The sequence below is a fragment of the Pleurodeles waltl genome, chromosome 9, assembly GCF_031143425.1.
Source record: "Pleurodeles waltl isolate 20211129_DDA chromosome 9, aPleWal1.hap1.20221129, whole genome shotgun sequence".
Lineage (NCBI taxonomy): Eukaryota > Metazoa > Chordata > Amphibia > Caudata > Salamandridae > Pleurodeles > Pleurodeles waltl.
Genome location: NC_090448.1, coordinates 897,168,993 through 897,313,171, shown reverse-complemented (window position 1 = coordinate 897,313,171; position 144,179 = coordinate 897,168,993). Strand labels below are relative to the sequence as shown.

At 43.7% G+C, this 144,179-nt stretch overlaps 1 protein-coding gene across 1 annotated transcript; it reads left to right on the top strand.

Moving 5' to 3' along the window:
- Positions 1-30,596: 30,596 nt before the first annotated feature.
- On the top strand, positions 30,597-138,572 carry LOC138260097 (alpha-1-antitrypsin-like protein GS55-MS). The gene is made up of 5 exons (XM_069208241.1): positions 30,597-30,622; positions 59,765-60,595; positions 99,787-100,057; positions 126,861-127,008; positions 138,315-138,572. The coding sequence occupies exons 2-5, from the start codon at positions 59,782-59,784 to the stop codon at positions 138,504-138,506; spliced, it is 1,425 nt and encodes a 474-aa protein (XP_069064342.1). The 5' UTR covers positions 30,597-30,622; positions 59,765-59,781; the 3' UTR covers positions 138,507-138,572.
- Positions 138,573-144,179: the final 5,607 nt, after the last annotated feature.

Sequence of the window (144,179 nt, the reverse complement as noted above, 5' to 3'; positions counted from 1 at the left end):
GAGGGGATAGAAATTGCCCAAGTGCTAAGTCTCAAAGAAATGGACAGTGGAGCCAAACCGTTAGAGTCCAGCATCATTGGTGGTTGCACTCCCCCAGTGCCCACTGGAGAGGTGAAAGGTAGCCCTGATAATGCACAGGGTCCAAGAGGAGTATTGGGGGCTAGCTTGTTTCCACATTTGGATTGACCCTTGAAAGGTATGGGGACAGCCACAAACTCCAAAAACAGTCATGGGTGGACTTTGTTGACTAGTCCAACAAGGCACTGAGTTGCTGGGTGAGGGGCAGCAAGGTCAATTACTATTTTGGGCTGTATAGTCTTTTTCTGAGAGAGATTATTCTCAATACCTGCTTCAAAGAGCTATGCCAGTACCTAATGGATAGTAATTTCACTGACCCAGGGACGCTTTCTAAAGAGTCGGACCTCTGGATGAAAACCTTAGGCGCAGATTCACAAAGATGAACTCAGACTTGGTGTAGGCCAAAAAGTTATATTAGGACTTTTCAGTATTCACAAAGGTAAGTTATGAGTAGTACCTATACATCCACACTCGGGCGGATCATCTGCACTTGGGACAGATAATATGTACTCGGGTGGATAATCTGAACTAGGGCGGCAGGAGGTAATCTTTCATACTGATACACCTGTGTCAGTGCCTACCATCACCTCACCCAGCTACAGCTGAAACAACTTAGTCCAACAGTCAGTCCCAGCCATGTAGCACACAAAAGCAGAGTTGCCACAAACAAACCCTTTCAGAACCTTCAACATGTCACTGACTGTGTTTGTTGGTTTTCTCCTTGCTATACACCAGGGCAATATGAGGAGAAGGAGGAGGAGAGTAGAGAGGATGTTCAGACAAATGTTAAACCTCTTTGGGTTGTCCAGCCAAGATGTCAGGGCCAGATACCGTTTTCCCCTGATGTTATCTTGGAGATGGTTTGTGAATGGGAGCAGGATCTTGTTTTTGTGGCCTGCTGCTTCTACCCCATTCTAGCCTATGTCAAGATACTACCAGCCCTCCATTTTCCATCTCCCAGGCAACCCAGTCCTGATGCCTGCATCAGGTACTGAGCTGCATCAATAGGGGAGTCAATCTCCACATACAAATGTCCCATATACTGGCCAGAAGGCAAAGGGTAACTAGGGATTTCTACCTCATGTCCCGCTTCCTACATGGGCTGGGTGCAAATGATTGCACTCATGTTGCTCTTCAGCCACCTTGCTGCAATGAAAATATCTTCTGCAACAGGCACTGCTGGTACTCCATCAACATGCAGGGTGTCTGTGATGCCAGTGGTAGCTTTATTAATGTGCATGTAGTGTTTCCAGGCAGTACTCATGCCAGCTATGTATTCCACAGGTCACCTCCTGCCTGGGGGGAGGCAGCAGGAGTATTTGGCAACATGTGGCTTCTGGGTAAGTACTAGGCACCACACAAGTATGATATGTATAATTATTTTTCAATATACACAAGCATCATAGTACACTAATTCTCATGCCACCTATATGCCCCCAACAGACACAGCATGTATTATTTCATACATCATTTACTATACAGATGCAAGAGGGACATGTACAAATATTACTCCATTTTCTTCCTCAGGTGATGCTGCAAATGAACTCTCCCCTCATCTCCTCACACCATACAGGCGTGCTACCACTGTACTTCAGTGAAGGTATAATAGGACAGACAGATGTGCCTGAGCCATCATTGAGCTCCGTTTTGGTCTCCTGAAGTTAAGATTCAGATGTCTTGACCATACAGGGGGTACTGCTGTACTCCCCTCAAGTTGTGTGCAAGATTATAGTAGCCTGTTGTGTTTTGCACAACATAGCATTAGGTCATGGCTTGTACATACGTCTGGACCCTCAGCTAGGTCTGAATCTGGGCAACTGGTCCATTGTACAAAACAGAGGACAGGGTGTGCAGGTGCGTGACCAGCTGTTTGACACTTTTTTTTACCTGAGCAGTCTGTTGTTAATGATGATAGTTTGAACACAAATTCCATCTTGAGACTGCTCTGTAAGTCATACATGGTGACGGTAAACAGCCATTGACAAGAGTCAAAAGACTGACCATGCAATAGGTTATGTGCACATGTCAGTGGTTAGTGTGGACAACGCCTCTCATAGCTCCATTGACATAGGGGTTTAAATGTCTGCATGTGTGAAACCTCCCTGGACAGTTTCACAAGAAAGGTGTGATTCACAAAGGATCTCTGCCCTTCAGAGGATGAGTTTCTGTGCACAAGGCAGAATCGCTGGAATGAGATTTTGCAGTGTAGAGATCCTGCCCTAATTGCAGAGACTCACCAACAACTGGGGGTCCTCGACCGCAAGGGTGGAGGCCTTTTGTGAACCAGACTCTTTGTATGTGTGTGTGCTGCAAATCATGTGGCAGTGTGGCCATGTCTGTCAAATGTACACCATGGCACAAGGGGACTAGTGTAAAGACATGGATAGTCCCTGCTCATAGCTATCATGTGTGGCAGCTGCTCATGCGATGTGCCACTCTAGGTCTGTGGTTAAATATAGTGGAAACCGGACTTGTGTTCCTGTTTAACTATGGAACGACAAAGAATACAAGTCCCAGAATTCATCCTGATCATATGGCCTGGATCAACACATCATAAATGGACCTGGGAAACTTGGAAGGGCTGTGTGATTAGAAACCATCTTCCTCATGAAGCAGACTAACACCTACGGGCCACACTCAAAATGGCTAGCCATTTTGCAATTTGTGTATTAGAGAATGCATCATGCATGCAGCTCTAATGTATCCCTATGATGACGTCACTGTCTCTTGTTAACTCAACAGGAACCTTGCCAGATATATGACAGAGTGGCTGCCACTGTAAGAACTGGTAATGTTGTACTAAAACACCCTGCTCTAATGGCACATATAGGCCTATTGCAGGTAAAAATACACACTATCATGCAGCATGCAGTGAATAAACTCAATTGGCCGTATTCTACAAATTGCCCCAAGTGCGCAACTTGAATGTGCAACTGCTCTGCGCTTACCCAAGGCACTTCTGTAGTACAGAAAAGGCAGCAGAAACTTATGCTGCCCTTTCTGTAATACAGATAGTGCTGGTGTACATATATGACCTGCACTATCACGAGGGGGTGTGCACTCATTAGCATGGGGGCATAGCCCAATGCAAATGATGGAATCCCTTAGCCACTGCACCCAGGCCACATATTAGCAGCAGGTGCAGAGGCAAAGAAGCAGTCCGGAGGTACACTCACAGTGCACCACATACAAGGTGGGGCACTGCCAGTGTTTCCCCTGATGACATCCCTCTGTAGGGGAGAACAATGATCCCTACAGACCCCACAGACATACCTTTGAAGGTGAGTGTAGTCACTCACTGCACCTGCCTGCAAGGGCTTCTTCAATACCCCTCAAATGAGCATGTGGATTGATATTGGCACAGTGCTGCATGGATTGGCTGCTTGAAGACTGCTCTGTTTTTCACTTTACTGCGCTGCCCCCAGAGCAGTCGAGGTTGTGACTGCCCTGGGGGAGTGCTTTCAATGTAATGGGGTGCCCTTTCTCATTCTGCTCATGGTGCATATTTTTTAAGCTCTGCCGTGGTGCAAACAGAGAAAGTGTGTCCTATGCAGGCCTGAGTGGCCATAGTGGGTATCAGCATTTGGAGTATGGGTTTGGAGGGTGAGGGCCCGTTTTGTTACTGAGAGCTGGTTCTGAAGTGGTGCGCAATTTTGTCCCAGAGAAGCAAAAGCAGCAACCCTGCATAATCCGCACACATTCTCTTTTCCTGCCTGCCTCAGGGCTGGTCTGACAAAACCACCAGTGCTGCTCAGGGCTCCTAGGCTGGCCCTGCCAGTTTGTGAATCAGGCCCTATGTGTCTTGGAATGAACACCACTACCTGCCCCATCTTTGGTGAAATACTACAGTCTACCTTGATGTAAGTGCCAAATGTTGACTGCATGTACCTTAATGCAAATGGCCAAACTGTGCTGGGATGTAGCATAGTGTGTGCCTGTACACTCTTCCCTTCCTGAATTGGACTTCCTGCCCTTCTTTTACATGTTTTCATATTTGACACTTCTTAGACCTTGTTTTCCTTCCTGAGTGCGGAATATCCTCCCCGAGAGCAGATAATCAGAACTTGGGGCAGAGATTCCAAAAACAGGCCAGAACCCAATGTTTTTATCCAGGAAATTACACGGCAATACAAGGCAGTAAGTTCATGACAAGAAGTTGCATGCAGCCATTTTATTGTCATTCTGAGTAATCCCAACTTCCACATAAGATCCTCTGCCATCCTGCTACTTTGTTTCCCCAAACTGCTCCCAACATGGCTGCGAGAACTGATAAGAGGGCACCCCTCTTTAGTGAAGCTCACTTGGACATATTAGCTGGGGGTGCTGGAAAATTACCCCCAGCTTTATGGGGATCCAGAGGACCAACTAAGCAATGCTTCGCACCCCCGACACTGGAGCAACATTGCGCAGTGCTGAAGTGCAGTGAATGTGTACCACCGGAGGGCCAGAACATGCAGCAAGCGTAGGGAGGACCTGAAACGTTGTCCTCATCTTAAGGCCCAGGAATTATTGGTACAGTCCTCCCAGTCCCATGAGCCCAGTCCCCCACCTTACACCGCTGTACAGGAGGGTCCCGAGGGCAGCCTGGCTGACCCTCCATGCCCAGCTGGAGGAGTGTGAGCAGCAGAGACCTGGTAAGTGCATGGCCTGCAATATGTGTCTGGTAGTATGATGTGAGTGATGTCAGAGCTGTACCATAACGTGTCTCATCTCACTGTTCACATAATCTGAGCAATTGCTGCAGTAGTCATAAGGCCAATGCCTCATTGGAGCACATTGGATGCACTAGCCAGAGTGCACCCTGGGACTTGTAGTGCTCTGATCACTACTGGGAAAATGAGCCCCACACTTGGAATTGAATGTATAAATGCAATGCTAACACCATGACTGGTGAACCAAGGTTCTTATAACTGCTGTGTGCAATGGCAAAGAAATGGACCAGACAATGTCCAGTGTGGGAACAAGAGGCTTTTGGGTGTTGGATGCTGTATCATGCAGGCATTTTGTGTGTGTCTCATGTCTCCTTTCACGTAATCTGAGCAACTGCATCATTGGAGCACATTGGTTTTACTAACCATGGTGCATCCTGGGATTTGCAGTCTTCTGACCACTGCTGGGGAAATGAGCCTCAAACTCGTATTTGAATGAATAAATGCAATGCCACACTGCTGTGTGCAATGGCAAATGAATGGGCCAAGCAATGCCCAGTGTGGGGACAAGAAGCCTTTGGGTGTTGGGTGCTGTAGCATGCATGCTTTCTGTGTGTGTTTTATTGGTGTAAAATATTATTTCAAAGGCCTTGGTGTAAAGACTGAATTTGAGATACTTGTCTCACACAAAATGGTACCAACATTTTGAAGGGGGACCAAATGCACATATCTTCCCAACAGTGGCTAGTAAGTCATGTGTATTGGCTAGCTAGTTGTACTAACTATGCATGTGTGCCTTCTCCTGTACAGCACCAACAAGCAGTCTTAACAAGCCAAATGTGGCACTTTTTATGTAGATTGTCTGATGTTGTCAGGGATTTTGCAATGATAGATTCACATCCTAGTAAAGGCCATTTCCAAGGCCTGGTTTGTATGTGTACACCGAATCCAGCATTTGTGTTGTAAAAAACCATGCTACACATCAGATGACATTCGATAGAAAGTGTAAGACTTCCAAGACTGCAAATTACAGAATGATCATAAAAGATGACTATGTAGCAAGGACAAGAAACACTGGGCCCAAATCACAAAGGTAAACTTAGACATTTGGTCTAAGTTTGGAACAAACATCTAAATTTACCTTTGTGAATCAGGCCCAATGATTGCAATGATGCTGAAGATGAGGGTTGGTCACTACAGAAGTGTATATTTCCCAAAATTTGGATTGGAGTCAATGTGTTAGTTATGTCAGAACATCTTATGTGCTTTGCCCAGAATTGTACACCAACTACATAATGTTCTTTCTTCTATTTCAGTGGACGTGGCTGGTGAGGAACACCAGGAACAGGACCAGGGACAGAGCAAACCATCCTTGGATTGTCGGTGAGCACTGCCTCTTTCATCCACTGAAGAGGAGGGACCTGGTACATCATCAGGCAGCGGTAGTGTGCCCACCCGGACGGACACTACATTAGCTACAGACAAGGTGGAGGCTGAAGACACACTACGGGCCCTGAACTGGGTACCTTTGGCGGGGGGGGGGAATTTAACTTTCTCCCTGACACAAAAGACTAAGGCCCTCATTACGACCTTGGCGGGCGGCTGAAGCCACCTGGCAAGATCGGACCGCCGGGCGGCAGCCAATGCAGGCGCACCCCCGCCGCGGCCATTTGGAGATCCCCGCTGGGCCGGCGGGGATCTCGCCCGCAACACAGGAGCCGGCTGTGTTGCAGCCGTGCAACGGGTGCAGTTGGCCCCGTTGTGCTTTTCACTGTCTGCTATGCAGACAGTGAAAAGCAGCACGGACCCCCAGGGGCCCCGCGACTCCCCATACCGCCAGCCTTTTCATGGCGGTTCAAACCGCCAGGAAAAGGCTGGTGGTAGGGGGACTCGTAATCCCCTGGGCAGCGCTGCTAGCAGTGCTGCCCTGGCGGATTACTACAGCCAGGGCCATTGTGCGGATTGTGGCAAGAAACCGCCGGCCACAGCGGTGCGACTGCAGTGCTTCCGCCGCGGTCGTAATGACCTGGGAAGCACAGCCAGTCTGTTGGCGTTGCTTCCGTCATAACAGCCCTGGCTGTCTTGTACCACCAGGGTTGTAATGACCCCCATAGACACAGCTGAGGTGTTCCCAGAGCAGGCCCAATCAACACATGGGCCTGCCACCGACCCCTTTCTACCTCTTGAGGCCCCAGTCCATCAGGTCCCACAGCTGCACCCCCTGCCACTAGTCCCCCTCCAATTCCAATTGTGCAGTGAGGAGCATGTGCAAGGGGAGTAGTGCCTTTGAAGATTGATGGGGGCCTGTGTAGGTTTTGTTACCAGGGGCTGGATGAGACATGGTGCCGGTAGATGTGTTGGCTCCCCTCCATGTATTGACTATGAAGGCTGATTAGGTAACAGTTTCAGCATGCCCTTCGTCATCTTCATAGCCAGCACATGGGCCCTCATTACAACATTGGTGGTAAATCCCGCTTACCGCCGTGCAGAAGACTGCCAACACACCGCTGGGGTGGCGGAATTCCACTACAGCTATTACGACCCACAGCCCGGAATCCGCCAAAATCCAGAAACACACACAAGTCCGCCACACCAAAGTTCAGTGATAAACTGGCGATAACAAAACCGACATGTCACACCAACAGGAATACGCCCACACTATCACGACCCACGAATCCACGCGGCGGTCTTTCAACCGCGGCAAACCATTGGCGGTACACACCGCTGCGCTCAAAATACACACACACTTACAAAACACAACCACATTGAACAATTCAAAATACACACACCTGATACACATACACTCCCACACACCCAATCCAATATAAAACACACACCCACATCACCCCCAAACCCTTACGACCAAACTTGAGAAGCCCAGAGAGAGACACAACCAGAAACAACACTAGCATCCACAGGTACACAACCCCATCACACACACACCATCCACGCACCTCAGAAAACACACACAAACACATCCCCTCACACATCACAACCGACACCACCTCACACATCACCCACACCACATCATAGCACCTCAACGACATCCCAGGTTCTCTGAGGAGGAGCTCAGGGTCATGGTGGAGGAAATCGTCCGGGTAGAGCCACAGCTATTCGGATCACAGGTGCAGCACACCTCCATTGCAAGGAAGATGGAGCTATGGTGCAGAATCGTAGACAGGGTCAACGCAGTGGGACAGCATCCAAGAACACGGGATGACATCAGGAAGTGGTGGAACGACCTACGGGGGAAGGTGCGTTCCGTGGTCTCAAGACAACAGATTGCAGTACAGAGGACTGGCGGCGGACCCCCACCCCCTCCCCCACAACTAAGAACATGGGAGGAGCAAGTCTTGGCTATACTGCATCCTGATGGCCTCACAGGAGTAGCAGGAGGAATGGACTTTGGTAAGTCAACTATTAACTATTACATCCCCCACCGTACCTGCATGCCATCACATACCCCACACTCACCCTCATCACTCCAACACCTCACAAATGTCCCACTATCACAACCCACCCATCCCAACACCAAGCCCTGCATGCAACATCAGAACATGGACACCCATCATCAAAGCATGTCAACTACAGATACCCACACAGACCCCCAACCAATTATCACACAATGTCCTAGACAAGAATGCAAGCACTGGAGTACAGGGTCACCCACCCATTGCACACAATGGCACACACGGATGCAATAATCAGCCCTTTACACCCATGCAGGACCCCTACCCAACGTCACCGGACAGGAGGATCCAGACATGTCCACTCCCCCCACAGAAGAGGCCCACAGTGATGACAGCAGCTCTGTCCAACTGGATCAAGATGACCAGCCCGGCCCATCTGGGACCTTGGGACAGTCGGTTCCCCTGACACTGGCATATGCCACCACAGAGCCTCCCACCTCAGGAAACACCAGCACAGCACCCACCCAGCGGGTCCATCCCTCTGTCCCCAGGACACGTCAAGCAGCAGTGTGTCCACCACTACAGGGAACCCAGGCAAACCCACCACCCCTAGAAAATCAGGGACCTGGGGGAAGTGGCAGTGGGCACACGGTTCAGGGGACAGAGGCACAGGAAAACAGGGGAACTGGGAGGACAGCTGTGCAACAGGGGGAGGACAGGCCCAGGGAACCCACTCTCCACAAGGCCCTCTCCAACATCATGGGAGCCTACCATCATTCCCAGGAGACAATGGCAACGGTACTGGCCAAGTTTCAGGAGACCCAGCGGCTGCAGGAGGAACAGTATCTGTGGATCAGGGAGGAACTTAAGTCCATCAACACCACCCTGGTCACCATTGTAGGGGTGCTGAAGGACCTTGTGAACACCAGGAGGGACACTGTGGCACAACAAGGGGCCCTGACACTAGCCTGGATAATGAACAGCCCACCACCTCCGCCAGCACTAGGGGACAGGAGGCACCGCCACAGGACAATGACACCAGCCCCCCACCCCCTGCAGATGGAGAACCACCCCGCAAACGGTCCCTGAGATCCAGGACAAAGACAGAGAACAATGCCAAGACCCTCGCCAGGAAATGAGCCCCTCCGGAATGTCATCCTTCTTTCCCACTTTGTCACCCTGTCCATCCGTCAACTGCCCTAGCTCAACCTCCTATGACCCTTTGGACAATGCACCTGTGAAACAAATAGACTGGACTCTGCCATGGACATTCCTCCACCATCACCCCTGACCATTTTAAAACTCCCTCCACTAATTTGCACAGAAATGAACACCCTTGAATCACAAAACAATCTGGAGTCAGTCTGTGCTTTCACAAATGTGTATTTGTAATAACTATGGTATATAGCAATGTCAAATGTGTTGTCAACATACCGATGTAATACAGCTCTAGTCCATGAGGTAAGATAGCAGAGGTCACACAGTGGGACCCACATCTGTGAAATGGAAAGGCAAAGTGACAAGTCAGGGTCCATACACTGGGTGAAACCGACAGACTCATGCTAGCTCAAACAAGAGTATGAGAAATTTGTGAGGCAGTGACATCTTCTTACCTGTGTCTCACTGGAAGTATTGCTGGATAACGTTGTATCATTTGTCAATATCCTCTTCTTCTGCCTCCTCTTCTTCACTGTCCACAGGCTCCACAGCTGCCACAAGACCTCCTTCTGGACCATCCTCCTGCAGAAAAGGCACCTGTCATCGCAAAGCCAGGTTGTGCAGCATACAGCAGGCTACGATGATCTGGCACACCTTCTTTGGTGAGTTGTAGAGAGAACCACCTGTCATATGGAGGCACCGGGTCATCGCCGCCGTCTTTGGTGCTTCTGATAGAGGAGCAGGAAGACTAACGCAGGGAGTATCTGGAGTTCTGGCTCCACGGCGTCCTGGTTCCTCATGGGGTGTGGTGAGGTGAGTGTTTTCCCTTCCAAGTCCTGTTTCCGCTGTGTTTTTGATCGCGTTGGTTCCGCCCCGGAAAAGGTGGCGGTTTGCCGTGTTGTGATAGGGTGGGCGGTACATTGTCTTCCTGTCTGTTGGCGGTGACTGTTGCGCTGTTTGCTTATACCTCCGTGGCGATCGGAGTGTTAAAGTGGCTGTCTATGTTGGCGGTTTCTGCCATGGTCGTGATTCCATTTTTTTTATCCGCTGACCTGTTGGCGGTCTTACCGCTGCTTTAACACTGACCGCCAGGGTTGTAATGAGGACCATGGTGTCTTACACTCTCTTTCCTCTGACTGACCATGATATAATTTAGCCTCTTTCCCGCATCTTGCCAAGATGTATCTATCCTCCTCAATAACTGGGATATTCTGTGGACCAACTGTGGGAACTGGCGTATGTCTTGTAACAAGTCTGATATCGCAGGCAGAGTAGCCCCTATGGGAGAAATGTCCTGTCTCACATCAGACTACTGTTGGAAGAAATCCTCCTCCCACTTTCCACTATAAACATATGTCAACCCTCTCTGCCTGGGATGGCCTTGGATGAGACTGTCAGGTCCACCAGCAGAATGGGGTGGCAAGTGGGAGGTTGTGGGGAGACAAATTGTGTCTAGGGGTTACCTGCTCCTCACCAGGGCTGGCATGTACCTCAGATGTTGGAGAGAAAGCCTGGAAGGCATTGTCAGAGTAGGAGTGTGTAGGGAAACCAGCATGTCTGACCTGGGTGTAAGGGCTGTGAGGATGTGATAGTTATGTTGGGGTATGTGAGGAATGAGCAATCCTTAGGGGTGGAGTAAGAGGCACTATGCTGACCAGAGCAAGTGTAGGCTTAGATGTTATGGTGTGTAGGCAACAGTAGTGGGCAGGGGATCGGCCTCTTCAACCATTACAAACAGTGCCTGATTTTCATTCGCCTCTACTTCCTCCTCCTCCTATTCTGCATTTCTGGCTGCTGACAAGGCAGCTTGGAAAAATAATGGGTCTCCCCTTGGATTGCCCATCGCCCGCCAATGGTGGTTGGTCCTTCTTCCTGAAGCAACTCATTGTCCTCAGCACCTGTAAGACAGAGGTTGCAACAGGCCAAGTATTTGCCTTTAAATATCATATGGTGCCAAACAAGGATTGAGTCAAATTATCTTTGCATCAACATATGTTACACATGTGACCTGGTTTGTGCACAGCTACACGTGACAGTTCACACTGTTGTATTGGGGTGTTTAATGCAGATGTACAATGGAAAAGCAAACTCACCAGTTCCAACCACAGCTCTTTGTGTTATTGAGATTCCCTTTGATGTGAGCTGCTGAACCCGGCTCTTCCAGTGTGTAGCAGAACATACGTTCTTTTATCCAGCAGCTTGTGAAGGAAGTGACAGCACTGTGAATGTTCTGCATCATTTATATGCGAATGTGCACACTTGGCACACACATCAATGATTATGTTGGGGACATTTTAAATACCATCTTCAGGTGCAATGTAAAAGTGGCAATATCTGCTACTGCTCTTCCACAAGGATTTGGTTATTGTGCATGAGTAGGATATCAATATTGTACAACACTATATGGCACACTTATCTGATGGACAGAAAGCAGTGGGTTTGGCTCCTGCAGCTAAGATGCCTCCCAAACCCCTGGACAGCGTCATCTGGATCATTGAGGTATCCTGCCAGCAGCTGTAATATAACATACATGTCAATATCTAAGTGCAAAGGATGATAGTGATGATTCTAAATGTTATAGGTATAGACCAGTGATCTACAAGTTACAGGCGGGGAGGGCACATGTGTCCCTCCTGACCTTTACATTTGGCCACCTGATCACAAGCAACACTGGTCAGCTTGTAATTCAACACAGCCCTCATATCAACTAGGTATCACACTTACAGGCAAACATGTATTTGGAGGTTACTGAGAGCTACAAGATGGAAATAACTAGGGTGTCTTGTGCTGCCTATGTTTGGACACACCTCCATTTTTAGGGAGATCATGCATCATAAGTATGATGTGGTCCCTTCACATTTCTAAAGAAGTTTTCCAAAACAAGCAGAGATGGGTGACCTTTGCACATCAAATCATGTCAATGCGTACAAGTTTGATATGCACAGTTATCAACCAAGTTTTGGGTAACATTCATTCTGCTACACCACACTCCCCACCAGGGACAACATTGCCAGTTGTGGACTGGGATGTCAACCATTTCTGCTGTGCACTCTTTTTCTGACCTGTGTTCCCAATGTACATGAACAACATCATGGTCTATTTTATCTGACACTGGATACAGTTATGTGCAGCATATATCCTGAAGTCCTTTATTCCAAGGTTTGCTCATGTATAATTATAGAGGAAGAGGAGGCAAAGTGGAAAAAAAAACATTTGTTTAGGATAACATAATTCGGTCAATTGGAGGAGCTGGGCTGATCCTCACCTTTACTGGTTTCACGTTGTGCAGTTCGACCGCTCGATGTGTATGCTTCACCTCCTCTACACCCACATTACCAGCCACAACCCCCCTCCTCAACTGGAAGCCTGCTGGCATCAGTGTGCCCCTCATCCTTATCATTACCGTACCTTTTGGGTCCTGGGATTTTGCCAGTAAGTATGGACTTACAAACTGGTTGTGACTACTCCTCTCCATAACAGACTTGGGGGCATATTATGAGCCCCTTGAGCCACCGGAGCATCACTTTTTGTGCAACTCTGGCTGTGTGCACTACTAAATCATATCTATGAGGCCACGGCAAGCCACATTGCATGGCTTTGAATGGTTGAATGGCCTCCTAGCTATGGAGTGAGGCAAGGCTGTGCAAATCACTGTGCTTCCATACTCTGTGCTAGGAAGGCGCTCCATGAGTTTAGCAGGGGGTGTTCCAACACAACACCTATGAATTCTGACACTGGTGGGTACAGACCTTGGGCTGAAGAACCCACACATACTTCAGAGAACCCTGAGAGCCTGGGGACTGTATCTTGACACTGACAGCTGTCAGTGGCCTCTGTTTGTTACTGTCCTTATGGACAGAGTTTTTCTTTGGTAGGCTAATCGAAGTCTGATCCAAGGTAAAGAATGGGCCACATCACTTTGTTGGCCATGGTGGTACTGTCTGCCTACTGGGATGCATCTGTTAGCAAGTTAAGGTTAGGAGCTGCACAGATCATGTCCACAAGTGAGGAGAAGAATTTTCGATTGGTCAGTTAAGTAGCTCAGGAGAATGTAGATAGAGGGATCAACTTAGTTCAAGTAAGTACACTTCTGGCAAGGGCTCTGTAGTAGAGGGCTATTGTCTATGTTCTGCCATCTAAAACGGGAGCCCATCAAGGTATTGATTAGTCTCCCTTGGCTTATGGATGGAGAGGGTTTGTATTGAACTTATCCCTCTCTACAGGATCACCCCCAAACTTTTTGCCTTCTCCCCTCCTATGTTTCTGATAGGGTGCATTGTAATTGAAATGTTAGCCATGTACTTTTAAGTTTACATGTTCTGGTAGTGAAAAACTTGTACATTAGTTCTTCACTGCTCTGAGCACTATCTCCCCCATAGGATAACATTGGGTTACCTTATTACATTTATTAAGTGCTAACTTTTAGTTGAGCATGCGAGGGAAAGTCATGTTTGGTATCTGAGGAATTGTAAAACCCTCTTTCATGGTAAAGTCAGATTTTAAGTTACAATTCAGAAAAGGTCACTTTTACAAAGTTTGCATTTTCTTGTCCTAATTGTTTGGTGCCTGTAGGCTGTTCATCAGTTACATGACTAGGTGTAGTAGCATTTAGCCTTTGTATATTCTGCCAAAGTAGCCACACAATAGAGAGATTAGGTGTGTTTAGATCGGCCATCTCAGGCAGGGTGGGGGGCAGAGCTGGGCACAGCCTCACTTCCACGTCAATGTGCTAAGCCCTGCTCTCCCACAAAGAAATTCACAGTAGACTTTTGTGTCTGTAGCCAGGCTTGCGGGAGGGTAGGGCGACAAGAAATTCCAGACACCTGTGTCTGAGGAAGCCTCCAGAAATTCCTCTCACTTAAAAGAAGGTATCAGGGATAAAAAGAGGACACTCAGACCCACTCTTCAGTTCACTACTGGACCTGCAGAACTACTCTCAGAGAACTGCCTGTTGATGTCGCCTGCTGTGTATTTCGGAGGAACTACTTTGCTGTGCCAATAAGGACTGTTCTGTTGCCCTTGGGCACTGGGGAGAAAAGAGCATTACAGAAGGAGGAAGCACGATGATTCTGATGCAGACCCATACCACCCTTGTAGACAGAGGTGTTTGACGACTGGGAGGCACAAGATACGGTGGATGCTTCGACGGGGGACGAGAGCACTGGATTTGGAGAAGGATGTACGGTCAACTAGTGACAACAATATACCAAGCTCGTTTGAGAACGAGTGACAATTCAAATGTTGGGCCTGCTGAAAGGGACAAGACAGGGTGAGGGGGCCCTGATTTACAGTATAGAGTTAACCCGCAGGAAACGGTGTATCAGCACCTCTGACTGTCCCACTGGTTACCCCCCAATACCATCACTTGTTTTTACAGCGTTCCTTAGCCCCTGAATACACACAAGCACCAAGACTGGGTAATTTAAGGACACAGTTATAAATTAGTAGATCAGCATATTGGATTTTTTTATGACAAATATTTTACTATGGCATGCAGATATCTTGAGAGGCTACGAACGCCTTTGACCAGGTAGGGGGACTGTCTATACTGGCCTGCAGTATGAGGAACGAATGGTTACGCTTCTCCTTTAGGCACTTTACGATGCCTACTCTTACTTACTAGATGACCCATGTAAGCTCACAAAGGTACTGACTCAGACAGTTTGATGGATAAATGTTTATTTTTGAAATAACAATAAATAGTAGCATTTCAAAAAAGAACTGCTCTGTTGCCTGAAGCTTGCTCTGAGACACAGATGTCTGACCTGCTGCTTGTGCTTTGCTCTTCTCCTTGAACCCAAGATTTCCAGATGTGTCTTCAAGGGCGAGTTCGCTAGCCTCCTGATCAGAACCTCAGGGATAGTAAAGGCTCAAACTATATTAAACCCACACCTAAACCCTACCTAATTAATCCTGTCTTTCTAAGTGGTGCCTCTCTAGTCCTGGACACTTGCAGTGTGCTAAAGGTGCCTAGAAAGCCCAAATTCAATGCCTGGAACGTATGCAATATTGTTTGGTCAAAAAGTAATCTGAGAAGTGAGAGGAGATGGGGAACTACCAGTCAGCCTGACTTTGTAGCCCCTCCAGCTAAGTTTTTCTCTGCAGCAGCAAGTCATATTCAGCTGCTCCTTGCATAAGAGGTATCTCGTATTGTGGAGCCCTCATTGGCTACAGCCTGGTAAGTGGAGACCAGGTCCAAGCCACTTTGTTTATCTGAACTGTGTTCCATCACAGTCGGCCATATCTTTGGACTTTGACCCTGTTTCACATGACTAGATGCCCGTGGTTGGCTCTTTGATCTTTTGGGCACTAGTTTTCACTTTAATTTTTGAAAATGCATAACTCTGTTTTTACTGATAGGATTTTTGCTGTTTTGGTGTCAAATCATTTATTAAAGTGTACTTTATCCAAATTGGTGTGGGATTTTTCTTGTGATGGGTTTTCACTTTATTATAGTTTGTGTGGGGCATAAATACTTTAGACATCACCCCCTGCTTTTATGCCAACCTACCAGAGGGTTCAGCACTGGTTTGTTTAGTGACTTTAGTGGTTCATACTAATGGGGATTATGGCTGTTGCTCAAGAAGGGCTCTCACCCTCCTCTCGCAGCAAGCCAATTATGCACAACGCTTATCTGCATACATCATGTATTCAAGCATTTTAATGTGCGTTATTGTACTGGTGTTGGATTAAGGGTTCTTTTTAGATATAAAGGATGTGTACGTTTCTTTTTTACATTTACCTATGGTTAGGTTTAAATTATAGTCCTAATTATAAATTAGGCCTCATTTTTTAGATTTTGGTGTAGGGTAGTGCTGCAAGGTTTCTTGCTGCGCTGCCCTCCATCAAAAGAAAAGGGCAGGAATGTACCATATCTATGAAATGTAGAAGATTCCTATCCTTTTCCTCTGCGCTGGCACACAATGGGCTGCCATGGTCCAACGCAGGCACTTTTGCACCATGATGCAAGGATGTCTTTGTTGCAGAAACGTAGGCTTTTGTGCAGGAGAGGACACCTTCCTGCACAAAAACAGCCACAAGAGGCGTTTTCTTCTTTGTATGTGTCCTACAGAGTGCAGCCCACATAGAAAAAGGAACAAACAATGAGAAATAAAGGTAGCCTGGATGATGAACAGCCCACCACCTCCTCCAGCACTAGGGGACAGGAGGCACCGCCACAGGACAATGACACCAGCCCCCCACCCCCTGCAGATGGGGAACCACCCCGCAAACGGTCCCTGAGATCCAGGACAAAGACAGAGAACAATGCCAAGACCCTCGCCAGGAAATGAGCCCCTCCGGAATGTCATCCTTCTGTCCCACTTTGTCACTGTGTCCATCCGTCAACTGCCCTAGCTCAACCTCCTATGCCCCTTTGGACAATGCACCTGTGAAACAAATAGACTGGACTCTGCCATGGACATTCCTCCACCATCACCCCTGACCATTTTAAAACCCCCTCCACTAATTTGCACAGAAATGAACACCCTTGAATCACAAAACAATCTGGAGTCAATCTGTGCTTTCACAAATGTGTATTTGCAAAAACTATGGTATATAGCAATGTCAATTGTGTTGTCAACATACCGATGTAATACAGCTCTAGTCCATGAGGTAAGATAGCAGAGGTCACACAGTGGGACCCACATCTGTGAAATGGAAAGGCAAAGTGACAAGTCAGGGTCCATACACAGGGTGAAACCGACAGACTCATGCTAGCTCAAACAAGAGTATGAGATATGTGAGGCAGTGACATCTTCTTACCTGTGTCTCACTGGAAGTATTGCTGGATAACGTTGTATCATTTGTCAATATCCTTTTCTTCTGCCTCCTCTTCTTCACTGTCCACAGGCTCCACAGCTGCCACAAGACCTCCTTCTGGACCATCCTCCTGCAGAAAAGGCACCTATCATCGCAAAGCCAGGTTGTGCAGCATACAGCAGGCTACGATGATCTGGCACACCTTCTTTGGTGAGTTGTAGAGAGAACCACCTGTCATATGGAGGCACCGGGTCATCGCCGCCGTCTTTGGTGCTTCTGATAGAGGAGCAGGAAGACTAACGCGGGGAGTATCTGGAGTTCTGGCTCCATGGCGTCCTGGTTCCTCATGGGGTGTGGTGAGGTGAGTGTTTTCCCCTCCAAGTCCTGTTTCCGCTGTGTTTTTGATCGCGTTGGTTCCGCCCCGGAAAAGGTGGCGGAATGCCGTGTTGTGATAGGGTGGGCGGTACATTGTCTTCCTGTCTGTTGGCGGTGACTGTTGCGCTGTTTGTTTATACCTCTGTGGCGGTCGGAGTGTTAAAGAGGCTGTGTATGTTGGCGGTTTCCGCCATGGTCGTGATTCCATTTTTTTTGCCGCCGGCCTGTTGGCGGTCTTACCGCTGCTTTAACACCGACCGCCAGGGTTGTAATGAGGACCATGGTGTCTTACACTCTCTTTCCTCTGACTGACCATGATATAATTTAGCCTCTTTCCCGCATCTTGCCAAGATGTATCTATCCTCCCCAATACCTGGGTTATTCTGTGGACCAACTGTGGGAGCTGGCATATGTCCTGTAACAAGTCTGATATCGCAGGCAGAGTAGCCCCTATGGGAGAAATGTCCTGTCTCACATCAGACTACTGTTGGAAGAAATCCTCCTCCCACTTTCCACTATAAACATATGTCAACCCTCTCTGCCTGGGATGGCCTTGGATGAGACTGTCAGGTCCACCAGCAGAATGGGGTGGAAAGTGGGAGGTTGTGGGGAGGAAAATTGTGTCTAGGGGTTACCTGCTCCTCACCAGGGCTGGCATGTACCTCAGATGTTGGAGAGAAAGCCTGGAAGGCATTGTCAGGGTAGGAGTGTGTAGGAAAACCAGCATGTCTGACCTGGGTGTAAGGGCTGTGAGGATGTGATAGTTATGTTGGGGTATGTGAGGAATGAGCAATCCTTAGGGGTGGAGTAAGAGGCACTATGCTGACCAGAGCAAGTGTAGGCTTAGATGTTATGGCGTGTAGGCAAACAGTAGTGGGCAGGGGATTGGCCTCTTCAAACATTACAAACAGTGCCTTATTTTCATCCGCCTCTACTTCCTCCTCCTCCTATTCTGCATTTCTGGCTGCTGACAAGGCAGCTTGGAAAAATAATGGGTCTCCCCTTGGATTGCCCATCGCCCGCCACTGGTGGTTGGTCCTTCTTCCTGAAGCAACTCATTGTCCTCAGCACCTGTAAGAAAGAGGTTGCAACAGGCCAAGTATTTGCCTTTAAATATTATATGGTGCCAAACAAGGATTGAGTCAAATTATCTTTGCATCAACATATGTTACACATGTGACCTGGTTTGTGCACAGCTACACGTGACAGTTCACACTGTTGTATTGGGGTGTTTAGTGCAGATGTACAATGGAAAAGCAAACTCACCAGTTCCAACCACAGCTCTTTGTGTTATTGAGATTCCCTTTGATGTGAGCTGCTGAACCTGGCTCTTCCATTGTGTAGCAGAACATACGTTCTTTTATCCAGCAGCTTGTGAAGGAAGTGACAGCGCTGTGAATGTTCTGCATCATTTATATGTGAATGTGCATACTTGGCACACACATCAATGATTATGTTGGGGACATTTTAAATACCATCTTCAGGTGCAATGTAAAAGTGGCAATATCTGCTACTGCTCTTCCACAAGGATTTGGTTATTGTGCATGAGTAGGATATCAATATTGTACAACAGTATATGGCACACTTATCTGATGGAGAGAAGGGAGTGGGTTTGGCTGCTGCAGCTAAGATGTCTCCCAAACCCCTGGACAGCGTCATCTGGATTATTGAGGTATCCTGCCAGCAGCTGTAATATAACATACATGTCAATATCTAAGTGCAAAGGATGATAGTGATGATTCTAAATGTTATAGGTATAGACCAGTGGTCTACAAGTTACAGGCGGGGAGGGCACATGTGTCCCTCCTGACCTTTACATTTGGCCACCTGATCAAAAGCAACACTGGTCAGCTTGTAATTCAACACAGCCCTCATATCAACTAGGTATCACACTTACAGGCAAACATGTATTTGGAGGTTACTGAGAGCTACAAGATGGAAATAGCTAGTGTGTCTTGCGCTGCCTATGTTTGGACACACCTCCATTTTTAGGGAGATCATGCATCATAAGTATGATGTGGTCCATTCACATTTCTAAAGGAGTTTTCCAAAACAAGCAGAGATGGGTGACCTTTGCACATCAAATCATGTCAATGCGTACAAGTTTGATATGCACAGTTATCAACCAAGTTTTGGGTAACATCCATTCTGCTACACCACACTCCCCACCAGGGACAACATTGCCAGTTGTGGACTGGGATGTCAACCATTTCTGCTGTGCACTCTTTTTCTGACCTGTGTTCCCAATGTACATGAACAACATCATGGTCTATTTTATCTGACACTGGATACAGTTATGTGCAGCATATATCCTGAAGTCCTTTATTCCAAGGTTTGCTCATGAGGAAAGTGGAAAAAAAAACATTTGTTTAGGATCACACAATTCGGTCAATTGGAGGAGCTGGGCTGATCCTCACCTTTACTGGTTTCACGTAGTGCAGTTCGACCGCTCGATGTATATGCTTCACCTCCTCTACACCCGCATTACCAGCCACAATCCCCCTCCTCAACTGGAAGCCTGCTGGCATCAGTGTGCCCCTCATCCTTATCATTACCATACCTTTTGGGTCCTGGGATTTTGTCAGTAAGTATGGACTTACAAACTGGTTGTGACTACTCCTCTCCATAACAGACTTGGGGGCATATTATGAGCCCCTTGAGCCACCGGAGCATCACTTTTTGTGCAACTCTGGCTGTGTGCACTACTAAATCATATCTATGAGGCCACGGCAAGCCATTTGCATGGCTTTGAATGGTTGAATGGCCTCCTAGCTATGGAGTGAGGCAAGGCTGTGCAAATCACTGTGCTTCCATACTCTGTGCTAGGAAGGCGCTCCATGAGTTTAGCAGGGGGTGTTCCAACACAACACCCATGAATTCTGACACTGGTGGGTACAGACCTTGGGCTGAAGAACCCACACATACTTCAGGGAACCCTGAGAGCCTGGGGACTGTATCTTGACACTGACAGCTGTCAGTGGCCTCAGTTTGTTACTGTCCTTATGGCCAGAGTTTTTCTTGGGTAGGCTAATCGAAGTCTGATCCAAGGTAAAGAATGAGCCACATCACTTTGTTGGCCATGGTGGTACTGTCTGCCTACTGGGATGCATCTGTTAGCAAGTTAAGGTTAGGAGCTGCACAGATCATGTCCACAAGTGAGGAGAAGAATTCTCGATTGGTCAGTTAAGTAGCTCAGGAGAATGTAGATAGAGGGATCAACTTAGTTCAAGTAAGTACACTTCTGGCAAGGGCTCTGTAGTAGAGGGCTATTGTCCATGTTCTGCCATCTAAAACGGGAGCCCATCAAGGTATTGTATATTCTGCCAAAGTAGCCATACAATAGAGAGATTAGGTGTGTTTAGATCGGCCATCTCAGGCAGGGTGGGGGGCAGAGCTGGGCACAGCCTCACTTCCACGTCAATGTGCTAAGCCCTGCTCTCACACAAAGAAATTCACAGTAGACTTTTGTGTCTGTAGCCAGGCTTGCGGGAGGGTAGGGCGACAAGAAATTCCAGACACCTGTGTCTGAGGAAGCCTCCAGAAATTCCTCTCACTTAAAAGAAGGTATCAGGGATAAAAAGAGGACACTCAGACCCACTCTTCAGTTCACTACTGGACCTGCAGAACTACTCTCAGAGAACTGCCTATTGATGTGGCCTGATGTGTATTTCGAAGGAACTACTTTGCTGTGCCAATAAGGACTGTTCTGTTGCCCTTGGGCACTGGGGAGAAAAGAGCATTACAGAAGGAGGAAGCACGATGATTCTGATGCAGACCCATACCACCCTTGTAGACAGAGGTGTTTGACGACTGGGAGGCACAAGATACGGTGGATGCTTCGAAGGGGGACGAGAGCACTGGATTTGGAGAAGGATGTACGGTCAACTAGTGACAACAATATACCAAGCTCGTTTGAGAACGAGTGACAATTCAAATGTTGGGCCTGCTGAAAGGGACAAGACAGGGTGAGGTGGCCCTGATTTACAGTATGGAGTTAACCCGCAGGAAACGGTGTATCAGCACCTCTGACAGTCCCACTGGTTACCCCCCAATACCATCACTTGTTTTTACAGCGTTCCTTAGCCCCTGAATACACACAAGCACCAAGACTGGGTAATTTAAGGACACAGTTATAAATTAGTAGATCAGCATGTTGGATTTTTTTATGACAAATATTTTACTATAGCATGCAGATATCTTGAGAGGGTATGAACGCCTTTGACCATGTAGGGGGACTGTCTATACTGGCCTGCAGTATGAGGAAAGAATGGTTACGCTTATCCTTTAGGCACTTTACGATGCCTACTCTTACTTACTAGATGACCCATGTAAGCTCACAAAGGTACTGACTCAGACAGTTTGATGGATAAATGTTTATTTTTGAAATAACAATAAATAGTAGCATTTCAAAAAATAACTGCTCTGTTGCCTGAAGCTTGCTCTGAGACACAGATGTCTAACCTGCTGCTTGTGCTTTGCTCTTCTCCTTGAACCCAAGATTTCCAGATGTGTCTTCAAGGGCGAGTTCGCTAGCCTCCTGATCAGAACCTCAGGGATAGTAAAGGCTCAAACTATATTAAACCCACACCTAAACCCTACCTAATTAATCCTGTCTTTCTAAGTGGTGCCTCTCTAGTCCTGGACACTTGCAGTGTGCTAAAGGTGCCTAGAAAGCCCAAATTCAATGCCTGGAACTTATGCAATATTGTTTGGTCAAAAAGTAATCTGAGAAGTGAGAGGAGATGGGGAACTACCAGTCAGCCTGACTTTGTAGCCCCTTCAGCTAAGTTTTTCTCTGCAGCAGCAAGCCATATTCAGCTGCTCCTTGCATAAGGGGTATCTCGTATTGTGGAGCCCTCATTGGCTATAGCCTGGTAAGTGGAGACCAGGTCCAAGCCACTTTGTTTATCTGAACTGTGTTCCATCACAGTCGGCCATATCTTTGGACTTTGACCCTGTTTCACATGACTAGATGCCCGTGGTTGGCTCTTTGATCTTTTGGGCACTAGTTTTCACTTTAATTTTTGAAAATGCATAACTCTGTTTTTACTGATAGGATTTTTGCTGTTTTGGTGTCAAATCATTTATTAAAGTGTACTTTATCCAAATTGGTGTGGGATTTTTCTTGTGATGGGTTTTCACTTTATTATAGTTTGTGTGGGGCATAAATACTTTAGACATCACCCCCTGCTTTTATGCCAACCTACCAGAGGGTTCAGCACTGGTTTGTTTAGTGACTTTAGTGGTTCATACTAATGGGGATTATGGCTGTTGCTCAAGAAGGGCTCTCACCCTCCTCTCACAGCAAGCCAATTATGCACAACGCTTATCTGCATACATCATGTATTCAAGCATTTTAATGTGCGTTATTGTACTGGTGTTGGATTAAGGGTTCTTTTTAGATATAAAGGATGTGTACGTTTCTTTTTTACATTTACCTATGGTTAGGTTTAAATTATAGTTCTAATTATAAATTAGGCCTCATTTTTTAGATTTTGGTGTAGGGTAGTGCTGCAAGGTTTCTTGCTGCGCTGCCCTCCATCAAATGAAAAGGGCAGGAATGTACCATATCTATGAAATGCAGAAGATTCCTATCCTTTTCCTCTGCGCTGGCACACAATGGGCTGCCATGGTCCAACGCAGGCACTTTTGCACCATGATGCAAGGATGTCTTTGTTGCAGAAACTAAGGCTTTTGTGCAGGAGAGGACACCTTCCTGCACAAAAACAGCCACAAGAGGCGTTTTCTTCTTTGTATGTGTCCTACAGAGTGCAGCCCACATAGAAAAAGGAACAAACAATGAGAAATAAAGGTATATCTACCTGTTGCACGCCCTTAAGCCTACCCTGGGGAGGCATAGGCTTGTGACGCATTCCCAGGTTTATGAAATCTCATATATCTGGGAATGTGTCAAATGTCATGGATGTTACATGGGAACACCCACCATAACGCCCATTGCGCACCTTCCTATCACAGAGTGAGGCAACACAGTGATCTGTGCTGCGTTTTCTCAGTCCATATCTAGAAGGTCATGAAAAGCTACGCATGGTGACTTTTCGTGGCCTTGCAGATAAGGTGCTGTGGTGTGTGCCACGGGAGTGTCACAAAAGTGATACTCCTGTGGCGTACTGGGGCTTGTGAACAAGCCCCCTTATTTCTAAGGGTCTAGTCAGATTTATTATAATCGTTGCCATATCGTTCCATAAATCTAGAAGTGCTAATCCATAGGTGCATATGCAGTACTAGCTTTTTCATACTCATTACTGGATGTTTCTTGTTCCAAAAAAGAGCTAATTAGAGTCTATCATTTTTGGGGGGAAAATTGCATAGAATAAAATGCCAACGTAGAGAATAGAAACAAATGTAGGGTTAATATATTCATCTTTATCAGTGACTACTATGAAATTAATTGAAAGAAGGTTCCATCTATCTAATAAACCTTCGCATTTTTATAAAAAGCACATTGTTCATCTCATAAAGATCCTCATCATTTTCAGAAGTCCACATACCCAAATATCACTTTGGGTCTTTATGATAATTACTTTGTATGTTAATCAGTAATACTTCCTGTCTATCTTAAAACAATAATACCTTGGTGTTGGTTGCATTTATTTTATTGCTCCCTTGCTTAGCAAATTCTGCTATTATTATAGATAATAGTAGCCACATGCTATGCCATTGAGCTCGTAGGATCAGGAGCATATCGTCTGCATATGAAATTAATTCTAGGTGCATGAAAGATTAGCACCAAGTTATGATTTTCTCCCCGAGGGCAATGGCCAATGATTTAATCAACATAGAGAAAATAATTGGTGATGAGTGACAGCCCTGTTGTGAGCCATGAATAATAGTTATATATTTTATCAGTTTATTCTTGATCATTAGGCTTGCTGCAGAGTCTTTATACAATGCGATGGGAACTCCCTTTTTGTTAGTACAGGGAGCAAAAAGTTGCAGTTTACAAGCTTGAAAGCTTTTTCTGCATTCTATTATGATAGTAGCAGCAATCTGCTCTCAGCAACTGATATTCAATGACCTTTGTTATAAAATGAGTATTGATAAATATATATCCATGGGGATAAAATAGTTTTGATCCCTATGCATAAGTACTGGGACACAAGTTAAATTTGCTGATTTAAGACTTTAGTAAAAATCTAATGCTAGCTATTCAATATTGTGATAGGTCGATGGGAATTGGGATCTAGAGAGTTTTTTCCCAAGAAATATCAGTATGCCCTAATGAAACAAATCAGGATTCATTCCACTTGCCAAAATATAATTAAACAGTCCTGTTAGTGTTTTTTTAGTTCCTTAAAAAAGATTTTATACATCTTTGTTGGGAAACCATCCACTCCTGAATGTTCACTATTCTGTATGCTGCTTACTGATGTCTCCACTTCCTCCTGTTTGATTGGTGATATTAACATTTTGTGAATCTTCCTTAGTAAGTCCCAGAATTCCTATTTTGTGAAACAATGCTTGATTTTCCACAGATTGGGCAACATCTAATGAATGGTATATGTTTTTGAAATGGTGTATAAAAATCTGACTTATCTCCTTCTGATCATGGGTAATTGCATTATTAATAATTCTTGTATTGATAAAATCGTATTTTGGTAAAAGCCACTTTAGTACACAACACAAATATTTCGCCTGCTAACTCTCCTTCTTTATATAGTTCTGGGCCCAATGTTTTAGAATTAGCTATCTCTGTTTCTAATAAATTAATATATAACTCTTTTTGCCTCTTCCCATTGGGAAATTGTGCTCATTTCAGGAAGGTAAAGGATAACTTTTTGAAAATGATTTGTCCTTAATGTTAAAAATAGTGGACTCATTATTTTTCCAGCTTGCCCTACTTCTATGATCACAGTATCACTATTTTAATCTACGCTGTGGTTTTCCATATAGGACAGCTAAGCCTGCCGCATGGAAAATGCTTTTAAGGCCTTGGACCTTTAGAGACAGTGTAACATTAATTTTCTACATATCCCACTTTTAAATGTCATGCACACTAACTTGTTAGTTACAAGGCTTACAGAGGGATGAATTACTAATATTTAAAAGTGAGATTTGTACCTGTTACAAATGGTTAATTTAATAGGTCACACTGCAGGCTTTATACTACAGCAGTCTAGCACCAATGGTAGGCCTGAAGCCATGTGTTCCTTTGTCATACTAGAAAATGTCACAATAAGCACTGCAGTACACAGGGGACATTTTACATTTTATTCTGTGGGTGTATTTCCAAACAATATATCATGCCTTAGAAAAAGGTTAAATAAGCTGTGGGATAACTGGGCTGCTTGCAGAAGCCCCTCACTTTAGACCCCTATTGTTAGCTGATGCTGGCTTTTTCTGATTCTGACTGCTAACCCGTCCCAGGGTAGTGCTCTGTTTAAAATGGTATATGCAAATTAGGCCTAACTATAATTGGCACTGACAACCTACCGATAAGTCCCTAGGACATGGCAGGGAATGTGCGTTCAGGGACCCCAGTATAGTTAATGCATCCATATGTGTACTTCTGTGGTGTTCAGTGTCATTGTATAGGCAGGCCTGCCTTGCTGGCTGCTTTTAAGTTAAAATTACCCTCAATTGCAACTTTGGAATTAAATAAAAGCACTTCCAAAGTCTCAGGCTACCTTATTTTTTACATACGTCACCCCTAAGGTCTGCGCTATGTGCCCCAAAGGTTGGGTTCAGTTTAACTATAATTAGGGTCTTTATAAAAATGCTTTATAAGCCCTGAGGAGGGAAAACCAGCCAAATTTGTGTTTCCCAATTGTAGTCTATGGGCTCTATAGGCTTACATTGAGAAACTTTATTTAAAAATGATAAAGTCTTATTTCTGACAGAAAGGAGCTAAATATATAATATTTGGTATCACACTAAAATTTTGTTTAAAATTAAATGTTATAATAAATCCAACAACTTAACAAGGTTGAATTTATTATAACTTGCACAGAGCAAGAGTTTTAGAACTCTTTCTGAAAAGTACCAAATTCAGTAGTGCCCTTTCCTCATTGGTCAGCCTCTGGTAGCCTGTGTCAAACTACCTTAATGAGGTGTGAAGTGGCCTGGGCTGAGACAAATGATGCATCTGGTGGGAGAACTGTTGCAGGAGATGGCAGAGCAGGATGTGGGAAGAGTAGCCAAACTGGTATTCAAAGGAGAGAAAGCCACGTGGGACTGATATTGGACCTCCCCCTTGTCAGGCTCCCCCAAACAAGTGGAAGCCCTGATGATTAGATTAGGAGTGGGGTTTGAAGGGGTATGTTAGGGACACTTAGCCACACCAGTTGGTGTCGATCAGCTAGCTCTAACCTCCAAGGATGAATGTTTGCCATTTTGGATTTTTAGAGAATGTTGCTTTATAGGACTGATTTTACCACACTTCACAGTAAATGGTCACCCCACAGGGTGGTGGCCTGCACACCATTGGACAGAAGAACCCCCTGTTTTCCAACTCAGCAGCAAGGAATATGGCAGAGCTCCCCACAGTTCAGATCCCTGATGGACGAAGGACTGCTCTGTTGGACCCCTGGCCTGAACGTGGAGAACTGCACTCACAGGGACTTCACCAGCTGCACACTTAGGGCTTCACCAAGAAAAGGGCTTTGCCTTGCTGCTGCAACTCCAGAAGTGGACTCCCTGTAAGCTATGGATACAAAGGAGCTGATCAGAGTCCCCTGCATCAAGTACTGCAAGAAGACCCCAGCTGACCAGTGTCCAGTGGACATTTGAGGATTCTGACCAGGTGCATTCTGGGAACTGTAGTCCCAACTTCCAAGGAGAAACTCAGAGCATCTGGAAACTTGGATCAATTTTGTGGACACTTTATGGACCCAAAAAGGACCTCTGGAAGAAGATCGAGAAGTTTGGAGCAACTGTTGTAAAAAGCTCCATAGGTTGAGGAGGTGCACTGTGGGGGTTGTAGTCCCAGACCCCAAGCGCCAAACCAATGCCTCTGAACCCTTGGCTGGTGCTGTGGACCACTTTCCTGAATCAAGAAACACTTCTGAAAGTAAGTGTAACAGTGTTACATTGTTGGTGGCCTGAACTCTGGGTTTTGTTCCTGTCCAATGCAACTTTTTTTAATCCTTTAAGTGTTATTTGTTTCTAAGCGCTTGCTTTTACTCTTAATCTTTAACAATTGATATCTCTAGTTCCCTACATTGCATTTTTGTCATTTTGGTGTCATTTTAAAGATACAAATATTTCCTATTCTTATAAATTGGTGTTGGAGTTTTATTGTGTGTTGTGTTTTACCTATTTACTGCTTTGCTGATAATAAATGCTTTACACACCTGTCCCCTAAGTTAAGCCTAACTGCCAGTGGGCCAAGCTACCAAGGGTTGAGCAACGATTAATTTACTGCAACCTTGACTGGACATGGTGGGGGTTTGTGGCTTATTACTACCAACTTGCCCTTGCCAATAATACACTTTCCAACATAAGCCAATCGAGGATTAGTCCATTTTATTTGTTTTAGGAGGTCAGAGCACATACACTGTGAACTGGACAGCAGTGACCTAAAGTGCAGAATCTACAAACCAGCCAAAAAAACCATTAACAAAGTGGGTGACTGTGCAAAAGGTTACATTTCCTTACAGCTTCCTCACTTCCAGGGAAGCTGCAGCTTCATTTTGTTAAATCAAATTGAATAATTCTTTCTTTCTTTGATTAATGGTTAAGTTATATGTAAAAACGATTTGGTCCTGTTTCGTTGATGTGCTTCCTCTTGTGTGAACTCTACACTTGGGTACATGTCATACTTCTGCCTGGTCTGTGAGTGGAAAGTCAGGAAATAATATACTTCTGAAGCTGACGGAGAACGTGTTTAGCGTCTAGGGTTTTCAGTTTGCAGTGAGTCACACCACACTTCGTAGTATTCAAACTGAGGAATTGGAGATAATTAAAATCTCCCTACTATATAAAACTGAGGAAATGTAACCAATGTGTGCCGAAATCCATCACCAACCAGTTCTGATGATGATTAAGTCACAATAAAGATTTATGAAGTTGAAGGATTGACATACTGCTACCAACATTTTTTGTTTCAAAATAAGGGCCAGATTTATCATTATTTCACTCTACGCAACAAGACAGCTTGCTGCATTGTAACATATGATGTGTGATGTACTGAACTGCATGAAAAGGAGAGAGAAAGAATATGCCACATTTTCCAATATATGGTGCATTCCTGCCCTCTGCCTATGCTGGCACCCAATATGCTGCCTGGTGCCAATGCAGGCCCTTTTGCACCATGGTGCAAGGGTTTGTGCTGCAACACACTTAGAAAGAGTAAACAATGAGGAGAAATAAAAATAGTTCTCCTTGTTGCACCTCCCCTGTGAACATATAGCATTTTGATGCATTGCCAGGATTACCAATCTTGGTAAATCTGGGAATGTGCCATCATCCATGGGTACATGCATGGGAACACACATGAGCCACCCCTGGAAGGCCTTCCTAGAACACAATAATGCATGACAGTGACTTGTGCTGCCTTGCGTTCCTCCTGATTTACTAAGCAATGCAGGGTCCCTCAAGGTTAAGTATTTTTTTGCCCTTGCTACACCTTTTGTGATGCAAAGGCAACTCAGTACAATAAATCTGGCAGTTCTCGTTTGTAAAACATTATGGGTGTTTTAAGTATTTTGATACCTAGATCTTGATTCACAAAGATAAACATTTACTTTTTGTGTAAGTTTACTACTTTTTTGCTATTCACAAACTAAAGGCCCAATACAAAAAGGTAAACTAAAACCAAAAGGTCTTAGTTTAGACCTAAAGTCTAACTTCCTCAGAGTAAAGTTAGACTTTTAGTCTAAGTTTAGACTTTTGGTCTAAGTTGAGACCAAAAATCTAAACTTAGACCAAAAGTCTAACTTTACTAGGTCTAAACTTAGACTTTTGGTCTAAGTTTAACCTTTGTGGATCAGGTCCTAAGAGTGAAAAGTAGGCTTACGACTGTAAAGACTCTCTTTTTATGTGCAGTTCTCTCTGCTCCGTCTGAGGAGTCTCAACAGTCATAAAGTTACTATTATCGATTATGTTCGCTGACTACTCTGCAGTCAACACATTTTATATTTCTAAAAATCATTAAATCATAAAAACTTTTCACTACCTTGAAACGATGTCAAAAATGTTTTAAGCTTTAAATACAATTGCCTTCCTTTAATAAAAGTGGCTGTTACATTACACACAGAGGTCTTACTAAACATTTGTTCTACCATTACTACATTGGATGTACAGTAATACTAGTGATTTCACGTGTGTTCTGAAATAATACAACTGAGAATTATATATTTTTTGCACATCCTAGCGCTTTCATTTAGTCATCCATCTAAGCACTCTTTCTTCCAACCATGCTCTGATTCATCTACCAATGCACTCATTCACGTATCTATTCATCGAACGTTTAAATTGATGAATATATAATTCAACCACTCAATCGCACATTTCCAGCTCGGAATTTGCATCCACACAGCCATATGAGAAGCCATTCTTTGTACCTTCCATCAACCCATGTCACTATTTCTGGATGGACTATTTGCAGTCAGTGTATATGTGTGGATTGCCTTTTCATGGGAGCACATGTATGCATGGGCGTCCATATTAATGCTGTCCTGTATCTACGTATGTCTTTATGCTTGGTTGCTGTATGCATGTTGCTGTGTGTCTGCAAGGGTTTGTTGGTATGTGCGTGCATGGATACGTGTTGGTGTATTGCAGTGTCTAAATGTGGGTTCCTAAGTGTGAGGCACAAATATATGCTTGGCTGCATCCTATTCTTCTTTGTTATGTATGCACAGTACCAAAAGCTGACAAATTACCTTTTATTTGTTTGACGATTTATATAGGTCTTGCCCTAAATACAAACATTTGAAATGTACATCTGTTACAATTCCCACCGAGCAGACCACTTATTTCAAAGGAATACACTTATGCTAGTCACATATTTGAATTAAGAGGTCGCCAGGCCGCGGCCTGCTTGCAAACAACATAATGCGACATCAGCTCTTAGGATTTCAACATTATTTATTCTGTTATTTGCATTTCTGAACGCTTAGCTGATTTTTAACCATAGATTGGCAGTAGTCCAGTGCCATAATGGATTATCCTGTATAAAAGGATACTTTTCTCAACCTATTCACTTTATCTTCACAAGGGAGATTCTGAGAGGTAAGCTTTGTTTCATTACTGCATCTATTTAACAACTGCATGATTGAGCTTTCAGCACATCTATGCCTAAATGTACATACTTTACGGCCATATTCACAAGTGGCTTGAGCCACCGGTGCATCACTTTTTTTGACCCACCGACAGTGCAGGCCCATATCTAACAAGGTCACATAAAGCCACTTTGTCTGGCTTTTCATGGCCTTGTAGATATGAAGTAGGGCAATGCTGCGCAAGTCTTTGCATTGCCTCACTCTGCATCCAAGAGACATTCCCTGGGTGTTGTGGTGCATGTTACCAAGCAACACCCATGGATTTTGATGATCTCCCAAATTTACAAGGGTTTGTAAACCTGTGAATGCGTCAAAAGCCTATGCCTCCCCTGGAGAGGTGTAAGGGCGGCACATTGCAGAGAAGTACCTTTATTTCTCCTAGTTTTTTCCTTTTTATATGTGCGACACACATAGAAAGAGGTAAATGCCTCTTGTGGTTGTATTTGTGCAGGAAGGTGTCCTTTCCTGCACAAAAACAATCATCCCCGCAACACAGAAACCCCTGCACCATGATGCAAAGGTGCCAGTGTTGGCGCACGGCAGTCCATTGTGCGCCAGTGCAGGGGAAAAGGACAGGAATGCACTGTATCTTGTAGATATGGCACACTCCTGCCCTTTTCTTTTGACGCAGGCCAGCACAGCAAGAAGGCTTGCGACCCTACCCTGCGTGAAAGGATTGTAAATATCCCCCCTATTTTGTAGATGATCTTCAGCAAACATTGTTCCAGGTCCATATAAAAACATTGTGGTAGAACACTTACATAGCTTTAAGAAGTGTTGCAGAAATAAAGTAGTGAAAAAAGAGACAGAGCTACTAAAAATGAAGAAGGACCCAAAAAGGGCAAAAGTTAAAAACACTATTTTTTGTGCTTTTTACTTCATCTGATGCCCACGTTAAAACTCTGGCTGGAAGATTTAACAATGGAGAGGTGAAGGCAAGGTGGTGGGGTATAGGAAAGATTTGACAGAATGGGGATGCACTTTATGCAACATGAAATTATGTCTTTGACATTCTTTCTATGAAGAGCTGCACCCTCCAAAGTTATTTCGATATACAATTCACAATATAAATAATTTGGAGCAAACGATTTTGCAGTGTAATTTATTATACAGATGATGATGTGAGTATATAATCTGTGGCGTTGTCTTGTGTTTCTGCAGCCTTATATAGCACTTTATTCTTCTAATGGGGCTCCTGGATGCTGTTTTGGAGTGCCTGGATTAAAAGGTGTTGCATATAGATAAGCATGTAAGGAAGGTGTTGATAGAGTTTCTTGGACTTTGGAGATGTTCTCAAAATATGGTGCCGACTCCACCACAAGGACAGAATGCAAATAAAAGACAGGCAGGCCAAATGAAACAGGCTTGAAGCTCCTGAACTGCAACTGGAGCACCGTAGAGAAACTGCCTCTGGGGCACCATACAGAAAGATGCACAAGAGAGACAGCATCCCTAAATGTCTGTTATCATCACGGTCAGGGAGTACGTACGTCATAACTGACTGGGGGAAAAGTTGTGCAATTCATTTCTATGTTGAGACTGAGTGTATGTTCATTTGTACAAATTGTCAGTGGGCCATGATGGGGTCCAGCTCGAAGTACTGAATATGGAGATATATGCCACCAAACAAAGGCTTTCCAGTAATTACCTCTTTACTTCCAAGCTGTGCTCTCTAGAGTTAGTTTTCACAGAGAAATTCTAATTTAAATATGTGCACACCAGACAGTGCAGTCACTTAAAAATTGTCACCTAGCTATTTGAGCCAGCGCACCTGTTCATGATATGAAGTGTATTTATTGAGGCAAATGTTTGGCTAAGGTATTGCATTGCACACAGGAGTAACACAGTCAGTGCTGTATATGGCGAGGGAATGTTATTTTGTACAAGATCGGAGTTGAATGACAGTCTGGATGAACAGTCAAATAAAGTTTAAAATCCATTTAGGGTCACTCATATCTTTTCAATATCTGCTTTTCCTTTCCGCTCTATTTCTTTGTTCTTTTGTTCCTCACTTGTCCCTTCCTGTCTCTTTCACCTTTTATTTTAATCCTATCTTCTCGTCATTCACCCTTTAATTACATGTGTCATTTCTTCAGTCCTGCTAGTCCATTTTCCTTTTTCCACTCCCTTCAACCTCTCTTCTTCCCACCTCTGCGCCCTTACTAGTTACTTGCCTTCACTTGTTTCCTTTCGCTCGTCTTTCCAGCCTACACTCTTTCCATTGTTTTGCCTCCCTATTTCTTTTTAACCATTACCCCATCTTTCGTCCCCCTTCCTTCAGAACTTGTCTTTTTTTCATTTCTTCCTTCCTACTTCCTCTCCCATCCACCTATCCTTTTGTAGGTCTTTCCATTTCTCGCTGCCTCATTTCATTCATTCTCATCATCTCGGTGTATATGTAGTCATAAGGCACACTATGCAAAGTATTGCCATACTAAGTGGCTGCAAAATGTGTTTTTTCTTAAATATTGATAGTGCTAAACTAGCATCGTGATCACTGTGACAGGATTGGATCATTCAAATTAATTCATTATCCTTGCCTTGAGTTACCTATACCTGTCCAATTCCAAATGACCCACTTTAAACATGTTCAGATTGTAGTTTTCACCCATTATAGAAATATAATTTTTGTCATATTATACTCAGAGGTTTTACTTGGATTATTATGCTCAAGATATTGGCAGGCAGAAGGACTTTAGTTGGCACAGACTGCCTGCTTGCGTGTACTGAGCACTGGAAGCATGTTGCCTCTGAGCTCAATACCCTCTACAGGCTTCCAGTGTTGGCCTGCAGTTGAAAGGTCACTTCAGGATATGGTAAATGTGTGATACAAGAATGTTGTTATCAGAATATCATCTGGCGTAAGCATTTTCTCCTGAACATAATCTACAAAGAACATGGGCCTGATTTAGAGTATGGCAGAGGGGAATACTCCATCACAAACATGACGGATATCCCGTCCTCTGTATTACAAATCCTTTATAGCCTTCAGGGATTGTAATACGCCAGACAGGATATCAGTAACATTTTTGATTGGAGTAACCTATACGCCAAACTCTAAATCAGGCTCTATGGGGGTCATTCCGACCCTGGCGGTCCATGACCGCCAGGGCCGGGGACCGCGGAAGCACTGCCATCAGGCTGGCGGTGCTTCCGGGGCCATTCTGACCGCGGCGGTAAAGCCGCGGTCAGAAAAGGGAAACCGGCGGTTTCCTGCCGGTTTACCCCTGGCCCAGGGAATCCTCCATGGCGGCGCTGCTTGCAGCGACGCCATGGGGATTCCGACCCCCTTCCTGCCATCCTGTTCCTGGCGGTTTTTACCGCCAGGAACAGGATGGCGGGAACGGGTGTCATGGGGCCCCAGGGGGCCCCTGCACTGCCCATGCCACTGGCATGGGCAGTGCAGGGGCCCCTTAACAGGGCCCCATAATGATTTTCAGTGTCTGCTTTGCAGACACTGAAAATCGCGACGGGTGCCACTGCACCCGTCGCACCCCTACAACTCCGCCGGCTCCATTCGGAGCCGGCTTCATTGTTGAGGGGGGTTTCCCGCTGGGCTGGCGGGCGGCCTTCAGGCGGTCGCCCGCAGGCCCAGCGGGAAAGCCAGAATGGCCGCCGCGGTCTTTTGACCGCAGTGTGGTCATTCGGCGGTTCCCTCCAGGCGGGCGGCTCCTGCCGCCCGCCGGGGTCAGAATGACCCCCTATGTCTCTTTGTAGTTAATTATAAATAATTCACACCCAAAGGGATGTTGTTTTTGTATGTGATAAATAGGCCCCAATATTTAGGTGGGGGGATATTTCTGTGTAAGATATTCTGACATACACTCCAAGAGAAGGTCTGGCTGCTCAGTGTAACATTAGAAAGTGTTCTCATCAATCCATTTGCACATCATGATCACCAAAAAGGTGTGTAAATGCTCAATATTTTATTTGAGGTAGTGGCACAATATTCAATTCTAAGAGCCTGACTGATAGTTCAGGGCCTGAATTATAGAACAGCTCATCAACATAGTGGAGACAATTACCTATCCCACCCTGATGGACTACCACCCACCAAATTTAGAGATTACGACTGACCAGAGGTCACCTCTGTTCACTGAAAGGAATTTCCAACACAGTAGTTTATTTAAATATACTAAAAGTTTGGTGAAAGTCGTCGTCACTTCTTAATGACTGGCCAATAAAGGTTTGCAAAGTTTTCAGAAACAACTCCTGTAGGAAGTTGGCTCTCTATATATACTATCTCAAAGTGAGAGATAGTGTGCACAGAGTCCAAGTGTTCCCCTTAGAGGTTGATAGTAGCAAAATTAGATAATACTAATGCTCTATTTTGTGGTAGTGTAGTCAAGCAGTAGGCTTATCAGAGGTTAGTGTTAAGCATTTGTTGTACATACACAGGCAATAAAGGAGGAACACACACTCAAAGACTTAACTCCAGGCCAGTAGGTTTTATATAGAAAAATATATTTTCCTAATTTATTTTCGACCCACAAGATTCAAGATTTGAGGTAAGTACACAAAATGCAAGGTACTTCACACAGGTAAGTAGAGAACTTTCATTTAAAATAGTAGTACACACTGTTTTGGTTAAAATGGCGATAATCTATTTTAAAAGTGGACACTGCAATAATCAACAGTTTCTGGGGAGGTAAGTTTTGGTTAGTTTCTCAGGTAAGTAAAGCACTTACACAGTCAGTCTCCTGGGCATAAGCAGCCCACAGTTGGGGGTTCAAGGCAATTCCAAAGCCACCGTAGCAGCAACACAGGGCCGGACAGGTGCAGAGGTCAAAGGAGGGCCCAAAACACAGGTGCCTATGAAGAATAGGGGTGCTCCAGTTCCAGTCTGCTAGCAGGTAAGTACCTGCGTCCTCGGGGAGCAGACAAGGGGGGTTTTGTAGAGCACTGGGGGGGCACACAAGCACACAAAACACACCCTCAGAGGCTCAGGGGTGCAGTGTGCAAAGTAGGTGTCAATGGAGGGACCCGGGGGTCTCTCTGGCGATGCAGGCAGGGCACAGGAGGGCTTCTTGGGCCAGCCACTGACTGGGCTAGGATGAGGGCCTCCTGCTGGTCACTCCTGCACTAGTAGGTGGTTCCTCTCAGTCCTGGGGGTTGCGGGTGCAGTGCTTGGTCCAGGCGTCAGGTTCCTTTGTTACCAGGCAGTTGCGGTCAGGGGGAGCCTCTGGATCCTCTCTGAAGGCGTCGCTGTGGGGGTGGAGGAGGGTCGACTCAGGTTGTCCACGTTGTTGGAGTCGCCTGGGAGTCCTCTCTGCGGTGTTGGTTGTCCTAAACTCGATCTGTAGGCGTCGGGTGCAGAGTGTGAAGACTCACGCTTCTGGCAGGAAGTGAGAGTCTCTTTAAAGTTGTTTCAAAGTTGCAAAGTTGTTGCAGTTTCTGAACAGTGCTGCTGTTCTCTGGAGGTTCTTGCTCCTTTGGGTGCAGGGCAGTCCTCTGAGTCCTCAGAGGTCGCTGGTCCCGCTGGATGCGTCACTGTGCAGGTTCTTTGAGTCTGGAGACAGGCCAGTCAGTTGGCGGCTCTATCGTCTCTGCGGGGCTTTCAGGTCAGCGGTCCTTCTTCTTGTTGTAGGTTGCAGGAATCTGATTTCCTGGGTTCAGGGTCACGCCTACATACTAATTTTAGGGGTGTGTTTAGGTCAGGAGGGCAGTAGCCAATGGCTACTGTCCTTGAGGATGGCTACACCCTCCTTGTGCCTCCTACCTGAGGGGTGGGGGTACACCCCTATTCCTATTTGGGGAATCCTCCAAAACCAAGATGGAGGATTTCCAAAGGCAGGGCTCACCTCAGCTCAGGGAACCTTAGGGGCTGTCTTGACTGGTAGGTGACTCCTCCTTGTTTTTCTCATTATCTCCTCCAGACTTGCCACCAAAAGTGGGGGCTGTGTCCGGAGAGACGGGCATCTCCACTAGCTGGGATGTCCTGGGGTGCTGTAACAACAGGCAGGAGCCTTTGAGGCTCACCACCAGGTGTTACAGTTCCTGCAGGGGAAGGTGAGAAGCACCTCCACCCAGTGCAGGCTTTGTTCCTGGCCACAGAGTGGCCAGAAACTCGTCTGGTTGTGACGGGCTGGCAGAAACTGGTCAACCTAGCACTAGGAGTCGGAATGGTAATCATGGGGCATCTCTAAGATGCCCTCTGTGTGTATGTTTCAACAAAATTGTGCTGAGAAGATTGACACCAAACTTCCCAGATTTCAGTGTAACCATTATGGAACTGTGGAGTTCGTAATTGACAGACTCCCAGACCATATACTCTTTAGGCTACCCTGCACTTACAATGTCTATGGTATGGCTTAGACACTGTAGGGGCATATTTCTCATGCAACTATGCCCTCACCTGTGGTATAGTGCACCCTGCCTTAGGGCTGTAAGGCCTGCTAAAGGGGTGACTTGCCTATGCCACAGGCAGTGGGATGTGGGCATGGCACCCTGAGGGGAGTGCCATGTTGACGTAGTCATTTTCTCCCCATCAGCACACACAAGCTGTGAGGCAGAATTCATGTGCTGAGTGAGTCAGGGGACTTATCTGTGTGCATGGGCTGTGCCAATTGTGGACACAAAGGTACAGTTTGGAGAAAGAAAACTGGTGCTGGGGCCTGGTTGGTGGGTTCCCAGCACACTTTCAATCATAACTGGCATCAACAAAAGGCAAAAGGTTAGGGGGTAACATGCCCAGGGAGGCATTTCACTACAACTCCAAAATCGAGAGGAAAAACATTTCACCATCTACTCTAAATACGGTCTGTGGTGTAAAGTCTTTCCTCTGATTGCCCCTACTCCATCAAATTTGCAACTTTATACAATTATGCACCATTTGCAGTAAAAACGTGTTGTGAAAAGTACTATTTATGTTTACAATTTACTGTGAAAGCATTTGAACAGAACATGAAAAATGACTGGAGGACACATTTAGGCCCTCATTACAACCCTGGCGGTCGTGATAAAGTGGCGGTAATAACGCTAACAGGCTGGCGGTAACTAATGCCAAATTATGACCATGGCGGAAAGTTCTCCGAAAGACAGCCAATGTACCACACCGACTGCCAGGGCGGAAACAACATTCACCACAGCGGTAGCCGCCTACAGCCAGACGGAAGTCAAAGTTTCGCCCACCATATTATGACAACACAATCCACCACCTTTTTTGGGGCAATACCAACATCAAAAGTCTGGTTGAAACAGAGCTCACAAGTGAAAGGACTCACCTTTGGAGACACAGGGAAGAACCATGCATCCATGGAGCACGAACTGCATGTCTTTCTGATGATATTCTACGTTCTGCTCCACCACGAACACCAACGCCAGCTAAGACAATGACGGTGAGCACAGCCACCTAGCACACAAGGGAGGGGGGGAGGAAAAAGGGAGTGACACACATACGCACCATACACACCACACACACACACATACACACACACACACACCATACACACACAAATAATTTACAAAAGTGAATGTAATAAGATCACCACAGTATAAATAATAATTTAGGCAATGTAACAGATATATACAAATGTACAAAACAAGGGACACAGCCCAGTCCTCATTTTGCTTGGGCCTCATGGCCACAGGCCAAAGTCCAAGGCCCCACTTGTCACCTGCATCAACAAGGAGAGAACAATGCAGGAGCATCATTTGGCAAATAGGAAGGGATCTCAGGGGGAGGGGGGCACCTCAGCCGGGAGCTGAAACAAGACCACTGGCTCTGGAGGAGGCAACATGCCCTGTACTTGGTCCCAGGAAGTGCAAGGTCACAGTCTCTCAAGTGGGTGTCTTGCCCACTGGTTCTGGAGGGGGCAACATGCCCTGTGCTTGGTCCTGGGGAGTGCAAGGCCACAGTCTCTCTAGTGGGTGTCTTGCTCACTGGTTCTGGAGTGGACAGGCCGCACAGAAGCCCATGGATGCATGATTACATGTCGTCCGCTGGTGGTGACGGCTGCACTGTGCTGTTGATGGTGGGAGGCTCCTGCACATCCTCTGCACCCTTGGATGGATGCACTGCGGAGGTGCTGCTGGTAGGGGGAGGCTCCTGCACACCCCCTGCACACTCAGATGGATGCACTGTGGTCCTGCACCCTCGGATGGATGCACTGTGGTGGTGCTGCTGGTGGGAGGAGGCTCCTGCACATCCCCTGCACCCTCGGATGGATGCACAACCATGTTTGGTGGTTGGGGCTCCGTCACAGCTGCTGACCCAGGCTCCTTGACCCTCTTGCCTGCACGTGCAGGCTCCTTGGTCTTCCTGCCTGCTGGTGAAGGTTCCTTGGTCTTCCTGCCTGCTGGTGCAGGCTCCTTGCCCTTTCTGGTGGCGGGTGCAGGCTCCTTGGTCTTCCTGCCTGCTGGGGCATGCTCCTTGCCCTTTCTGGTGGTAGGGGCAGGCCCCTTGGTCTTCCTGCCGGCTGATGCAGGCTCCTTGCCCTTTCTGGTGGCAGGTGCAGGCTCCTTTCCCTTCATGCCTGCTGGTGCATGATCCTTCCTCTTTGGCAGGCTGGTGCAGGCTCCTTTCCCTTAAGGCTGGCTGTTGCAGGCTCCTTCCCTTCAGTAAATGTGGCCTGGATTCCTTTCCACCACAAGTGGTTGTGGATGGAACTGGGCCTGTGGACTGTGTGGCTGAGGTACTTGGCTGGGTTCGTGATACCCTGGCCATACGTGCAGGACAGGGAGGGAAGGAGAAGGAATCGGAGTGGAGGATGAGGGAGTGGTTGTTGGAGGTGTCTGTCTACTGGATTAGGGTGCAGGTGCATGGGCTGTATGTTGTTGTGAGGTGGATGGCTGTTTGTTGTTTGAGTGCTTGCGTTTGTGTACTTTAGGAGGGGGGAACAGACACAGTGGGAGAGGACACAGGGACGTGAGCATGGATGTTGTGGAGGTGCCTGCCACTGAGGTTTGTGTTCTGCTTGGTGTGCTGATGAAAAGGGGGAGACAGTCGAAATAGTGGATATTCTTGTGTCTGCAACTGGATGGTGTTTGTGTAAGTGCCTGTGGGATGACGTGTGGTGCTTGTGTTTGCCTGTGACCCTTTGGGGTGTTGTCTTGTGCGCATGCTCGTCTGCTGTGTGCTTGGGATGAGTTGGGGTTGAGGAGAATGGGACTGGGAAGTGGAAGTTGGAGGGGGGGCGGTAGTAACAGGGACAATGGCTGCCATCAGAGAGGAGGCCAGAGCCTGGATCAATCTCTGTTGGCCTCCTTGGCAATGGCATGCCATATACCCTTCTTTTGATGGGCACTGACCTGCAGAGGCAATACACACAGGGAAAAACCATTAGACAACTAGTCGAGCCTGTTACACACATGGCCCACCATACCCGTTTCTATCATCATTGGCACACACATAGCCCAGCAAAACACCCTGTACGCCGCCAAGAGGACTTCCACCCACCCCTCTTACACGAGACCTTCACACACACCACTCCATGCATTCATACCACATGCATCGTGCCTACAGTGTACTCACCTGTTGGTCTGGAGGCCCATACTGCAGTTCGTACTGGGGTAGGACCCCATCCACCAGTCTCTCCAACACCTCCCCTCCCAAGTGAAGGCTGGGGCCCTTCCCCGGTAACACAGGCCATGGTAGTTTCCAGATACAGGTCACAACAGCACATGCAGTGTAGGTCCTCTCCTATGGAAGGTCAGGTAGCAAGGGAGGAATTTGATAGAAAATGGCGGTCACATCCGAGGCGGTGCATACCGTCACAGCCGGCGTAGATCACCATTGGCCATGGTACCCCATAGGGCCCAATGTTAACCAATGAGGAGTTGCACAGCGGTTCCCGACTGGCTCTCACAGCAGTGCACGTCAATGGAATTACCTCACTTCCACCTGTCCCTCCACAGAGGACAGGCGGACGCAATTTCGGGGGGGCAGGCCTCTGGAATAATGCTGCATCACAAGAGTATAGGCACATACTGGACAAATAAAACTGACCCATTTCATGTTTAAAGAATGAAAACTACTGTTGTAGCTCCATTGTTTAGGTTGTGACCGGCTCCTCACACTTGTGTCCCTTAGATTCCTACTCCTGCAGATGAATAGGAGATTGAGACATACCGTTGTGTACAGACCCCTGGTAGACTTTGCAACACTGGAGGACAGGCACATTATCCTCACCTATAGACTTGACAGGGCCACAAGCACAGAGCTGAGTGCCCAATTGGAGCCTGATCTGATATCTGCTATCCGTCACCCCACTGGGATCCCCCCTCTTGTGCAAGTGGAATTAGTACTCCATTTCCTGGCAACTGGTTCTTTCCAAGTGACAGTTGGCTTGGCAGCTGGAATGTCACAGACAATGTTCTCAAACGTGCTGACAAGAGTGTTGTCTGCCCTGATAAAACACATGTGCAGCTACATTGTTTTCCCCCAGGTTGAGGATTTGGCCACAGTGAGGCCGAGGTTTATGCAATGGGACACATCCCCAACACAACTGGACCAATTGATGGAACACATATTGCATTTGTCCCCCCCTGCCAGAATGAACAAGTGTTCAGGAATTGTAAGAGTTTTCACTCCATGAATGTACAGATGGTGTGCTTGGCGGACCAGTACATCTCCCACGTCAATGCTAAGTATCCTGGGTTGGTGAATGATGCCTTTGTTCTGAGGAATAGCAGCATCCCAAATATGATGGGCCAACTACAGAGGCACAGGTAGGTAGGTAGGTGAGCCCTGGTTCCCAACCAGTAGATGTTGGTGTATGGGTATGGTGTGGGCCATATAGGATAGTGTGTGGCTAAATGTTGTCCCTCAATATTTGCAGGTGACTCTGGTTACCTAAACCTATCATGGTTGCTGACTCCTGTGAGGAATTCCAGGACAAGGGCAGAAGAACGTTTTAATGAGGCACATGGGAAAACCACAAGGATCATTGGCCTCCTGAATGCCAGTTTTTGGTGCCTCCATCTAACAGGTGGATCCCTGTGCTACTCACCCAAGAAGGTCTGCCAGATAGTAGTGACATGCTGCATGTTGCATAACCTGGCCCTCAGACGCTATGTCCCTTTTCTGCAGGAGCCTGGAGATGCCCGTGTGCCAGCAGTGGACCCTGTGGACAGTGAGTGATTTCAAACTTCTATGCCCACTTACTGTTCCCTCTGGCAGTTCATTTTGCAGATGTTGGTGACCTGACATATAAACCTGGTGTGATCACTGCAGCCAGCTACAGGTCATTAATCAATGCTAATTCTATGTACAGTTCATTTGCAATGGTTGTACCTGTTTCAATCAATACATATTTGAAATACATGACATGCTCGAAATAGAATTTGATCCAACTGTGTTTATTGAAGTGCTAACATATAGGGGGAAAGTGCAATGGGATAGGGTGATGATGGAGGAAAGTCCAAGGTATTGTTTCAGACTGTTTGTAGCACAGGTGCAGTGTCCGTGGGGACATAGGAAGGGGAGCAATGGCAGTTCAAGGTGGGCAGGGTGACTGAGTGGGACACAAAAGTGACAATCAGGAGAGTCTCAGTTCCTGGTGGGGTTCTTGGCAAGTGTCTCTGGCTTCTGTTTGGATCGCAGGGAACGTTTGCGGGGTGGTTCACCTTCTGCAGGGGGAGGGGAGCTGGTGGCCTGTGAGTCCTGTGGCGGGCCTCCTGGCCACTAGCGGAAGTGGAAGGCTGTTCAGAAGTCTGGCTAGTGGCAGGGGCCCACTGGTGTGAGACTGCCTCCCTCATAATGTTGGCCATGTCTGCCAGCACCCCTGCCATGGAGATCAGGGTGTTGTTGATGGCCTGCAAGTCCTCCCTGATATCCTGGTACTGTCCCTCCTGGCCCATCGTGTCCTGGAAATGTTGGTAGGCTCCCAGGATCTTGGAGAGTGCCTCATGGAGAGTCAGTTCCCTGGGCCTGTCCTCTCCCTGGCACACAGCAGTCCTCCCAGTGTCCCTGTTGACCTGTACCTCTGTTCCCCTGAACCGTGTGCCCATTGCCACTGACCCCAGGTCCCTGATTGTCTTGGGGGTAAGGTGTGGCCTGGGGTCCCTGTAGAGGTGGACACACTGCTGATTGACGTGTCCTGGGGACAGAGGTGTGGGTACGCTGGGTGGGTGCTGTGGTGTTGTTTCCTGATGTGGAAGGCTCTGTGGTGGTGTGTGACTGGGCCTGGGTAATCAGCTTTCCAGTGGTCCCTGAGGGGCCAGGTAGGTCATCCAAATCCTGAAGACCAGAGTTGCTGTCATCACTGTGGGCCTCTTCAGTTGGGGGACTGGATAGTTCTGGTACCTCCTCTCCGATGACATTGGCTGGGGTACCTGTGGGGATGTAAATGATGTGTTATGGTTTCTGGGTCTATCATATTGTACATCCGTGAGTTCCCCTCTATAGTTGGATTTGTCCTGCCAGCTTTCACTGGTGGGATTGTTAGTTCTCTCTGCTATGCATGCTTTAGTCATAATAGTCCATGCAGAACTGTGAGGGGTGTCCATGCATTGGTACAGCATGCAGGGCGTGGCATTGGGAGCAGTGAGATGTGATGGTGGTGTGTGGAATGTAGTGGAGTGATGGGAGTGAGGGTATGGGATGGCATGCAGGTAGGGGGTTGAAAATAGTAGAGAGTTGACTTACCAGAGTCCAGTCCTCCTCCGACTCCGGCCAGGCCCTCAGGATGCAGTATTGCCAAGACTTGCTCCTCCCATGCTGTGAGTTGTGGGAGAGAAGGTGGGGGTCCACCGCCAGTCCTCCGTACAGCGAGCTGGTGTCTTGCTGCTATGGAACACACCTTCCCCCGTAGGTCATGCCACATCTTCCTGATGTCATCCCTAGTTTTGAGTGCTGTCCCACGGGGTTGACCCTGTCCACGATTCTTCGCCACAGCTCCATCTTCCTAGCTATAGATGTCTGCTGCTCCTGTGCTCCAAATAGCTGTGGCTCTACCCTGACGATTTCCTCCACCATGACCCTTAGTGCCTCCTCTGTGAAACAGGGGTGTCTTTGTGGGGCCATGGGTGTTCTGTGAGGTGTGTTGGTGAAGGTGAGTTGGGTAATGTGTTGGGGTGTGTGATGTGGAGTGCGCGAGTGGAATAAAGGTGTGAGTAATGTGTGGCTCTAGTTGCGCCAGTGGTCTTCGTGTGTTCCAGGTGGCAATGGTTTGTATTTGTAAAGGGTTGTGGGTACTGTGTGTGTGTTTTATAGTGGTGTGGGTGTGGTGTGTGAATGGGTGTCAGGTGTGTGTTGTTTGAATTGTCCAATGTGGTGTTGTTTTGTCTGTGGGTGTCCATTTTGAGCACGGCGGTATGTACCGCCAATAGTTTACCACCATTGAATGTCCGCCATGGTGATTTGTGGGTCATAATGTGGTGGGCGTAGTTCTGTTGGCATAACGGTGTGGGTTTTGATACTGCCAGTTTATCACTGATCTTTGGGCTGGTGGATTTGTGTGTGTGGCTGAATTCTGTCGGATTAGTGTGTGTGTGTCATAATATGGTGAACGGATTTCCGCCGCCGTGACGGTAAGTTTGTGGCCATCAGCGTGGCGGTAAGTGGGATTTATCACCAATGACATTAATGAGGGCCTGAGCTTTAAAATAAAGCAGGAAATTATAGACTTGCATTTCAGGTAATAGTGACAAACGTTTGCATAATTGCGCCGCAAAAATAAATTAGATTTATGATTTTTAGCAGATTCACAAAGTTACAGGAGTTTTAGTGAAAATCATACATTTTACTCCAAATTTACAAATCTAAATTTTCCTCTGGATAGAAATTGTCCTTTATTAAATATTTCCAATTAATCATTTCAACACATATTTTTTTCTCCACAGAGAAAATAGCATTGTGTGGAGAAATGCCTTTCCCAATACCCCTACTGTGGGCCTCATTATGAGTCAGGCAAAGTGATATCTCCAGAGGTGATATCGCTCCACTCAATTATGAGTTTTTGTTCACCTTTTCCTGAGGGAAGCAGGGGGAAAACAGGCAAGGGAACCTCTATGGAATCATACAGAATTGTACATAATTTATATTCCTGCTAGTGTTCCGTGACTCTTGGCCAGAGTACTCATAGTGCCCAGTAATGTAGGAGAGATACAGGGCAGAATTCATAATACTTCTCTGAAATTACTGGGCTTTGTGGAATGAAGACCTGTTTGGGATTGACTTTACTTTCCCCATTGGAGAAAATCACTTACACCTACGTTGCACAGGAGTAAACAAGTGGATATAGCCCCTAGAAAACTAACTGCAATAGATATGTGAGCACTTATGTACCTATAGGTGTGTTGGCACTCACCTACTTCTTTACCTGTTCTGTAAACCACCTAGTTACACCCCAAACAGTGAATTTAGGATGTGAAACTTAAGAAGGAAAATTGCTTTTCTATGCACCCATTTATGGCTCATATTCACAAAGCAATTTGTTAATGGAATGTCTGTTGCCTAAGCAAGGCACCTACTAAAAATAATAGAACCTAATGCCAGGCAGCATTCTTAGCAAAACAATCAATAAGATCCCAAGCAGAATGAACTATACACAAGTAGACCAACAGAATTTAGGATTACAAATGCATAACAAAGATTTTTCGACTATTAAAATAAATAGGTGGGGGAGCCTGTCCAAGATGGTACCCGAGTCCTCAAAGCTCCACCTTCCACCCACTGCATGGGGCAGAAGTTGACATGTCCTGGGGTCCTCAACATGGGGAAATGATCTGGAGCAGCTAGCCTTCCCACATCAACGCCACCGGTGGCCTAGAGAGACGCAGATCGTTTTTTGGAAAGGCTAGCAGAAGTTTGACTTGGCGGCCATGCTTCTGACATAGCGGACGTTGTGGGGTGGGGACATTGAAGGACTGGAAGAGCAACTCCGTTACAGATTGCACCTTGTCGCCCCTGGGACTATATCTGCCGGGCCCCTATCTTGAATCCTGGGCTCCTGTTGCTATTTGGCGGGTTTGCAGACCTGCAGCACAGTAGCAAGGGGCCTCAACAAGTCGCTCCCCTCCCACCCAGCCACAACCAGAATAAAGGCACCTTCCAAGCCGGGGGCCCTAAACTGGGAATTGAATTGACTGGGAGATTCCCACTGAGCAGTGAGGAGAGGCAGGTATGCCCTATTTTACCCACCCTTTGTTTGCAGAATGGACTGTGTCACTGGGCGCACCTCGCTGCTGCAGGGATCTGCATAATTTTGTGGCCCTGGGGTCCATGCTGCGCAGTGGCACTCTCACCCTACTTGCTGCTCCCCAACTCCGAAAGTTGGGCGCAGATCCATGGGGCTCCCAATGGGGCTGCCTGAGACATGGAGCTCTTCTCAACCCTACTCTTGCCATTGGCCCTCATTGCTGGTGCACTCTCTTTTTGCATGCAATTCTGGTGGAACTTGGACTCTGAGTGATTACATAAATGTCTAACATCAGGGTTGGTGCTGTGCGTTCCTGGTCTCCACTGGGGCAGGGGCCTGCCAGCTGCACCATCATGACTTGCCAATGCAACACAAGCAAGGGCACTATGCTTAAAAGCTTGTTTAATAATCCTCCAGCGAAGAGGTCTGAGCAGGACAAAGAGACGTCCTTCACCTCGCCACCATCCGAGGAATCGGTGCTGGGCAGCTTACAGAGTGATGAAGCCTCCGTCACGAGTGCATTTCTGGAGCAGCTGTTCAGGTTCTTACAGGATGACTTTGTCACCCTTAAACAAGACATAGTGACAGAGGCGAAGGACCTCCAATGTGATCTGTGTAAAAGGTGCACTTCGTAGAACAAACTCACGAGCCCTGGGAGGAAAAACTAGATAGCCAGGAACTCCTCAAGGTACGAGACAAGAATGAGGAGCTCCATTACCAGCTAAAGGATCTAAAAAACAGATCTAGGTGCTCCGACATCTGCATAAAAGGGGTCCCTTCACAAGCGATCCGGGGTAAACAGTTTTTTCAGACATGTGGCCCCAGAGCTCACAGACCATGAAATCTTCCTTGATGTTATTCCTTGAGTGGCCACCCGCCTCATGCTCTTGGTGAAGCAGGATCACCTCCTGTGCATACATTACTACAGGCAAAAAGAGGATATTATGAATGCTGTGCATGAGAAACCTGCAATTGAATATGAGGGGCTCTTCCGGCTCCAGTTTGTCTGGAACAATGAGATGAAGAGCATCTGAACACTAGAAGAAGCCCGGTACCTAATATACATGACCATGGCACTCGGTGAAGCCCATACACTGTTTCCCTCATGGAATGGAGCTTCCACTGCGACGGATCAGTACCACTCGACGTGACAGAGAAAGAAACCACTATGCAAGACCTCTGCAACCGAGAGCCGCAAGGATTGGTCTGTGCTGCTACAACAGCTACAGTGTCACAATAGAGACACGGAAGTGGAGAGTGACCACTGGGGTATGTAAGGACTGGACTACATTGTACTGATGTGCCCAAGATCAGCTGGACCCCCTTTCTCTGAGGGCCCATATCCTTCCTCTCCTTGTTAAAACTCTCAGCTCTGGTAGCGGCTTCTCCCCTTCTCCTCTGCTTTGCAGCTGAGCCACAGCTGAAGAGTCCCATTGCTGCTTTGCAACAGAGATTGAAGACTCACGTGGCCAAGGACATGGACCCTCATCTGTTTGTCCTTCATGCTCTCAGATGGAAAGCTATATTCTTGACTTGTTCATTGTTTGTCTTCCCATTTCTCTCCTTGATGCTAGACCACTATTTCCCTTACCCCAGTCAACAGATAGCAGCACTTACTGTCTGGGATCTATGTTGCTATTATAGGCCATACTCAGACACCCCCCCCCAGGCCTCCACACATGCTCCTTTAGCTGATAATGATTCTTAGCCTTAATATCTGGGGCCTTAACGTATCAGCGAAACAACTAGCACTTGTGTCCTTCCCCAGGGCTGCCAAATGTGATATTTGTCTCCTGCTCAAGAACGACTGGAAGCAGTTACGCTCTCGGTATTTCTCCTCTGGGGCAGGGAAAAGGCAAGGGTGGAAATCCTCTTGGCGACTCAGTTTCCAGGATGGGTGACTCAAACTCATACTGAATTGCCTGGTAGGCTTTTGTAATTGTACATTCACCTGAAAGGTCACAGATTTACTTTAGCAACACTTTAAGCACCCAACGATCACCAAGAAACCTTCCATAAAGAAGACTTGGGATGAGTACTTACCACTCCAGACACAGATATTATTGAAGGGGGGATTTTAATATAGTGGTCGATGCACAGAGGGACAGATCAATTTAGCGACCTGGCCAAACTGGCTCCCTCACACCCACCTGCAGACAATGGCTAGCCAAGGTGGGTCTGACATATATATGGAGGCATATGCTCTCCGCTGCCACAGACTACACATTTTTTTTTCAACTGCACATCAGAGGTACACATACCTTGATTTTTTTCTCACCTCACTGCGTATTGCAAAAGCAACAGTGGGTATTTGAGTGGCTGCACTTTCTGACCACTCTCCTGTCACCCTCTGTTACACCCATGCTAGTGCCCTGTTACCTCCCCCTGTTTGGCTCCTCAGTGTAAAGCAATTTATTCATGAACACGTTGTCACCAAGATCACATCCACTATAACCTCATTCGTAGAAACTAGTGACACTCCGACTAGATCCAATGCTCTTTTATGGGAAACCTTGAAGGCTATTGTGAGGGGTCAATTCATTGCCATAGAGGCTCGATTTGATACAGATAGGTGCAAATTGTGTTCCCAGCTGTGATCAAACGTTAAGGAGCTTGCTTGCGACTGAACGTCAAGTGACTGCAGCTGGCAAGCAACTGAGAGCACTAGAAATGGGTAGGGAAGAATATGCTTTATTAAGGTTAAAGCAGAAATATTACACAGGAGGGAACAAGGTGGGCTACTTGCTAGCCCATGGCTTACGTGCCTATGCTGTACACCTCAGAGTGAATGAACTGACGAGTTCTGCTGGCACCCCAAAGTTCCAGGACAAACTGATTACAGAGGAATTTGAAATATTTTCTGCTATCTTCTACTCAGCCAATTATGTCAGGGCTGTCAACAAAAACGCATATCTACCCTTGGTACCCTTGACTCACATCTCACAATTTCATCCCTCAATAAGGATATATCACCCATTGAGGTCCTTATGGCCATTCAATGTTTACAACCATGTCCTTACCTGGTCATGATGGTTATTGTTAGAAATGGGGTCTTTGGTTGGCAGTCAGTTTACCCCCGTCCAACCAAGGACCCTCACTTGAGCCAAGGTAAAGGAGAATCACACTCAGTTAACTCCCGCTCACACCCTTGGTAGCTTGGCACAAGTAAGCCGGCTTAACTTCAGAAGCAATGTGTAAAGTATTTGTATCAACATGTACAGTAATACAGTGATGACATTACAAAATGGGCACCACATCAGTTTAGAAAAATAGGTGATATTTATCTAAATCAAACAAGACCAAAACGACAAAAATCCAAAATACACAAGTTAAGGTATGAATTTTCAAAAGAAGATGAGTCTTACTCCATAGAAAACAGTGAGAACACTGTTACACAAAGTACCTGGTTTGCGTCAAAAATAAAGCTGCATGGGCTAGGGTGCGTTGGAAAATCAACGATGTGTCAATTCCTTACTCGCAAGTGAGGCCGTGTGTCGTTTTCTTCTCTGATCGGGTCAGCGATGCATCGGTTTTCTCCCTTGCAAGAGAGCGATGGGTTGATTTATAGACAAGCACCTCGGGTTCAGGCAGGCTTTGTGTTGATTTTTCACACCCAGCGATGTTGCGTTGAAATCCGATTGCACGGTGTCAGAAAACTGTGCTGCTTGGGGTTTGTGTCGTTATCAGCATCTGCTACCAGGTGTTGCATGTTGTTTCTCCAGCCACGATGCATCGATCTTCTAGCTGCAATGTAGATGGAGTGTCGATTTCAGACACGAGGCCGGCAGCCCATCGTTTATCAGCCACATTGCAGATTGTGCATCGAAAATTTCCCTGCACAGCGGTCTTTGCGTGGATTTAAGTCCTTTTCCACAAGCTTCACCTTTCAAGGGCTCAGGGACTGGATAGAGCACCAATTGGCAGGAGTCTCACCAGAGAGTCCTGGTGCTGGCATGGGAAGTATTTGATGGTCGTGAGACTTCAATAACAGGAGGCTAGCTCAACTCAAGCCCTGGGAAATTCTTTAGAAGCAGGAATATACCACAAATTCCAGCCTTTGTCCCCTTCCCCAGGCAGAAGCCTCTTGGTTCCAGAAATGATCTTGAAGAAATCTAAAGTCTGGGGTTTTGGGTACACTACTTATACCCCTTTCTGTGTTTGAAGTAGGCAAACTTCAAAGGAAAGTCTCTGTTGTTTACAGGATCAGGGCTTGCCCAGGCCAGGCCCCAGACACACACCAGGGGGTTGGAGAGTGCATTGTGAGAGGGCAGTCACAGCCCACTCAGGTGTAAGTGACCACTCCTCTATCCACTCTAGCACAAATGGCTCATCTGGATATGCAGGCTACACCCGAGCTGCTTTTGTTCCACTGTCTACAGGGGATTCACAAACAGCCCAACTTTCAAACTGACCCAAACAGGCAATCCACAAACAGGTAGAGTCACAGAATGGTTTAAGCAAGAAAATGCCTACTTTCTAAAAATGGCATTTTCAAACCAACAATTTAAAAACCAACTTCACTAACAGATGTATTTTTAAATTGTGAGTTCAGAGACCCCAAACTCCATATTTCTATCCGCTTTCAAAGGGAATGTGCACTTTAATAATATTTAAAGGCAGCCCCCTTGTTAACCTATGAGAGAGATAGGCCTTGCAACAGTGAAGCATGCATTTAGCAGTAATTCTCTGTTAGGACATGTAAAACACATCAGTACATGTCCCATCTTCAGCATACACTGTACCCTGCCCATGGTACTACCTAGGGCCTACCTTATGGGTGCCTTACATGTATGAAAAGGGAAGGTGTAGGCCAGGTCGGACTGGCAGTCCAAGCCTGCACACACAGACACTGCAGCAGCAGGTCTGAGCCATGTTTACCGGGCTACTAATGTGGGTAGCACAACCTGTGCTGCAGGCCCACTCGTAGCATTTGATTTACAGGCCCTAGGCACCTCTAGTGCACTTTACTAGGGACATACCAGTAAATCATATATGACAATCATGGATAAACCAATCATCAATACAATATACACAGAGAGCATAAGCACCTTGGCACTAATTAGAAGTGGTAAAGTGTCCGGAGTCCTAAAGCCAACAAAAACTGGTCAGAAAAAATAGGAAGAAGGAGGCAAAAAGTTTAGGAATAACCCTGCAAAAAGGGCCATTTCCAACAGTTATGCAGCGCAAACCTTTACAATGCGTTTCACCAGTTGCTGACTTCTATACTGGCAAGGCTATATAAACAAACATCTTGGCACATAGGTAAGTGCTCTATATGCAGGGTATGGTGGACCACGATCAAACTGGGTTTGTACCCGAATGGGGATGTAGTGATAATGTAAAATATATCTGTTATCTCCTAGATAAAGTACAGAGTTCTGAGACATCAGTTTTTCTCCTCACTATTGACGTGGAGAAGGCCTTCGATCAGGTCCGCTGGCCATACGTCTGTGCGGTTTTGATGCACTTTGGCCTGAAGCTGCGGTTTTGTAATTGGATTCAGTGCAGTTATTCTTCTCCTAGATTCATGATGCAAGTTAATGGACTCGTATCTCAACCCTTCCCAATTGCCAGAGGCACCCGACATGACTGATCCCTGTCATCCCTATTATTCTCTCTATACATATAGCCATTTTCGAAACAGATGTGCACCACTACACAAATCACCAGCAAACACATGGGAGGAAGTGAACACAAAATACTGCTCTACACTGATGATTCCCTCCTACTACTTTCTAACCCTCCTGGCTCCCTGTCAACTGTGGTCGGGGAACTGAAGGTCTTGGGGAGTTATCTGGCTTCAAGAAAAACCTCCAGAAGTCATTTATCCTTAACCTTCCCATCCCCAGGAGTGAACAAGCCCAGCATGAGTCTAAGTTCTCATTCACATGAGTTTCACAAGGGATAAGCTATCTGAGTCTGCAGATACATCCTACACCAGCCCGTACCGTGACCGATAACTAGGAGGAGCTCCTGACAAACACATACTTGGATCTATCGAGGTGGAAGGGTTATGGTCTCTCATGACTGGGTCACTTAGTGATAGTAAAGATGATGCTTTCACTGAAAATCTTATATGTGATGCATACCCTGCCTCTCCAGCACGCCGCCCCTTGCAGCTTCTTGATAAATTGCAGACCCTTGTTTGGGACTTCATTTGGGATGGCAAGAAAGCATAGATGCTAAGTCACAGGCATATTCTTCTCAGTCTGCAGGTGGCTTGGGGGTTTCCCATTTGAAATATTTTTATCAGGCAGTACAGCTGCGATATATTGTGGAGTGGTCTTGGCCTAGTACCAAAAAAAACATTGGTGCTTTACTGACAAAGCAGTGACTGGCATTCCTATCTGGAAGGCTCCATAGCTACTAAAGCCACACCAGCCTGCTAGGGGACTTCATCTCACCAGACGCCGATCAAAGGTAACCCAGATCTTCTCCTGTGTACGAGGGTTCCACATTTGCTGTTTGGCAAGACGCTAACTGCAAATGGATAGGTGACCTATTTGATGCCGATTGCCTTATGGACTACTCCCAAGCACAGCTGGCCTTTGGAATCCTATCCACAGCCCACTGGCAATACATAGCCATCTGTCATTGGCTGAAACAGGCCTGGCTTTGCTAATGTGCTGGTTGACTGCTTGCCCCATTTTAGAAATGGCTCCTTACTTGCTCTTCTTACAAACACATCCTCTCAGATAGTTACACCTTCCTTATCACCCCACAGAAACTAGTGAAGACCCCTACTCGGCACCAGTGAGAGGTGGAATGTGAATGTACCTTTCCCGATAAGGAGTGGAGCAACATTCTCCGACTTGCCTGGGCATCCCTCGCAACACCACTAGAAAGGAGATGTTCTTGAAGATTGCACACTACTTTACCCCAGCTAGGGTCACCCAGTGGAGCACCAATAAAGGCAGTGCATATTGGCAACAATTAGTGCAGCAAGACACTCTTACCCATTGCTTTGGCAATACCACACATAGGCCCTCATTCCGAGCCTGGCGGGCGGCGGAGGCTGCCCGCCAGGCTTCCCCCCTCCGAAATACCGCTCCGCGGTCGTAAGACCGCGGAGGGTATTCCGAGTTTTCCCCTGGGCTGGCGGGCGGTCTTCACAAGACCGCCCGCCAGCCCAGGGGAAAACTCCCTTCCCACGATGACGCCGGCTCGTAATAGAGCCGGCGGAGTGGGAAGGTGCGACGGGTGCAGTTGCACCCGTCGCGTATTTCAGTGTCTGCTTTGCAGACACTGAAATACTTTTAGGGGCCCTCTTACGGGGGCCCCTGCCGTGCCCATGCCATAGGCATGGGCACGGCAGGGGCCCCCAGGGGCCCCGCGACTCCCCCTCCCGCCATCCGGTTCCCGGCGGGAGAACCGCCAGGAACTGGATGGCGGGAGGGGGAGTCGGAATCCCCATGCCGGCGCAGCATGCTGCGCCGGCTTGGAGGATTCCTTTGGGGCAGCGGGAAACCGGCGGGAGACCGCCGGTTTCCCTTCTCTGACCGCGGCTGAGCCGCCGCGGTCAGAATGCCCCGCGGGGCACCGCCGGCCTGTCGGTGGTGCCACCGCGTCCCACGGCCCTGGCGGACTTGTTCCGCCAGGGTCGTAATGACCCCCATAGGTTCCTTCTAAAACGAGGTGCTTCATGCTGTGAATGATATATTTGTCACTGATGTCCCTGGCATTCCCAGCTATGTCTCATTGGGCCTCCTCAACCTCTTGACGTATGGCCTGAAGTCTACTAAAGGGTCTGCGATTACTTTTGCACTAGGAGCTGCCAAATAGATCCTGGATTTCTGATCAGGCTCAGACGTGAGCCCAGCGCAGCTTGAATGGCACCACAAACTGCTGACAGCAATAGCAACCCATTTACTCCCCCTCTTTGACAAGACATGGAGACTGTTCATCAAGTACCTGTCAGACAAATTTAGAGAACTGGCTTGCCTTATATACCTACCGACTTGCTGTCTAACACACCCCAACCAGGAACCCACCAAGGCAAATATCTGGTTGTTGTCTCCATCACCTCCATATCTCTGCTAATGCCACTACACGATTGGTGTCCTGCCCCTTCCGCAGGTGTCTCCTGCCTCTCCCCTCCCTTCCCTTCATCCACACATGTGTCTCCCCTTGTTCATGTTTCTTTGTTCTCATGTTCCTGATTATTGATTTTCCCCATCAGCCATTGGATGTACCTGGGATGATTGTTATTTGCACTAAATTACCAATAAAGAGTTCTTAAACCTAAAATAAACAGGTGGTTAGAAAACACAGCAAAAAGTCTGTATGGAAACATACTTAACCGATCAAAGCTCTGTAGTTAAGGATTGCTTAAAGGTGACCTTACGTCTAGCTGAGAATTTCCACATATAGAAGAAGAGGGTCAGGCTTGTAGAGATAAGGGATTAGTGAGGGACAGAAAGAAGGGATAGTTGACAGGAAAACAGCAGGGCAGGCAGAAGACAGGAAAAACAGGGATGGGCAGGAGACATATAAAGTCAGGGTGAAAGCCAGAGGGAAGGGCAGAGGTGGGCTAGAGACTGAAAGTATATAAGATAGAGAAGTGTGACAATCCCAAAAGGTGGCTAAAAGAAGAGGAAAAGGAAAGAACTGAGAATGTGATTAGCCGAGGATGAGGGGGAAGGCCAAAAAGCAAGACAGACAGTGGACAGGGCAGAGAAGCTACTTTAGAGGATAAAGACGCTGTGAGCAGTGAGCAGAAAGAGGAAAGAGAAATCGTTCACAGCAGTATCCTCATGTGCTGAAGGAATAATGAAAAGAATGGGACTTCAAGAGAACCCAAAAAGAGAAATGGCAAGCAGTACAAACCTCTCCTTGCAGATTACAATGCAGTAATTAATTTGCTCATTGGTAATCTAAGCCATAAATGTGTGAAAATGGACTTCAATAAATTGAGTCTCATGTTCTCTTCCACAATTTTATGGAGCTTTTCTATTTTTATTATTATGTTTTTTATTGAGCAATATGAAATCAGCGAATGTAAGAACATCTTCATAAAAGACTCAGAGATTCAATCTTGAACAGCCGAATTGCGTTTTGTGGAATAAACATACTGTACAAGTAAGATAGATAAAGTGGCAAAGTGTAAAATTTCAACAAATAGTTAGGCAACAGCAAAAACAAGTGAACTGATTACTCTTGCTAACAAGGAGACATGGGCCCTCATTTCGAGTATGGCCATCCATGGACTGCAGTACCCATGCTGGCGGTCATACTGCGGCCACCTTAGCGGTCCGACCTACACATTACAATGCTGGTGGTCGGTCCACCAGTATACTGCCACCGCCTCCAGGATCATGAATTCCGATGGGTTGGCAGTGGTGCAAGTTGTGGTCAGCCACAACGGTGCCGAGTTCAGCACTGCCGTGCTGATTACGACTCACCTTTCCACCTGCCTTCCCATGGTGGGGACCTTGCCATGGAAGTGCCAGTGGAAAGGCATTGATGGGGCCACAGGGGACCCCTGCACTGCCCATGCTTATGGCATGGTCATTGCAGGGCCCACCTGTCTGCACACTCAGAACTCGTAATGCGGACTGTGTATCATGGCAGACAGTGCGCATTACGAGTGTCCGGCTGATGTCCTGCCGGTGTCCTCTCTGAGAGCCGAAGCCAATGCCGCTGCACAGTGTCCTCCGGCTGGCCAGGAGGGGAAATCGTAATACAGCAGTGGGGAGTCCGCCAGCTTGGCGGTCGCCTTCCCACCATCGTATTGGCGGTCCACAGTCAGACCACCAAACTTTAATTAGCCCCATGATTTCACAACTGCAACACATCACATTGAATTAAAACTTGTGCTCTCTGAATTAACTAGAAACAGATGGAGCAGTAGCGATAAATTGCAAAAGCTCACGAATTAAATACAACCTATTTCAAGTTAAAAAAGCAAAGGGGCAGCCCTGTTGCCATTTAATCAGTCTCCACTTAGGCCCATCCATATCAATTGGAGAAGTTATATTAAAGTGCCGTTGTGCACTTCCAAATAAAGTGCAACCCTTGTTTATTTACTAATTGCATTGACAAAGAGCAGCCATGTAGCCATTGCTGGGTATTTCCTTTAACGTGTCAATCCCCCGTGAGGCTAATTTATTAAAGTGCAGTCGTGCAAAACAGATGCAATACAAGAAAATAGTATTCTAAAAATACAATATTATGGGCTAGAGCTACGTCTAATGAACTATATACATATTTGACCTCAAACCAGACATGAATTCATTCTATAACAATTAGGGAATGTAGATTCAAGTACCAACATATGGCATCTTCAAGGCAGGTCGGCAGCTTACCTGCAAGTTCTAGCAAAAACTCCAGTGCAGATGTATCACTTTACTTTTAGCAGAGGCCAGCGACCACCTCTCTTTAACAATTTAATAAGCTCTATATGCTGCCAGATAGCCTCATGCCAGCTTATTACCTCTACCCATTTTGTGTATGCCTCTTGAAACAGCTTTGTTCTGAGCATTTTTTCCCATCAAACCTGCATTGTTGGGACTAGTCGTGTTGTATTCTCCAGTTTTGAAGAAGCAAAGAACGGGCTATCAAGAGTTCATTAGGAACAAACACTTGCCGCCCTTTAGTGATACTAGAACTTTGGATCTGCTTAGAAACTCCAAAAAGCACTAAGCATGCTTCCAAAGCTATTGAGTTCTGGAGACTGCTGCTAAAAGAAAAAAGAAAAAGGTCTCGCAAGAACTGTCCCAACTTAGGCAAGTTTAAACAGTATGGAGCCAATCCCCGACACCCACCTAATGACAGAAAAAACATTTGTCAGAAATGGACTGCAACATTCTATGAAGAGCTGCGAGGGTGTAATACGCCAGCCATAATGATAGAAAAGATATTATCTAAATATTTGCCACTCTTAAGGATTTATGGGCAACCTCAAAGATAATCCTGAAAAGAACAGTTTCAAGAATTTACAGTTTTTAATCATTTGTTGAAAAATAGATCTGTAGAATCATGACAATTGAAAGTGAGACTCCCCCTTAAGAACCAGCCCTTGTTTAATTTCTGCCCAATTATGCAATTAAATCCCAATGTATAGAGAAACAATGGGGGGCGTACACTAAGGTAAATGTATACATATACACATGCAAAATTACTCTTTCGTTTGACTACTTTTCGGCTATATACCATTTCTGAGTGTAAAGAAGCTCAAAGGTGGAGTCACTAAAAATGTCATGTAAGTTTAGTGGTAGTCATAGATCTACCTATTCAAAGTGTGAGGACATATTGAAAAGGTAAGTAAAGTTTAATACACTATGTAAAATATTTGTAAGCTCAATATTATTGTAAATTAATTTTATCTATATTTTAAATGTTGACTAGCTTTTAATAATGCTAACGTAATATTAACTACATTTTAACTTAAAAAATAAAATTGTTTAAGGATAGTATATTAAATTATTTTTTTAAATAATTATTTAGGAAAATTACACTAATCTGAAATAAAAGTTTTATATTGATTTATTATGCATTACAAGCTACTAAACGTTATGTTCAAAATAAATTTAAATTAATTGACTATATTTTATTTTCTAAAGTTACATTTATTTTTACATTGAAAAGGGGTCATAATACTTTTATTAAAATATTATGCATTATCATATTTTTCAACACTGACATAAAGGCAAATACACCTTTAAAAAGTTTAAACCAATTACTTATTTTAACATTTTTCCATGGGGTTTTATTTTAAGCATTTTAAGTTTCTGCCTCCATTATTTTTCTTGGAAGCATGTTGCAGGACCTGTGAATGTGTCAGGTGTAGTCAGTGCTTAATTTGTAAATTAAGAGGTGCCAGTGCTCAAAGCCCTTCTCTTAAACACGAAGCGGCTGTAATTAAATCTGCCAGCACTGAATACTGAGGCAGGTAATCCTGAAGCCATCTCGGGCCTCTTCAATCCATTTACGGCCACCCCTGCCCCTTCAGCTCATCCTACAACTTTCTACTTTCTCCCTTTATGACGCTTTTTAGTTTTTCCTTCTTCCGTCTTTCACATATGTGTCTTTTGCTCACAGCTAATGCTTGAGGCATAAGAATAAGCCCTGCCCCTCCCAAATAAGTGCTGGTGCTCAGCACCGAAACAACAAGCACAAATTAGGCACTGGGTGTAGTGCTGGAGGTACTCTAGCTCTAAACTGGAGTACAGTTACAACTATTTTCAGTTGTTTCTAGCAGTAGTAACTATAGAAGTGCAATCTGTGCATTACAATTGTCTTACACTTTTGTGGGTGGGTGCATGTCTCTCCCAAAGCCCCTCTGTAGTACTCCTTTAACTCTTTCCTTGCTCTCTCAAACCCCCTCCCATTTAGTGGTAAGTGTTCCCCATTTTTCATCCACTCCCCTTGTCCCCCCTACAATTACTACTAAAATGTAAACCTACATGTGCAGAGATCTCCGCAGTTGGCTTTAAGATCTCTTACATACATGATAAAAGAAGCAGAGGTGTAGATCTCCACATACAGGTTAGTGAATAACATTTTGTTGTACATTAGTAAAACTATTGTAGTACTACTAAACATATTACATATTGCAGTTTTGTGAATGGGCTGCATTGTATTTAAAGGAAGAGATGATGAACGGTAATTATCATTTTCTTGGTGACTTTGAACTTGTCATCCATTCACAAGAAACTGTAATTCCAGAGGATCGGAACAATTGCTAAGCACAATTTTCCTAATTTGTTAACAATTTTTGAATATTGAAAAATATATTTATTATTTTACCTATCTAGCCTTCATTTGAGGAACAGATGAGTCAATAATAAAGTCAAATTAATCTTCTGGAGGTTCTCAAATCTGATGTTTGTCAAAAGTCATCCACTCCCAGAATATTTTGGGCATAGGCCATTTCAGAAAATGTGTAGGTTATTATTATGAAGCTGGATGTTGCAAAATGTCAACATCAAATATCCAAAAACACAAAAAAGGTAGCATTTTTTTAAAATCAACTGAACATTATCAAGTACTCAATACGGTTACAAAAGCCTTATCCTGGGACCAGCTTGTAAAGGATTTTTGAGGGTGCAAACAAATCGGACGAATTACAAACAGCAAAAGCCTATTTAAATGTGCAAAAGAAAAAATTGTATTTAGAAAATTGTTACAAAATCACAATTCACATTGGCAATTCCGTATTTGGATAGGGAGTGCTTAGGGCGTCTTTACGAACACTGTTTCCCACTAGTAAGCCTTAAAATGTTATGATCGGATTGCGGTCGCAGAACAATAATACTTTCACACCAGTGGCGTAGCGTGGGTTGTCAGCACCCGGGGCAAGGCAAGTAATTTGCGCCCCCTAACCCGGGGCAAGGCAAGTAATTTGCGCCCCCTAACCCGTGGATTTTAGCACTCGAGTCTCTTCCAAGATGTTGCGCCCGGTGCGGCCGGCCCCCCCTGCAACCCCTACGCTACGCCACTGTTTCACACCAACTGAAAAGTGGTGGACACCCATTTGCAGATGGGAAGGGGCCTCTAAAACTGCAAAAACACCAATGTGCTTGCTGCGGTACTTAGCATGTCTACCGGCGGTTGGCAGCTGAAGGGCGTTTGTTTCTGACACTGATACAAAGTAATATCCCCCATTATAAAATGACTTTATCAGTTTTGAGTGCGTGAACCTCTGCAGCTCCTGTAATAAACTGCCCCTTTTCCAATTACAAACAATGACGTTAAAGTGTATTGCCTTTTGTGTTTACTTTCCTGCAACCATACTCCTGTTCTTGGTTATCCCATATTCCTTATTTGTTTTCAGTGAATTTGTTCCCTATTGACATAAAAAGTACTTTCCACTTAAGATGTGTTGACGTTTACTAGGGGACACTGGTACTTGATCTTAGATTCTTACAGGTGAGTGAAAAAATAATATTGCTTTCCCGAATATATTAGGGATGCTAGTTATGAAACACTACACAACAAGTGAGATATTGATGAAAAACTCTATTAAAGTTATATATCCGAACATAATATTGTTAAATATTATTATTTTACAGGTGTGTACCATATAATCATGAGACTTCCCTTGTATATCTGTGTGATAATAACTCTACTTATTGATGTGATCCATTGTGATCATCACAAGAATCATGATAAGGGAGTCAATCGTACCATTGAGGACTTTCAAGGGAAAGAACACCATAATGTGAAGCATCATGAAGAGGGACACCATGGCGAAGAACATCACAGTGAGAAACATCATGAGAAGAAGCATCATGGCAAGGGGCATGATGAGGATCATCACAGAGAGAATGTACATGATCACAAACACCCCGGAGAAAAACACCATGATCAAGAGCATCCTGAAGATGTAAACATCTGTCAAAAAATTACATCGGCCAACACTGGTTTTGCATTTAATTTCTACAAACACCAGACTTCAAATGGAAAATCTGGCAATGTGTTTGTGTCTCCGATAAGCATCTCCACTGCTCTTGGCATGCTATCTCTTGGTGCCAGGGTTAAAACTCACAAGGAGATTCTTGAAGGTATGGGTTTTAACCTTCGTGAGATCTCAGAGAAGGATGTCCATGCTAGCTTTCACCACCTCATGCAGAATTTGAACACATCCAACAGTGAGCTGCACCTGAGCACAGGCAATGCCCTCTTCATACAGAAGGATCTACCATTATTGCCTCAGTTTTTACACAATGTCAAAAGTCACTATGATTCAGAAGTCTTGTCTTCCAATTTCAATAATCAAGAGGAGGCAAAGAAGCAAATTAATAATTTTGTTCTGGAGAAAACGCATGGGAAAATTTCTGAACTGCTTCCTAACATTGATCCAGGAACTGTACTGGTTCTTGTCAATCATATTTTCTTTAAAGGTAAGACATTTTAGTACAGACATTTTTACATTGTATATATACTTTGTTGGAAAATGGATTATTGGTAAGGGCAGGTAAATACCTACACCGCAGTAGCCAACTAACCCCCCCTAGGTCCAGTCAGGTCTCAATATATTAATCCCAGCTCAACCCTTTGTAGCTTTGCAATGAGCAGTTAGGCGTCACTTAGGAGCCGGGTGTATAACTCATCTAAAAATCAAAAAAGAGTAAATAATTAAAACACAAAACAGAATAAAAATCTAACACCAATGTAGACAAATAGATGACATTTTTATTTTTAAAATTACACCAAAACGACAAAAAACTAATTTATGGAACCAAAGATATGATTTTTTTTAAAGATTAAAAGTAATTGTAGCGCTTAAAAGCTAATATCACTCAAAGGGTTAAATAAAAGTCACACTGGACAGGGGCAAAGTCCGGAGTTCAGGCCACCCACGATGTAACACTGTTACACTTTCCTAAGTGTTTCTTGATACAGGAAAGTGGTCCAAAGCACCAACCAATGGTTCAGAGGCTGTGGTTTGCCACTTGCGGTCTGGGACTACAACTCCAACAATGCACTTCTTGAACTTAAAGAGCTGTTTACCACAGTTATTCCAACTGTCTCCAAGCATCTGGATCTTCTTCCAGAGGTCCTTTTTGGGTCTTTGAAGTGTCCTCAGCTTGATCCAAGGTTCAAGGAAATCTGAATTGGTCCTTGGGAGTTAGGAATACAATTCCCAAAATGCACCTGGTCTGAATTCTCAAATGGCCTCTGGTCGCTGGTCAGCAGGGCTCTTCTTGCCAGACTTGATGCAGGGGACTCTGGGCAGCTCCTTTGTACCTGCGGCTTACAGGGAGTCCACTCCTGGAGTTGCAGAAGCAAGGTGAATTCCTTTTCTTGTTGAAGCCCAAAGTGTGCAGCTGGTGCAGTCCTTGTGAGTGCAGTGTCCAGGGGCAGGCCATGGGTCCAGAGGGCAGTCCTTCTTTTCCAGTATCTTCTTCCAGCAGGGATCTGCAGTGGGGTGCAGTTCTGCCAATTGTATACTTGCCACTGGGGTGGAAAGTGTGGGGGGGCTCTTGACCAATCATTTGCAGTCCACCAACCACTTGAGTGACCACGTTCTGGGAAGTGTGGCAAAAATCAATCCCAGGGACCAACATTCTCCAAAAATCCAAGATTTGCAAAAAGTGTATCTCAGAGGATAGGTCTGGCTGAGCCCCCCTTTCCCCCACTCTCTAGTGGTGTGGCTAAGTTTCTCTTGGCACACCCCATTCCAGCCCTCTCTTAATTAAATTAGGGGACACCTAGCTGTCTGGGTTTGCCGGAAATGGGGGTGGTCCACTTGCTGGCCCAAATGTTCTTCCCTTTTTGAAGTGCAGTTTGGCTGTTCTTCCCCCATTCTGTTTCACCACCTGCTGAGAAGGTTCTTCTCACCCAGGCACTTCCTTTGAGTTTAGCCCAGGTCACTTCATACCTCATCAAGTTAGTCTGACCAGACTGCCAAAGGCTGGCTAATCAGAGAAGGGACCTAAAGAGAAGAAACTGGTAACTATTAGAAAGAGTTCTAAAACTCTTTCCCTGAATTAGTTATATTAAATTCAACAATGGCAAGTTGTTGGATTTATATAACAATAAGTTTGATAGCTCCTATTGAGGCTTTATTAATTAAAAATTAAGCCACTCCGTGTTAGTCTATAGAGCCTTTTCACTACAATAACGCGTAACGCGTCCTTCTATGTCAATTTTATACACATTAGGACTCGTTTTAGGCCAATGAATCTTTTGACCCAGTGGTGAGACACCGCAAGACGAGATAACTGATCAATATGTCAAGCAATATGTCAATGATGTCACCAATATTTATCACCACAATACACTTTACTTTGGATAAAGACATTGATTAAACTGTCGGCGCAACCATGACCTTACAGCCATGAATAACCAAACCCTCTGTTAGAATTTTATGATTTTTATTCCTATTGGTTACAATCTACTAGTAGAAGTGTCAATCTCAAAACCAAAAAGCGTAAGAACATAACTACAACATGGCTACTATAATAAAATTTCACTAATGCAAGAATCATGAACATTAAAATATAACATATCGTAAACATAGATTAGAACACGAAGAATATAATGTAGTCACAGTTCAACATAGCGTTACGTCAGTTTTGTCTATAAGTGTCAGTCAGGTGATTACCTAGCCTAACCACTAATTAGCATTAGCATGTTGGACTTCATGCAAAATAATTTAGAACACCAATTTAGAAAACATCTAGCTATGGCCTCTATTAAAAAATACAGCAGTTGGTACCTAGAAAGAAAAAGCAAACAGACAAATTGTGATTTTCATTGTCATAATTACGCTCCAGTGATAGGTCAGCACACAGGATCAGTCTTCGTCTTCAGGACATCAGTCAGATCGTATTCAGTCTAGCTTCTTCTAAAGGACAGGGTACACTTCCCTCATAAGGAGGAAAAGTGTGAAGGGCAGTCTATTGGCAAAGGTAATTTTATTAAGTCTCCAATCACCAAACAGAGTGACAGAGTTTCTGGATGAAATCAATACCATTCCCTACCTAGTTCTAACGTCCCTTCTGTGACATGAGTTTTTATCCCTTTTCGTAACCCCTTCCCCCAAAATCTTATTGGTCATTTACTATACCCCACTATCTTTAACCTATAAAATTATACATTAGGTAATTTCAATTGTCACCCCACGATAATGTACAACACTTTGATTGGTCTTCATAATTGACGTCTTCGGAGGTGGCACATCCTGGATTAGTTCATCATTTTGGCACGTTCCTCGGGTTATAAGTTCTTCAGTCCGTGGTTAAATGTCCTTGAATATCTCTTTTAATCTATTTTGTTGCAAATAGTATAATAATCCATACATAACATGTGGATGGGAACAAAATCATTATGGTTACATGGAACGAAGAAAAGAACAAATGCAGGGTCATGGCCCTTTGTGAGTCAGCACACTGTAAAACAGAGAAAAATGCTTTAATAGAGCTAGGCAGCTAAATCCGCAGCTCACGCTAACTTAAGGCCTATGGTTTAATGCAATATTGTAAACGCCAATATAAGCTCAATTAATTATGATGCAAGCAATCATTTTTATAACTAACATTTGTTTGTATACGCAATGGTATTTTCACGTTTCATTTACATAATTCAAATACACATTAAGCAAATTACTATTCATTGTCGTCTTCTATGCGGCATTTGTTAGGCATTTATATAAGCATTATACTTTTAATAATTGATATATTTAAACTACGCTCTCTCAGTCCCTCCTCTGATGACGCTCGTCATCACACAAACTTTTTCAATTTTTCACCTTGCGCATAATGCGCATTTCAACATCTTGCCCTTTATGTGAACTTTCCCAAATTTCATTGAATATTTTCTCTCTTTCACTTTCTTCATTTCTTCTTGTTCTTTTAGTCCAATTTCTCTTAATGTTGTCATTAATTTTGCATGCCCCCCATAATCCTAATAGACAAATCAAAATAATTAATAATCCCATTAATATTTTTGCAAGTACCCCATTCCAAATGTTGGTAAACCAACTCCCAACTCTGGCAATTCCCTTTCCAAATTTCTCCCAAACACCAAGGGCCTGATTTTAACCTTGGCGGACGGCAGAGGCCGTCCGCCAAGGTTCCGCCGCCAAATGACCGCACCGCGGTCACAAGACCGCCGCGGCCATTCTAACATTTCCTCTGGGCCGGCGGGCGCTCTCCAAAAGAGCGCCCGCCGGCCCAGAGGGAATGCCCCTGCAACGAGGACGCCGGCTCAGAATTGAGCCGGCGTAGTTGCAGGGGTGCGACGGGTGCAGTTTGCACCCGTCGCGTATTTCAGTGTCTGCATGGCAGACACTGAAATACTTTGCAGGGCCCTCTTACGGGGGCCCCTGCCGTGCCCATGCCATTGGCATGGGCACTGCAGGGGCCCAAAGGGGCCCCACGGCACCCCCTACCGCCATCCTGTTCATGGCGGGTTTCCCGCCATGAACAGGATGGCGGTAGGGGCTGTCAGAATCCTCAGGGCGGCGGAGCGCGCTCCGCCGCCATGAAGGATTCCCCGAGCAGCGGTAAGTCGGCGGGAGCCCGCCGACTTGCCGCTTCTGACCGCGGCTGAACCGCCGCGGTCAGAATGCTCGTGGGAGCACCGCCAGCCTGTTGGCGGTGCTCCCGTGGTCGGTGGCCCTGGCGGCCACTGGCCGCCAGGGTCAGAATGACCCCCCAAGTTCCTTCAAATCCTTCAAATCTGTACTATCTCCAGTAAGGTTAGTAAGCATACTTCTAATCTTTTTACTGTTATCTGGAATGAATGAACAACAATGACGCTCATTGAGCATCTTGCAGACCCCTCCACTCTTTGCTAAAAGAATGTCTAAAGCAAGCCGATTTTGAAGGGTCATAGCTCTTTCAGTATCCATCAGGAGTATAGCCCCTGTAAAATTTGTCAGCATGTTATCCACAATAGTAGACAACTTTTGTATCTTCATTGAATTTAGAATAACAACTACCAAAGTGATTATAGCTCCAAATATGTCACCAATGACAGCCGCCACTGATTCTCGTTTTTGTCTAGTATGTTGTATTTCAGACGTTTTAGGTAATTGTTTTAAGTCATCAATCTGGTAGATCTTTGGGAAAACTATTCCCAAATAACATGTCCCATACCATCCTTTAGGAAGACAGTAATATGCATTAAGCCCACAGATGTAATAGATCCCAGGGATCGCTGGATCCTGTCCATTCAACATAAAGGTCCATTTACTCTGAAACAAAAACACATGCCTGCATTCACTCGTTCCCACAAATAAATTGTCTTGCTCAGATATTGGTCTATATATACAAAGTCTACCTACATGTAATGCATCTATTGCTAATTTGCCTTGTGTTTTGATTGCAGTGTAAGTATAATCATTTGCATATGTGCGCTTTTCTAATCCTTTCTCTAATCTTTCCTTCAATGCTTTGCGTCTATCATCAGTGTGATCTAAAAAACTCTTCTCTACAGGCGATAGTAAGCAAGTCAAATTATTGCGATGCGCATAAGCAGTTCCGAATGTAAGTGTTGGCTCAAAGAAACCTCTAACTAATTTGATATCATGTTCTTTAGCTAATCTATTCAAAAATTCAATCACAGGCACAAAGGAAAACACAACATCCAGGTTTGAATAGAAGTATTGCACATGCTCTTGATTATAGAATCTTGTTAATAGCAAGCTACAACTAATCCCATAAGTTAAAGGAAGGCTATGATAAGTAACTCCCTCCTGCACAGATGAAGGAATCTTAGTGCACACATAACAATCTTTCGCATCCATAGTCTCCACATATTCATTTACCAAGCGATAGATGACATTAGTAGAAAGTTCCCCCTTTGAATTAGTTCCCTCATGCATGTGTCGTGCATCCTGCTCGAATCTTTCCCACGGTGTTAGTGTTGTAGTTACAGGTTTTGAGGTAGCATTAATAGTCTTTTTCTCCAACCACGGCATTCTACAATCACACCCAGAATCATTATTGCACACACAATACCTACTATAAGGCTTAACCACCCACACACTTTACTTTTCTTGCTACTACTTCTATTACTAGCCTTGTCTGTATAGAATCAGATAGCAGAATAAAAATCAATTAGAGGATGACCTAAACTCTTTTTTTTTTTTTTTTGGTGTATATTTACAGCGTCTTCATTCACTCCAGGACCCCTTTTCTTTTTGTCAAATCAGGTTAGCAGCTTGTCTCAATCAGGTTTCTTGATGTCAATCCGGTTTTAGTGTCACTTTCGGTAATTTATAAAGTCTCTCTTTCAGTTTTCAATTTCAGATTTTAGCCAAGATTGCTAGGAATTCTTGTTGCCATTCAGATGTTGTAGCATATGCCCATTCAGGACCTGTATATCTCCTGTTTGCAATTCTTTTTCTTTTCAATTTACGTTCACCTTGTTGTTCTCCTTCGCTTAAGTCTTCTACTCGAGATGTATCACCTTCCTCTATTACTGTGTCTCTTGGCACACCTCGTATTTTAGAAAGTGGTTTGTTTGGTCTGTCATCGTTCTTATGTGTCTGATGCATCTTTTCAGAACTTTGGACAGCACCCTCCTCTTGTACTATGGTAGTTTTCGCTTGATGGACCTGCAATTGGCTCAGGAGATTTCGGTTCACTCTGACTTCTCTCTACTATTTTTCCTTCTTCTTCTTCTACTTCTGTGTCTGTACCAGGTTCAAGTTCTAGCCCGTATCTGTCTATTTCTGGGAGAACGTCCTCTGGATTTTGTTCTCTTGTCGTTTCTACTGAGATAGGCTCTCTGTCACCTCTCTCGAACTCATTGACTGTTTGAGGGACGAGGCTGTTCTCAGTGAGTTCTCCAGCAGTCTCAGTTCTTTCTTGACTGTTTTCTAGACCTGAGACTTCTCCTTCTGAAACCGGTGTGCTGGTGATTTCGAATTCTTCTTCATCTGGACACGTTACCTTTTTGGTGTGGCTGGCATGTATCCAGTTTGGAATTCCGGCACACTTTACAGCAGTGGTAGTTGTCAAGATCACTTGATAAGGTCCTTTCCAACGTGGCTCCAGACACGACGTTCTCACATTCTTTTTGACAACCACCCAGTCACCAGCTTGTAGAGAGTGGCCTGGATCCCCAATCGGTGGCAAAGTGTTAGCTTCCACCTGGTGAGAGAAAGAGCGAATCACATCAGCCAAACTTTTGCAGTAATCCAACACCAAATCATCTGTAATATTCACTAGAGCATTTGCAGGTACTGCTGGTAACCCCATAGCTCTACTCATGAGGATTTCATGGGGGGACAATCCCGTTTTCTTATCTGGGGTGTTTCTCATTGACATCAGCACTAGAGGTAATGCATCTGGCCACTTCATATTGGTAGCTGTGCACATTTTTGCCATTCTCGATTTCAGGGTACCATTCATTTGCTCTACTAGTCCTGATGCTTCAGGGCGATAGCTTCAATGCAGCCTCTGGTCGATGTTAAGTGCAGCACACAGGAGTTTGATCACCTCATTGTCGAAGTGTCTGCCTCTATCTGATTCTATAGAGACCGGAAACCCGAAACTTGGTATTAGTTCCCTGATTATTAATTTTGCAACTGTGAGACTGTCATTTCTTCGTGTAGGGTATGCCTCAATCCAGTGACTGAAAACACACACAATCACCAACACATATTTCAATCCTCCGCAAACAGGCATCTCGATGAAATCCATTTGCATCTTGCTAAATGGACCTTCAGCTCTCCCAATGTGGCTCAAAGTTACCACTGTCCCTTTTCCCGCATTCATCTGTTGACAGATGATGCACCTGTGACAAATGACCTCGGCAGCATGTCTGAATTTTGGATTGAACCAATCAATTTTAAATGACCTGATCATTGCGTCCCTCCCAAGATGAGCCTGTCCATGGGACAATCGGGCAAATTGTGACAAAAGGCTATTTGGTAGAACTAATTTTCCTTCCTCTGAAACCCATATATCATCAGCTCTCTGGGTACATTGCATTTTTTGCCAAGAACGTTTCTCTTCTTTGCTTGCACGGCTCTGTAATGTCTTTAACTCATCTAAGGTATCCACTACTCGTAATGCAAGATTCAAACATGTGTCATTTTCAATTTGTGTTAATAGTTCCCATTGCTCCTTGAACGATATACAGTTCAATGCACAAAACCATGCGAATTGATCTGCATAACCGTTTCCCATGGACACAAAGTCTTGTGATCTGGTATGAGCACTGCATTTCACCACGGCAATTTCAAGAGGTAACTGAATTGCATGTAACAAATCCTTTATTTGTTCACCATTTTTCACAGGGGAACCAGATGAGGTCATGAAACCTCTCTGGGACCACAGTTGGCCAAAATCATGCACAATTCCAAATCCGTATCTGCTGTCAGTATAGATAGTGACTTTTAAATTTATAGCGGCGTGGCATCCCTTAGTAAGGGCAATTAGTTCTGCCACTTGTGCAGAAAACACTCTTTCGAGCCAGGAAGCTTCAACAATGCCGTTTATAGTACATACCGCGTAACCAGCTCTCAGCGTTCCTGCTGAATCTCTTAGACAGGACCCATCAACAAACATGATGCAGTCATTTTCTTTCAATTGGGTGTCCTGAATATCTGGACGAGGTTTGGTACACAGTTCAGTTACTTCAAGACAATCATGTTCAAATTCCTCCTCATTTTTAATCTCAGTGTTTTCAACAGGAAGTAAAGTTGCCGGGTTCAATACACTGCACTGCTTCAAGGAAACGTTTGGTGACCCCAATATGATTGTCTCATACCTAGTGAGACGTGCATTAGTCATGTGCTGTATTTTAGTTCGAGTCAACAGTATTTCAACTGAATGTGGAACCATTACTGTTAGAGGATATCCCATGACAATGCCTTCACATTGTGTGAGGCTCTGACCAACTGCTGCGACTGCGCGCAAACAACCCGGTAAGGCTGCTGCAATAGGGTCCAAGGTAGCTGAAAAATATGCTACAGGGCGATTTGCATCTCCATGGACCTGTGTTAAAACAGACAAAGAACAAGCATCACGTTCATGACAGAACAACAGAAAAGGTTTCTGATAGTCTGGCATTCCTAATGCTGGTGCCCTGCACATGCACTCTCTCAGCTCCATAAAGGACTCAAGTTCTTCCTTAGACAAAGTTATAGTATATGGCTCATCCTTGATCTCCTTGCCTGTTAGCTTTATCAATGGCTTTGAAATGATCGAAAAGTTGGGTATCCACTGACGACAGTAGCCCACCATTCCCAAAAACATCCTGACATCTCTTTTCGTCATTGGAGGGTTCATTTGCAAAACAGCTGTTATTCTTTCCTTTGATATTCTCCTGGAGCCCTTTTCAATCAGGTGCCCTAAGTATTTCACCTCCTTCTGACAGTATTGTAGCTTTCTGGGTGACACTTTGTGTCCATTCTTTCCCAGATGATTTAGTAAGGCAATGGTATCATATTTACAACTGTCCCTCGTCTTAGATGCAATCAGCAAATCATCAATGTACTGCACTAGAGTCAAATTAAAAGGCAGTACCAAAGGTTCCAAATCCTTTTTCAATATCTGATCGAAGATGGACGGTGATTCAGAAAATCCTTGAGGAATTCTGCACCAACTGTACACCTTATCCAGGAATTTGAAACTGAACAAAAATTGGCTGTCCTCATGAAGAGGTATCGAAAAGAAGGCTTGTGATAGGTCCACAACAGTAAACCATTCAGCATCGCAAGGAACCTGAAACATTATTACTGCTGGGTTGGGTACCACAGGGCAGCATTTTATCACAATTTCATTTATTTTTCTCAAATCTTGCACAATTCGAACCTTTCCACAGGGCTTCTTCAAACCCATTATTGGAGAGTTACATGGACTGCTCAAAACTTCTTTCAGAACTCCCTGCCGGAGAAAGTCTGCAATTATTTGTGACACTTCGATGAGACCATCTTGGGTCATATGGTATTGTGGTACTTGAGGGAATACTGCATCTGTCTTTATTTGGACTTTGACTGGTTCTACCCCTTTTATCAATCCTACTTCTTTTCCAGTCAGATCCCACACTTTCTCTGTTACTGTCCCCTGTAATTCAACAGGCAGGTCAATCAAGGTAAGCATTGGGAACAAGGTAATTAAAGGGTAATCTTCATTCGCTGTTCCTGAGTCATCTTTTGAGAATTGCCCATCGTCTCCCTCATCATCACTATTTGTTTGTACTTCAATTCCCTGAAAGTTACCAATCTCAACCTGCACTGGATCTGTAACCGGATTTGTCAAATACTGGTTTGCCACTCCGACCACCCTTATAGTACGTCCTGAAAGTGGCAACTTTGGGACCCCAACACTTCTGACTGTACAGCGTGTAGCTCCTGTATCCACCAAGAATAAAACCTTGTAACCCATCACCTTCCCTTCTACATATGGACCTCTCTTATCCACCTCTAAGGACGCTGCAAGCCTGCACTCTTCACTGTCTGAGCTATCATCTGACCATTCCCGATTCATGCTGTTTTCACCTCGTAATGGGAACTGTTGTACTGTATTATTTTGACTCATTACTTAACCTGTGACCTGCTGAGGAACCATCACCTGTTGCTGTCCCATCGGAGCCATTGGTAATTGCATTTGCTGTCTAGGCACCATAGGAATCTGCTGTTGTACTGGTTGCAATTGCATTGACTGAAAATGTGGCATTTGCATTTGTTGCATCGGCTGTACCCTTGCATTTGTACTGAATTGTTCTGAAAATTCAGGTTTTGATGTCTCACTTTCGGACCTCGTGAATTTTGTAACGCACCAACGTTAGCACCTTGCTGAACAGCACCATTCTGCACCATATTCGGGCACTCCCGTTTCCAATGCCCCACACCCCCGCACACGTGACATGGTGACATCTTCTTTACCCCCTGCATGTCATTTTGAATTACAACAGTATTCATGTCTGAACCACGGTTCACAAACCCTCGACCTCGGTTGGGTCTGAAACACACAGTTCATTTGCGGTTGCTGCTGTATCATCTGTTGTACTCCATTTCCCTGTATTCCTGCCTGTGCAGCCCTTATCTGCATCACCATCACCTTTTCTTTTAACTTCTTCTGTTTCAACTCAATCTCATCACTACAGTACTTCGCATACTGCAACACCTCGTCGATCGTTTAGCTTGCCAACAAATCAAATGATTCTTAATCATCTGGCTAACCTCTGGTCTCAACCCTTCGACGAATCTGAAAACAAGGTGGTTCATGTCCTTTGGTTCAATAGTCTCAGTACCACTGTAATGTTTAAATGCCTTTAACAATCTTTCATAGTAAGCATGTATTAATTCCTTAACCTCCTGAGAGGTCCGGTCGATTTTCTGCCAATCAGTCACCTTCGGTGACACCTTTTGCTTCAAAAACTCAATCACCTTATGATAATATTTCATCACTTCTTCCGAGGGTGCCCCTGTTACCTTATCCCTTGCTGGTTCCTTTGTCGGCCAATCAACTCCCATCTCACACTCAAGCCACAAGTCGGGCGAAACAATGATCTCAAACTCTCTCAATCTGGGATAATCGTTAGTAAAGGATAGAGGGGGTGATTCTGAGCTTGGCGGGTGGCGGTAGCCGCCCGCCAAGCGGGAACCGCCAGAAGACCGTACCGCGGTCAAAAGACCGCGGCGGTCATTCTGGGTTTCCCACTGGGCTGGCGGGCGACCGCCGAAAGTCCGCCCGCCAGCCCAGTGGGAAACACCCTTCCCACGAGGACGCCGGCTCAGAATTGAGCCGGCGGAGTGGGAAGGTGCGACGGGTGCAGTTGCACCCGTCGTGAATTTCAGTGTCTGCTAGGCAGACACTGAAATTCTTTTTGGGGCCCCCAGGGGCCCCGCGGCACCCCCTACCGCCATCCTGTTCCCGGCGGGAGAACCGCCAGGAACAGGATGGCGGTAGGGGGTGTCAGAATCCCCATGGCGGCGGAGCACGCTCCGCCGCCATGGAGGATTCTCAAGGGCAGCGGAAAGTCGGCGGTACACCGCCGACTTTCCGTTTCTGGCCGCGGCTGAACCGCCGCGGTCAGAATGCCCAGCGGTGCACCGCCAGCCTGTTGGCGGTGCTACCGCGGTCATTCGCCCTGGCGGTTTTTACCGCCAGGGTTAGAATGACCCCCAGAATGTCTCCTCTGGTCCATGGCACATGAACTAGGACACCACCAGCTGTCTCTCTCATAGGTAATATTTTTACTGATTCCAAATCGGGTGAAGCCTTAGTCTGATCAGATCCTGGACTGTCACTCTTTCCCTTATCTCTTTTCTTTGCCCATCTGCCTTCCCATTTTTCCAGTGCACCCCAAATGTGCGCGCTTTGCAATAATTCTCTCAAATGTGTCTTCATCCCTGCAAACCTCATGTGTTCAAAATCTTTTGAGTCAAAATCTAATCCGTAACTTCTTTTCAAATGTTTAGTGTTTCCGATATCAATGTTGTATTTATCTGCCAGGTTTGCTAATCTCTGATGCACCTTGCCTACTTCTTTGGTAATTTTAGGACATAGGTATCTCAATTCTGACTCCGTGTACAACTCCAGTCTGTTTACTCCCATTGTACCAACTCAGCAGCTTCTGCCCCTAGTCTTACAAAGTTCAGGTATTCGTCTTGTTTTTCTTTTTCTGGTTCGGCTGCAACCACTGCAGTCTTTTGTGAAGCATAAGCCTTTTCTAACCATTCATTTAACTGCTGGACTGTGAAACCCTGCAATGAGATGTTTCCTGCATGCATCATTGGTGAATGCGAGGTGTTTATACTCATTGTCTGTGGAGTTAGAACTCCTAACCCTGCTTGACGCATCGCTTCAATGGGTGCTCCCACTGGACTAAGGTCCATTAAAGACCTCGGTTGTTCAATTACTTGTTCTCCTGGGGCCATAATCTGGGGGGTTCCCATAGGCCCTCCTCTTATCGCATCTTGAGTCATCACTCCCTGATCACATACGCCAGGTTTGCCCTATGCATACAATGGCACTGGTGGACCGAGAGTAATTGGTAATGATATAGCGGCAGGTGTTTTAACCGTACCCGAACTGCATGGAGCAGCGGCTCCATAAATCTGCTCTAATGTACCTGGGACAGGTACTAATGGTGGACCAGTTACTTGGTTGTACCCTGATATCAGCTGTGGTTGCGGCTGGGACACTAATTTCGGAGTTGATTCAATATGTATCAGTTTTGGCTTTGTGTATATTGGGTCTGGTGGTACTATCAGATTTGTAGTAGTCTCAAGTACTAGAACGTCTGGGTAGATTCTCTGTATCTGCAGTGGAGGCTGCAACTTTATCAGTATGTCTGGTGCAGTGGGTACACTGATACCATTCTATAGCGGAATCATATCATTAGTCTGTGCCATAACAGCAGCTCCCTTTTCCTTCGTCTGGTTCCCAGGATCTGTGCTAGTGCTTGGAGCAATGTCGCTCACCGCACAAGGTGGCGGGCGATCATGTAACAGTCTGTCCATAAATTCCTCATCGTCTGAATCATCATCCTGTTCCCAAGATCTTTTATTTTCTTTAGATTTGCCTGAGTCTTTATCTGTTTTACATGAGTCTTTCTTTCCCTGTGTTTCTTCCCCTTGTGCTATTGCTGGAAACAGTTTTAGCCCATCAACTATTCCCCGTCTCCACATTTTGCTCTCATCATCCCATCTAGCTTCCGCTTAAGATTTTTCTGCCTTTCGCAACCTTTTCTGAAATTTCTCCTGCTTTTGTTTAAGAGCCATTAAATCCCGAACCACTAACGCCTCGTATTGTGCTGGCCTCGGAGGTGGTTTCTGTTCACTTAACATCCACCTCAATCGTGCAAGGATCCTTGTATTGAATGTTCCATATTCTGGAAACGCTAAACATCACTCTTTCTCTGTTAGTTTGCGCCACTGTTTCATACATAAACAAGGAGCGACACCCTTTTCTTCCATAACTATATAGGCTGGGGTACCTTCGGGTGGTGTAGGCTCCCCATCAGTTGCTATGATATATGTATCTCCCTTCAGTGCGCTCTTGAATGCTTTAACAAAATTCATTTTTGCGATTTTCTTTTGTTTTGTATTTTAATCAGAATTGACTTCGTTCCCAGGACACTCTTCACCCACCTTTCTCAACCTATTGCCTTCCACGGACGGCAGCCAATCCGTGCGCGATCCCTCTCAACAACTGACCTATCTCAGCGCGGCACCACTGACGTCACACTCACACACACTGCGGCTGACAAAGTCTTGCGGCTTGTCCGCTCCTCACTGAACCCATACAAACCTACACAAACTAATGCAAATTATTGCGAGCACCTTAAATGACGACACAAATCTGCCGGTTTACTACAGGAAGGGTAAAACATTCGCTTCAGAATTTTACAGAGATTTCACTTGAAGCCTTGGCCGCAACTTTCTCCTTATCAATTCCTGCATACGCAAGCAGAATTTGACCTGCAAATTCTACTCTCGACTTGTCAATGACTCCTTCTAGTGCACTTTAGAATTTGTCAAATCTCCATCGAAGGTTTCACACATACATTATGATTCAAACTTGACTTGTCAACCACGCCTGATTGACCTATTAAACCGCACAGATTACAACATAAACCACACTTGTTTTCATACTCCGGAGTTTTAGACCTCAACAGGTCCGTACATAACAACCAACCATGTGGATAATTTTGAGCATTAAGCACCACATTCAAATGAAGTACACCGACTTCCCTACTCTCATACCGTGGAGTACACCCACTCCTACTAAACAATACTTAATTTGGCCTAAAAACACACAAATCCTTACAATCTTCTGCAAAGGAGCATAAGCTAAGCAAGCGCAAAAAACCCTAACCCACATATATTATGGCGCCGAGAACATTCCCAACTCACTTAGGCAGGCTCCAAGATCCCGGGAAAGTCAAGGTGAACTTAGAAACCCATCATACCTGCAATTTGCATTATCACAGAAAAACAAATTAAACAATAACTCTCTGTCCCGGGGCCCCCCAAGGGCCAAACCGTCGCTCTGCTACCAGAACTGGTAACGAGTCCTTCTATGTCAATTTTATACACATTAGGACTCGTTTTAGGCCGATGAATCTTTTGACCCAGTGGTGAGACACCACAAGACGAGATAACTGATCAATATGTCAAGCAATATGTCAATGATGTCACCAATATTTATCACCACAATACACTTTACTTTGGATAAAGACATTGATTAAACTGTCGGCGCAACCATGACCTTTCAGCCATGAATAACCACACCCTCTGATAGAATTTTATTCCCTATTGGTTACAATCTACTAGTAGAAGTGTCAATCTCAAAACCAAAAAGCATAAGAACCTAACTACAACATGGCTACTATAATAAGATTTCACTAATGCAAGAATCATGAACATTCGCATATAACATATCGTAAACATAGATTAGAACACGAAGAATATAATGTAGTCACAGTTCAGCATAGATTTACGTCAGTTTTGTCTATAAGTGTCAGTCAGGTGATTACCTAGCCTAACCACTAATTAGCATTAGCATGTTGACTTCATGCAAAATAATTTAGAACACCAATTTAGAAAACATCTAACTATGGCCTCTATTCAAAAATACAGCAGTTGGTACCTAGAAAGAAAAAGCAAACATACAAATTGTGATTTTCATTGTCATAATTACCCTCCAGTGATAGGTTAGCACACAGGATCAGACTTCATCTTCAGGACATCAGTCAGATCGTCTTCAGTCTAGCTTCATCTAAAGGACAGGGGACACTTCCCTCATAAGGAGGAAAAGTGTGAAGGGCAGTCTATGGGCAAAGGTAATTTTATTAAGTCTCCAATCACCAAACAGAGTGACAGAGTTTCTGGATGAAATCGATATCATTCCCTACCTAGTTCTAACGTCCCTTCTGTGACATGAGTTTTTATCCCTTTTCGTAACCCCTTCCCCCAAAATCTTATTGGTCATTTACTATACCCCGCCTATCAAATTATACATTAGGTAATTTCAATTGTCACCCCACGATAATTTACAGCACTTTGATTGGTCTTCATAATTGACGTCTTCGGAGGTGGCACATCCTGGATTAGTTCATCACTTTGGCACGTTCCTCAGGTCATAAGTTCTTCAGTCCGTGGTTAAATCCTTGAATATTTCTATTTTGTTGCAAATAGTATAATAATCCATACAGAAACAGCTAACATGCGGATGGGAACAAAATCATTATGGTTACATGGAACGAAGAAAAGAACAAATGCAGGGTCATGGCCCTTTGTGAGTCATCACACTGTAAAACAGAGAAAAATGATTTAATATGAGAGCTAGGGAGCTAAATCCGCAGCTCACGCTAACTTAAGGCCTATGGTTTAATGCAATATTGTAAACGCCAATATAAGCTTGATTAATTATGATGCAAGCAATCATTTTTTAACTAACATTTGTTTGTATACGCAATGGTATTTTCACGTTTCATTGACATAATTCAAATACACATTAAGCAAATTACTATTCCTTGTCGTCTTCTATGCAGCATTTGTTAGGCATTTACATAAGCATTATACTTTTAATAATTGATATATTTAAACTACGCTCTCTCAGGGGGAAACAAATTTAGCCATTGTTCCCCCACCAGGGCCTATAAAACATCTTTTATAAAGTCCCTGCTTATAGTTACACTGCACCCAACCCTGCGGGCACCTAGGGCACACCTTAGGGGTGACTTATTTGTAAAAATAATGTAGTTTAAGACTTTGGAAGTACTTTTAATTCCAAAGTTGAACTTGGGGTTAACTTTAACTTAAAAGCAGCCAGCAAGGCAGGCCTGCCTTCAAAATTACCCTGGGCACCACAGCAGTGTACCTATGGGTGCTCTACATATGCTGGGGTCCCTAAACCTACATGCCCTACCATATACTAGGGATTTACAGGTAGGTTGACACAACCAATTATAATTAGCCTAATTTGCATAATCATTTTAATCAGGGTACCATCAAAGTCAGAAAAACACCAGCATAAGTGAAAAAATGGGGACAAAAAGTTAGGGGGCTTCTGCAATCAGCCCAGTATTCCCACATACATTGTAAGCTCTCACGTGAGATAGTGTTTTATATATATATATATATATATTTATATATATATATATATATAATTATATACATATATACACACACACTCATACATATATATATATATATATATATATATATATACATATAGTCACTGGAAAAAAAAAAACGTTACAGGGATGTTCACACAAAACCATAGAGACTCAGAAGTTATAGTTATGATTAACTTAAGTAACTATAACTCGCGCCCTAAGGTAACTTAAGGTCCAGTGGAAGGCTTTTCCCGAAACGCGTCGACATTTGGCTGGGACAGCGTGTGTTTGTTGTTCTTTTTGGGCACTAATTTGATTATTATCATATGTATTTTTGAAGTGACCTTTTTGAAGTTTATTTTTGTTTGCCTGTAAAAACTTTTCTAATAAATGGAGCTGACGACTTTTTACATGAATTATTTTTGAATTGTGCTCATTTTCTACCTTCCACGATCTCTTGGATATTGTGCAGCCTTTTGGTGCTAATATATGTTGCACCGTTCTTCGAAAATTATATATATATATATATATATATATATATATATATATATATATATATATACATATAGTCACTGAAAAAAAAAAAAGTTACAGGGACGTTCACACAAAACCATAGAGTCTCAGAAGTTATAGTTATGATTAACTCAAGTAACTATACCTCGCGCCCTAAGGTAACTATAACTTATGTCACTGACATGCACAGTTTTCTCATCAATAACATTATTACAAATGTTGCAGTTATAATACCAACGATACCATAGAAGGTGTCATTGATGATGTAAAATGTGTAATCATTAGCTGTGCATGGAGAAGGCGCACGTTATAATTACCTTAGCACACAAGTTATAGTTACTTGAGTTAATCATAACTATAACTGCTGGATTTCTATGGTTTTGTATGAGTAAATTCAGAACCTAACTATAACGTCCCTGTTATTCCAACCCCCGAAGGCTGTGTGCGGCGGGGGTTGGTTGCAAGGCCTAGCCTACAGCTGGGCCTTGCAGCCAGGCCCTTTTAACCACTGAACCCCGCGCCACGCATGACCTTTGGGCGTGCACAGCGCAGGTTAGCCGCAGAACCTGTCTTTGTCTGTGGATCTGTGAGTGGATATATGAATGTCTTAGTGGGTCTGAAAGTAGGTGCATTAGTGTCTGAGTGGGTGTGTGAGTGGGTGCATGATTCTGACTGCATGTATGAGTGAATGAATTAGTGTATGAATGAGTCAGTGATTTTTCTTATTTTTTTTTCATAATTGTGAATATCCTGCAAATAATTTGTGGAAATTCATGATTTTTTGTGAATAACGCGCAAGGTGGCACAAATTATTTTAAGCCCATAATTTGCCCCTAAAACACACCTATATCACACCCCTGGGGTCAGGGTACCTGTATCCAGATCCTTAATGCCACTTTCAATTAGAGTTTTCACCACTAGGGAACATGTCCTGTTAAATAAAATGGCAGCTGCAACGTTCTAGTCAGGTTGCGGCCATCCAATTACAGCGCTTCTTTTAACATGCGCATTCGTGAAAATTCACACATTTCTGTGAAATATTTGCAAAATTGTCACAAAGTCACCACAGGCAGAGATATACAAATTTGGATTTCTTTAAATTTCTCAATAACTACAAAACGGATTTATACCAAACAAGAGAAATCACAATCTGTGTACTTAAAGCCATCTTTCCCTCACATTTGGTGTAATTCCATCCAGCAGTTCAGGCTGTAGTCCTGTCTAAAGGTCTTATGGGAATTAACCAGTGGTGCCCGGCAGTTTTAGGAGGGAGGGGGTGGGCAGGAAGCACACTCACACTCATTCTTTCACACACACACACAGGCATGCATGCACATCCATTAACAACAATCATCAACATTAAAACATGCACGCACGCACCTAACATTCATTTAAAAAGATCACACACATACACACTTACCTTCAGCCTCAGAAGTCCCAGGAGGGTTGGGACTGCTGGCCAGTGAGGGAAGGCAGCAGTCCCACTTCGTCACAGAGTGGGATGGGGTCAATGAGACTGCTGACCCCACCCCACTCTGTGACGAGGTATCATTTATTGACACTCTCCCTGGGCGCTTCAGGGCTTAAACCTGAAACACCCCGGTCGAAGTCTATAGGGGACGCTTCCCTTGTCCCCCGGGGGAGGGCCTCGAGGCACCTTTGCTGAGCCGAGGAGGTCACGCCCACAGAAGCTGTGACCTCTTCAGCCCAGAAAAGTTCAGCTCAGGCAGCCAGGAGTCTGCGTAAATCACGCATGTCTGCTCCTGGCTGCCTGACCTGAACATGAAGAGTGTCAATCAATCAATAATTTCTTAAGCACGCTACTCACCCGGTAGGGTCTCAAGGCGCTGGGGGGTGTTACTGCTCGACGAGCCATGTCTTGAGGTGCTTTCTGAAGGTTAGGAAGCCCTGGGTCTTGCGTAGGTTGGTGGCGAGGGAGTTCCAGGTTTTGGCGGTGAGGTGGGAGAAGGATCTGCTGCCGGAGGCGGTGCATTGGATGCAGGGGACTGTTGCGAGGGCGAGGTCGGCAGAGTGGAGCTGGCGGGTCAGAATGTGGAAGTTAAGTTGTTCGTTGAGGTAGGCCGGTCCGGTGTCGGGGAGGGCTTTGTGAGCGTGGATTAGGATTTTGAGGATGATCCTTTTGTTGATGGGCAGCCAGCGTAGGGATCTGAGGTGGGCGGTGATGTGCTTGTGGTGAGGGAGGTTGAGGGTGAGACGTGCAGCAGCACTCTGGATGCGCTGGATTTTTCTCTGAAGCTTGCCTGTGGTCCCTGCGTAGAAGCCATTGCCGTAGTCCAGTCTACTGCTGACGAGGGCGTGGGTGACCGTTTTTCTACTTTCTATCAGAATCCACTTGAAGGTCTTGCGTAGCATGCGGAGGGTGTTGAAGCAAGAGGATGATATGGAGTTGACTTGCTGAGTCATGGACAGAGACGAGGCTATTATTAAGCCGAGATTGTGTGCGTGGGTGGTGGGTTTCGGGGGTGGTCCTAGAGTGGCAGGCCACCATGAGTGTTCCATGCTGTCTTGTTGGGTCCGAAGATGATGATCTCGGTTTTTCCTGAGTTCAGTTTGAGGTGGCTTGCTGTCATCCAATTAGCGATAGCGAGGAGTCCGACGTGAAGGTTGTTCTTGGCAGTAGATGGGTTCCTCGTGAGGGAGAGGATGAGCTGAGTGTCGTCGGCGTACAAAATGATGTTGAGGCCATGTGGGCGGACGATGCTGGCTAGCGGAGCCATGTAGATATTGAAGAGGGTGGGGCTGAGTGAGGATCCTTGGGGGACTCCACATATGGTCCTGGTGGCTTTAGATCAGAATGGAGGGAGGCAAACTCTTTGGGTCCTTTCAGAGAGGAAGGAGGTGAGCCAGTCCAGGGTTTTGTGGCGAATTCCTGCGTCGAAGAGGGGTGTGCAAAGGGTTTGGTGGCATAAGGTGTCGAATGCTGCGGAGAGGTCTAGAAGGATGAAGGCAACGGTTTCACCCTTGTCAAGTCTGGTCCTGATGTCGTCAGTGCAGGCGATGAGGGCGGTATCGTGCTGTGGTTTTTGCGGAATCCAGACTGGGAGAGGTAAAGTATGTTGATGTCCTCCAGGAAGCAAGACAGTTGTTTGTTGACTATCTTCTCTATGACCTTCGTGGGGAAGGGGAGTAGAGAGGTAGGTCGGTAGTCTGTGTGGTCTTCGGGGTCTGCTTTGGAGTTTTTGAGCAGGGCGTTGACTTTGGCGTGTTTCCAAATATCTGGGAAGGTTGCGGTCTCGAAGGAGCTGTTGATGACGGCCCAGAGCTGGGGAGCTATGATTTGGATGGCTTTGTTGAAGACGTGGTGGGGGTAGGGGTCTGTTGGGGAGCCTGAGTGGATAGAGCTCATGGTTTTGCTGGTTTCTTCATCGTTGGTGGGGGTCCAGGTGCTCAGTACGTTGCTGCGGCAGGGTGCTGTGGGGTTGGCTGCATAGGTGGTGGTGATGGTGGGTGGCGACGATATGAAGCTTTCGTGTATGTCTGCGATCGTGCGGTGGAAGTAGCTGGAGAGGGAGTTGCAGAGGTCTTGCGAGTGTGACCTTTGTTCAGCCTGACAGCCATTCTTCATGAGGGGCAAAAGGTGGGGGGGTGTGGCCCCTCAGCTCTAAAGGACGAGCCACGCCTGGAATTAACATGAGAAACCCAACTTTTTTAACACACCCTTTTCTCTTCCTCCGCATGATGGATCACCCTAAAACTTTCCTTGCGCAACAAGAATCACTGTTACACTTTTTTCGCAAAATTTCATGAATATTCGTCAAACAGCACCAAAGCTATGGGCAAGTTAAGAAACGCTTTTTCCATGGAAACATGGTCCAAACTATAACTACCTAGTGGTGACTGCCACTAGGTAATATATATATATATATATATATATATATATATATATGTATCCAAAATAATTACTGACCGCACTCCACAGAATCCTTTATGGTGTTTATTGTTCAAACAGACAACAACCACCAATGCGTTTCAACTCCACTTGAGTCTTGTTCACGGTTAGTGAGTCCTATCACTCTTGCCCTTAAATAGTAAAATGTAATACTCCCCATACTAATGCATTCTGGGTATGGTAGTCTATTCAAGCATAATCATACATAGAAAATAAATCAATGAAATAAATATAATAACAATGGGCAATATAGGCAATACTCAATTCTTTCAGATGGACAGATTGTTTCTACATTTTCAATTGTTTTGTGTATTGTCAATTTTAGAATGATGTTTATAAAATTTTAAAACACCCATAAATATCAATGATTTTGTACGGTCATGGAAGAGGATGGAGGGGAGAAAAAGAGATTGTGTGAAATCCATTTGCAATGTAACAATGCATTATTTTTAAATGCCATTATCAGTAATTTATTTCTTTTCCGTATTGGCTAAGTGCCTCATACCTTTTGATATTTCATTTTATATTTTATATTTTATACAAAGGCGGAAGACTCTATACTTTGTAACTTTGCAGTTCTCACAGTAATATTGGCTAAGTGCCCAACAAGAATGCACATTGTAAATAATGCAATAAGTGCCATTGCAAATATAGAGTACAACCTGATGGTAATAATAACAATGACTTCAGAGCTGTAAAAACTATTCAATGCAATTGTCTGAATTATTCACCCATTAATAAAATATATAATCAAAAATATATTTTTACAATTCATCCCCTTTATAAATGTACAGCTCCTTATCCATATTTAATCTGTACGGAATGTTAGTGCGGAGGTGGATAATGTATTTTCTCTCAAGTTGTCTTTGTTGTAATATCCTATTACCAGCTTGTTCATTTTTATTTACTTGCGCAAGGCCAAAAAAAGTTGTACTTCTCCAGTCTGTTGTATGGTATTTGCTATCACATTTGACAACTGCATAGCTCCGGTCCTGATGTTGTATCGCTCTAACATGTTCCAATATCCTTTTCTTCAATGGGCAGATCGTACTTCGCACATATTGTAACCCACATTCACATTGGATCACATAAACAACAAATTGACCATTGCATGTCAATCTTTGTGAGATCTGCACTTCTCTTCCTTTATAGTCTGTGAAGGATTTCACATTTTGTGCAATTTGACAGGCTTTACATTTATTGCATTCATAAAAAACAATTGATTCAACATTTAGCCAGTTTGTTCTTGGTTGTGCCATATAATGACTCCTAACCAACATATCCTTCAAGGACCTTGATCTTCTATATGTTACTTCTGGCCTCGCACCTACTATTTGCTTGATATCTTGATCACTTCTTAATATCTTCCAATATCTTTTAAACATATTCACAATCATTTTACTTTCTTTACTATATGTTAATATCAGGCGTGAGCCCTTATTTTCTTCCATTGTTCCTCCTTGAGGGGTGTTGGATGTATTGTCAATTAAAGTCTGCTGGCGAGTTCTCCTTCTGGCTTTTTTTGCACCAAGTTCGACATGTGCCTTTGGATATGCTCTCCGAAGGTATCTCTGGTTCACATCCATGAATTGTGTCTCCATTTCATTGTCATTTGAACAGTTTCTTCTTGTTCTTAAGAATTCTCCAAATGGAATACTCTTTAATAGTGGTTTAGCTTGGAAACTTGTTCGCCACATAAATCTTAATGTTTAAGAAATGTATTTGTACTGCATTTATGTCAAAGGTAAATTGAAGACCATAAGCATTTTGATTTAGTAATTGAAAGTATGAACTGAATTCATCCTTTGATCCGTTCCATATTATGAAAAGATTGTCTATGTAACGTAACCATAAGACGATCTTATCAAGATGTTCCTGATATTCATCTTGCCATGCCATTTCTCGTTCCCATCATCCCATGGTGAGATTCGCATAACTTGGAGGCAGCGGAAGAACATCTTTTAATGTTTTGTCTCTTTTATGTTCCTTTGTCTAAGAAACTATTCCAAAGCTTGAAGACCTATTTCTTGACGAATCGATGTGTAGAGTGAGACCACATCTATAGCGACTAGGAAATAATTTGGTTGCCAAGCTATATCGGCAATGGATCTTACAAAATCTCTAGAGTCCTTTATGTAAGAGCTCAATGAAGCCACCATAGGGGCTAGATTTTAATCCACATATTTAGAAATGTTATCAAACACTGATCCACAAGCAGAGATAGTTGGTCTCCCCGGAGGATTATTGAGTGTTTAATGAATTTTTGGTAAGAAATATAAGTCGGTGTAATAGGAAACTCTTGTCTCAAAAAGTTTTTAATTCATCTTCATTAATCAATGAATCCTGATGCCAATTCCTCAATTTGATGTTATTTTGACTCAAAATCTCTTGTGTGGGATTTATAGCTAGTTTTTGGTAACTCCGTGTGTCATTTAGTTGTCTCATAGCTTCTTTAATATAGTCTTTATGATTTAAGATTATCACGTTACCTCCTTTATCAGCTGGTTTTATGATCATTTTTGTCATTGCTCATTTTTTTGATTTAGTGCCTGTCTTTCCAACTGGGTCATATTTTCTCTACTTTGAGATTGTTTCTGATATTGTAAAGTTTCCAAATCTGCTATAACAGCATCATAAAATAAATCTACTTTATTGCCTGGATTTAAAAAAGGGTATAATTTGGACTTGGATTTGAAATGACTATATGTATAGTGGTTGAGATCTCTAGTTGATTCATTACTTCCATTGTGGTGACAGCCTCAGCCTCCAAATTTTGCATTAGATCATAACAAACGTTTATATCTTGTATTTGTTCAATTGAGAGTTCAGTATCGATGTGGGAAATTGGCAATGCATTACTTCTTGTATGATCTTTAGCAAACGTATAGCTAATTTGAACTTCCTTATAAATTTATATGTATCAATTTTCGTTTCAACTCTATCAAAATGGTACTCTGGACAGAACAACAATCCTTTATTTGAGACTTTATTTTCTTCTTTTGATAATATATGGTCAGATAGATTCAATACCATATTTTCCTCAGTATTATCAACTCCATTCATTTCCTTTGTCTGTTGTGTAGAGGATAATTTATTCTTTCCTCTCCCTCTTCTGGTTTTCCTATGTTCGCTGTAGGGATTTTGATTTTGGCTGGCCTCTGCCCTGACCGCATCCTTGGCCCCTGGCTTTTGATGATTGTTGGTCCTGATATATAATTTGCTTTTCTTCCAATAATGTTGTTTTAATTCTTGATTCAGAGATGTCTTCATTTTGACTTAATTCAACATCAGATTCACTTACAATTTCTGTTGTAATTGAAATAGTCATTTTAGAACCAGATGTGAACTGTTGTTTAACTGCCTCAAAGCATTTTGCAAATGTAAGAATTGTACCATTCTTGTAATCATTTTTATCTCTGAAAATTTTTCTCTGTTTACGCACCTCTACCTCTGATTCATGTTTGTTCAATCTTTCTTCCATTTTTGTCTCAATTTCGCTGTTGTATCAGTAGTTTGTAATGTTATTAATTTATCTTCAATCTCCATTACTGATTTCTTTATTGTCTCCACTTCTATTTTTGCATATTTGATCAAAATTAACATCATATTCCCTGAGCATGTCACACTGTTTTTCCCCCATTCAAGCAGTAATTCAGGTTTGATATCAGGATGATTAGGTTATGTGAAAATACGAAGTCCTCTTAGCACTCTTCCCATCTCTACATATTTCTGCAACATCAAGATTTCCCAACTGTTTGTGATTTCTTTTCAATAAAGCTTTTCTAGTTGTGAAAATAAAGATTGAATGTCATTAGGATCTTTTTGTTCATCAATTACCCTCGTAACTGAGCAATTGGATTGTGAACTAGAGAATAAAGTTTCCACCTTTTGAGCCTGTTTTGTCACTCTTGGTTCCGTTCTGAGAGATAATGTTTTTAAAATATACTCACAAAGTTGCTAATATATTGTTTGTATATTTTTGCTGGATTCAGGCCTTATAACACTAAGGCCCATATTTATACTTTTTGACGCAAACCAGCGCTGGTTTGCATCAAAAACTTTACCGCCGGCTAACGCCATTCCTACACACCATGTGGGCGCATTATTTAAGAAATGATGTTAGCCGGCGCTGTGGACTGGTCAGAGTAAAAAAAAATGACTTAAACCAGGCAGCGCCGGCGTAGGGGAAAATGGGGGTTGTGCTTCAAAAAATGGTGCAAGTCCGGTTTGAGGCAAAAATCATGCCTCAAACCGGACTTGCGCCATTTTTTGACGCACAACCCCCATTGAAATGACTCCTGTCATTGGGCACAGGGGCATGTAGGGGGACCGAAATTAGGCCATTTTCCCTCTTTGGTGCCAGGCCTTTTTTGGCTATCTTGGGCAGTTCACGCTTAGGCCCTCATAACGTTTGCCCATATCAGCTACCCAAGCCAAATTTGCGTCCTTTTTTTCCAACATCCTAGGGATTCTAGAGGTAACCAGAGTGTGTGGATTCCCCTGGAGGGGACCAAGAAATTAGACAAAATACAACACAAAGTTCATTCAAAAAAGGAACAAGGGCTGCAGAAGAAGGCTTGTGTTTTTTCCCCTGAAAATGGCATCAACAAAGGGTTTACGGTGCTAAAATCACCATCTTCCCAACTTTCAGGAACAGGCAGACTTGAATCAGAAAATCACATTTTTCAACACAAGTTTGGCATTTTACAAGGACGTACCCCATTTTTACAATTTTTTGTGCTTTTAGCCTCTTTCCAGTTAGTGACAGAAATAGGTGTGAAACCAAGCAAGGGTTCATTTGTTTAGATCCTACAATGTGTTCCTACAGAAAATAACAGCTGAATTAAACAAAATATTGAAATTGAGGTAAAAAAAAAGGCTTTTTCTCTGTAACTTTTTCCTGCAATGTCAGGTTTTCAAAAGTAATATACCGTTACGTCTTCTGGACTCTTCTGGTTGAAGGGATATAAAGGGCTTGTAGGCTCATCATAAACCCTAGCTAACCAGTGCCAATAAATAGCTGAACCTTGCAATGGGTTTTCATTGTATACCGGGTATACAGCAAATCATTTGGTGAAATATAAAGAATGAAAAATAGTATCAAGGAAACCTTTATATTTCAAAAGTGAGCACAAGATAAAGGGGGTTATTACAACTTTGTAGGAGGTGTTAATCCGTCCCAAAAGTGACGGTATAGTGACAGATATACCACCAGCCGTATTACGAGTCCATTATATCCTATGTAACTCGTAATACAGCTGGTGGTATATCCGTCACATTTGGGACGGATTAACACCTCCTCCAAAGTTGTAATAACCCCCAAAGTGTTGAGAAGCAGTGGTTATTTGCATATCTCTGAATTCCGGGGTGCCCATACTAACGTGAGTTACAGGGCATTTCTCAAATAGACGTCTTTTTTAAATACTGTCTTCTATTTGGAAGGAACAATTTAGAGAAAGACAAGGGACAATAACACTTGTACTGCTATTCTGTGTTCCCCCAAGTCTCCCGATAAAAATGGTACCTCACTTGCGTGGGTAGGCCTAATTGCCGTGACAGGAAACGCAACATGGGCACATGACATTTTTACATTGAAATCTGACGTGTTTATTTGGAAAGTGCCTAGCTGTGGATTTTGGCCTCTAGCTCAGCCAGCACCTAGGAAAACCTACCACAACTGTGCACCTAGGCCAACAAAGAAATGTTTTCCTCACATTTCGGTAATAGAAAGTTCTGGAATTTGAGAGGAGCCACGAATTTCCTTCTACCAAGCATTCCCTCAAGTCTCCCGATAAAATTGGTACCTTACTTGTGTGGGTAGGCCTAGTGCCCGCAAAAGGAAATGTCCCCAAACACTATGTGGATATATCAAAATTATCAAATTCAAAACTACCTGTTTTTGGGGGGGGCACCTGCATTTTTGGTCCTGGGCTCAGTAGCCATATAGGGAAACCAACCAAGCCCACACATTTCTGAAAAACTAGACACCCGAGGGAGTCCAGGGAGGTGTGACTTGCTTGGATCATCCAGTGTTTTCTTACCCAGAATCCTCAGCAAACCTCAAATTTAGCAAACAAAACCACATTCTTCCCACATTTCTGTGTGGGATCACCTCACCAGCACTACTTTCCTACCACCCAACTTTCCCCTCAGTCTCCGGGTAAAAATGATACCTCACTTGTGTAGGTGGGCCAAGTGCCCGTGACAGGGAAGAACCAAAAACATGTTGAAAATGAGGGGGAACCAAGACGGGTCCAAAAGGGCAGTTTTCCCAAAAACGTTTTTAGGCTGACAAGTGGGCAGAATTTTTATCGGTATAGATGCGACAATGCTGGGTGGTAGGAATTTTGTGGATTCCTGCACATTCCGGAAGGTTTACAGGGCATTGTGGGTAGAAAAATGGTGCAAGTACATGTGAAGCACACCACCCTGGACTCACACAGATGTTTAGTTTTCAGATGTGTTAAGGTCTCATAGATTTTTCTACATAGCAGGATCCCAAAGTCCAAAAGTGCAGCACTCACAATTCCAAGTGGGATCATTTTGAGAGTTAGACAAGCTCTCATGTGCTAAATGTAAAACCAAATCCCAAATTAATCAAATGCCTTCTTGCTTGCTGTGGGATAAGATCTTTTAGTGTGCGGGGGAGAGCTGAAAGACTGTTATCCCCTTCAGATGGGGTGGGGGCAAAACCATGCCCATACTGGTTGGTAGCCACCACCCCACTATTGTTTTTTAAATTCCCTGGCATCTAGTAGGCATTCTGCACCCCTCCCCAGAGAAGTGGATTGGGGGCAATTGCCCCATCTGCCCACCGGTGGGCAGAACAACTTTGTCCCCATTTATCTGGTTTGAGGGTATGGCCATACCCCCACCCTCTTTTTGGGAAAATAATTATTCCCTGGTATCTGGTGGGCTTTCTACCCCACTGGGAGCAGATGAGCCTTACAAAAATAGGTTGATCTGCCCCCAAGGGGGACAAAAATGGCCTAAAAAAATGTGCACCCCAGGGAAGTGAGCCTTGCCTATGGGGTCGCTCCCCTTGCATGAAAGTTTCGCAAAAAAGAAAATCCCTGGTGTCTAGTGGTTTCTGCCCCCGTTGGGGGCAGATCGGCCTAATTAAAATAGGCTGATATGCCACCAAGGGGGGCAGAAATGGCCATAAATAAATTCCCCCAGGGGAGTGACCCATGCCTAAGGGGTTGTTCCCCCTTTTATGAAATTGTTGTAAAAAAAACTCCCTGGTGTCTAGTGGTTTCTGCCCCCCTTGGGGGCAGATTGACCTCTTAAAAATAGGCGGATCTGCCCACAAGGGGGGCAGAAATGGCCTAAAAACAATTTGCCCCCCCCCAGGGGAGTGAAGCTTGCCTAAGGGGTCACTCAATGTAAACAAATACAAATAATCCCTGGTGTCTAGTGGCTTCTGCCCTCCCGGGGGCAAATCATCCTAATTCATATAGCCCGACCTGCCCCCTTCGGAGGCAGAAAAGGCCTAACAAAAACATTGCCCTTTGGAGAGCGACCATTGCCTAAGGGGTCACTCCCCTTATCAATATAAAGAAACTAAAAAAATCCCTGGTGTCTAGTGGCTTCTGCCCCCCCTGGGGGAAGATCAGCCTAATTAATATAGACTGATTAGCCCCCAGGGGGGGCAGAAAAGGCCTGAAAAAATATTGCCCCCTGGGGACCCACCCAAGTCTAAGCGGTCGCTCCCCTTACAACAAAAAAAAAAAAAAAAACATCCCTGGTGTCTAATGGCTTCTGCCCCCCTGTGGGGCAAATCGGACTAGTTCAAATATGCCAATATGCCCCTGGGGGTGAGAAATGGCCTTAGATAAAATGCCCCCCCCCTTGGCGAGCGACCATTGCCAAAGGGGTCGCTCCCCTTTTGACAATTTCCCACAAAAATAAACTCCCTGGTGTCTAGTGGCATTCCTGCAGCACAGTGGCTATGCTTGAATCAGAACATTCTGATACAGATGGAGCACATTCTGGGTCTGAACAATGTGGAAGCAGATTGGTGTTCAAGGAATTACAGGGATTCCATTGACTGGATACTAAATAGGGTGGTTTTTCAGAGATGAATGATCCTGAGGGTCCATGCTTTGTGGATCTGTTTGCAAACAGGTTAAATGCTCAGTTTGAAATGTTTTTCACTTGGCAACCAGAAAAATAGGTTTGCTGGTGTGTGGAAAGGGATTTTGATCATGTTTTAGTGGATGTAGTGGAAAGTCTTAATTATTTGACAGCTTTGTTTGAAAAGCTTTATGCTACAGAACAACTAATGTGCATAGGTCAGCTATTGCTTAGGGTCAAGTGTGACATAATAGCATTTCTAAAGGCCAGATATGCTGGTTATAAGATTGTTGAGAAGTATATGGATTTCCAACCCATTAGTGTCTAGATATAATTCGGATGGACTGGATTCCATTTATGTGCTGCGATAACATTTTTATCACAAAAGGTAACAGTTTTGCTATGTCTAGTTTCTTTTAGCAGAGTTTCTGATGTCAAAGCATTAGACATTACAAACAGGATTTGCTCACCTGAAGGTTTATGTTTTCATTTGAATAAGAGGACTAAGGAAAATTTGCTGTTTATATTTGATCCATATTTTGATGAGCATTGAAAGTAAAAGATTTGTGTGGTTCGTGGTGTGAAGGAATATGAGAGGAGGACGGCATGCTTGAGAGCTGATCCAGAGAAACATCTGTTAATTTATTTTAAATACCGACACAAAGAAGTTTCATCACCAACTCTGGTGCCTTGCGTGAAAGAGATGATGGAAAATGTGGGCGTAAATGTTGATATGTTTAATGCTCATTCAGTGAGAGGTGCATCAGTGTCAAAAGCATACATGCTTGTGGGTGCATTGCAGGATATATTGCGGTGTGCAGATTGGTCGAATGATACCATGTTCCAAAGGTTCTATTTTAAACCGGTTGAAACTCCAGCTATTTGTTTGTTGGAAAAACGGTAAACTTGAAATAATGTTAGCCTCCAGTCTTGCCATACAATACAGATTTTCTTCAGCTCTCGTGGTCAGAAAATCTGGATTTTGTTAAAGACACAGAGGCTAATATTATCCCTCCCTTGACCCAACCCAAGTTAATTGATGTTATTTGTCTTATAGCTCTAGTACAACAATAAGAAGAAGAGGAACAATTGAAATGACAATAATGGTGGACTTTTTTGGATGATTGAATTATTAATTTGTGATTCATAGGTTTGGAAACATCAATATATTCATCAATTAAGATGTTCTAGCAGGTTACTGTGTTTGAAGCAGGCTGTTAAAGAAGACGGAAGATGGCTGGGTGTTCTATGGTTTTATTGAGTTAGAACTTTGTTGTTCTTCTATATTCTCTATATGGGCTGCTGAAGTCTTAGCCTCCTCCGTGTTGTTAATAAAATCTAGATTTTATGACCAATTGAGTTGAAGAAAATCTGCATTATGTATTGCAATTGGGAAAGAGAATGTGGTTTTAAGGCCACAGCTTCAAACTTTGCAACTTGGAAACCACGCCAACTCATCATCCTGTGATTCTGGGCAAATCACTTTATCTTCCCATGCCTAAAGCCCAAAGGGAATATCTTCTTGTGATGCCAATGTAAAGCATTCCAATGTCTTTGGGCCAAGTCTCTGCTGTATGAAACTGTCAAAAAAAAAAAAGGTTTTTGCACACTTCTGTCATTGGGCTACATTTGGGTGATATTTGTGAAACATTTGAGCTCTTTTGTCTCTGGTGGCCACCTTGGGAGACCCTTTGTTATACAATCCCTAATCTACTCACTTACTGCAGTATTCTCAGTTTTCTACTTCAATTCTATCAAGAGGGCAGCCAGATGTGCCACACTTTTGTCATAAATTCAGAATGTGCATGTTTCAGTCTACAGGTCAGAATGTTTTTAATGAATTAGAGGAAGATATTTGAGAACTCACTAAAAATGCATCCTAATTTTTCTTTCTACAGCACTAACCATAATTTATATGACTTTGTTGTTTTCTATGTTAAATGTTTTAGGTTTATCAGTTTTATTCGTTCAAGATGGCTTCAGGTGTGCCACACTTTTGTCATAAGTAAAATTGTTAGAGCTCTAGTTGTTCTTTCGAGCACTCTGAAAGGCTGCAGTAGAACAAAAGGGAATCAACTGGTAGGCTGTTCCTGTTGAGGTACAACAGGAAGCTATTTGAGAGCTCACTTCAAACATGCCCTAATTTTATTTTCTACAGCAATAACCATCATTTCTATAACACAACGACCACCCTCATTTTGGTTTTTTCTTAGTTAATTGTTTTATGTTTTACCAGTTTGATTCAATCAAGAAGGTTTCAGATGTGCCTTTACCATTAGAATCAACTGCCAGGCTGCTCCTGCTGGAGGTACACATTTTACTGAGAATGTCAGACTTAATTCTATATGGCTGAGAAAGACAGTGTCAATTTACAGTAAATGCACTCCTATTTTAGCTTCAGGAGCACCTTCCATAACCTCTATGGGAAAAACATGAAAATGCAGTCTTCTCTCAAACATGATTCATGAAATCCCAGCAGAATATTTTTTTACATGATGAAATAACCTTAGCAACAAATGATTTATATTGTAACTAAAATCTGTTATCATTCTTTATTTGTTCTCCTTTTTTTCTGCCATTCACCACAATGCATTTCAATGGGTATTATAATGTATATTGGTGCAAGATGGCTGCCTCCACTTTCTGGTTGAACTGCTGCCAGCCAATCAGATCTCACCATGAGGTTTTTGCTTAGGCTCTGCCCAGGTATTCAAATTTGGATTTCCTCTAATTTCTCAAAAACTACCAAACTGATTTACACCAATTAAGACAAAGGATGATCTGTGGACCAAAAGCTAAATTTCTGACCAATTTGCTGTGATTCTGTCAGGCTGCAGGCATGTCTATAGAGTCTATAGGAATTAACATGAAACAAGCACTTTTTTTAACCCCACCCTTTTCTTGGCCATCCCTTGATGAATCGTCCTGAAACTTTCCAGGCACAAGAAGACCCTTGTGCACACTTTTTTTGGACTTTGTCACTGGTGATCTATCTATCTATCTATCTATCCATCTATCTATGTATATATATATATATATATACATATATATATATATATATATATATATATATATATATTATTATATATATATAATAAAAAATATATATATATATATTGACACATATACATATATATTTATAACGGTAAGTAATATATATAGTTGTTAAGAGTATGTATTTTTTTAGAAAATAAAACAGTTATACATATTTGTACAAATAAATACACATAGCTAGATATACTCATATAGTCACATTATACATGTTTACATGCACAGGATATTCAGTACATTAGTGTTTGAGTATGGTGGTTATGTAGAAAAAAACAACTCTAGCAGTAGTCTTCTGAAGATAAGATATTTATCCATGGATCTAATATTTTGGGGTAATGAATTCCATAGTTTGGCCTCTTGAACAGAGAAAAATATGCCACCTATTGTCTTTTTCTAGTATGGTGCGATTTTGAGGCAAGGTGACAATCTTGAGCAGAGTTTCCTTTGTTGAATGTATTTGATGAGTTTATTCAGAATGTTAAGCAGTCCAGTTCCATATATTGCTTTGTGGGTGATACAAAGTATCTTGAAGGGGGATCTTCTGGCAACTGGTAACCAATGTAGGGCCCTCAAGGCAGGTGAGATGTAGGCTTGTGGCTTTTCCATGTGAGAGTAGTCTGGCAGCAGAAATCTGAATCTGTTGTAGCCTTTTTTTTGTGGATGGAGATGATCCATGGTAGAGGCTATTGGCGTAATCCAGTTTAGACAGTACAAGAGAGATAGTAGCCAGGACCATGTGTTGAAATCCCAGGTGGGGAAAGACGGGTTGCAGAGTTCTCATTGTGATGAAGCTTGAACTTGCTAGTTAAGGTTTCTTAATTCCTTAGATTATTTAGTGGTTCCATATCCTCAGTCCAGATGCATAGTGGGTCATAATTCTTTCAATCGCCACATGTGAGTATTTTTGTTAAGGAAGCAACCAGTATGAGATGGCTCCATGTCATCCATTGATCATTGGCTCTGAGGCAACTGCATATTTGTGACTTTCCAATGTCTTTGGGGCATTCCAGTTTGAGGAGTATTTGTGGATCATCTACATAACTGTAACATCTGAGCTGAAATTCCTTGACCATTGCTGGTAATGACTTCATGCAGATGTTGAAAAGCATGGGTGAGATGATTGAGCCTTGAGGGACCCCTGCTTTTGTGAAGTACGGTTTGGATGAGAAAGGGGGAGTATGGATTACATTTGTTCTGTCTTGGAGGTAGGATGTGATTCAGTCGAGAGCATTCCCTTCTATGCCGGCATTGTAGAGTCTTTGTATTTGGGTGTCATCCCAAACTGTGTACAAGGCAGCTGAGAGGCCAGGAGAGAGAGTGCAGCAAGCCCATTGTGGTCTACAGTGTTTTTAAGGTCATCCCAGATGGCAATGAGGGCAGATTCTATGCGGAATCCAGTTTGGTAGTCTGGAAGTATGGAGTTATCTTCAATGAATTGTGAGACCTAGGCGAATGCTGCTCTTTCTTTCAGTTTGCCCAGGACAGGTCCATCTGTTATTGGTCTGTAGTTGGTGGGGTTATGAGGTTCCAGGACTGTTTTCTTTATTAATGAGTGTATGTTTGCCTTTCTTAGGTCTTCTCAAAAGATCCCCATAGTTAAAGAATTATTGATGATTCTTCTTACTGATGTGGCAGCAGAAGCAGATAAGAAAATGTTCTTGAAAATGTGTGAGGGACAAGAGTCAGAAGGGCAGACCGAAGGCCTGCTTGCTTTGATCAGACCCATAAATTCTCTTTGTGATATTTGTTTGAAGGAATGCAGAGGCTGGCGTGACTTACTTTTGGAGGAGGTTATAAGTAGGGATCCAATGTGTCTACTTTGGTTATGTAATGATTTTCCAATTTGTCTGTGTGTCCTTGAGTAACGGAATGAGATCCCTCCATGCATTTAGGTTTATGAAATTCAGTGCGAATTTTATATTCTTTATGTGCAGATTTAGCATTTTGAATTCTGTCTGAATAGTACTTTTTTATCCTTTTTGATTGCTGATTGTGTTAACTTTTTTAGTTCTGTATTTCTCCAAGTTGCTTGTTTTCTCTTGTCCTGTTTGGTGTTCTTAGTGGTGTTCGGCTATAGAAAGCTTCCTGTAGCCACTCAAAGTTTTTGAACAGAATTTACTGTGTCTAGATCTGTGTTGGTTGTTAGTTGTATTTCTAAGTATTCAGAAATTGAGTGGTTGGTAGGTGGATGCATGTAAGGTGGTCTTTAGTGTGTTGATTTGTGTTGATTTATGTTGAAAAGCTACCAAATGGTGGTCTGACCATGTGACTGGTGTGATTCTTTGAAAGGTAACTAATTCTGGATTGCAAAAATGATATCTAGGATGTGTCCAGCAATGTGTGTGGGATTGTGTATTATCTGATGTTGGTTCAGTGTGACTAGGCCAGTGGTGATAGTTTTTGGATGGGGCCTATTGGGTTTGTCAAACCAAATGTTTAGGTCCCCAAAAATGCAAAGTTTGGAGTAAAGTGTTATAAAGTTTGAAACTGTGTTTAGAAACGTGTCAGGGATTTTGTATTGCTAGGTGGTGTCTGTAAGAAGGATGAAGTTACAGTAGGTTTGCATCTGGTGATGAGGGCCTCACAACTTTATATAGAAATGTTGTCCGTTTTGCTGAGAGTTATTGTTTCCTTGAATATATAACAGCTAGTCCACCTCCTCTTTTGTCTACACGGTTTTGTGAGATAGTTTGATAGCCTAGAGGAACGGCTTCATGCAATACTGGAGGCATGTCATCTCCAAACCATGATTCACTTATGAAGAGTAAGTCAGGTTGTGTGTCATTGAGTAAGTCGTATGTATGGTGTTTGTTTTTAGAGAGTGAGCAAGCATTTAATAGTTGTCAGTTTAGAGATTATGTTTTGGCTGTGGTGTGGCTTTGTTTTGTAGAACAGTGAGCAGTGTATTTTGAACTTGTAGCAGGTGTGTCCATAGTGCTGATACTAACTGTATGAGGGTCACAATAGTGTTGTTTTTCTATATTGTGTTCCTCGTACAGCAGGCTTAGAAGGCATTTTGTTGGGTCTGGGTGTGTCAGTGGTGTAGATGGTGGCTGAGAGTGAGATCGGTATTTGTGCTGTTTTTTAGAGTAACTTTGTTGTGTAATAGACATAGGCATGCGAAGTTGTGAAGAATGGCATGTTCTTTATTTTGGTTGCATCTGTGTTGGATTGAAGGAGTATGGATTTGGGGGATGGTGGAGCATGTGGGTCATATTCTAAGGCTCTAAATTGTGGAATGGATGAGAGGCGGATGAATGAGAGTTATTGTGTTGATGTATTTGTTGTTGATGAAGATAGAAAAATTGGGATTAAAAATTAATTAGGATGTGCGTTATTTGTGTAGCCATTAAGGAAGGGAGTTGGTGTATGTTTCTAATTTGTGACCGAAAGTATTATGAAAAGGTGTGTGGTTTTGATGTGCTGGTGTGTATGTGTTTTGTTTTTGTGGAGTAGTGGGTGGTGATATTGATGTAGTGGTTTTCTGAGAAGGATTTATGTATCTACCATATATATATATATACATTGATGGGTGGATTAATCTCAACCCCTGGTCATTACTCAGGGCAACACAAGACTGTCAAGATATTATTAGATATACTCTAAAATCAAAAGGTTTCAGGATAAGGTTGACAAAGAGATTAGGGTCCTCATGAAATATGCTGTGGCAAGAAGATACAGTAATTGAAAGCTCCAGGGGTACACCTTATCCTTACTTATCCGACAACAGTGTGCAGCGAACATCATAGTTCAGTTAGACTCGGGGAAGGGGATACCAAAGTGTCATTCCTGAGAAATCCTGGAAACTTTTGCTCATTATTATTCTAAGCTTTACTTCTCCCAAAATATCAGCCACACCAACAAAATAAATGCGTACCTGGAGCAGGTATCCCTGGCATGGCTTGATGACTTACAATGGGAGCCTCTATATGCCCCAAATACTGCAGAGGAAATAAAAGCAGTCATCATCGGATTTGAAAACTAGTGTGCACTTGTTAGTGACAGACTGACCATAGTATTCGGTAAAGAACAGATTAATGAACTTACCCCATAGTTGCTAATAAAAGAGGCTAAAGAAGGCATACTATCCCCCACGCTCACGATAATGTGATTTAAATTGGACAAAACCCCACACTGATGTGATTCATATCAGCCTTTCTAATTAGTAAACATAGATAATGAAATCCTGGCCAAGGTGCTGGAAAACCAATACTACAATTTTTGAAGGCCCTAACACTCCTGGATCAATTGACATTCATCCCTGCAAGATCCACATCAGACAAAGTGCAAATGCTATTTGATCATTGTTGGACACAGCCCTTTCTGTAGGGTCATCCCCAAAGTTTTGCCTTTTTCTCTCCACTCTTTGTTGGCCTTAGGGTCTATGCACTTTATCACAGCTAACCAGTGCTTGTGATCTCTCCCTAAAACATGGTTTTATTTGTATATACTAAATCTGCATATTTAATTTACTTATAAGTCACTAGTAAAGTGCACTACATGTGTGCAGAGCCTGTACATTAAATGCTACTAGTGGGCATGCGCCATTAATTGTGCAGTAGTGAATCCTAGTTTGCCTTAATGGGAAACAGGAGTTAGCCTAGCCTTTGGCTTGCAAACTCGTTCCCCAGTCACCTAGTGACATTTACCCTACTTAGCTTGCTCTGTTTTAGCGCTTTTATTTAGTTATATCTTTTAAGTTGGCTGCCTTGTTTTTAGTTAGGCCTATGTTTTAGTTTTAATGGTAGCAGTGCCACCATGCTAAGACGTCAATATCAAGCGACAAAGATAAACCGTAGGTGTTTAAATTAGGTACTTTCCTTCTTCACGCCTTCAAGGGAATTGTTTATATAAATTACCGTCCCAAGCATGTCTTCTTATCTATTGTTTGGGAAGACCTACGTCAGGGGTCCGAGCAGATCTGTATAAATGCACCTCACTTAGACAGATAGTCAGAGGGTTTTAGACCAGATGCCATCACTGCTATCGAAGCTGCATGTCGCCTTGACGCTGACCCAGTCTGCATGTCTCTACGGAGTATGAACTAGAGACCTCATCTCAAGGTAACAAGGGTTGGGGGCTCTTCTCATGGATCTGGCACTGGCAGATTAGAGTAGTGTGAATGATTCTCCCTTTGTGAACAGTAATGAGCACTGCTAATATTTTGCGCTGTGGTTTATGTCACTTCACATTGTGGAATAATATGAACCATGTCACCTTTGTTTATAGCGTTGATTTAAATTCACCTGAAGCTGAGTGTTATCACTGCCTTTGATTTCTGACTACATTGACATGGTGCATATACTGTTCACAACACGGTGCACTGACTTTAATGGAATCACAGTGACCCCAGTGGCTTTGATGGAGTTACAATTCTGGTGAACTGAATGGTGAAGTTGACTTAAATGTGGTCACATTCAGGGTCAAGTCACTGGACCTACTGCCTTGATTAGAGAGACATTCCTGGTCAACTATAGGGATCCTATTACTTTAATGGAGACACATTCCAGCTCAGCACACTTGTGCTATCAAGAACAATTGATTCACCTTGCTGATCAAGCCACGTCACCTTTTGACTTTAAAGGAAAACTATAATGTGAAGTTAGGAAACCTTCTGACTTTAATAGAGTCACATTCCAGGTCAATTCAGTAGATCCATCAGTTTTAGAGTAGTTGCATTTCAGTCCAACTCAATAGCACAAATGAAATTAATAGAGTTGAATACCTGGGACTTTAACAAATGTACATTTCAGGTCAGTTATTGGCACCCCTTACTTGTATGGGGCCAAATTCTATGTGATCTCATTGGCCCAATTTACTTTAATAGAGCCACATTTTTCATTAACTCAATGGCATGACTGAGGTTGACAAAGTCATGTTCCAGGTCATTTTACTGGCTTTGTTGCCTTCAATGCAGAAATGTTGCATGTTAGCTCAATGTAGCCAAAGGCATTAACTGATCCTCATTGCAGGCCAGCTCAATTTTAACACTGACTTTAATTGATTTACATTCAATGTTGCCACTGACTTCAAATGGAGATACATTGTAGGTCAATTAAATTTCAATTCAGTGTTGTCATTGCCTTTCATGGAGTCATGGAGTAAACTCAATTGCCTGATTGAATTTGATAGTGTCACATTCCCAGTAAAGAAAGCACTCCCACTGTACTTAATGGCTCACATTCAGTGCCAACTAAGTGATTCCTTTGCCTTTAATATAGTGACACTACAGTTCAGCTCATTACTACCATTGATTTTATTGTAATTAGAGTCCAACCCAACTTATCCGGCCCATTGATTCAATTGGATAACATTCCAGATCAGCTCAATAGACCCACTTACTTTAATGGATTACGTTCTTAATCAACTTAATGGTACCACAGACTTTATTAGAGTTGCATTTGAAATAAACACGGTGGTGTCACTGTCTTACAGAGTTTCAAGTCAACTCAATGGCTACTCTTATTTTAATTGGGTCCCATTCCATGTCAACTCACTGGTCCTGGTGCCTTTAAAAGTGACGCATGCTAGTGAGTTTAGCGGCCCTTCTGAGTTAAATGGCAACGCATTTATAGTCAACAAAGTGGCCTCACTGACAAACAAATAGTGCCATCAATCTAATGTTATCCCTATTGGTTTCATCGTTCTCGCTTGCTTTTTCCTAATAAAGAATATCTCTTTGCTTCAAATACTTTAGAATACGGCCCCAGAAGAGCAAGTATCTGGAAAATATTGCAGCAATGACTGTGGAGGTGTTTGGTATTACCAAGACATGTCCTGGTTTTACTGGTGAAATGTCTGTGTATTTGTGTGTGGTGACGTGTTCTGTGGTAGTTTGTGCTGCAGTGTTTTAGTGCTGTGTTATTGCAATTTGATATTGTTGTGTTGTACTCTAGTTATCAAAACGTTTTGTGTTTGAACAATTGAAGATTCAATGCACGGCGTAATCTTGGTGATGAAATGAAATAATGCCATACATCTTTACTTTATCCGTTAATCTCTTCTCAGGATCATGGACACAACCATTTAATTCCAATTTTACAGCCGAAGAGGATTTTTTTGTGGATGAGAACACCACTGTTAAAGTACCGATGATGCGGAGATACAGCACTTTCAACTCACACTGGGATGCAGATTTGTCCTGCAGAGTAGTTCAGCTTGACTATGCAGGAAATGCATCCGCTATGCTCATTTTACCTAAACAAGGAAAAATGAAGCTGGTCGAGGACGCACTGTCAGCTGCAACATTGGAGAAATGGACGAAGTCACTTTCACCACAGTAAGGTTTCAGCACTTTTAAATCGTCCTAGTAATTAATTAATTGAAACTCACAAGGACTGACACTTTGGGACTGTACCCCAATAGGATTTGCAGGTTTTCGAATATTTTCTTGCTTTTAATCATTATCAGGCTCACTTGACTAATGCAACAGTGAAGGACCAAATTAAACCGTAGGTTTGAGTACATGATATAGGAAGAAAATACAAATGATGATGTGCCTTTTGCATCAAAAATACAACTCCTGACAATATTAAGTACATTTCATGACCTCTGTCTCTTATTTTGCCAACTTTTAGCTCTGTCTCTGACACAAAGTCTGGGGCAGGGGCCAGACACGTGGTACTACAACTGCAACGCACTGGGGTCGTTTGGGGGAGCAAAGAAGGAAGAAGATGTACTGGGGCTCACAGAGACATCCGGAGCCATATTATTAATATAGTTAAAAATCCCTGTTTGTGCCATGGAGCACCTTTTGGAAAGAATGCGCTGCCCCCGTGGTGGCACAAACTTGTGCTAACCTCTGGGCAGCACATTCAAGTAAAATACGGAGCAGCTGTTTAAAACCTGCCCATATACTCACAACTGTTATCGCGTTTGGCCTTATTTGGTATTTAGAGGTTAATAGATAAGGGGACGCGTTATGGGTTGATGAACCTTTTGACTACGCTTAGGATTACTCCACCATTAGTCCATAAACTCAAAGTAGTTGCATCAACACAATCAGTAGACATCACCAAATACCTCAGGATTCAATAATCTTGACGCACCAAGACACATTTGGTAATGAATAATCACACCACTTAGTAAAAGTTAGAAAGTTTGTTACCCCAGTATAACAATGCTTAAATCACATACGTCAATCTCAAAATCAACTGATAAGCATACACAAAAAACACTGGTTGACCAAATCTTCTGAAGATTCTCAATTTCTTTCATGTGTTAATCGTCAAACACTCTAGAACCACAGTACAAATCAATAACAGGAATAATTGTGCATTAGATATAGCATACATTTAGTTTCAGCAAATAAGCACATGCAAATTATTTTTGTTAAAAAGTTGTCAGCATCTTCAGTGTCACCCAATCTATCCTGCAGATTAAAATAGCATGTTGGGCTTCATGCAAAACAGTTTAGTCAAAATTAATTTGGAAAACACCTAACTATTGCTCTAAGAAAATAGCAGTTGGTACTTAGAACAACTATAATAATTTACATCTAGACAATAGCATTTTGTTATACCTCTCCTCAATATGGATCGGCAAGTGTGATTTCCTTCGTCAGTTGGTCATTCGTCTGGGCTTCTTCAGCAAAGGGCAATGAAAGGGGATGGTTCAGGCACAAGGGTCTCTACGCAATCCGAACCATAAAGCAATTTCAACGGGCAGTATCAAATTATTTAGCCATCAAGCTTCAAAGTTAAGAATAAAATAATCGGAAACTGCTCAGCTCCCAATCAGAATAGAATGAGTGCGCAAAATGAGAATGACCCAAAAGGGATGAGCACTTCTCCTCTGTGCAGTCGAGTTAAGTCAAGGTTTCCTAAAGAACTTCCCACATTACCATTGGTCAGAAAATCGTACGTCTATACTTAATCCAATTAGAGCTTAAGTTTAAATCTACAATATAACTGAACTATCTTTCACACGTTGATGATTGGTTCTTCTTCTTCCGTTCCCATCGTCCGACTCGTCGGGTAACTTCTTGTATCCCTCCATACTCTAGACAGTGTGTCCATTGTTAGTTCCTGGGAACATTTCTGTCTTACGTATCAAGTTTACATTTGTATGCATTTTAGTACAGCATGATTCTTCAAGCAGTTCTCATGAGAAAGTTAAAGGCTACTGCCACATGTTTGGTCAACTTCAGTGAGAACAATACATCTTTATTTTCTAGTCACAAATTCACAATTTTATTCAGACATTGCATTTTATTTTGAGGCTATGCAATACTTAGGCCAAACCTCGCTAACATAAAACCTACAATTAATTAAGCAAGTACATTGCATCAAATCATCAATATGACATACTACTGCAAAATTGTTATTCATATATGTTTCTGAATAAACATGAGCACGCATTTAGTAAAACAATACATACTTTATGGCAGCCACTCAAGTGGGCACATTGTCCAAGTCGCACATTATTTAATATCTTAACTAAATTCTATGCAAATTCATAACTCGTAATACATAACATTCATTAGTAATAAATTCAGTGTTGTTCACAATCCCTCCTTTGATGAATAAATATGTGATCACACTTTTACATTATCTCAAAATTTGTAACCCTAAATTTTGTTTTCCCTTAACTTTCTATTATTTCTTTTAGCCCTTCTCGAATTTTCCCTAAATACTCTTTACATTTCAATTTCTTCCCTCCTCTGATCATTTTTCAATTTTCTCATTTTAATCACATGATACAATGTATAAATTGCCCATGTTCCTAATAGACAAATCACAATAACCAATATTACGTGTATTATTTTCAAAATTATTCCTTTCCCTAGGTTGCCGAGCCAATTCCCCAAGGAAGTACAACCCTTGCCAACCTTTTCCCAAACTTCAGGTTCTTTCAGCTCTTTTAAGTCAGTGCTTTCATTAGTCAGATTGTTAATTAAGCTTCTCATTTCTTTACTATTATTCGGTATAAAGGTACAACGATGTTGCGAGTTCAGCATTTTACAAACTTCACCATCCTTTGCTAAAAGGATGTCTAGCACAAGTTCTGAAGAGTCATAGATCTTACTACAGCCATCTTTGTATCCATTATAATTATGGCTCCTGAAAATTATATCAGCTTGTTATCCACAATAGTAGACAACCTTCGGATTTTTACTGAATTCAAAATAACTCCTACTGAAGGAATCATTGCTCTAAAATTATCTCCCACTATACCAGAAGAAGATTCTCGCTTTTTTCTGACATTATGTAATTCAGTCAGTTTAGGTAATTTATTCAGGTTTTCAAGTTGAAAAATCTTTGGGAGAACTATCACCAAGTAACATGTGCCATATCATCCTCTTGGAAGACGGTAATACGCATTTTGCTCACAGATGTACTATATTCCTGGAATCGCTGGGTTTTGTCCATTTAACATAAATATCCACTTACTCTGAAACATGCCTACATTTACTCGTTCCCACAAACAACATATCAGTTCTAGATTTAGGCCTACATACACAAAGCTTTCCTATGTGTAGCGCATCTAAAGCTAGTTTCCCTTGTGTCTTGGTGTCGTTAAACGCTAAGGGCCTGATTACAACTTTGGAGGACGGTGTTAAACCGTCCCAAAAGTGGCGGATATACCACCTACCGTATTACTAGTCCATTATATCCTATGGAACTCGTAATACGGTAGGTGGTATATCCGTCACTTTTGGGACGGTTTAACACCGTCCTCCAAAGTTGTAATCAGGCCCTAAGTGTTCTCTTTTCTAAGCCCTTTCCTAATTACTCCTTTAATACTTTTCTCCTATCATCTGTCTGATCTAAAAAGCCCTCTTCTAAAGGTGTAAGCAAGCATGTTAAGTTGTTGCAGTGCGCATATGTTGTGCCAAATGTTAATGTGGCTTCAAATAATCTTCTTACTATCTCTATGTTATTTTCCTTTGCTACTCTTCTCCAATATTTAATTATAGGGATAAACAAAAACACCACATCATAGTTTGAGAAAAAATTCCGGATGTACTCCTGGTTATAGAATCTTGTTAATAAAAGACTACAGCTTATCCCATAAGTAAGAGGCAAACTATGGTAAGTAACTCCTTCCTCCACTGATGACGGAATCTGAGTGCACACATAACATTTTCTCGCATTCATCGTCTCCACATACTCCCTAAATAGGTGATAGAAAACATTTGCGGAAAGATCTCCTTGGTTGTTGGCTACATGCAAGAATTTCTCATCTAACCTAAACCTATCTATTTCTGTAAGTGTAGTAGCTATCTCTAAAGCAAGTATGATTGGCCACGCTCTTGTCAAGCAACGCGATACTCACAAGCAACACCAAACATCCTATCATGCATGCAATTGCCAAACCAATATTTAGGTATTTACAGCACCTGTTGTTCCTACCCTGATGGCTTTGGTTACTCATGATCTGTAAAGAATCAAAAAGTAGAAGAGAAAAAAAATATAGCTATGCATCAAAAATAAAAATAAATAAAAAATAAATCTTCAATCTTCTTTAGCAGTTATTTACAGCTTTCAGTCTTTTTTTCCCCAGGACCCTTCTTGTCAAAAATAGGTAGTTTGTCAAAATCGGTTTAGCAGCTTAATTAAATCAGGTTAATTCAAAAAGTATTTTTCCGGTAATTTCAACAGTCTCTTTTCTTTTTTCAGTTTAAAGTTTTACATAATTCAGTTCATTGACCTTCTTCACATGCCAAACTATTGACCTGGAATATCTCGATTAAAGCAAAAAGGCAAAAATTCATGCTGCCATTCACTTGTTGTTACATACGCCCATTCAGGACCTGTGTATCTTCGATTTGCAATTTGTGTTCTTTTCAATCTGCGATCCCCATTTAACTCTCCATTGCTCAAATCTTTTATTGTTGTGTCTACTTCCCCCTCAATTGTTGTTATGGTAATTGCTTTTTTCCTTTTTGGTTGTGATTTCGGCCACATATCACCTTTCAGTGGACCTCTTGTCAATGCTCTTTTCAGTGTTGGACTTGTGACTTCATTTGATGTTGCAGGATTTTCTCTTGATGTACCTACATCTTGTTCCAGAGTAGTCAGATAGTTTTGGCTTTGATCTGCCTCAACTCCCTCACCTTCAGTGCCTGTTGTTTGCTCGGCTTGTCTCTCAAGACCATCTACTTCTGGGAGAGCCCTCCTCTGACTAGACTCTCCTGTCATCTCGCTCGAGGCTGGTCCATCATCACCTTCCTGTATTCCTTCCCTTTCGTCTCTCACAGGATCATTTGGACCATTTTCAGTTTGCTCAGTCAGTCTCAGTTTCTCCTTCTCCTGTCCAATTCTGGAGTTGGTCTGGAATTTGTTGGTACTCTCAACAACCCTTTTTCATTGTCCAATGGACACAGTACTCTCCGAGAATGACTTGCATGGATCCAGTTCGGAACTCCAGCGCACTTCACTGCCGTAGTAGTAACCAATACTACTTGGTAGGGGCCCATCCACCGAGGCTCCAGCATATCTTTCTCACATGTTTTCTGATCACAACCCAGTCTCCCACATTCAGGTTGTGGCTTTGATCTTTCAATAGTTGCAATATGGTGGCCTCCAGCTGATGAAAGAAAGAGCGAACCACGTCAGCCAGGCCTTTGCAGTAGTCCAACACCATATCATCTGTAATGTTCACAAGAGCATTGCATGAACAGCTGGCAACCTCATTGCTCTGCCCATGAGGATTTCATGCGGCGACAATCCAGTTTTCCTGTTGGGTGTGTTCTCAGACTCATCAGAACTAACTGTAGTGCGTCTGGCCATTTCAGATTCGTGGATGCACACATTTTCGCCATTCTCTATTTCAAGGTACCATTCATCTGCTAAACAAGTCCTGATGCTTCAGGGCGGTAACTATAATGCCGTTTCTGCTCAATGTTTAAAGCTGAACATAGCAATTTGATTACTTCATTGCTGAAGTGACTTCCCCTAGCTGGTTCTAAAGAGGCAGGAAAACCAAAATGTGGTATCAGTTCCCTAAGTAGTAACTTTGTTACTGTGAGGCTGTCATTCCTTCATGTAGGGTAAGCTTCAATCAAGTGACTAAGATGCAAACAATCACCAACACATATCTCAATCCTCCATCTGTATTCTACTAAATGGACCTCCCACTCTTCCTATGTGGCTCATGTTGACCACAGTCCTTTTACCCACATTCATCTGCCGACAAATGACGCATCGATGGTAAATTGCTTCAGAAACCTGTCTAAATTTTGGATTAAACCAAAATTGCCTAAAGGTACGAATCATTGCATCCCTTCCAACATGTGCTTGACCATGATAGTATCTTGCCATCTGAGTCAGCAGACTATTAGGCAGAACCTTTTGTCCCTCTCCTGAAATCCATATGTCATCTTTACATTGAACACATTTTAACTTCACCCAATTTCTCCTTTCATCCCTGACAGCTTTTTCTTTGAGTGTTTTCAGTTACTCTAATGTGTCAATTACATGTAAAACATAATTAGCACATTCTTCGTTTTCCTGTAACAATTCCCATTTATCTTTGACCGATATACAGTTCAATGCACAAAATCTTGCGACTTGATCCACATATCCATTTCCCATTGACACAAAATTGTGTGATTTCAGGTGTGCACTGCATTTCACCACAGCAATCTTTTCAGATAGCTGTATAGCTTGCAACAAGTCATGTATTGATTCATCATTTCTGACGGGTGTTCCAGAAGAGGTCAGGAAACCTCTCTGTGACCACAGCTGACCAAAGTTGTGGAATATTCCAAATCCGTGCTGACTATCAGTATAGATGGTAACCTTACGCTGTGCCGAAACATGGCATGCTCTAGTGAGAGCTACTAATTCAGCCACTTGTGCAGAATATACCCCTTGAAGCCAGGATGCTTATCCTGCTCTCAATGTTCCCATGTTATCTCTCAAACAGGAGCCATCAACAAAGAGAATTTGGTAATTTCTTCTAATTGGGTGTCTTGAATGTCAGGTCTAGGTTTTGTGCACAAATCACTTACCTCCAGACAGTCGTTGTTGGACTTTTGCTTATGCAGGGTCATCCCGAATCTTTTTGCCTCCTGCCTCCTATTTTTTCTGACCTGTCGCTGTTGGCTTTTGAACTCTGAGCACTTTACCACTGCTAACCAGTGCTAAAGTGCATATGCTCTCCGTGTAAATTGTACGTAATTGGTTCTCCATGATTGGCATATTTGTTTTACTGTTAAGTCCCTAGTAAAGTGCACTAGAGGTGCCCAGGGCCTGTAAATCAAATGTTACTAGTGGGCCTGCAGCACTGGTTGTGCCACCGACACAAGTAACCCTGTAATCATGTCTCAGACCTGCCACTGCAGTGTCTGTGGGTGTATTTTTTACACTGTAAATTCGACTTGGCAAGTGTACCCACTTGCCAGGCCTAAACCTTCCCTTTTCTTACATGTAAGGCACCCCTAAGGTAGGCCCTAGGTAGCCCCAAGGGCAGGGTGCAGTGTATGGATAAGGTAGGACTTATAGTAATGTGGTTTATATGTCCTGACAGTGAAATACTGCCAACTTCGTTTTTCACTGTTGCAAGGCCTGTCTCTCTCATAGGATATTATGGGGGCTACCTTTAAATATGATTATAGCGTAGATTCCCCTAGAGAGTAGATGGACATGTGGAGTTTGGGGTCCCTGAGCTCACAATTTAAAAATACATCTTTTAGTAAAGTTGATTTTGAGATTTTAGAAAGTGAGCATTTTCTTGCTTAAACCATTCTGTGACTCTGCCTTGTTTGTGGATTCCCTGTCTGGGTCAGTTTGACAGTTGGGTTGTTTTTCACCTCACACTAGACAGTGACACAAAGGGAGCTGGGGTGTAGCCTGCATTTCCTGATTAGCCATCTCTGCTAGGAGGGAGGGGTGGAGTGGTCACTCTCATCTGAAAGGACTGTGCCTGCCTCTGACAATGCAGACTCCAACCCCCTGGTGTGTGTCTGAGGCCTTGCCTGGGCAAGGCAGGATTTCACAAGTAGGTGTGAGTCCCCTTTGAAGAAAGGTGACTTCAAAGACTAAAATGGGTATAAGAAGGGCACCCAAATCTACAGACTTGAGAAACACTTCTGGAACCAAGAGGAACCTCTGCCTGGAGAAGAGCTGATAGCTGAGGAAGAAGTGCTGCCCTGCCTGTGACTGTGCTTTGTGGAGCTTTCCTGCAGTGCTGCTTCTGCCAGAGTAAGAGGGCAAAGACTGGACTTTGTGTGCCTTCCATCTTGTGAAGAAATCTCCAAGGGCTTGATTTAGAGCCTGCCTCCTGTTGTTTGAAGTCTCAGGGAAAGCAAAAACTTCTCTCTACCAGCACCTGGAGTCTCTGGAGAGACTCCTGCTCTGACAAGTGGTGCCCTATCCAGTCCCTGGGCCCTTGAAAGGAAAGCTGGTGGAAATCCAAGGAAATCGACTTCGGACGACTCCGGACCGACGCCGCTGCTGAATCCGGTAACGCCGCCTGCACCCGACGCCGTGACCTTCGCTGGAACGCGACGCTCTTCGCAGGCCCGACGCCGCAGCAGCCCCGCTGAAGTCCGCGACTCCGTGGAAGTTGCCGCACCACGTCGTGACCGACGCCGCTCGAAGTGCACGGATTCAACGTTTCGCACGGACGCCGCGATCCCCGACTTCGCGCATTGGCTTGTTTTCCCTCTTCACCAAAGGTACTGTACTTGAGGGTCTACACGACTCCGTGTCCAGCGCCGCTGGTGTCGGCTTGTTGGGAACGACTCTGTCACGACGCCGTGTTAACATCTCATCAAAGCATTTTTGTTTCTAAGCGCTATTTTTGAGTTTAATCTTTAAAAATTCATAACTTGACTTGTGTATGTTGGATTTTTGTCTTTTTGGTCTTGTTTTGTTTAGATAAATATTTCCTATTTTTCTAAACTGGTGTTGTGTCATTTTGTAGTGTTTTTCATTAGGTTACTGTGTGTGTTGGTACAAATACTTTACACATAGCACTCTGAAGTTAAGCCTACTGCTCTGCCAAGCTACCAAGGGGGTAAGCAGGGGTTAGCTGAGGGTGATTCTCTTTTACCCTGACTAGAGTGAGGGTCCTTGCTTGAACAGGGGGTAACCTGACTGTCAACCAAAGACCCCATTTCTAACATTGGTGATCAGCGGTTGGGATTTGGACTTGTATTTGTACTTGACATACAGTGATTAAGTGTACACTGCTGTTTTGATCTCAGACCACTACGTGACCACATACTACTTGTTTGGTGATCTTTTGCTTTTTCTCTTAAGGACTCCATTTTATTCTACTTCCATGATTTTGCTGATCCCTTGATGGATTCTTTTTACTTCATTGGGAACTTATTTTCTGCCTTTGGAACTTTGCACTTGTGACCATCATGTCTCAATCTGGAGATGCAACAGCTGGAGCTGTGTTTGAAATAGAGAAACTGAAGGAGTACTCAGTTGCTCAATTGAAACAGTTCCTTAAAGATCTTGACTGTCCCACTGAGAGCTCCACCAGGGAGGGGGAGCTGCAAAAGGCACAGAGGGCCTGGGTGACAATCAAGGAGGCTGGAGGGCACACAGAGGAGGAGAATTTGGGTGGGGAAGTGCAGAGGATACACAGTGGTGTAGTGGAGGTACCTGTTATGCCTGGGGGGAGGGTCCCCAGGAGGGGTAGCAGGGTGCCACCCAAGTGTCTGACTCCTGCAGAGTTACAGGACAGACAGGCAGAGAGGGCTCGCCGGTTGAAGTTCAAGGAGTTGAGGATGCAAAGGGAGAAGGAGTTGGAAGAAAGGAGGAGGGACTTAGAGATCAAAAAGAGGATTTGGGCTTATGAGCTCAAAATGAAGGAGCTGGAAGTCATAAGGGCTGAGTCCAGCTGGAATGGTGGCAGCAACCATTTTATATCCAGTGCTGCTGAAGAAGTGCACATGCCCAGAGATGTGGTGCCCTACTTGGAGGAGGGAGTTAACACACTCCAGGAGGTTCAGGGGTATGAGGTAGCTCCAGTGATGCACAGGGAACCTGAGGTGGATTGGGGAACTGGCATGGGGAGTCATATTCCTACTGGTGAGAGCGGCACTCTACTGACTCTAGGTGAGAGTGACAGGGAGAGTGGTGCCCCCCAGGTAGAAGTCCAGGTTATTGAGTGTGAGGACATCCCAGAAGAGTGTGGGTTGAGTGTCAGGGACAGTCAGGTACTGTCTCACCAGTCTCAGGAGGGTGATGTGGGGTGCTTTTTCAAAACAGAGTCACTGGATGGTTGGGTGAAGGGTACTTTGGTTAATTCATGTAAGGGGCTGAGTGATGTAATTGCTGGAGAGCATATGTCTAGTCCTTATTTTCCAGAGCTACGCCAACACCAGGTGGAGTGTGAGTTCTCTGACCCCAGGGAGCTTACAATGGAGGCAGATGTCTGGGTGAGTACCAGAGAGTCTGAAGAGGCATTTGGGGGTACTCCTGAGAGGAGTGGTCTAGGTAGTTCCCAACCAGGTGAGGTAGGGAAGGATTGTAGTGTCCCAGGTAGGTCCCAGTGTAGTGGGATGGGTGAGGGACCCCATGTCCAGTCCCAGAGGAGAGGGAATGAGGATGGGTTGAGGCCCAAGGTGCCTGAGATCCGGTCCCAGGTCCTGGAGGGTTCCATGAGGGAACACCAGGAGGGGAGCCTAGCCTGTATCATAGGGCCATCTGTTGAGGGAGACCCCACAGTGTCAGGAGAACTTGGGGGGGCGGCTTTAGCCAGCGTCCCACCAGTTCAGGTGTTTGGCAGTACCACTCCTAGTGAGGGGGTGCAGAAGTCCAGACAGAGGGTTGAGAGGGGGTTGCGGACCCCAGTGGAGAACCTGGAGGGTCAGGGGTCAGCTCTGAGAGCAGAGCCCCCCATGAATGACCTTGGTGAGACCATTTCTGGGTTGGGGGGAATCCAGACTCTGTCAGATGGGCAGAGGTCAGGAGACCTGCGCCAGCCAGACTCTTGTGTGGCCCTTGGGGACGGTATGTCCCTTAAGGGGGGTAAGTATGCCCCCCTAGAAGTCCTGGTGTGCCAGGCAATGGTTCAACTGGAGGGTGGTGACTCTGGGTTGGATGACCAGGTTCAGGGGGTAAACTCTGACCTGGTGGGGGGTAGGTATGCCCCCCAGAAAGTCCTGGGTTGCCAGGCAGTGGTCCAGTCTGAGGGTACAGACCCTGGACTGGAAGACCAGGTTCAGGGTGTCCCCTCTGACCTGGAGGAAGGGGCTGCTGCTAACAGTGCCCATCCCATGTTGTCTTCTGAGGGGGCCACTCCTAGTTGGGTGGTGCAGGACCCCAGAAGGGAGGGCAGGGGGAGGGAAGCCTCACCCCTGGCCCTAGTCCAACCTGAAGGTACAGACCCCAGGTTGGAGGACCAGTTGCAGGTTAACATCCCTGCACTAGAGGAAGAATTGTGCAGGACTGCTTCTACAAGCACCCTGACAGTTTTTGACTCTGGGGGTGCCGCTTCTGCAGGGAGGGTACAGAGCCCCAGAGGGGAGGACCAGGGTCAGGTTGTCATCCCTGACCTGGTGGAAGAGAGAGTGGTCAAGGGGTGCCAGGCACCTGGGGCTACTGCCCCCCACTCTCCGCAGTCACAGTGCTTGGAGAGGCCTGAGGTCGGGCTCTCATCCCTGACAGTTGTCTGGGGCCACTGTGGCTTGCTGTCCTGGTGGACAGAGTTGCCCCTGGGGGGGGGACGAGAGTCACACCCCGGGGGTGAAGTGGGCAACACCACTGTGTTGGCCCTGGTGGTGCTATCTGGCCATTGGGATACATCTGTGAGCAAAGTAAAGTTAGGTGCTGCACAGATAGTGTCTGCAGATGTGGAGAAGGGTTCCCCATGGGTTAGCTTAGTGGGCCCTGAGAGTATGGACAGAGGGATCCAACTGGAGTCAGGAAGGTGTAGAACTGGAACATGCCCCTGCTGTTGTGGGCCTGGGTCCTTGTTCTATCGCCCCAATCAGGGAAGTACATCAAGGTATGTATTGTTCTCCCCTGGCTTTAGGCTGGTAGGGGGTCGTGTTGGACTTTTGCTTATGCAGGGTCATCCCAAATCTTTTTCCCTCCTGCCTCCTATTTTTTCTGACCTGTCGCTGTTGGCTTTTGAACTCTGAGCACTTTACCACTGCTAACCAGTGCTAAAGTGCATATTCTCTCCGTGTAAATTGTACGTAATTGGTTCTCTATGATTGGCATATTTGTTTTACTGTTAAGTCCCTAGTAAAGTGCACTAGAGGTGCCCATGGCCTGTAAATCAAATGTTACTAGTGGGCCTGCAGCACTGGTTGTGCCACCCACACAAGTAACCCTGTAATCATGTCTCAGACCTGCCACTGCAGTGTCTGTGTGTGTATTTCTTACACTGTAAATTCGACTTGGCAAGTGTACCCACTTGCCAGGCCTAAACCTTCCCTTTTCTTACATGTAAGGCACCCCTAAGGTAGGCCCTAGGTAGCCCCAAGGGCAGGGTGCAGTGTATGGATAAGGTAGGACATATAGTAATGTGGTTTATATGTCCTGACAGTGAAATACTGCCAACTTCGTTTTTCACTGTTGCAAGGCCTGTCTCTCTCATAGGATAATATGGGGGCTACCTTTAAATATGATTAAAGCGTAGATTCCCCTAGAGAGTAGATGTACATTTGGAGTTTGGGGTCCCTGAACTCACAATTTAAAAATACATCTTTTAGTAAAGTTGATTTTGAGATTGTGCGTTTGAAAATGCCACTTTTAGAAAGTGAGCATTTTCTTGCTTAAACCATTCTGTGACTCTGCCTTGTTTGTGGATTCACTGTCTGGGTCAGTTTGACAGTTGGGTTGTTTTTCACCTCACACTAGACAGTGACACAAAGGGAGCTGGGGTGTAGCCTGCATTTCCTGATTAGCCATCTCTGCTAGGAGGGAGGGGTGGAGTGGTCACTCTCATCTGAAAGGACTGTGCCTGCCTCTGACAATGCAGACTCCAACCCCCTGGTGTGTGTCTGAGGACATGCCTGGGCAAGGCAGGATTTCACAAGTAGGTGTGAGTCCCCTTTGAAGAAAGGTGACTTCAAAGACTAAAATGGGTATAAGAAGGGCACCCAAATCTACAGACTTGAGAAACACTTCTGGAACCAAGAGGAACCTCTGCCTGGAGAAGAGCTGATAGCTGAGGAAGAAGTGCTGCCCTGCCTGTGACTGTGCTTTGTGGAGCTTTCCTGCAGTGCTGCTTCTGCCAGAGTAAGAGGGCAAAGACTGGACTTTGTGTGCCTTCCATCTTGTGAAGAAATCTCCAAGGGCTTGATTTAGAGCTTGCCTCCTGTTGTTTGAAGTCTCAGGGACAGCAAAGACTTCTCTCTACCAGCACCTGGAGTCTCTGGAGAGACTCCTGCTCTGACAAGTGGTGCCCTATCCAGTCCCTGGGCCCTTGAAAGGAAAGCTGGTGGAAATCCAAGGAAATCGACTTCGGACGACTCCGGACCGCCGCCGCTGCTGAATCCGGTAACGCCGCCTGCACCCAACGCCATGACCTTCGCTGGAACGTGACGCTCTTCGCAGGCCCTATGTCGCAGCAGCCCCGCTGAAGTCCGCGACTCCGTGGAAGTCGCTGCACCACGTCGTGACCGACGCCGCTCGAAATGCACGGATTCAACGTTTCGCACGGACGCCGCGATCCCCGACTTCGCGCATCGCCTTGTTTTCACTCTTCACCAAAGGTACTGTACTTGGGGGTCTACATGACTCCGTGTCCGGCGCCTCTGATGTCGGCTTGTTGGGAACGACTCCGTCACGACGCCGTGTTAACATCTCATCGAAACATTTTTGTTTCTAAGCGCTATTTTTGAGTTTAATCTTTAAAAATTCATAACTTGACTTGTGTATGTTGGATTTTTGTCGTTTTGGTCTTGTTTTGTTTAGATAAATATTTCCTATTTTTCTAAACTGGTGTTGTGCAATTTTGTAGTGTTTTTCATTAGGTTACTGTGTGTGTTGGTACAAATACTTTACACATAGCACTCTGAAGTTAAGCCTACTGCTCTGCCTAGCTACCAAGGGGGTAAGCAGGGGTTAGCTGAGGGTGATTCTCTTTTACCCTGACTAGAGTGAGGGTCCTTGCTTGAACAGGGGGTAACCTGACTGTCAACCAAAGACCCCATTTCTAACAGTCGTGCTCAACCTCTTTTAATTTGTCAATTTCAGTATCCTCTTTTGGAAGCAAAGTTACTGGATTAAGCACTGTACACCTTTTAAGGATCACATTTAGAGAACCCAGTATGATAGTTTCGTACCTAGTCAATCTGGCTTTCGTTAAATGCTGTGTTTTGGAACGTGTAAGCAAAACGTCTATGGCGTGAGGAACCATAACAATTAAAAGATGTGGCATCACAATGCTCTCACTGTGAGTGACACTCTGTCCAACTGCAGCAACTGCACGCAGACGATCTGGTAAGGCTGCTGCGACAGAGTCCAAAGTAGCTGACAAATATGCTACTGGGCGGTTTACACCACCATAGACCTGAGTCAGAACAGAAAAAGAACATGCATCATGCTCATGACAAAACAACATAATGGGTTTTGTGTAATCAAGCATTCCCAAAGCCGGTACTTGACACAAACTCTCAATTCAGTAAAAGCTTTCACGCATGCTTGATCTAACATCAAGGGATCGGAAACTTCTTTGTGAGTCAGCTTCTGTAATGGCTTTGAAATGACTGTAAAGTTGGAAATCCACTGACTAGAATAGCTCACCATTCCCCAAAACATCCTGGCATCTCTCTGTGTGGCTGGGGGATTCTACTGCAGTATGACTGTCACCCTTCCTCTGGAAATTATTCTAGCTCCCTTCTCAATTCGGTGTCCCAAGTATTTAACTTCTTTCTGACAGTATTCTAATTTGGCATGGGACACTTTCTGATTTTAAGCGACTCAGTAAGGCAATAGCATCATAGTTTCACGCCTCTTTGGTTTTAGATCCGACTAACAGGTCATCAATGTAACGGACCAACATCGATTGGAAAGGCAATTCCAATTACTCCAAGTTCTTTTTCAAGATCTGGTTGAAAATGGACGGTGACTCTGAAAACACTGGAGGAATTCTGCACCAACAGTAGACGTGATCTAAAAATTTGAAACAGAAAAGAAATTTACTATCCTCATGAAGAGGTACATAAAAGAGTGCTTGTGACAAGTCCACTACGGTGAATCATTCAGCATCACATGGAATTTGAAACAAAATCTCTGCTGAATTTGGCACTATGAGGCAACATTTAATCACAATATAATTTACCATTCTCAAATCCTAAATGATTTGAAATTTCCAACCTTGGCTACTGCAAACCCATTATCGGTGTATTACACGGGCTGCTTAGCACTTCTTTCAAAACTCGGAACTTATAGGAGCAATCCCCTCAATGGTGTCCTGTGTCATGTGATATTGGGGTATCTGGGGAAAAATCGCATTCGGCTTAACTGGGACTTTAACTAGCTCAACTCCTTTAATCTGACCAATGTCTTTACCTGCCAAATACCACACTTTCATTTTGACTGTTCCCTGTAAATCAGAAGGAAGATCTCCCACTGTGAAAACTGGAAAGAAACTAATCAGAGGATATTCTTCATTCACTGTTATCACATTCCTTTTCTGTAGGCAAGTCTTCTTCATCATCACTGTTTGTCTGTATGGACATTCCATTGTTCGAGCAAGTAATCGAACATCTAGTTTTGCATAGCAAGTCCCTTCTCAGCAGGGATACTGGACTCGAATCACAAACCACAAATTTGTGTAATCCCTCGAAATTGCCAATATTAACCTGAACTGATTTTGTAATGGGATTTGTCAAATACTGATTAACAGCTCCTACAATCTGTACTGTTTTCCCTGGAAGTAGCACGTTTGGAACTTCTGCTGATCTCACTGTAGAGCGTGTAGCTCTTGTGTTGACTAAGAATGAGACTTTCTGACCCATCACCTTTCCCTTCACATATGGGTCTTTCTGATCTTCTTCTAAGGAAGCTGCTAACACGCATTCTTCCTCATCCAAACTCACAGTCCCCCAATCATTATTTGCTTCATCCTCACTGTGTGGTTGGAATTGGTGTACTGTGTTATTACTCTGGTTAAACCTTTGACTCGCGACCTGCTGAGGAAACATCACCTGTTGCTGCTCCATTGGGGATTGAGGTATTTGAATTTGGCATCTAGGTACCATTTGCATTTGGGGCTGCATTTGCTGCAACTGGGGCATTTGAAAATGTGGCATTTGCACTGGTTGTACAGGCTGAACATTTTGCATCAGGTTCACATTATTTTGGAAATTCAGATTTTGGCCTCTCATTCTTGGACCTCTCATCATTGGGAAATAATTTATTTCATTTGTTTGCTGAACAACACCTTCCTGGCCTAACATCAGACACTCCTGTTTCCAATGTCCGCGGCCTCCGCAAGCGTCACATGGTAACATTCTTTCCATTCCTTGCACATTGTTGTGAACAACAACTGTATTCAAATCAGGACCACGGTTCACATTTCCAGCTCCACCTCTACCTCTACCTTTCGCCTGGTTCTGCTTCCACATATTCCCTTGCTGCTGTGGTGGAAAACATCCCTGCATCCATGTTTGTGCCACTTTAATCTACATCACCATTGCCTTCTCTTTCAACTTTCTCTATTTCAATTCAGTCTCGTCACTAGAGTATTTTGCATACTGCAATACACCATCAATCGGCTTTGCCTGCCAACAAATCAAAAGACTCTTAATCATCTTGCTGATTTCAGGTCTCCAACCTTCAACAAACCTGAACACAAAATAAATCATGTCTTTAGGCTCAGTTGTCTCTGTGTCACTGTAATGACTGAATGCCTGCAACAATCTCTCATAGTAAGCATGTATTGACTCTTTGCATTCCTGGACTGTCCTGACTATTCTCTGCCAATCAATATTTTTGGGTGAAATTCGTGTTTTAAAAAATTCGATCACTTTAAAGTAATATTTCATTACATCAGGAGATGGTGCACCTGTTGCTGGATCGCTCTGAGGTTCTTTTCTTGGCCAATCTACACTTCTTTTACAGTCGTCCCTGAAGTCTACTGGAACCACTGTTCCTAACAGGGTATTTAAATCTTCCCGAGCATTTTGCAAGTTTCACAAACTAATCTGTTTGCTGATACCACTCCACTGGCTGCTCTCTTAGTCTGGGATAGTCATTCGTAAATGACAATATGCCACTTCTGCTCCAAGGGACATGTACAAAGTTCCAGCCCAGAATTTCTCTCAGTAGTCATATTTTTACTAGGTCCTCAGTTTGCTGCACATTTACAGCAACATTTCCAGGATATCTTTTCCTTTTGTCTCTTTTCTTTACCCATCTGCCTTCCCACTTGTCCCAGGCTCCCAATGTTTGAATGCTCTGAACATATTCTCTAATGTGAATTTTCATTCCTCGTACTCTCATGTTCTCAAAGTCTTTTGAGTCAAAATCTGACCTGTAACTCCTCTTTAAGTGCTTAGTTCTCTCAATTTCTATGTTGTATTTTCCTGCTAATTCTGCTAATATCTGATGTACTATTTCTGCTTTGTTGGTAACCAGTTGGCACAGGTAACACAGCTCATATTCCCTGTATGACTCAATTCTGTTTGATCCCATTGTTCCCTCAATCAATCCTTCTGCTTCTAGTCTAAGTCTAGTCAAAATTAGTGTATTTCCTCCGCTGGAATCACCTTGAATGCTACTCAGCTTCTCTAACCATTCAGTTAACTGCTGAGCTGTCAAACCTTGTAATGAAATGTGACTATTACTTGCACCTGGCACCTGCTGTAAGGTCAAACTCGGGGTCCTTGGCATCACCATGCTTGGGTTAGGGTATGTCTCCGTGACTATTTGGAGGAGTTCTAAAGGAACCTAAATTAATCAATGGGCCTGATCCATCAAATGTTGGTCTCATGGGGGTCTCATTTTAGCATTCTCTTTGAATCTTACCTTTTCTTTGCTCGGATTCAGAGCTCTCTCCTCCCTGTTCCTGTTATTTCCCTGAGCAAGCAAGGATATGACTAGACCTATGGTAACCAGTTTGGACACTGCATCTGGACTGGTTCTGGCATTTCACTATCTCGGGTACATTGCTCCTGTATTTTGACTGATTAATGCAGACATGTCTCCCTGAGATCTTGTTATATGGGTGTATCCTGGAACTGTCTGTGATTGCATTGGGGACATTACATTTGGGGTGGACTCTCTCTGAATCAGAGTCGGCTTCTGGTAAACCTGTCCTGACAGTACTATCATGTTTGTTGCAGTATCACAATTGGCACATCTGGGCAAATTCTTGGTATGCCAATTTGCAGCATAGGCATTTGAATAGCAGAAGTACTTGGAATGTTATGGCTAACCTGTATGTGGCTCTGTGTGGACTCAACTGGTGTTGGGGCTGTAGGATCTACACTAGCACTTGAACCTTTCTCATGGGCTGCATATGGTGGGGGCGATTTCTCAGTAACTGCAAAATGAACTCATTGTCATCTGAGTCATCAGTGAGAGTCAAAGATTTCCTAGACTCTGTCAATCTCTGCTCTTTGTTATCAGAAGGATAGGACTCCCTCTTTCTAGTGCTCTTTCTAGCCTCATTCCAGCTCTCTTGGGTAATTGCAGGAAACAACATAATTCTCTTTAAAGTCTCAGTTCTACAAAACTTCTGTTCACTATCCCATCTTGCCTCAGCTAAAGACTTCTCAGCGCTTCTCATTCTCCTTTCAAACTTCAATTGCTGTCGCTGCTGGCCACTAGTTCGCAAATGGCTAAGGCTTCGAACTGTGCTGGTCTCGGAGGAGGTTTCAAATCATTTGGTTCCTTCCTCAAATTCTCTAGAACTCTCAAATTAAATGTTCCATGGGCAGGGAATGCTAAGCTCCCGTCTTTCTCTGTCTCTTTGCACCATTGTTTCATCCAAAGACATGGCACAGCACCTTGTTCTAGCTTCTCCTATTTTAGCTGGTATAAACAAATCTCCTCTTAGGTCACTTTTTAGTGCTTTGAAATATGTCATCTTCTGTAATTCACGCTACTTTCAATGAAATCAGGAAGTGGCTTTCAATCCCAAAATCCGTTTCGCCTACATTCTCAACCAATTAGGCTTCACAGTTGTCCATCAATCCACTTGCGACCCTTCTTTCTAACCAACCTAAACCAACGTGTCTCCAATGACGTCACACTCACACGTACAGCTGCTGACAAAGCCCTTCAGCTCCTCTTCCCAAACTCAGATTCACACAAAACGAATGCAAAATATTGCAAGCACTAGTAAAATCCAATACACAAATTTGTCTGCTTACTACACAATCACTTCATAAACCTTACTGATTTGTCACTGTAGCATTTAGCACTGACAGCTACTCCTTCTATCTCAGTTTCCCTGACACGCAAGCAAAATTTGACCCACAAATTACATTCAAAGCCAATCATTGGATCCTCCTGGTGCACATGGGACTCACCAAATCTCAGTCAAAAAAAGTATCGCTCACTTTGACACGCACGCCTGAGTTTTTCAACCACGCCCGATTGACCTATTAAGACAGACAAATGATGACATAAACCAAGTGTCTCAAACACTTATTCAATACTCTGGACTCTTAGACCATGCAGGGTCCGTATACCAACAACCAAGTAGACAAGTTTTCGAGCACAAAGAGCCACACACATGTGAAGTTTGACAACTTCCCTACTCCCACACTTCGGAGTATGTAAATTCCTTCAGTAACTTCATTTGGAGTATTCAAACTCCCAAACCCCTCATAAACACCACAATTCACTGTGCAAGCACAAATTCTATTACATTCACTCTGTCACTAGAACACCGGGAACATCTTCAAACAAGCAATGGCAACCTCCAAGGTTTTGGGAAAGTATTAATATGTTCTAGGGGCATATTTTCTTTCCACCTTGTATCATCGAATCAGAAAATCAACTTTTACCAAATCTGCGAATGATCGTGATATCATAGGAGATTATCCATTAACTCTTCTACCACTCCTAAGGAAAAAGGAACGTATGTCTACCCTGCTATCAATTCTGGAGAAGAGGGCCTTATGATGTGTTCTTATGGAGCCTAATCCTCCTACTCTCTTAACATTTCTAGAGAGCAAATAAGACTTTACAATGTACTCTTAAAGAGCATAAGGGGAAGACGCAATGATGGATCTCCTAAGGAAACAAACCATCCTCTGCTACCATTTCCTGTTAAAGTGTCTGTCCTTATTTGGTCTTTTATGTTAATAAATAAGGGGACGTGTTATAGGTTGATGTACCTTTTGACTACGCTTAGGATAACTCCACCATAAGTCCATAAACTCAAAGTAATTACATTAACACAAACACTAGACATCACCAAATATCTCAGGACTCAATAATCTTCGCGCACCATGACCCACTTGATCGGGAGTAATCACACCACTTAGTAAAAGTTAGAAATGTTATATCCCTAGAAAAACAATGATAAAGTCATGTGAGTCAATCTCAAAATCAGCTGATAAGCATACACAAATAACACTGGTTGACCAAATCTTCTAAAGAATCTTAATTTCTTTAATGAGTTAATCATGAAACACTCTAGAACCGCTGTATAATCAATACCAGGAATAACTGTGCATTAGATATAACATACTTTTAGTTTCAACAAATGAACAAATAAAAGTTCTTCATGTTAATAATTTGTCAGCATCTCCAGTGTCTCCCTATCTATCCTTCAGATTAGAATAGCATGTTGGGCTTCATGCAAAACAGTTTAGTCAAAATTTATTTGGAGAATATCTAACTATGGCTCAAACAAAATAGCGGTTGGTACATAGAATAAAAATAATCATTTAAAACTAGACAATAGCATTTTGTTATACCTCTTCTCAGCATGGATCGGCAAGCTGTGATTTTCTTCATCAGTTGGACATTCTTCTTGTCTTCTTCAGCAAAGGGCAATGAAAGGGGATGGTTCAGACATAGGGTTCTCTACGCAATCTGAAACATAAAGCAATTTCTGCAGGCAGCATCAAATTATTTAGCCATCAAATTTCAAAGTTAAGTAAAATAATCTGTAATTTCTCAGCTCCCAATCAGAATAGAATGGGAGTGCAAAATGAGAATGAACCAAAAGGAATGAGCACTTCTCCTCTGTGCAGTCGGGTTAAGTCAAAATCTCCTAAAGAACTTCCCACATAACCATTGGTCAGAAAATCATACGTTTACAGTTCATGCAATTAGAGCTTAAGTTTAAATCTATAATATAACTAAACTATCTTTCACACGTTGATAACTGGTTGTTTTTCCTTTCCATTCGTCCGTCTGGTCAGGTAACTTTCTTGTATCCCTCCATACTCTTGACAGTGCGTCCATCGTTAGTTCCTGGGAACATCGCTGTCTCACGCATCAAGTTTACATTTGTATCCATTTTAGTGCAGCGTAATTCTACAAACAGTTCTCATGAGAACGTTAAAGGCTACTGCTTCAGGTTTGGTCAACTTCAGCGAGAACAATACATCTTTATTTTCTAGACACAAATTCACAGTTTTATTCAGACATTGCAGTTTAATATGAGGCTGTGCAATACTTAGGCCCAAACCTTGCTAATGTAAGGCCTACAATTAATTAAGCAAGTGTGTGGCATCAAATCAGCAATATGACATACTACTGCAAAATTGTTATTCATATTGTTTCTGAATAAACATTAGCACATATTCAGTAAAACATTACATATTCATGGCGGCCACTCAAGTGGTCACATTTTCCAAGTCGCACATTATTTTCTATGTTAACTAAATTCTATGCAAATTCACAACTCGTGAGACATAAAATCCATTAGTAATAAATTCAACATTAACACAATGCAGGAGGCAACCCTGAGGAGGGAGAGATGCTCTTGCAGGTGGGTGCACTGAGTTACTGTACCTGTATGCAGGGGACATCTGTGGGGGGTCCATGGGAAGCTATTCCTCCCCTATAGAGGGTTGCCTTTATGAGGCACATTGAAAGTCTACCACTCAAAGGTGGCACACTTTCAGTGCCTGCATCCATAATATGGCGTGGGAGCAGAGGCAAACTGATTCCCTCATTTGCATGGGGCTACGGCTGGGTACCTTTTGTATCGTAGGGACTAGTAGGTAAGTTAAATATGCCAATTAGGAGTAAAGCCAATGTGAACATGTTTTTAGGGGTCAGATCACATGCACTGGGGCTGGATTAGCAGAGTCCCAGTTCACAGTCAAAATCCCAGCAGCATCAGTCCTAAACAATAGGGGTGATCATGCCTATTCAGAAATTGTATTTTGTAGTACATGAAGTAGTATTACAGTATTTTTGTATGTACTACAGAATGCTATTCACTCATCTAAGGGTGGAGAACTCTGCCTTTCCAATCTTTTCTGTGGAGAGAGTGTCCACCACAACAGATAGGGAAAATTGGCAAATATACAACCACCACTAATAAGGAAGGGACAGGAGAGAGTAGGTGGTAAATGGCATATATTTACCACAAAATGTGAGTGGCTTAGTGGAACATAAAGAAGGGTTTAGAGAGGGATAAGGTACTACAAATATATACCTACAAGACCATTGATTTTCACAAACTATACTTGTACACATATATTTTTGTTTAATGTTAAAATGTATATAATTAATAAATAATTATTACTAAATAAAATATTGTAAAATGCAATGATGAAATTAGCTTAAAAATCAAATTAAACTTTTAAATATCTTTCAAAAAATTATGAGGAATTTAAAATAATTCTTAACATACTTATAACAAAAATTTGATACATATAAAATAAAAGCATTGAACACTATTATTGTATTTTCATTAATTATTTATTTGATGCACATTTTATTTATTGTATTAATTGCTATTACAATGTATTATGTTATGTTAAGGTTTATGATAAATATTTAAAAATAATTCACATTTGTATATTATATTTAAGTAGTTGTAATAATTTTGTTTAACGGATATCAAAGTTCAGTTATTTTCCTCTGAGATGATTTCCACTATTGTGATGGAGGTCTTCATCTAGATATGAACATTTGGCATTAGTAACTTTATACCTGTAAATTCTGCTGTAGGAGCCTCTGTCAGTGTGTGGAGACATGTAAACCTGACACTGTGGTGCAAATCCACACTTGGTAATGCTGAACCAGAAAATGTTGTAGAGTTACGTGTGTTCAGAGGTAGATTTATATGTAATAAATCCAAATGTGTAAGCTTACCTTTATAAATCATCCCCTTTTGGTCTGCCAGATAACAAACATCATGTGCAAAATACTTTGAAGTGGATTTAAAGATCCAAAGGTATTCCTGGGAATGACCAATACTGTAACACAAGTTATACTTACGGAGGTTTGGTTTATTTGAAAAGAATGGGCTCTTGTTATTTTTTCATCTTTGTAGTGAAAAAGGAAGCAATCCGAGGCTCTGATTTGCAGAGTTCCCACTCTCAATTTCACTACACACAATCATAAGTTAGGCAGAGTTTCAAACTACGGGAACACTCACCCGAACTTTACTGTCTGGAAAAACTGGCTACCAAAATTAAATTAGGCAAAAGCTGTTACCCCACTCTTCCCAACCCCCTTCAACCCTTTTCCTTATGCCACCTTGCATCCACATTTACCACCTGAACAGAGGAGATGGGAAATGTGCGTGTTAGGACCCAGAGAATCAGAAATTCATTTTGGCTGGTAATTCCGGATCTACACAGCTTTTAGCCATTCCCTGTTCAATGGAGCTTGATTAATAATTGTACAACTTTGTCACTGTACTGGTGGGGTGAAAACACCGCACCAATACCATGCACTTCTTATTCAGACTTTTGTAATAAGGCTGATAGTTATAAATAAGAGACACAATTGCAAATTTAAGAACAGTGTGCCCCATTTTGACTTATGTGGAGTAACTGCTTCTGCACAAGCCCAAAAATCATTACTACTCTGCTATCACCCTTACTTGCCTGTTGCCAGTATTAGCTCGTGAGATCAGGAGCAGCTGGTTTATGCTGAGGGGATAGCAGGACAGTGATGGTCACCAGCTTGGTGGTGCCTGCACTGCCAAGATGATGTTCATGTTTTCATCTTGTGGTATTAATGGGCTGCCTGGTGACAATTCTGCATGCAAGGCACCAAAGCTCTGAGGAATATCCAGGTATTCTCTTACCAGAACCACACATTCTTATGGTATTGGCATACAAATCTTTGTTATTCCCCATTATCAGGGTGCCTCAAAAACAATGGGCTCCACATTTTTATAGCAATTCAGGGTTGACAATGAAATATGCAGGATACCTCTTTTGTCATAAATTGCATGCACACCAAAGAGAAAGCAATATCTTAGATTACATTTGTGCCTGACTACCAAGACAGACTGGAGCCGCCCTCCTTTCCCTGGAGACAAGGGAATTTTGAGTACGGGGGTTTAGCAATATCTATGGTTTTCCACGGATGTAGTAAGGAGCAAATACATCTATGAGCTAGAAGGCCTCTGTTACAAATTGAGTTTCTAGTTGGCAGAGGTATGCACTCTGTCGAAGTAGGGACTACAATCCTACTCGGGTTAAGTCGCAACACAGCCTAAATTATCCTGTGCTCACTTTCCGGTAACTTGGCACAGAGCAGGCAGGCTTAGCTTAGAAGGCAATGTGTAAAATATGTGTGCAATAACTCGTACAGTAACACAGTGAAAAGTACTTTATACCAGTTTGGAAAAATAGATAATATTTATCTGTATAAAACAAGATCAAAATTACAAAATGACAACGGTCCAATATACTCTAGTCAAGATATCTCTTCTTAGAAGTTTAACCAGGTCTTAATCCATAGGAATCAATCGATGTATCTCTTTAGAACAAAGTACCTGGACTGCACAGAAACAAAGACATAGCAGGCCAAAGGGGTGCTGAGGCATCAGAAGACTGCGTCAATTCCTTAGAATGCAGAAGAGGTTGTGCATCAATTCTTCCCACTCTGGTGAGACAATCCGTCAGTTACTTACTGGCTGGGGAGGTGATGTTTCGACCCTTTCCCTGCAGGAAAGGCAATACATCAATTTCTGGACATACAGACAATGTCCCTCACTGTGGTGTGGAGATTTGGTGCCCAAGGATGATGCGTGGAAAGTCCAGACGCGTGGTGTTGTGGAGACCGTGGTGAAACAGGCTCTGCATTGATTCAGCAGCTGCGCGACAGGTGCTGCATTGATTCTTCAGGCACTGCGTTGATTTTCCAGCCACGAGGCAGGTGTTGCATAGACTTTTTACGCACATCGCTGTGAGGTATGGATTTTCTCTTTTATGTGAAGTATTTGATGGGCCCTGAGACTTCTTATCAAGAGGCAAGCTGACAAGCTCTTGGAGATCATTGTGTGGTGAGAAGGCTAAGTCCTTCAAGAAGAGTCAGGGAGCAGCAGGTCACAGGGCAACAAGTAGGAGAGCAGCCCGTCCAGAAAAGCAGACCAAATGAGTCCTTCATGCAGCACTGAAGTCCTTCTGGCAGAGTCCAGTCGTAGGTCCAGAAGTGTCTGATTTTAGGGGGTCACAGACCCAGTAAATATACCCAAATGTGCATGTGAAGTGGAGGAGACTTCAAAGAGTGGTTTTGAAGTGTACCAGTTCCCCTTTCAACCCAGTCCTGTATGCCAAGGAATGTGTGGGATTATCAGTCTTTTGTGTGAGGTCAAACCACTACCCTTTCAAATACGATTGAGAGCCCTCCACCCTTCCTGCCCAGGAAGACCGACCAGTATGCAGATGAATCCAGATGCAGCTGATATATTTATGAATCTAGGTAGAATGCACAACAGAAGCTGTCAGCCAGCATAGAACAGATGTGGATTGGAGACAGGTTGTTAGGCAAAGAGAGCAGTTAGTGCAGAGAAATGCCTAATTTCTTAAAGTGGTATTTCTAAAATATTAATGTTAAATCCAACTTAATCAGAAAGCAGGATTTCTCACTACCATTCCACCCATACCAAACATGACAATGCCACTTCTTTCAGATCAGAAATTAACACTTAAAAATATATAAGGAGATTTTCAATGCTGGCCTATAAGAGGAACAGGTTTCACAGTGAAAAAATGACTTTGGGAGTTTTTCAAAACCAGGACATGTAAAACTTACAAGCTCATGTCCTACCTTTTACTTACATAGCACCCTGCCCTATAGGTTACTTAGGGCCTACCTTAGGGGTGACTTAAATGTAGAAAAAGTGGAGTTTACGGCTTGGCAAATGGTTTTAAATGCCAAGTTGAAGTAGCAGTGAAACTGCACACACAGGCCTTGCAATGGCGAGCCTAAGACACGGCTAAAGGGCTACTTATATGGGTGGCACAATCAGTGCTTCAGGCCCACTAGTAGCATTTGATTTACAGGCCCCGGGCACATGTAGTGTACTTTAATAGGAACTTAAAGATAAATCATATATGCCAATTGGGTAGGAGCCAATGTTACCATGTGTAGGGGAGAGAGTGGAAGCACTTTAGCACTGGTCAGCAGTGGTAAAGTGTGCAGAGTCCTAAAACCAGCAAACTCAAGATCAGGAAAATTGAGGGAGGCAGGCAAAAACTTGGGGGGAAGACCACCCTAAGGCTGTCAGGTCTAAAAACCCTCCTTTCACCCTAGCACCATCTGGATACCTAGCCAGGCCATCACAGAATTAGTTGGAGAAACTTGCCATAGATCTTGACAGGGGGAATTTTGTGTGTCACTCATAGTGGAGAATGCAGGCATAGTGCCATCTCCTCAGCGGGATCACTGTCTCCACCACTGCCTTGAAACTTGTTAACAAGTAGTGGGACTTCAGTGGAGGACTATCTCACCTTCACTCACTAAAATTTTAATCAAGTGCAAAATCTCTGTAAATGGTCATTAGATTTTCAGCATATTTGCCAGTAAAAAAACATTTTCAGCAATCATTTTATTTGCAGATAAATTGCCCATCTATCAGAAATTGTGTCCTGAATATTAGAAGTAAGAAATAATTTTTGAACTGTAATGTTTATGGAGCTTGGGTGAATAGGTCATAGACTTCCATTTCTTTTTATACTTCGTAGTCTCATCAAAGAACACAGTGATAAGAATTTTAAGAAACATGAAAGACAGTGGTGTCATGTGTTTCTTTTTGTGTGTTTCTTTTTTGTGCAGGGTTGTGAATTTATATGTTCCAAAATTCTCAATATCAGTGGCCACTGACCTGATCGAGACGCTGAAGGAAATGGGTATCAAAGAAGTTTTCACGGATAATGCTGATCTCTCTGGAATTACTACAAGTCCTGGCCTTAAAGTATCACAAGTAAGATTATTCAGTAATGTGCAGCCTTCTAGGTTCGAACTAACATATGTTTATCAGGGCTTTGTCTTTAATGGCATTACATTTTGTGACATGATCAAATAAACTGGAACACTGTAGCTCAGTTTTTAAAATGCAGGCCTCCTCTTTTACTTGTTATACGATTCTGGAGTCGGCTCCTTTTCTAGATCACAGAGGATGATAAGGTAATGAAGAGTGTGAAGAATCTCAGTGCTGCCTTTGCATGATGTAAGGTTCAATAGCATTTGTACCAGGCACAGAGGAAAACACCATTCTCTTGTTGCCTGCCTCTGATGGACACATCACTATGAACACCAATTGACAAAGGTTTACTTTCAATATAGACAAGCACAAACACATACACACACAATGTTAATGAGCATCAGTGGCCCCAGGCAATAATCAGTCTCAGTGGTCCCTGAGAGTTATCAGCCTAGTGGCCCAGTAGTAGTATAGCTTATCAATGGATTAAAGCAATAATGAAGATCAGAGTCCGAGTAAGTAATGAGCATTATTGGGTGAAAGCAATAATGATTATCAATAGCACGAGAGAATAACAAGCAACAATAGCCCTAGGTGGTAATGCACATCAATTGTTCTAGACAGTGATTGTGTCAGCAATGAACCTCAGGTAGAAATGAGAAACATTGGCTTACAAGGGCAAGGATAATCAAAGGCCTCTGATAGTAATAAATATAAATTTCCCCTGGTTGTAATGAGCATTAGGGACCACATGTGGTGACGATCATCAATGACCTGACAGTAATAAGTCTCACTCACAGATGCCAATACTGATAATCAATGACTCCAAACAGTTATTATTATCAGTCACCTCAGGCAAAAATGAACCTCAATGGCCTCAGCCAAAAATGAAAATCATTGGCCACAGCTATATTGTAAATAATGGCATGGGCGAAAGTGAACATTAATGACTGCAGCCAGTAACTTATAGCCATCAAGGATCCCAGGCAGTCATAAATATCAATATCTCTAAGCAGTAATGAAAACCATTTCAGATGAGAGATGCACAGCTCTTAACAGTGCAATGACAGGTGCCCAGTCAGGCTACACCCCTTCAAGGAGAGTGCTGCCACTGTTTTGAGCCTTTGCAGCACTGGAGCACTAATATGTTAGTGTGACAGACTGGCAGGTGGTACCTAAAACAGAGGTGGTGGAGCATTTGAGGCTATGCCATGAGCCCACTGCTGTGGCTGTGCCAGTACATAAGACCAGGAAGTCCTCATTCTGTTTTCAGGTAAAATGGGCTGACTGAAACCTATGCACAAATTTGCTACATATTGTCACTTAAGCTTCACATAGTACAGCTAGGAAATGTGTAATGGTAGTTGTGACACTCTGTTTCAAGCTATCACAATACTGTTAAGAGGTTAGGGGCATGTTTAGGAAAAGTGGTGCTATACACAGTGCAGCACCACTTTTCTTGTGCCTCTTAGCGCCCCCTATAGCCACCATGTGTGAGCTGTATTTAAAATACAGCACACCATGGCGGCAGTTAGGGGACTAGCATCAGGATTTTTTACGCTTGTCCAGCGCTTTACAGGATTAGCGTAAAAAAGGTTGACACTAATCCTGTAAAGCACCCAGAGGCCTATTGTAACCAATGGGAGCCTCAGGGCAAATTTAAGGAAAGTAGCTCTGCACCCAGTGCAGCGGCACTTTCCTTGCGTCCCTTAGTGCCCTCCTACCTCCACCATGTGTGTGCTGTATTTAAAATACAGCGCACCATGGTGCAGGAAGGGGGCCAAGAGCGTAATTTGTTGGACGCTATTGATGTACTCTGCAGGGGTAGCACCAAAATGTTGGAGCTATACCTGCAGAGTTCATAGGGGACCATTATAAATAATGGTATGCCCATTTTAACACCTGCTCTGAGCAGTATTGCTGCCTGCTCGATTATGAACCAGAGACAATGCTGTAGCCTGTTTCCTGCTAGGCCGGCCGGCGGAAGCCAAGCTTTCTGATCACCGACCTAGCAGGAAACTCCTCATTGGTCCAGCTGGGTGCTCGCCACAAAGGTGGCCACCCTGTTGGGAGTTTGGCAGTCGGGCTTTCCTGTCCATCAAACTCATAATGAGGCCCTGTGCTATTATCATATTTATAGTATTCACTCTTCCCCACCAGGAGACATATTTGGGTAACCAACCTTCGATCTAATCATATATTTTGCTTAGTGTTTTATTTTCATTGTGTTTAATAGAGTCTGATGAATTGTCATTGAATTCAATGTTGAGATATTTTAAGAAAATGGATTGCCATGATAATCTAGAATTGCCTACGATTTTTACAGCATATAGAGCTCAAAGATGTCATCTAAGATGTATCCTTGTTTAAGGTGTAACTGGACAATCAATAGTTTCTAATAAGGCTTGTAGGAATGTATCAGCCTTTTCTCCAGCTATTAGGGTACCATCGGCATAAGCTGCTGCTTTGACAGCGATAGCTTTACATTTCATATATAGCAGTAGTTTTATCACTAATAAGAACAAAGCAGGTGAAAGACGACAGCCATCTCTGGCTCATTCTTGCTGGTTAAAGTAAGCTGATATCACTCACTTTGCTCTGTTATTGGATTGGTGTACAGGCCCACGACCCTGTTAAAGAAATTGTTGCCTAATTTAAGTTTGTGTTGAACCACTTTTTGAAATGTACATGCAATCTTGGCCTTTTCGGTGCCCAGTCTTTGTTGGTGAGTTTTTCAGTTTTACCTTTTCAATGACATGGCAGAAAGGTCTGTTTTTATCACTGGAAAGTTAATTCTTTAGTTAGGCTACTTCTGTGGGTCCTATTAGCTTTGATAATATATTCTGTAGCCTATTTGCTAATAGTTCATCATATATTTTGCAATCTATGTATATTAGTGATATAAGCCTTTAATTTTTTGTTTGTATGAAATCTTTACCTTCCTTGGGCAAGACCACAAGAGCCTCTACAAGGACACCCATGATTTATTCTAAAATTGACAAATGATGGAATAAATCTGTAAGTGGTCTTTGTAAAACGGGGCAGGAAATTTTATAAAATTGTAAGGTGAATTCATCAGGTTGGGGAGCCTTCCCTCTTTTTAACTTCCTTTGGTTTTATTAGCCCATTAAGTGATTGCCTCTGAAGTTGTGTTTTGAGCAGAGGTACAAATTGTTAAAATGTTGTCCTCAAATACCTAGTTTTATTGCTTTGTTGTTTAACTAGAGTTTGGTATATAATTCTTTCAAGAACTCAGTTATTGTTTCCTTTTAGTGTGGATCACACCTTTATCATCATTGATAGAGGAAATATTTAATCAGATACAAAACCATTATCTTCCCCACTCGTTTTGCTTCAAAGAGTTTAGTACCTGTTGTTTGTTGACCCAGATTCCTGGTGTAGTACTCAGGTCCTGATCTAGAGCTTGGGAGACTGAGTAGTGTCTCTCGAGATGGCATTTCATTTGCTATCTCTACAAGATTCTGTTTGCCCACTTTAAAGATTACCCCTGCCCTGTGAAAAGAAACATGGTAGCTCCTTTCAATACACTAAAACTTTGGTGAATGTCCACCATTGGATTGACAGCCATTCAGTCATCTTTTAACATTATTTTTGTTTTTCAAAAACAATCCCCCAAAGTGGGAGTTTGTTTTGCAAAACAAAAAACGAATGACACCCCACGCCCTGAGAGATTTCTCCAAGGGTATGGTGGTAATTATTGCTTTCTCCTGTGTCTCCTTGTCACAGGCAAAAAAGGCACTACACATCCACTCTTAATAGGGTGGATGGCACAATGTCCTTCCTCCTCAAACCCCAACTCCACTGGGCCATCAGAGAAAGTATTCTGTTTTGAAGCCAAACAGAGCTCCATCAATGGAACACTTAAGGTCTGACCGTCTATGAAGGAGGTGGGCATACCAAGGGTTTGGCAGGCAGGGTACTCTGTAACATATGTGCTGGAGTACCCTGTCTGCCAAAATCTAAATGTGGGTTTTAGTATTTTATCATATTTGTATTTTTGTTGTTCAGTTATACAATCAAATTATTCTCTTTAGATTGTCAGCGTTGAACCTTTAAGTGTTTGTCTTTCTTTAGATTTTCCAGCTTACTGTTTATGATTTTGTTCATATTTGAACTAATGTAGATTAATTTACCTTTAATGGAGAAGTGTGGCTCAATGTGGAGAAGTGTGGCTCAATGGTTAGAGTGGCAGACCCTGATGCAGAAATCTGGCCTGGGACCAGGGTTCAATTCCCTCCCTGCCGGGACTTAGACAAAACTTCTTTGCACCTGATAATTTTCCCATGAATGCCTAATCTAATTCATGGGTCCCACTCTGTAACTCTGGGCAATAGCTTGCTTAATCTCCACAACGGCCCCAACAGTGCTGGGATGCCTGGCTTCACCTTGGAGGTTGCCCAGGAGTGGGCACCTCACAGGGAAAAGCCAGGAGGGGTTCCACAGCAGTATGTGTACAGTGCCTTGAGACCCTAACGGGTGAGTAGTGCGCTATACAAGTATGAAGTTTAAAGCTTGACGGGTCTTCTAAATATGCCCTGATGAAGTAGCCAGCTTAGATTTGTCTTTCTGATATTAGTGACAGTTAAGTTTATTTTGGCAATGAACATTTTATTTTCTGGACTGGGAAGTTCCAGGTGATAGATAGCATTACAAATGAATGATTTGAGGCCAATCTTTGTTCAGTTGTTGTATTGTCAGTAACATAAATTTGTTTTCCTGAGATCATGATGCAATCAATTCTTGTGAAAGTTTGTCAAGGGGGAGAAAAAGGAGTGGTCTTTAGTATCAGGATTCCATATCTTCCATATGTCTTTTAAGTTATGCTTTGTGGAAAGATTCTGCATGCTTTTAAATGCTTTAGGGAGCTGGTATTTGCAATTTGACAATCTGTCTAAAATGCAATTGATTGGTAAATTAAAGTCAGCTCCCAACAGTAGAAAGCATCATCTATAATGGTTTACATGTTATTACATAAGTTTCCAGAATTGAGAGTTTATCTGCATTTAGATCATATATATTAATGACTTAGAATTCTCGATCATTTTCATTTAACTTGCAGATACTACAGCTCCCTTCTTTATCAGTGAGGTTTGATAAAACATTGATGTTTGCTTTTATAGAAATTAAGGTGATGTTTCAATTTTTCTTAAGGGCGGTTGGGGAGCAGGCTACCTCATCTTTCTAAGTTCCTTTTAAAGTCAGCTTCTTTCAGGTAAACTTGCCATTCTTGAAAATTGGGGCTCAATATGAGGCTGGCAGTCTTGAGACTGCCAGCTCCTTTGGGGACGGTCGGACCGCCACACTCCAGGTAGTCTGACCACCTTATTATGACCCTGGTGGTCGGACTGCCATCACTGCCGGGAACAAGGTTCCAGAAGGGCTGAAGGCGGTCAGACTCGTGGTCAGCCATGGTGGTGCTGAACTCAGTGCTACCATGCTGAAAACGATTCCTGTTTCCACCAGCCTTTCCATGGTGGAAACACAGTTCAGTGGGCCACAGAGGGGCCCCTGCCCAGCACCCTCAGAACGCGCACTGTCTGCTTTGTAAACAGTGCCCATTCCGAGGGTGCTGTAGTGCCAAAAGGGAGCCAAGACCAATATCGTAGCACTGTTCCTGCCGGTCAGCCCAGTTGGAAGTCGTAGTACAATGTTCCCACTGGTGAGCCTGGCGGGAACATTGTAATACAAAGGGGGGATGCTTTGGCATGATGGGAGCTTCCTCTCCACTGCTTTGGTGGTCTTATGGTAAGACCACCAAAGTCGTAATGAGCACCTCTGTTTCCATCTATTTATAAATATCAGTAAGCTTCTGTCTTTTGACAGGTGGTTCTTGCCTTTGGTATTGCAGGAGATAATGTTTATGCATTTTTTTAAGTGAGGTGATTTACCTATTTATTTGATTTGGATTTAACCTATTGGGTTAGAGTCATGGTGGAAGTAATGTGAGCCCCACCTTATGGTCTCTAGGGAAGTGCAAAAATTGAAATTAGCTATTTTGTTTCATGTAAGTGCATGACATTTTGGCCAAATATGCACAATTATATGCAAGTATGCAAAATGCAAATCTCTCTTGAAGCACTTCTAGTGCAAAATGCATCTTTGCAGCAAGTTTTGACAAGGGATACTTTTTATGCTAAAAAATAGTGCAAAACAACAAAAGCACTGCAATCAAATGCCCGTCTGCAGTTCTGTTGTTCCCATGTATTTGTGGTAAATTTTCACACAAATGACATGTTTGCAGGAATTTTTTTACCATGAATGGTGTGTAACTGCTTGAAGTGGTGTAAGAATAAGAATAAAGGAGCACAAAATAAAATAAAGAACATATTAATTTGAAACCTTAGACAACTCCAATAACTCAAGAACTTCCATCAACACCTGCTCTTTCTTCTTAAATGATTAGACATGGAGTTAAAGAGGAAAATGGGCTGTTACTGCAAGGCGTATGCACATTTGAAGCAAGATATAGCATTCTATTAACCTTAATTGGCCTCCTAATCACGTTCTATTAGGCTGTTAATGCAGTAGAAACTGAGGATAATGGAATAGAAGAAAAACTGTGGTGTGTAGACATAATGCTGTTTTTGTTCATAAGTACTTTTTGTTATTCCAAACCATATGTTTGATATAACTCATCTTTCAAATATATTTTCCTTATCCTTCTACATAATACTGGGAGATAAGGTAGAGTGCATTTTGTATTAGTAAAAGTGTACACAAAGTATGAGGGAATATTTGCAGCAGAAGCAAAACAGCTATGGTGTTTTTGAATCTCTCTTATTTTAATGATGAATGCAAGATTCAGGTTTGCATGTGTGAGGTATTTACTGAATTAAGTCTTAGGTGATTAAAGATAGGTAACTCCTTAGTGGAGGTGTGTCAGTACCAAGGAGATTTTAGTCCAGGTGTGTGCATATTTTGTAAATGTGTTATACTGAATGCACAACTAAATATAGGTTTATATGCTTAAATAAAAGCCACCTATACCTGTAAGCTGTGGGGTAAATGATAGCTTTGAAGATTGTTATCAGACATTTAGGGAAACCGCCCAAAGACCGCACCGCAGTCAAATGACTGCGGGGGTCATTTCAACTTTCCCGCTGGGCCGGCGGGCGATCTCCAAAAGATCGCCCGCCGGCCCAGCGGGAAAGCCCCTGCAAAGAGGAAGCCGGCTCCGAATGCAGGGGTGCGACGGGTGCAGTGGCACCCGTCGCGATTTTCACTGTCTGCTAAGCAGACAGGGAAAATCTTTGTGGGGCCCTGTTAGGGGGCCCCTGCACTGCCCATGCCAGTGGCATGGGCAGTGCAGGGGCCCCCAGGGGCCCCACGACACCCGTTCCCGCAAGCCTCTTCCTGGCGGTGTAAACCGCCAGGAACAGGCTGGCGGGAAGGGGGTCGGAATCCCCATGGCGGCGCTGCAAGCAGCGCCGCCATGGAGGATTCCCTGGGCCAGGGGAAAACCGACGGGAAACTGCCGGTTCCCCTTTTCTGACCGCGGCTTTACCACTGCGGTCAGAATGGCCCGGGAAGCACCGCCAGCCTGTTGGCGGTGCTTCCTCTGCCCTCCACCCTGGCGGTTTGAAACCGCCAGGGTCGGAATGAGGGCCTTAGTGTACTTATAGCTGAAAGGTAAAGGAGCAAAGAGTGTTTTATTCTATCAGTATAAAATCAACAGTAGTAAGAACATTGCATTATAGAACATTGTAGTAGTAGACAATAGTAAACTAGAACACACAATATTGAACCATATTTTTCTTGCTTTTGAGTTCTGCTGAGCATATGTTGTATGTTTTACAATGAAGTAACCATCAGAACTATATTACATACACTGGCTGGCTACACATGTGGTAGTGGTTAGGTTTCTGTGGCAGATTTCCTTTGTGAAGTGATTGCCAAGTTCAATTCTTCAGATTCATCCTAAAAAGTAGGTCAGATCCTTATCGTCAAGAAAGGGGTACTTTTAAAGTAGTCTTGAAAGTTATTTGTCTTCATAATTCACTAGCTGATATGATTGGTTCATTTCAGAAAGGCTCAAATTGTTTCTGGATGTTGATGTCTGTGAGACTTACAAATTATTGTTCAGGTGTTTTTCATTAAATGTAATTTTTGTGAGTGAACCAATGCCCATCATTACGAGTCTGGTGGTCACTTGGCTCCCAGACTCGTGGTGACAGTCGGACGCCACCAATGCGGCGGTCTGGGCGCCACATTATGACCACAGCAGTTTTGCCACAGCACTGCCAGGATTAGGTCTTCGTATGGGCAGTGCAGTGGCTCCCCTAGCCAGCACAGACGCAATGTAGTGAACATTGCTAGGGTGCTGGTGCACCCTGCATCCTACAGCATTGCCGTCGCGAAATTACGAGCCGGAGACAATACTGTAGGGTGTTTCCCAGTAGGCTGGCGGGCAGAAACTCAGGCTTCCACCCGCCGATCTAGCGGGAAACTTGTAATGGGCCTGGCGGGGAGGTAGCCACTAGGACAGCAACCTCCCCATTGGAAGTTTGGCGGACAGGCAAAACTGTCCGCTTAGCTCATAATCAGACCTAATGTATCCTTTCCTGTTCCAAGTCATTTTAAAAGTCTATACCTTTAATTTTGAGTAACTAGCTTTGTAGGAAGCTGAGGCATTGACTTGCATTGTCTTCTGCTCACTATGGATGCCAACAATTCTTAGGTTCCCTGTTCATTAGTTCCCTCCAGTTCAGTGACCTATTTTTGGATGGTGAGAATTTGTAGCTTGATGATTGACAGATCCTCATTTTTTTCATTGTCTTCCAAGTTACTAATTTTGTTCTCCTGCTTTGGATTTGCTTCATGTAATTCAGAATGGCGGATATTATTATTTGCATGATATCTCAGTTATGGTTGACTTAGGAAGATTGTGAACTTCAGCTGGAATTTTAAATATTACTTTCATCGTACCAAATAGTTCTGATTTGTTCTTTATTGGCGAGTTGGGTGTTAGGAAGCTCATCTTCAGTGAGTTTTAGGCTTGATTTCTACTCTTTGTCTAACATTGTTCAGATACACCAATCGCAAATCTCTGGTTCAAATAATTTGGTCATGCTAAGGGACTGTCTAGCCTCTCCCCCTTAATTGCTTTGTCAGATAGTTTAGCCATTGTTCCAGTTAGTTTGCTGATGATTTCTGCGATTATTTACTGAGAGTGAGATCACTCCTTTCAGTGTCAGACCACTGTATAGTACACATTTGCTTAAAGAGTCCATTTTTATGTTGTTACCTAGTATCTGCATTGCTCAGTTTGGATCAGATTGATGTGGACTTTAGGCATTCTTGTTTTTATACAGCTTATGTTGCTTCAAATATTTGTTGAAAAGTGTGCAGTAAGAATGAGTCCCGCATGTGAAGGAAAATGGCTGCTTAACCAGGGAACTATGACTTTGCAAGAAGTATCCCACATTTCTCTCACAATCAAAACCAAAACTTAGGGTAACAGACGAGATCTGTCTTTTTATGAACTGATGTCCCCCAATGGTACCCACTTGTCATCTAATATTTTCATATTTACCAAAGATGTCTGGAGGTGGACATAACTCCATTTAGGTGGGTTGAAAATCCTTCCTCAACTTACAAACAGGATATAATTTGTTACAACATGGGTATTTTTTTAAATAATGAAAACTCAGCAGTTTTACATGCATACCATTGACTTCACTACATGTATTAACATTCTTCTCATGGAAAAAATGTGTGGGGAAAAAATATTTTTCAGGGGATTGCTCTCTATTTCTGATTAATCTAATTCTTCTTCTGGCCCCTCTGGTATTCTAACTGAGAAGTGGGCAAAACAAGTGAGTTTTGAGGTCTTTTCTGAAATAGAACAGATCTATCAGCCTCAGATTTTTGGGAGAGAGTTTCACAATATGTGGGCCACGTCTACAAAAGTGTTTTTCACGATTAAACATGTTTTGAATTGTGTTGTCTCAAACTCTTGCTCCTTGAATCTCGAGATCTTCTGGAGAGTCAACAAGTTTGCTAGATAAGGCGAGATTCATTTTGGGTTGGAGATAGGCAGCATATTTTAAATTTCTAGCATTGATTTCATGGTAACCAACTGAGCACTATTAGTGTGGGTTTTAAGTGTTCATGTTTTCTCTTTCATGACTCCAATCTAGCTGTGAGCAAAATAGTGTTCTTAGTGATGAAGTGACTTATTGAGGTGCTCCTGAGAGTACGCTGTTCCTTCAGTCCATTCAAAGGAGTTGTAGTGTGAACCCCAGTGCTGAGGGAGTTGAGCACGTTTTAGCTGATTTTGTTAACAAAAACTGAGAAGGATTAACTGTTGTCTAGGATGAGTCCTGTAGAATTTACTCCAGGTGATAGGTTTTGAGAGAAAACATTATGTTTCAGTTTAGCCAGTAATGATGGGTTGTATAAGCTATGGTGCTTTGATGGCACCGTAAGGAATCAGGGGTATCATGTACGAAGGTGTTTAGCATTTGAAAATACTCTAATTTGGTAATTGGTAAATTAGAGGGTTGGCACATGCTAAAACCATTTTGTAAATGCTAAAACACTTTAAAAAAATGTTCTAAGCCCATTCAACGAATTGGGAAAGGTTTTCTGAATAATTAAAAACGTTTAGCAAGCCATTAGGAATTTTGAAGAGGTGAGTTGAGGGTGTTCCTTCCAATTACTGATTCCTTATAGTATGTATAACGTTTTGCAACCAAAATTGTGTTGCTAATCATTAATATTTTCCCATCTACACTCTGAAAACACAATTATTATTGTTAGTATTAGTATTATTAGTATTAAGAATAACAATAATAATAATAATACAAATAATAATATCATGTGATGATAATAGTAGGTTGCTTCAAATGGCTCTTCCTACCATAGTTTTGATATTTATTAGTAGTGTAAGCAGCATTGTTATGCACTATTATACACACTAATGTTACTCAGTGTATGAACCTCAGAAGAGTGGACGTTTTAGTTTATCTTCTCCAATTAGTTATTTTGACCAGCAGGTCATATCAAATGCAGGAATTTTATTTTCACACTCACCAACTTTTTCATGCTTGATTGTGTGCAGATGTTACATGGCTTTCTGCTTTGATCTCAGGGGATAAGCAGTTCCTACCTAACAAGTCACAACATTTGGTGCCTGTTTCAAGGAAGACTATTTAATACCCACTTAAACTGTGAGATTAAGCAAAGCCATTAAAAAAAATCCATTTAAAAAAACACATTTTACCCATGGACAATGTCATACGGCTTTTGTTAATGATTTTCATTTTTTCTCACTTTACTTCCAGGCTGTTCACAAGGCAGCTCTGTCCCTGGATGAAAAAGGAACTGAAGCAGCAGGGGCCACAGCCATTGGGATTATGCCAATATCATTTGTTTTTCCTACGAAATTCAACTACCCCTTTCTGCTACTGATTCGTCACCATATAACTAACAGCATACTCTTCCTGGGAAAAATTGTCAACCCAACTATTATGTGATGAACAATTAAATATGCATGTTGCCTCCCATTTAACTTTTCTGAATAAAGTTGAAATATATAGTCATTTTGAATTTTACTTTCTTAAATGGGTGGAAATAATAAGTAACTGTTACTTGCGAGAGACTATCTACCTCTCCCTCCATAGTCAGGTTGAACAGTATCTTCAAGTCTTCAAGGTAGATATACACATATGTACTCCGTAATATCCAAAATCCAAGGAGAATGGGCACTTCGAGTGTGTTGCAAATTTACACTTATTTCTGCAGCAGCATTACAAACATGACACGTTTAGCTAAAGGTCAGCCTTTGCCACAATCGTATATCAATATGTGTGCATGTGTGTGCATAAATACACACATATATATATATATATATATATATATATATATATATATATATATGCAAAAAAGAAGAGAGAACTCTGGGTAGTTCCCAAGTTTAGGTGCAGAGCAGCTATAATAAGGAGCACCCTGCAACACCAGAGACACTCTAGATTTGCTCACCTCAAATGTCTGTTTATCTAGCAAAGTTTTTAAGCATTGTATCAGCACAGTGCTATCCACGCCGAGCTAGATAATGACAAAGGGCCTGATTCTAACTTTGGAGGATGGTGTTAAACCGTCCCAAAAGTGGCGGATATACCACCTACCGTATTACGAGTCCATTATATCCTATGGAACTCGTAATACGGTAGGTGGTATATCCGCCACTTTTGGGACGGTTTAACACCGTCCTCCAGAGTTAGAATCAGGCCCAAAGTCTTTTGCCATTCGTACAGCAAATTCTTTAAGCATAGGTTTGACACAGTGCCAACCTTGCCGAGCTGTAAAATTACACATATACATATATATATATATTAGGATATCGAATTTAAAAACCTTTGAAATTTGTTTAAAAAACCGAAGGCTACAGGGATGTTATAGTTAGGCTTAGATTCTAAACATACAAAACCATAGAAATTCACCTGTTATAGTTCGAGTTATCTCAAGTAACCATACCTTCTGCCCTAAAGTACCTATAATTCGCACCCCCACCATGCACAGTTTGCTTCGTGAAAAATGTTGCTTTAAGTATTACATTGATAATATAAATGATGTCATGAGAGCTGTAATTTTTTGGGGGTAATTAACAGTGCACGGCAAGGGTGCAAGTTATAGTTTCCTTAGGACACGTACCAAGCAAAAGCAAACAGCTACCTCCTGAGGATGGGCGCCTTGGGAGGTAGCAGGAGCTGGCCCTGGGGGGGTGGTCTCCAGGGCCACGTATGGCTCCACAAGGGGAGCTTGTGCAGCCCCACTCCAACATTTATTTTAGTCCCTGGGAAGTGGTAGTCCCTGGGCCTGGGGTAAGCGACAGACAACCTTCATTATTTTATTTGAGCCCTGGGCAGGTGGTGGTCCCCAGGGCATGGGGGGCCATGCACCTCCTATTTATTATACTGATTGTCTCAGGGATGTGGCGAACCCCAGAGCTGTGGGGGCCGCGCAGGCCTCCCCACATAGACACTACTTATTGCCCAAGGGAGGTGGTGATCCCCGGGGGTTCGTGATAGACCCCCTATATTATTTGTTTTAATCTCCAGGGAGGAAGTGGTCCCTGGGGCTGTGGGGGGCGCACAGGCCACCCTGCATTCATTAACGAACTTTTGCTAGAGGTGGGGAACCAGACATGCTACACTGTTATGAGGACCATACTAGTCAACAAATTTGGGGTGACACCTGAAAAATACCATCATCAGGGCCAGTCACAAGATAGCACAACAGAGCTGGGTGGACTGTTTAGACTTGGCTGAATGGGACACCTGAGGTGGCCACCCCAGAGCCTACTGTGGAGGACATTGCTCCACTTTGTGACCTGCCAGTGCTTGCTGGTAGCATGTGGAAGGAGGACCCACCAAGGAGGAGTTTTATAGGATACAGAGGGAGTGCCCAACCCTTGAGAGTATGAGGCAACAGGCTGAAGCCCAAGCAGCAGGTGATGCCTCTGGTAGTCTTCACATTTCTTGGGAGAACAACCACTTTTAATGTGAACCAAAGGCTCCTGTGCATGGAACAACAAGGGTCCTTGCCCCCCCCCCCCCCTTCCCAAATGTCTCATGGTCTTCCTATTGGAGCTGGCTCACAAAACAAGACCATTGCAAAGCTTGTCCCCCACTTTCATTGGCCCAGGATCAGGCATGCCTCAGATGCCTCAGATGCGTTTTGTAGGGCCTGTGTGTGACCAGCCAGGCCAGTGCAAATCAGGGCAGAGGCTTAAAGCCCCCCTTGACCCTCTACCTGTGGTTACTGCACCCTTTGAGAGGGCAGGCATCAACATTGTTGCCCATACAGATCCCCAGACTGCTTTAGGCATCAGGTTTATCCTGGTTCTGGGGGGTCATGCCACTAGGTACACAGAGGCAATCCTCTGAGTTCACTACTGAACCTGCAGTAGCAAAGACCCTGATCTGGATTGTTACCCAAGTGGGTTTCCCCAATAAAGTGGTGTGTGACAGGGGCACTAAATTATGTCTGCTTATATGCCGTCCTTTTGGAAGGAATGTGGGATAACCCACATGTTCTCCATTTCTTACTAGCCACATACAATAGGCAGGTTGAGAGATTCAACAACACTCTGAAGGGCATGATTAGAGGCCTGCCTGAGGCCTTTAGGAAAAAATATGAGAACCTCTTGCCATGCCTTCTGTTTGCAAACAGGGAGGTTCCACACAAGGGAGTAGGCTTCAGCTCTTGTGAGCTTCTGTGTAGACACCCTGTCATAGGACTTCTGAGATTGGTCAAGGAAGGGTGGCATCAAACTCCCAGGAAGGTTCCCCAGGATGTAGTGAGCTACATGAGGCCTTCAGGAGCCAAATGGCTAAGTGAGGAAACAGGCTTTTGACAACTTAGAAACCTGCCAGGCTATGATGAAAGAGTGGTATGACCAAAATTCTACCATTATGGAATTTTATCCTGGGCAGAACGTGTGGGTTACGGGACCTGTCAAATTCAGGGCCCCCTAGGACCATTTCTCTGTGCCCTATGATATTATTGAGAGAAAGGGTTAGGCCACCTACTTAGTGGACCTCAAAACTCTTAGGCAACCCCACAAATCACTACCATCAAATCCCAATTTGAGAGGTCTAAGCTCACCTTGTTGTTGGTGTCACATGGAGAGGAGGAAGTGAAGAGGGAACTTCTCCCTGACCTATTGGACTCAAGAAGAAAGATGAGTCTTTGGAAGGAGTTATCCTTTACCCCAGTCTAACTCCTGAACACCAGAGAGACTGCTGCCAAGTGTTGGGACAGTACTCCCAGCTGTTCTCCTTTATTCCTGGTGCTACACTCCTGTGTACCCATGATGTGGGCACAAGGAACAACCTTCCTGTCATGTATAAATCTTACAGGTTGTCAGATAAGGTGGGAGCCAGCATTAAAAGAGAAGTCACTAAAATGCTGGAATTGTGGGTGATTGAACTCTACAGTAACCCCTGGTCCAGTTCTATGATTCTGGTACAAAAAGCTGCCCCACCAGGCACCACACCTGAATTCAGGTTCTGTGTGGATTATAGAGGGCTAACAAAGACAGATGCTCATCGCATTCCCCAGGCTGACGAGCTCAGTTATTGGTTGCCCGGCACTTAAGTAACTTTGATCTTACATCAGGGTACCAGCAGATCTTCCTAACAGAAGGTATAAAGGAGAGGTCAACCATCTCCACTCCAGAGGGCACTACCAGTTTAGAGTGATGTCCTTTGGACTCAAGATTGCCCTGCCACCTGCCATAGGTTGGTGAACCAGGTCCTTGCTGGTATGGAGGCCTTCTCAGCTGCCTACCACCGTTTTCATCTCCAGGAAGTGTTTTAGATTCTGCAACAGGCAGGCCTGACTATCAAGACCACTAAGTTCCATATAGAGCAGGGGTCTGTGGTGTACTTGGGACACCTGGTGGGCGGGGTAAGGTGCAGCCCACCAGGCCAAGAAAGAGACTATCATGGCTTTGGAGCCCCCCAAAACCTAGACTGTGGTCAGAGCATTTTTGGGCCTCACTGGGTACTACAGATGTTTTTTCAAGGGCTATAGCACCATTGCTGCCCCCTGACAGAGCTGACTTCTAAGAAGCAGCCCAGAAATTTGATTTGGAAAGAGGCATGCCAAAAAGCATTTGACTGTTAAGCAGGAGATGTGCACAGCCCCTAGCCTTCATCTCCAGGAGGATACTCCCCAGGTAACAAAGGTGAAGTGCTATAGAAAGAGAATCTTTTGCTCTGATCTGGGCACTGAAGAAGTTAAGGTCATACTTGTTTGGCGCTCACTGCCTGATTCAGATTGACCTGAGGCCCATCAGATAGTTCTTGCAAATGAGGGGTGAGAATCCAAAACTGTTGAGGTAGTCCATTTCCCTAAAGGGTATAGATTTCAGGGTTGAACACAGACAAGAACTAGAACACACCAATGCTGATGGTCTATCCAGGTTTTTATGCCTTAGTGATGAGAACGCCCTAGAGGTTGGGTAGATCTCCTCACTTTCATGTGGGGGAGGGGCAGGTCATCTTTAGGGTGGTCTTCCCCCAAACCTTTTGCCTGCTTGCCTCATATTTTTGCTGATTTTATTTGTTGGCCTTAGAACTCTGATCACTTTACCATGTCGACCAGTGCTAAATTGCATGTGCTTCTCTACTAAACATGGTAACATTGGTGTATTCACAACTGGCATAGTTCATTTACTTGTAAGTCCCTTGTAAAGTGGTTTATCACATACCCAGGGCCTGTGGATTAAATGCTACTAGTGGGCCCCCAGCATTGATTGTGCCACCCACTGAAGTAGCCCTCTAAACATGCCTCAGGCCTGCTACTAAAGAGCCTGAGAATGCAGCTTAACTGCCACTTTGACATGGTATTTAAAACCATATACTAAGCCTGAAATCCCCATATAAGTCACCCCTAAGTTAAGTCCTAGGTAGCCCATAGGGCAGGGTATTGTGTAACTAAAAGGTAGGACATGTCTTGTTAAGTTCTACTTGCCCTGGTAGTGAAAACTCCCAAAGTCGTTTTTGACTACTGTGAGGTCTACACCTATGATAGGATGACATTGGAAATATCTTAATATATTTTTAAGTTGCAATTCCTGATTTAAAAGGTGTAGTTGTGTCATGTTTCACATCTTTGGAATGGCAATGAAAAATACTCTTTACTGGTATAGTCAGATTTAACATTACTATTTTAGAAGTGCTACTCCTAGAAAGTGTTGAAAACAAACAAGGGATGAGAACGCCCTAGAGGTTGGGTAGATCTACTCACTTTCAGATGGGGAGACAGGTCATCTTTACTGTGGTCTTCTCCCAAACTGTTAGCCTGCTTGCCTAGGTAGCCCATTGGGCAGGGTATTGTGTAACTAAAAGGTAGGACATGTCCTGTTAAGTTCTACTTGCCCTGGTATTGAAAACTCACAAAGTCGTTTTTGACTACTGTGAGGTCTACACCTATGATAGGATGATATTGGAAATATCTTAATACATTTTTAAGTTGCAATTCCTGATTTAAAAGGAGTAGTTGTGTCATGTTTCATATCTTTGGAATGGTAATGATAAATACTCTTTACTGGTATAGTCAGATTTAACATTACTATTTTAGAAGTGCTACTCCTAGAAAGTGTTTAAAACAGACAAGGGATGAGAACGCCCTAGAGGTTG

Coding starts and splice junctions, on each gene's coding strand:
- LOC138260097 (XM_069208241.1), top strand. CDS start 59,782: ATGAGACTTCCCTTGTATATCTGTGTGATAATAACTCTACTTATTGAT. Junction 100,058..126,860: donor ACGAAGTCACTTTCACCACA/GTAAGGTTTCAG, acceptor TTTTTTGTGCAG/GGTTGTGAATTTATATGTTC. Junction 127,009..138,314: donor CTGGCCTTAAAGTATCACAA/GTAAGATTATTC, acceptor CTTTACTTCCAG/GCTGTTCACAAGGCAGCTCT.